Consider the following 115995-nt stretch of genomic DNA (forward strand, 5'->3'; position numbering starts at 1 on the left):
CTACCACTAACTAATACTCATGACGATATAAAAAAGAACAAAGATATGTTATAGAGACTCACGACAACCCTAACACCTAGACAATTTACTTACGTAGGATATAAAAAATTACTAAAAACATTCACTGCACCCCGAGCTAAAGAATTTACAATAGAATATTACGACCATAATATCATCCGACCTAATCAAGACCAATTTTTAGATGAAGACCGTTTCGCTAACCCACAACTAACAGAAAAATTTTTCATCAAAACGTCGTATGTATTCACACTTAATATTTTTTGATAGAAAGTATGACCACATCATTTCCGAAGCACTAGCTGATATTCAAGCTTACAAAAGTTTCCATGACAAATTTCAGTTATTTTCACTAACTTTTCACTTTCTTTCACCACATGAACGCAATTTGCACTGTTCTCACGATATTATGTTACGCACTAAGCAAACCCACACATATACATGCTATCGTTTCATACAAAATCCTTTTGATTTACATACCCCATCAAGACAACCACACCATCGTTTTCAGTTCCTTAACTCAAAGTACACGTCGCCATTTTTCCTAAACTTTACATATTGCATCAAAGATACTAACCTCCACGGCATCCTCCGCAACTATGACCCAGTAACACAAATGTATATATTCTTTTGTCCCATCACGAAGACCTTTAATGCCGAAGAATCCAGACCGTTCCTTATCCTGCATGATTTTATCCAGCCTATAGAAATACCAATATTAGAATTCATTCACAATACTAAAAATAATCACAAAATATATAACCTCATTCAAAACACACTTTACGAGTTTGCAGTAGGCACCGAAGAACTAAAAACCATTAAAGCACTTCAATTGCTTTGGCCACTGCTCCAAACTAAAAACATCATTCGCATACTAGCCAAGTTACTAACAACATCAGATATGATACACAACATCTTCCCCAACGGCTTTTTCCCAGACAATTAACAGGTAATTATAATTTAAAATACTTTTCACTAATAAATTTAAATTAGTACTAACCATTTTTTATAATGTTTCATTTATATTTCTAGTCTTCACACCACGATCACCTACAAAACAGAAAATAAAAATAAAAATACAAACTTGTTAAATTCTCTTAAAATTGATTAATTTCTTGCACTAAAAAACGTAATAAAATTTATAACAAATGTAGTAAATTAATCTATAAATTATTTCCCCATGAGGCAGTAAAATTAATTACGATGAAAATTTGTAATTCTAAACTTCCCCCAAACGCAGTAAAATTCAAATTGTATGCAATAAATTGATAAAATGAGAAACCAGTACTAACCTTTTGATATTTTCATTCAATCGCACAAGAGTTCTATCCAAACTCGCACAGCTCGCCCACGAAGAATTGTTTAAATAATGATTTTAAGTTTCAAGTTTTCACACTCAACAACTCTAACACACGATAACAAGTTTCAAACTTTCCTTTAACCCAGTTAGAAAGGAATTATATACTAAACCAAACTAACCAACGCAGCTTACTAAACACCACAAATCATAAAACAACAGCATGACTTAGAAAAAAGAAAACCAACGGTACCCAAACCGGATTAACCTAAATTAAAACTGGATAATTTATTGTTTTGAAGACTATTATAAAGTCTAAGAAAGAAATAACAAATCACAAAAAAGTCGCAAGACAAACCCATACCAAAAACAGTTTGATTTTTGAAAAAAGGACACGACCAAAGTAACATAAGAAAGACCAACATAAACCCAACATAAAACTTTATCACATATCAGGACCTCTCAAAGAAACAGCATGAAATCATACTCCAACTCCTGGCCCAACCCACCAGAGAGGACTTCCTGAGCATGCTCTATAGCCAGCCTAACCCACCGCGCTACAGCGACGCTTTGTGACCACACTTCTATTTTTAATAAGAGGTACTCAAGGGTGAGTAACTCTTCAAAATAACCAAACTAAAACAAAATGCTTTTGTGAAAACGACTAACTAAAACCATGATTAAACAATTGAATTAACATAATTTCATTTAACAAAATTATACTTTGCAGTATATAGATCAATACACAAAAACAAAACACGAACATCCAAAGACTAGATGATCCCATCACACTCGATCAAAAGAATGGCTAAGCACAACCGATATGCCGTCCACAATCACAACTCAAAGGATTTAGAGTACGACTTGATTTCGCAGAAAAGGGACTTCATTGAACTAAACCAATGACCACCTCGATGTTCAAGTATACGTACAGATCCGAGTTGCGAGGCATTCCTTCCACACACGATCTCCACGCCATTCCCAGACGAGGTTGCACACAAAACAAGTTCTCTACATAATACAGAAAAACCCGTCATAGCAAATCATTTTGAAATCAGATTGATTTCATTGGGGATCACAGTCGTTGTCAAAAGACGACGCAACGATTGTATGTCCCTAACTCCAGCGTCCTGGAACTTCTTCGACAAGAGGAACCGGAGAAGAATATGATGTTCGCCAAATACCAACGTTCATCATCCATCCTTCAAATTGCAGAAAGATAATTCTAAAAAACTCTGTGAAACCCGGATGGGTGGAACCTGATCTAAACTGTAAAACATTTACCACTGACCACTGTAAAATATTTAAAATTAACCAATCATAATCCATCTAACTAACAACCCACTTATTTGTAAGTGCTGAAATTACTTGTAATTTCAGCACCAGAGAGATTTGAATTTAACTTAGAAATTAGTTGCCTCTCTAAGAGAACTTCAGCTGCCGCAATAAACCAGTATACCCTAGATCTATTGAGCCTAGCAGAGACTAGTTAAACACCCTGATGCTAGTAAGTATAAGAGTAAGATTAGGATCGGTATTAGACTAAGAAGTTGCACGAATCTATCCGGCCGAAAATAAGATAGCGTGACGAGCAGACGGTGTACCCTATCCGAAATTACTCTATGAGTTAACCACATCGGTTCTAACTCAGTTGCATTGTTGTCATTAACGTCTGTCCCTACTTTTTGCTCCATTCCTCTCTGTTGTTTGGGCAAGGGAGTTAGAACAACCAAAATCAGGGCCCTGCTTGGTTTCAGTCTTCTCACGAACTTGTATCTGTTTTGGCTCGGTTAATGAAGGTAAGCTCGATCAACTGAGCAAAAAACTAATCATTAATCCATGAAATAAATTTCACTACCAAAATCAAATTGATATCAACCACACAAAACTTTTTATGGGGTGGATACGAATTTGAAAGAATCATTCAGTCAATTTGCATGCAGCGCTGACCAACCCAATCTAAGCAAGGGTAACGCTATTGGGTGAGAGGGTTCACATTTACTAAAAAAGTTTCAATCTTAAAACTGCTTGTTAAAATTTGGCCAGAACGACTATTCCAAAATTAGATTGCATTATTTTAGCTTGTCAAAATTTTTTGAATGTTTTTGTGTCGTTAGAATCAAGAATGAAAGGTCATCAAAATAATATATCACTCAACCCGGTCCGTTGACTATTTGTGGTACCTAATTTTGGGTGGAAAACAAAAAGAAAAAAATTTAAAAAAAACACGAACACTAAATTCCTCCCCATTTTCAAAGTTCGGAACAATAATTAATGCCAGATTAAGATTTGCATATAATACATTTTTGTGGTAGAACAGCACATCGGTATAACTATTTAAAACTTTTGGTTTAGCTTAGGCAGTGATTTGATTTGCTTTAACTTATTGTAGAGTCTGATTACAAATGTGAGCTCATGTTGTCACCACCAAAGAAAACAGTTTTTGGCCAGAAAACTCTTCTTTAAACTTCAATTACATGACTGCTGATTTAAATAACAGCATCTGAAACATAAGTTCTGCCAACTTAGAATAATTTTAACTGTAAATAGTCTTGCAAAAATCCAAAGAAGCAGTGATAAATTTGGAAAAGCTCTAGTTCCGACCACTGAAAATAGGAATCAATGTTGAATTTGAGTGTGTTCTGTTTTTCCTCACCCAAACTCAGATATCAAATTCAACTGTTCAAAGGGATAGAGCTGAACGGATCAAATTTTGGCCGTACTTTGATCTTCGAAAATATTTACGGGTTTCGAGAAAAAGAGGTTGACAAATTTGATTGTTGGGGCTTGGAGCAACGAATATGAAAGTGAGTCTTGCTTCAGTTCGATGAAAAACGTGTTTTTTTTCGAAAACGCTTTTTACAAATTAGCTTCGAATGCAAATTGGTTTTGAATGCTCAACTTTTGAAACTTCTGTCAGCACCCGCTAAAAATAATAAATTGTTAGAAATTTGAGTTTGGTTCTTCTCATGCACAGCAACTGGCTGCACTTTTTTCATTATCTTTTTTTTTCAGTTCAAAAACAATGCTAGATGCCTTATGGTATCTGCCGTGAGGTACTGGGAGCGGTGGTGAAGTAATTACTTCTCAACCTCTCAATCGAAACGTCGAATGTTTGAGGCACACCTTGATCCGTTGAATTGTTTTTGTTGATGGTAATTATTTTATCTATTTTATCAGTAATTATTGTTTATGATAGATCAATACACAATAACAAAACACGAACATCCAAAGACTAGATGATCCCATCGCACTCGATCAAAAGAATGGCTAAGCACAACCGATATGCCGTCCACAATTACAACTCAAAGGATTTAGAGTACGACTTGACTTCGCAGAAAAGGACTTCATTGAACTAAACCAATGACCACCTCGATGTTCAAGTATACGTACAGATCCGAGTTGCGAGGCATTCCTTCCACACACGATCTCCACGCCATTCCCAGACGAGGTTGCACACAAAACAAGTTCTCTACATAATACAGAAAAACCCGTCATAGCAAATCATTTTGAAATCAGATTGATTTCATTGGGGATCACAGTCGTTGTCAAAAGACGACGCAACGATTGTATGTCCCTAACTCCAGCGTCCTGGAACTTCTTCGACAAGAGGAACCGGAGAAGAATATGATGTTCGCCAAATACCAACGTTCATCATCCATCCTTCAAATTGCAGAAAGATAATTCTAAAAAACTCTGTAAAACCCGGATGGGTGGAACCTGATCTAAACTGTAAAACATTTACCACTGACCACTGTAAAATATTTAAAATTAACCAATCATAATCCATCTAACTAACAACCCACTTATTTGTAAGTGCTGAAATTACTTGTAATTTCAGCACCAGAGAGATTTGAATTTAACTTAGAAATTAGTTGCCTCTCCAAGAGAACTTCAGCTGCCGCAATAAACCAGTATACCCTAGATCTATTGAGCCTAGCAGAGACTAGTTAAACACCCTGAGACTAGTAAGTATAAGAGTAAGATTAGGATCGGTATTAGACTAAGAAGTTGCACGAATCTATCCGGCCGAAAATAAGATAGCGTGACGAGCAGACGGTGTACCCTATCCGAAATTACTCTATGAGTTAACCACATCGGTTCTAACTCAGTTGCATTGTTGTCATTAATGTCTGTCCCTACTTTTTGCTCCATTCCTCTCTGTTGTTTGGGCAAGGGAGTTATAACAACCAAAATCAGGGCCCTGCTTGGTTTCAGTCTTCTCACGAACTTGTATCTGTTTTGGCTCGGTTATTGAAGGTAAGCTCGATCAACTGAGCAAAAATCTAATCATTAATCCATGAAATAAGTTTCACTACCAAAATCAAATTGATATCAACCACACAAAACTTTTTATGGGGTGGATACGAATTTGAAAGAATAATTCAGTCAATTTGCATGCAGCGCTGACCAACCCAATCTAAGCAAGGGTAACGCTATTGGGTGAGAGGGTTCACATTTACTAAAAAAAGTTTCAATCTTAAAACTGCTTGTTAAAATTTGGCCAAAACGACTATTCCAAAATTAGATTGCATTATTTTAGCTTGTCAAAATTTTTTGAATGTTTTTGTGTCGTTAGAATCAAGACTGAAAGTCATCAAAATAATATATCACTCAACGCGGTCCGTTGACTATTTGTGGTACCTAATTTTGGGTGGAAAACAAAAAGAAAAAAATTTAAAAAAAACACGAACACTAAATTCCTCCCCATTTTCAAAGTTCGGAACAATAATTAATGCCAGATTAAGATTTGCATATAATACATTTTTGTGGTAGAACAGCACATCGGTATAACTATTTAAAACTTTTGGTTTAGCTTAGGCAGTGATTTGATTTGCTTTAACTTATTGTAGAGTCTGATTACAAATGTGAGCTCATGTTGTCACCACCAAAGAAAACAGTTTTTTGGCCAGAAAACTCTTCTTTAAACTTCAATTACATGACTGCTGATTTAAATAACAGCATCTGAAACATACGTTCTGCCAACTTAGAATAATTTTAACTGTAAATAGTCTTGCAAAAATCCAAAGAAGCAGTGATAAATTTGGAAAAGCTCTAGTTCCGACCACTGAAAATAGGAATCAATGTTGAATTTGAGTGTGTTCTGTTTTTCCTCACCCAAACTCAGATATCAAGTTTAACTGTTCAAAGGGATAGAGCTGAACGGATCAAATTTTGGCCGTACTTTGATCTTCGAAAATATTAACGGGTTTCGAGAAAAAGAGGTTGACAAATTTGATTGTTGGGGCTTGGAGCAACGAATATGAAAGTGAGTCTTGCTTCAATTCGATGAAAAACGTGTTTTTTTTTCGAATCGCTTTTTACAAATTAGCTTCGAATGCAAATTGGTTTTGAGTGCTCAACTTTTGAAAATTCTGTCAGCACCCGCTAAAAATAATAAATTGTTAGAAATTTGAGTTTGGTTCTTCTCATGCACAGCAACTGGCTGCATTTTTTTCATTATCTTTTTTTTTCAGTTCAAAAACATTGCTAGATGCCTTATGGTGTCTGCCGTGAGGTACTGGGAGCGGTGGTGAAGTAATTACGTCTCAACCTCTCAATCGAAACGTCGAATGTTTGAGGCACACCTTGATCCGTTGAATTGTTTTTGTTGATGTAATTATTTTATTTTATGTGTTGATAATCTTTCATGTTTCTGAAATGCTTGTTTTGTTTTAGACAGTTTTGTGAAAGTTATTCAGCCATCACCAGGTATGTTTTCCGGCGTCATCAGGTAAAGTTTTCTACATCGGATAATAATGTGCTTTGCTTGGGAACCAAATTTTTCTCTGAACGGCGGAAAAAAGATTTTTACTACCAACGTCTTTGAGGTCGTTCAGAGCACTTTTTGGATGCCCACGAGAATATTGCATTTATTTGATTATTCAGTTTCTATGTCGCGCCAAATATGGTTCTTTGTTAATCATATGTAGCGCCATCATATATGTTTCCATGGTATCCATACGTCGCGCCATGCATGATACCATAGTAACGATACATTGCAAGCTTCCATGGTGACATATAAATTTTCAACATCCCTAGTAAAAGTATCAATATTGTTTAATTTGAAGTCCCCCATACTTTAAAAAATGTGGAATCATACGTCGCGTCATGCATGGAAAATGTGTTATTTTAACATAAAAATACGTCGGCAATTTTTCATGGCTTCCATGGAACCATGCATGGTGCGACGTATGGTTGCACATTTTGGTCAACCCGGGGTTGCTTGACGGTGAGGCAACATTACCCAGACCAGAAAAATAATGTAAGAAATTACAACAGAGGTTCGCCATGATGAGCTATACAGCATTTATGTTGGTTCTTTCCCGCGCGGTTACATAGTCTTAACTAGATCGTGCAACAAGTTTGAAGAAAAACACCTGAATATCAAAGTGTGAATATAGTTCTTGCTGCAAGGATCAATTTTGCAAATCATTGCGATGCCAAACTGTTCATTGGATAGGCGCACATTTTTGCGTCTGTATGTTCCTCGATTCCAGGGACAAGCCTTTAAACAGGATAAATTTTTGTCGGAACGATCAAAGAGAATGAAAGAACAAAAGAAGAACAAATGGAGCGTCCTTGTTGCGGAATCCGCTTACAATTCACAAAATGCAGATTTTTGCCTGGTAATGATTGTTCACAATTTCCCATAGAGCAACGACCTTGCAGTTTTGTGCCCCTAAAAAGTACACTGCATCGATTTGGCATATCATGGACTTGATGAATGACAAATGTTGTAAATTCGACATTTGAAATCTATTAAGTAACAGTGAGAAAAGAAAAAAGCGAATTTCCAAATGCACGCAGAGAAAACAACCAATTTTTAAACTTCTATAGTAAAAATTCATTTTAAGGAAATCAGAGCAAGCAAAGAGTTTCAGACATCCGCTGCAAAAACCTAGAACTTCTTCCAAAATCTCATTCTTTTTTCTCAATGACAGTATAAGCTTAGGCAAACTGTTGTTCCAACAATCGAAGGTGAGGATCTTATCACTTTTAGTCAAAAGAAGGTGCCACAAAAATTCAGGAGGCTAGTCGCTTATCTTTTTTGAATGATGCACTGCAGAAGAAATGGATAGAGTTCATTTAGTTATTCATTTCTTCCACTTTTTTCTTCAGACCCGGGATGACCAAAAATACTAGTCATACAATTTCCATATATGGAAAAATGCTAGTCATACACTTTCCATACAATTCCATACGTACAGAAAATTGCATGAAAGGTCTATGAGTAGCATTTTTCCATAAACCAAAAAATATTGCTTTTTTACATTTTAATTTCTCAAAATTTTTGGTTGTGTTCGTAAAACATGACATAAAACTTGATTACTCAAATGTGGTAACCAACGGTTTGGCCGTCTCGCATTAAAAATGCATTGGAAACAGCCAGATATGACTTACTCCTGTCTCAGACAAATAATATAACGAAAGTAATGAACTTTTAAATTTTGGCAATAATTTTCAAAGATGATTATTTCTAAAATTTGAATTTTTAAATTACCAGACATTGATCAAGGCAAACAAAAACATGTCATACAAAAGAAAGAGGAGTTTTAAGCGTTTTTGAAAAAAGTTATGGGGAGAAAATGAAAAAAAATCCAATATTAGTATATCCAGGACTACGTTATAGACAAAAAATTAAATTTTGCATGCAAAATTTTTTTTCAAAAAATGTTTGTTTGAATACGAAAATCAATTTGAGGTTGAAAAAAAACACAAAATTTTTTTCGGGGCAATTTCAAAAATACTTGAAAATACACTTTTTTCAAGTGTTGAAAAATACAAAATACTTGAAAATACACAATGAACTCTATCCATTTCTTCTGCAGTGCATCAATACAAAAATACTTTTTTCAAAAAATGTTTGTTTGAACGAAAATCAATTTGCAGTTGAAAAAAAAACAAAAATTTTTTGGGGGCAATTTCAAGAAAAATTTTTGTCGTCACCATCAAAAAAACGCTAGTCATACAATTTCCATATGTGGAAATTTTATGACTAGTGTTACTTTTCAGAAAACAAAAATAAAAAAAAGTCAAAGTTGGTTAGCATTTTTTTTCATACCATTTTTTTCCTTTTTTTATGAAGAGATACCAATTTCGATACCAAAACACTATAAAATACCTTTGAAATTCGATTTAACTCATTTTGCAAAAATGTATGAAATTTGTATGACTAGCATTTTTTCCATAGACTAATAGTATGAAGTTGTATGATTAGCGTTTTCGGTCTATGGAGGTCAACCCGGGGATCTCTTAGAAATTTCCGTTCATGGATGAAGTGTCAATAGACGTTGAAAAACTAGTTAGAATGATGTTTTTTGAGCTTTTGTTTTATTAAATAATTCGTTAATTTTCAAAATTCTTAAAAAACTTTGAATAAGACTCAGCGAAAATTATTTTCGTCACATTTAAGCCTACGCTCATCCCAACCTTAGAAAAATGAGCATAAATTTTCATGTTTGACCAATTTAACCAAAGACGTGAATAGTTTCCAGCGAAATCAAGAAAGTGAAAAAAATAATCAATTATTTTTTCAATTGCACAGAAGACATATCACTGAAAACTCTTTTGAATTTTGTGGTAACTACATGAAATTATTTCAGTTAAAATAGACCAATTAGCAGAGCTTCATACCATTTGCCACACACGCAGAACCATAACATTGCAAGCTAGTCGACTGGAAAGGAGACAGAATCTACCTCGAAAAGTCGAAAAAAATTAACTAATTTTTGAAAGAAAAAATATCTTGAAATTACCAGCGTTCTAGTAGTTTTCAGGCAAGTTTAGTCAACATTAATTCAGCCGACAGCATTTGTGTGCACGCCCATTGAGTCTAGACCGAATTATTGACTCAAAAATTTTCAAACCTCCACCCAAAGCACACACTGGCAGTAAGAATCTATGGCCGTTTTTCAATTGACGTAAAATAAGCGACTGATATTGCGTAACATTAAATATACAATTAAGCTAATAAAAGTTAAGACGAAAGCATTAAGGATGCTAATTTTTTCAGCGACTAAAAATAGAAAAAAAAAACGAATAAAGTGACAGCTGGTAAATTTGTAATTTAATGAATAAATCAAAACGACTTTCAATTATTATAATAATTATGAAAACTCAATTATTCATGCAGCGAAAAAATCAACAAAATTAGACAGATCAACAACTAAGTTTTTCTAAAATTTCGGAAGAGCACTGCATGATTAATACTACGTTACTTCACATCTTTTATAAGAATTTCAAAATTACAGATCTGTAATTTGGATCTCAAATAGAAATTTTCAGATTCAAAATAAATATAGATAACAAAAATTTAGATCTTAAATTAGATCTAAGAAACCCTTTCTTAGATTGTATTATATGCATTTCGAGCAAAAAACTGAATTTGCATTTTTTTTCATTGTTTTTGATATATTTAGTTATATTTAGACTAATTACCGGTAAAAAAAACTTCTGAATAGTTACACAAACATTTTTTCAAACTTAATCACTGTTACAACTGTTTTAAAAAGTTTTCAAAAAATGTTAGATCACCTATCAAATTTTTCTTCCGATGCGCTACTTATGCATTTTCAGATGTTTATTCCATGTAAGATAAACATATTTCAGCAGTGTCCGATGAGAGATTTTGCTAAGTACCTGCCAGCAGCTAGCAGAAGCTATAAAAACAGAACTACCTAAAATAGAAAAAAAATGTTTCAGAATCACTGATGTTTTCAGATCATGGATGACCATTAAAAAACCAAAATTTCAGATCGGAAATGAAGATCAGAAATCAATTTTTCAGATCTGAAACAACCAAAAAAAACAAGATTTTAGATCTTTTACAAAGTCCAAGCGTTGTTTTAACGTTTCGCAGCCTTTTTCAGAACTGAAAACGGTTATTTCAGATCTAAATTAGAGCATTTACTAGGTACGGGATTAGTTTATTTGAAATTTTCATAAAATCGAATGTCAGCACTTGATATGTACAGTGCGCGTCATTGAAAATCCACTGATTCAAATTAACTAAAAAAAATTGCGACAATGTTAACATTGTCGCAATTTTTTTTAGTTATTTTGAATCAGTGGATTTTGAATGACGCGCACTGTACATATCAAGTGCTGACATGCGATTTTCTAAAAATTTCAAATAAACTAATCCCGTACCTAGTAAATCTTCTAATTTAGATCTGAAATAATCGTTTTCAGATCTGAAAAGGGCTGCGAAACGTTAAAACAACGCTTGGACTTTGTAAAAGATCTAAAATTTAGTTTTTTTTGGTTGTTTCAGATCTGAAAATCAATTTCCGATCTTCATTTCCGATCTGAAATTTTGGTTTTCATGGTCATCCATGATCTGAAAACATCAGTGATTCTGAACATTTTTTTTTCTATTTTAGGTAGTCCTGTTTTAGTTACGGGATTAGTTTATTTGAAATTTTCATAAAATCGCATGTCAGCACTTGATATGTACAGTGCGCGTCATTGAAAATCCACTGATTCAAATTAATTTAAAAAAATTGCGACAATGTTAACATTGTCGCAATTTTTTTTTAGTTATTTTGAATCAGTGGATTTTGAATGACGCGCACTGTACATATCAAGTGCTGACATGCGATTTTCTAAAAATTTCAAATAAACTAATCCCGTACCTAGTAAATCTTCTAATTTAGATCTGAAATAATCGTTTTCAGATCTGAAAAGGGCTGCGAAACATTAAAACAACGCTTGGACTTTGTAAAAGATCTAAAATTTAGTTTTTTTTGGTTGTTTCAGATCTGAAAAATCGATTTCTGATCTTCATTTCCGATCTGAAATTTTGGTTTTCATGGTCATCCATGATCTGAAAACATCAGTGATTCTGAAACATTTTTTTTTCTATTTTAGGTAGTCCTGTTTTTATAGCTCTAGATAGGTAGTTCTGATTTTATAGCCAAACCAGTAATATCATGAGCGTTTCTCCACCTCAGTAATTCACAGCATTTGCATCCTCGGAGTTTTATCCAAAAACAGCGTGGTCGTAAGAAGGTTTTCAAATCTCCCTTTAAGAGCGAAAAAAAAAACGATTCGCAAATTGAGTTCACAAATAACTAAAGCTGCAACTTATTCGAGGTCTTATTCACAAAACGGCCCAAAATTGAAATATTTATATCATTTAGCTAAAACTAATGCGGCAGAATTTGATTGGCTAATATTAGCCAAACCAGTTCAAGCAACATGGTCAGGCATTTCAATCAACCGTTCTAGCAGAAAAAGAATTAGCCGAACTTAATGAGAATCTGAATCTAAATCAAATAATAAAAAAATTTTCATGGTTTTTGTGAAATTATACCCAAACGAAAAAAATTCAGTAAAATGGTTTGAACGCGAAAAATTGTTGATCCTTTTGGCCATTTTGGCCATGTTTGCATGTGATTGGCTAATGAACCAAACAGAACCGTTGCATATACAAAACAGTCCCATACAAAATAGTCCAAAACAAAATAGTCCGGTTTAAGGTCGCCTGTGGCTCTAAATTTCGTATTAAGTCCTACCCTCTGTTGGCAAGCTCACAACACGTTGGCGCGACTGCGGCGGTCACTATTTTGTTCTTTATGTTTGTTGAACAAAGGACAATTCTCGGCCTGCCGGCTTGTTAAAACAATTATTATTTGGGACTGTTTTTTGGACTGTTTTGTATCGGACTGTTTTTTCGTTCATTTTCATACTATTCGGACTGTTTTGTATTGGACTGTTTTGTATTGGACTGTTTTGTATGGGACTGTGTTGTACAGACACGGACAGAACCACATATTGACCAAAGATCAAGATGCAGAAATACGCATTTTGGGCCGTTAAGTGCATAAGACCCCTTATTCGAGTTAATGGAGTAATTAACAATTTTGTCAATGTTGTTTTTGTAGATGATTACTATCTAACACGCTAAACAAATTTACAAGAGGACTGACCTGATAACTTAATGTAATATCAATTGATTTGACTTAAATCTAGATTTGTTTTAACGGAATATTGTGATTGAAGTTCACCAGATTATAACTTCTATTGGAAGTACAGACCAAAATGAGAGTCTTCTTTGCTGTTTTTGGAACTTTGTCTATCATACCAGGTAAATGTTAATTTTTCAACGTATTGATAATTTAATTAGCATCAAATATTTTATGCGTGTTTCTTAATTAAAAAAGTCGGAGTATTTTATATTTACATTTTTTCAAAAAAAAAACAGCTTTCATATGCCAGAAATTTTGTGATTGATTAAAAATAATCGAATTAATTTTTTTCTGAGGTAGTCGATTTTCAATAGAAACAAAACCACTAAAAATGATCGTTCAAAAATTGTTAAATTAAAAACAGGGGCTGATTTAGAGGATTAGCGAAGGGTTGACGCCTCCTCTACAAGAATTCGACCTCTAACTACCCAAACCAACCCACCCTTAGTACTATCTTCCGACATTCAATTTTGGTCAAAATATTAAAAACAATGATAAATTGTTTTAAGGCAGAAAAAAATACAAATTTTCATAAAACGACATTTAAGTAAATTAACTGCCTGGGAGATCACCAGTGGATCTACAAATCCATATTCAGGTCTCTAAAAGTTTTCTAAATTTTTTCAAGAAACAATTTTGAAATTTTTCAAAAGACCACATCTTCCAATATATACTTTTCTTCAAAATGTTGCCGGCCGCGTTGAAAAAGTTGTTTAATTGTTTTTTAGTTATGATCTTTGTATTAGTTTTTATCGCAAAAGCGTTATTATTTAGTTCGGTTATTTTTAAGATCTACTCACACTTGAGTAACTCTCGTCAAAAACAGTGTCGTGGTTGTCACAAAGCGTGGATGTAGCATGATGGGTGAGGCCGGCTATAGAGCATGCTCAGGACGTCCTCTTCTGGTGGGTTAGGCCAGAAGTGAGGGTAAAACTGCGTGCTCTCTTCTTGGAGGGTCCTGTGTTAGTTTAACCTTTCATGCCATTTTTATTACTATTGTTTTCTTTTGTTGCCTTAGTTTGTCTTTTCTTCAAAAATCAAAATGTTTATTTTGGGTTTGTCTTTCGACTTTTTGGTGTTTTGTTCTTTTGTGTTCAGACTTAAAAGTAGTGTTTAAAAGAATAATTTATCCAGTTCTAAGCTGCTGTTATTCCAGTTTGGGTACCGTTGGTTTTCTTTTCTTAGTCATGATGTTAGATTGTGGTTTATGGTTTTTAGTAAGCTTGCGTTGGTTAGTTTGGATTTTTATATAATTCCTTTCCAACCGGGTTAAAAGAAAATTTGAAACGTGTTAAATTTGTTAAAGTTGGTATCAGTGAAAGTTGAAACTTAAATTCATTATTTCAAACAATTCTTTGTGGGCAAGCAATGCGAATTTGGATAAAATATTTGGACGAGAGAAAATAAAGTAGCGTCTTTGAAAATGTTAGTACTGCTTTTGCAATTTAAAAACAATTTTTATTAATTTACTACTTTTAAAATTATAAATTTAACTGCTTGATTTGGGGGTTGAAATTATCAGCTAATTTTCAATTTATGAATTCTTATTGCTTTGGGGAAAAGAATTTATATATTATTTTACTGCTTTGTACGGGATAATTTTATTGCTTCAATTATTGGATAGGTTAATAAAAACTAATGATTTGAAAAAGGGTTTCTGTTTTTTATTTTGCTTTTTGTTTTGTAGATGACTGATGATTGTGCCTATAAAAAAAAGAGAAAACATCGAATATAAATGGTTAGTGTTTTTTGAATTTATTAGTGAAATATTGAATTCATATTAGCTAATCGTCGGTGAAGAAGCCATGGGGAAAACATCGTGGATGATATCAGATGAGGTTAGTAGTTTAGCTAACAAACGAATGATGTGTTTAGTTTGCAAAAGTGGCCGAAGCAATTCAAGTGCTTTAAGGATATTACGTTCTTCAGTGTGAGGTGATTGTTCATGCGGTGTGTTTTGTATTAGGTTATATAATTTGTGATTGTAGCGAGTGTTATATATGTAATCTAGGATGGGGACTTCGACGGAATGAAGGAATTCATGAGGGACAATTAGTGGGCGGGATTCGTCTACGTTTAGGAGTTTGATTAGTGGGCAGAAGATATACATCTGGGTGATTGGATTATAATTTCAGAGCGTGCCTTGTAAGTTAGTGTCTTTAATACAATAGGTGAAGTTAAGAAAAAACGGTGATGTGTATTTTGAGTTAATGTATTGAAATCTATGGTGAAGTTGTCGTGCTGGTGTATTGAAAATGTAATGATGTTGAATAAATTGCTAATAAGTGTACGTATGTGTTTGTTTAGTTCGTAACATGACTTCGTGTGATCAGTGCAAATCACGTTCTTTGGGTGTGAGGAAATAAAAGGGATGTGAAAAAGGTTCGTATTTTTTATTTAAGATGTTGAGGGTGAAGGTGTATGAGGTTTTAATGAAAAAATTTTCGGTTAATTGAGGATTAGTATATGGGTCGTTACTTAAACAAATGTCTTCATTTGATCGGATGATATTATGATCGTAATAATCATGGAGTAATTATTATCTTTAGGTGCAGTGAATTTGGTTAGTGATTCTCTGTATCCTACTTGCGTGAACTGGTTTGGGGTTAGTGCTGTTGTTAGAAGGTTGAGTAGGGTGCTGCTTACTTCATTATTATGAGGGGTGTTATATAGTGGTAATGTTAATATATTAGTAAAGTGGTAATGAGATGTTCATGAGAGTGTGGGATATAAGACATGCTCGTTTCCATAATTGGGCTTTTCATCATTGGGGTCGGAATGCAAGTATGGATATTGTGGGAAAAAGGGTAGGCATATTTGTAGGAATTCTTTGGAATTAGTGTGAAGTGGATGATTTATAAATGTGGTGGATGTTCCTGGGTTAGGTGGAAATGGGGTATTTGGGAATTTTCTTTTAAAGGTTCGGTAAGCGCGGTTGGTACTAGAGGATGGGGTTGATGGGGAAGTGGGGTTTTGGGAGGGTGTATAAGTTGAAGAGGGGGTTGGGGTTGATGGGTTGGATGCTGTTAAAGATCGTGAAAATTGGTGAATAGTTAGTGTCTGAGAGTGTTGCAATTGTCGTTGTAGTGTTATGAAGTTATCAAGTTCATGTGATATTTGTGTGTGATCTTGGTCGTTGTTATCTGATGATTCGCTGGTTAGAGGGGAAAATGTGGGTGTGCCATGTGAAATGGGAGAGGGAGGGGAAAGAGGTTCAATTTTGACTTGGGAATGGAGAGGTTGAAAGGGAGGTTGGGAAAATGTAGATGGACTGGTTTCAAAGTTTGCAAATTTGTCGGGTGTTTCGATATCGGAGTTGCTGAATTGGGAGATGGTGTTATATACTGTTGTGTTGGAATTAGTATCTGATTCCATGCTGGGTGAAATGTTAGGATGAAGTGATTGAGGTGGGGGGAAAGCAAAAAGTGGGATGATGGGGAAGTTATTCTGAAGATTGGCTGTGTGGGAAATTGATCGATGGAGGGATCCAATTTGGCGGCTCATCGTGGGCTAAAAAGATGGTTATTCTGATAACGAAATTTGGTGGTATGTGGTTGTTCTATAAATTGTTCGTATGTGTCGTCTATATTGGGTTGTTTGGTTATTATTTGTTGGATTTGGCTTAGTGGATAATTAGATCTTGAAGTTATGAGGTCTGATAGGGCAATTTTTCTAAAGTTTCGTGGTACCAATGATAAGGGGTGGTTATGGTTGAGGTTTTGTAAATGAGCTGCTGTGGGCGTTGTGTTTGTATCGTTTCGTGATTCGTCATATGTGTTTGGTGTTGTTGATAACTTGGTATTGTTTTCTTTCTTTTGAGCTTCTAAAAGAATTTTATTGATTGATGTTGAGAATATTCCAAAAAATCCTGCGAAAAGTATGCGTGCTACAATGGCTTGTTTATTTACTTGTGTGTGAATTGCGCATGTATTGTATATTCTTTTTATGAGAGTGAAAAGAAATCCAAGAAAATTAGACATTGCGTATATTATAGTAAATCTTTCTAAGATGTAGTAGGGCCATCCTAAAAAGGCAAGAAGTTCGTTTTCAAATTTACAAAACTAAAAATATTTATTGGTGATATATCTTGTGGTCTGTATTTTTCGCCATTTAAATAAATATAACTTTTTATATCTTTAAAATATGCGCTATAGTCTTGTGCGTATGTGTCTGAAAAACCTGCTGTTTCTGCAAGTTTGCGTAGGTTTTGATCTATGGATTGTCGTTGGATTGTGTCCATTTTTGTGAGTAATTCTTGAAATTGTTGTGTTCGAATGTGATGTTGAATGTCTGATTTAGTGTTAATGCCGATTGATTGTAAATCAATATTGGAATTGCGAGCAAAAGCTCTTATGCTTTCTGGTGAAAATTTTTTGAGAGGTTGCATGAGTGTAGGGTTTGGTGTGAGAAGATAGTATTTATCTTCGTCGGGGTTTAATTGTACTACATTGTGGCTGTTTTCTGACCCACATGGGACTGCTGCACCCCAAAAATAAGTTCTGCAGGAGAGTGTATCAACAAAATGAACTTTATTTTTGTAGAACAGTGGGATTCTCTTATAGCATCTTTTGTCTTCGAAAACATGTAAAGGTGATACTTTCTTGGTACAGGTGTAATATTATAATATATTTCCTTCGTAGTCAATAAAATTTGATCTGTTTCCTGACAAAAAATATCCTGCATAAGGGATTTTTAGTACTGCTAGTGCAAGTGATTGTAAAATTTGTGTGCGTTCAAGTTCGCATAATTGATGGAGTGTTTCAAGTTCTGTCGAAGACATTTCTTGAAAGATTCTACTTATTGTGTAATCTAATTTCATGTCTAAGTGTATGTCATATTGGATTGCGCCAAAATGAGTGTTGTTCATAGGTGATAGTTCTTGTAAGCGTGTACTGTCTGTGTCTTGTGGTTTTAAATTTCCCCCGGTTCTTCCTGTATTCATTTGAAATTTTACTGGGACATATGAGTTTTCGTCAGTGGTTGAGTGAGATGTAGCCATGGAATGTATTATTAATTTTCCTGTATTCATGTCGAAACCATCTTTGTATTTGACAAGAGTTTCTGTTATATTTTGTTTTGTAAACTGGTTTGGTGTATTTACATGCTAGTTCCGTTTCTGGGTATTTTTCGAAACGTGTCAATTTATTTTGTTTATTATGGATGTTTCTAAATTTATAATTACTTTGTCTAATTTGTTCAGGGTTTACATCTTCAAACGGGATTGATTCAATAAAATGTTTTAGATGAAATTTTGTCATTCTAGCGTGTATCTTTGCTACTTGAAATGATGTACAAGTGTCTTCAGGGGTCGGAATGGAAGTATGTATATTGTGGGAAAAAGGGTAGGCATATTTGTAGGAACTCTTTCGTATTAGTGTGAAGTGAATGATTTATAAATGTAGTGGATGTTCCTGGGTTAGATGGGAATGGGGTATTTGGGAATTTTCTTTTAAAGGTTCGGTAAGCGCGGTTGGTACTAGAGGATGGGGTTGATGGGGAAGTGGGGTTTTGGTAGGGTGTATAAGTTGAAGACGGGGTTGGGGTTGATGGGTTGGATGATGTTAAAGATCGTGAAAATTGGTGAATAGTTAGTGTCTGAGAGTGTTGCAATTGTCGTTGTAGTGTTATGAAGTTATCAAGTTCATGTGATATTTGTGTGTGATCTTGGTCGTTGTTATCTGATGATTCGCTGGTTAGAGGGGAATATGTGGGTGTGCCATGTGAAATGGGAGAGGGAGGGGAAAGAGGTTCAATTTTGACTTGGGAATGGAGAGGTTGAAAGGGAGGTTGGGAAAATGTAGATGGACTGGTTTCAAAGTTTGCAAATTTGTCGGGTGTTTCGATATCGGAGTTGCTGAATTGGGAGATGGTGTTATATACTGTTGTGTTGGAATTAGTATCTGATTCCATGCTGGGTGAAATGTTAGGATGAAGTGATTGAGGTGGGGGGAAAGCAAAAAGTGGGATGATGGGGAAGTTATTCTGAAGATTGGCTGTGTGGGAAATTGATCGATGGAGGGATCCAATTTGGCGGCTCATCGTGGGCTAAAAAGATGGTTATTCTGATAACGAAATTTGGTGGTATGTGGTTGTTCTATAAATTGTTCGTTTGTGTCGTCTATATTGGGTTGTTTGGTTATTATTTGTTGGATTTGGCTCAGTGGATAATTAGATCTTGAAGTTATGAGGTCTGATAGCGCAATATTTCTAAAATTTCGTGGTACCAATGATAAGGGGTGGTTATGGTTGAGGTTTTGTAAATGTGGTGTTGTGGGCCTTGTATTTGTATCGTTTCGTGATTCGTCATATGTGTTTGGTGTTGTTGATAACTTGGTATTGTATTCTTTTATTTGAGCGTCTAAAATAATTTTATTGATTGATGTTGAGGATATTCCAAAAAATCCTGCGAAAAGTATGCGTGCTACGCTTGCTTGATTATTTACTTGTGTGTGTAGTGCGCACGTATTGTAGATTCCTTTTAAGAGAGAGAAAAGAAACCCAAGAAAATTAAACATTGCGTATAATATAGTCAATCTTTCTAAGATGTAGTAGGGCCATCCTAGAAAGGCAAGAAGTTCGTTTTTCAAATTTACAACACTAAAAACATTTATTGGTGATATATCTTATGGTCTGTATTTTTCGCCATTTAACTAAATGTAATCTTTTATATCTTTAAAATATCCGCTATAGTCTTGTGCGTATATGTCTGAAAAACCTGCTGTTTCTGCAAGTTTGCGGAGGTTTTGATCTATGGATTGTCGTTGGATTGTGTCCTTTTTTGTGAGTAATTCTTGAAATGGTTGTGTTCGAATGTGATGTTGAGTGTTTGATTTAGAGTATATGCCGATTGATTGTAAATCAATATTGGGATTGCGGGCAAAAGCTACTATGCTTTCTGGTGAAAATTTTTTGAGTAGTTGCATGAGTGTAGGGTTTGGTGTGAGAAGATAGTATTTATCTTCGTCGGGGTTTAATTGTACTACATTGTGGCTGTTTTCTGATCCACATGGGACTGTTGTATCCCACAAATAAGTTCTGCGGGAGAGTGTATCAACAAAATGTACTTTATTTTTGTAGAATAATGGGATTCTCTTATAGCATCTTTCGTCTTCGAAAACATATAAAGGTGATAGTTTTTTGGTACAGGTGTAATACCACAAAATATTTCCTTCGTAGTCAATAAATTTTGATCTGTTTCCTGACATTAAATATCCTGCATAAGGGATTTTTAGTACTGCTAGTGCAAGTGATTGTAAAATTTGTGTGCATTCAAGCTCGCATAATTGATGGAGTGTTTCAAGTTCTGTCAAAGACATTTCATGGAAGACTCTCTTTATTGTGTAATCTAATTTCATGTCTAAGTGTATGTCATAGTGAATTGCGCCAAAATGAGTGTTGTTCATAAGTGGCAGTCCTTGTAAGCGTGTACTGTATGTGTCTATTGGTTTTAATTTTCCACCGGTTCTTCCTGTATTCATTTGAAATTTTACTGGGACATATGAGTTTCCGTCAGTAGTTGAGTGAGATGTAGCCATGGAATGTATTATTAATTTTCCTGTATTTATGTCGAAACCATCTTCGTATTCGACAAGAGTTTCTGATATATTGTGTTTTGTAAACTGGTTTGGTGTATTTACATGCTAGTTCCGTTTCTGGGTATATTTCGAAACGTGTCAATTTATTTTGTTTATTATGGATGTTTCTAAATTTATAATTACTTTGTCTAATTTGGTCAGGGTTTACATCTTCAAGCGGGATTGATTCAATAAAATGTTTTTGATGAAATTTTATCATTCTAGCGTGTATCTTTGCTATTTGAAATGTTGTACAAGTGTCTTCAGGGAACCAAACGATTGTGGCTTGTGTCCGCGTAGTAGGATCGCAATATCCTTGGTCGCTTTGCAAGGGAGTCTGATTCCTTGATAAATGATAGTGTAATCTTTTAAATCACGTGTTAGTTGTACTTTTTCAAGTTGTATTTTCCAATCAGAAAACATTATTTCTTGGTATCCTTTGTTTTTTGTATTTGCTTTAAAATTTGAGGGATTGTTTATTCTAATGTGTGGTATTCGTTTTTTAAAATGGAGATGATATGTTAATCTTCCATGTGCTCCGTGAAAGGGGAAGTTGTTATCTAGTCTTATATGACCTTGGAGTCTGGAAAAACATGAAAATTTACTAGTTTTCTGTTTGTGCCTTTATTTGATGTGATCTTTAGTCTTTTAAGTTTGTTTTTACAATCGTCAGGGCTGAGGTGTAATAGTCTTTCGATGTTACTATGGTAGAAAGATTCATGTACTAATCAGTTTTAATTTGCTGTGAATTTATATCCTATTAGTGTTGTAGCTCTAGCTTTTGAGTAAAGTGTTGCTATTACATTTGTTGCTTCGATTGACTGTGCTTCGGATTCACATTGAGTAACTTGGTTTATTGCATTTTTGTGTAATATTTTTTGGTTTATTTTCTTCACAGTCATAGTGTGTGACTAGTAAATCCTGGGATCCGGTTCGGGATGAAGGATTGTTGGGATCAGGTTTTGAAAAATAGAAAAAGAAAAGAGTTTGAAAAATTATTAACTTTAAAATATACATGTGTATGATAGTCCTGAATATGGATTATAAAAAGTGACATATCCTATTGTCTTTTTTGTGTATCTATCGCATTTGTAGATTACTTCTGTGGTTATAAACGGTGGAGGTAAAGATTGAGCTGTTATGTTTGGAGGTGCTAGGGGTAAGGGATGGTGAACTATTTTGTTTAGTTTTATTGTGATTTCGAATTTTAATGTCAAGTTGTCTTGTCTAAGTGTTTGTATATTGTGGTCTTGAATATCTTTGTGAATATCCTGAGGATATTGTAATCTATTTAGTGCCCAGTTGAGTAATCTGTGACTTTCGTGATGTTGTCCAAATAATTGAGGGGTGCCACGATTGTATTCCAAAGTAATCGTAGTTAAATGTTATTTGTTGAATTTTCTCTATATCTGGCGTCGAGATTTATAGGAAAGTTTGGAGGATTTGGTGTTTGTGCAATTGGAGTTAAAGAAGGTGTTGAGAGAAGTGAAAGAGTTTCAGGTAGTGACAAGTATGTGTCAGATGAAACGTCTATTGGGTCATTTATAAAAATTTGGTTCGCCTTGGGTGAAAGCTTGTGTCATCCAAAATCGGAGATGTTCTGTAGTGGCTGGGGGGTTGAAAGAGTTTTCTCTAATTTGTTCAGATGTAGGGGTTGAACCTAAAAAATCTGAGGGAATGTTCGATGTGTTTTGTTGTTGTGGAGTCTGTGGGGTACTTTGAATTGTATTGCTAGAAAGATTTATTGGATATGTTGTAGGTGAGTGAGGTATGCTGAATTGAACTCTGGGGTTTCTCTTAAATTTCTATTTCGTCGTGGATGAATAATTTGTCTTTTGATTTCTAGCGTATTTTGGTTTTGACTTTGGTGTTTTGCTCTATTAAGATCTTGTTGGAGAGGGGGGTATATATTATATACTGGTTCGTAATCTGGTTCGCTTAGAAGTGCTTGGCGAGTTACTGGTTCTAATGGTTCGGACAATCGTGCGTGTCTTTCTTCAAATAAGTATGGGTTGTTTTGAAAAGAGATGCGTGTTGATGATTGAGGGTTATTTGTTTGATGATTTGTTGGTGTTGTTGGAGGATCTTGGGACGTTGTTGGTGGGGATTGATGTGGGGGTTGTTGATTAGCAATTTTGAAAAAAATTTTGAAAATTAATTAAGAAGAAATTTTGTGTTTACTGTAGTATTCTTCAATAAAAAGGATTAAAAGTATCGTTGCTAATGCGAAGGTTACGATAGCGTTTTTTATACATTTACATACTGTCATTATCAGGTATGTCAAAAAAGTGAGAACTATTAAAAAAAGAAGGAAAACATCTGTTCTACTGAATAGATGTTTGAACATTTAGATAGTTATTTGAATTATTGTACCTGAAGAGGTGGTCAAGGATTTTGGAGAGGTTTATGTAGGTTTGGGCTAGGGAATAAAAAATGATGAAAAAATTGCAAAAAAAATTTCGAAGTTCTGATGATTGTCTATGTGGAGATTTTTCTTTTTGATCATGTCATATAATTTCTTCTTCTATTTTTTGATTTTTTCTTTCTGTTTCAGGTTTCTATTTGTTGTCTACGTTTTATGATACTTGTTTGGAAAGTTTTTTACCTTTTTATTCAATTGTTTTTGTATGATTTGCAGATCAGTGTTTTGATTTTGATTTTAATCTGAACTATTTGAAATGACTTTAAGTCCTGTAAAAGAGTATAATTGAGTAAGTTCTCGAAGTGCGTACTCTTTTGGGTAGTAAGGTGAAAGATTGTTTCGATGTTGAACGATTTCTGTTTTGTTCAAGTCTGTAAGTTTGTATGTTACATCCGTGGGTTTATCAATTATTTGATACCGTCCTTTTCGGAGTGGTTGTAATTTTTTAGAAATTCCTTTTTGTGTTGTAAAGTTTGGAATTAAAATATATGTTCCGATTTTTAAATTTGTAGCTGGGGTAAATCGAGAATTTATTTGGGAATTTAGGTTTTGTCTCTGTAACCGTTTTTTTGTTACTTTTTGGTAAATTTCGCTGTGTTTTTTGTCTCTGTTTAAAATCCATTCAGGGTGTGTTCCGGAAGCTAATTTTTAGATTTGTGCATGATGAAAATGATCTTCATCATGAGTGTGTAGTGGTAAACTGTAACATATTGATTCTTTAGTTGATTGGCAATAACCTTGTGCATTTTTTGAAGTATTTGCTGTGAACATTATTGGTTTTCGTAGTTTCTGGTTGAAAACCATTTCATAGGGTGATAGTCCTAGGGTTGTTGTGATTTGTGAATTATACGATAGTGGGAATAATTTTACATCTGTTGACTATTCAGTATATCGTGTGTCATTTCCGTTAATGATACATCTAAGATATTCTTGTAGTGAACGGTTCATGCCTTCGACTAAACCATTAGTCCAGGGTGCATGAGATGTACGTGGTTTGTGTTTAATGTTATATAAGTGGCATAGTGTAATGATTTCTTTGTTTATAAATTCAGTGCCATTGTCTGTAACAAGGATTTCGGGTAAACCAAATTTTGCTATCCAGTGTTCATAAAGTAATGTATATGCATAATGAGCATCGCCATGAGGTACTGGGTTAAGTGCTACGTAGTGTGTGAATGCGTCTACTATTACCATTATATATGAGTTTCCTTCTGAGGATGGTGATAATGGTCCTTTTGTATCGAAAGAGATTCTGTGATTGAAATATAAACTTTGGGCCCTTTAAAATCTTGTTTTTCTGCAATTTGTTTTTGATTTGGGTATGGTTTGTTTATTTGACATGTTATGCAATCATTGCATAATACTTTTATCCAAATGGGTGCACTTGGGAAATAAACATTTTGTGTAAAATTTGAATATGTTTTTTCTGCTCCTGAGTGTCCTTTAGTGTGTAAGGAGTGATAGGTATGAAAAGCTGTAAGCATCATACTTAATGGTAAGCAGGGTACTTTGATATCAGGTGTTTGGTATACTAGGATATCCGTGATTTCATTGATTGATGTGTCGTTAAATTTTCTGAAATATCTAAGAAGGGTTTTATTTCCTAGTATGGTTGTATCGGCTTTCTGTGGCTTGGTTTTATATTTGTGCCAAGATTTTAACTGTCTAATGACTGGGTCAAGGTTTTGATGTTTTTGTAATAGTTCGAAAGTAATTTTTTCTGTTATTGGTAGAAAAATGTTTTCAATTTCCAATTTTGATAAGGGTATTGTATCTAGTGGGTCATGAAGGTTAAAAACATGGTTGATTGTATATTTTGAATCAGTATTTGTTGGGCCTGATAAATTTACATTATCAGTGAGATTTTTTTTTCTATTGAAGACAATAGATCTTTTTTTTAATGTTTTTGTTTGTATTGTTTCTTACTGTGTGGTTTTTGCTGTGTATTGTTTTTTATCCATGAAGAGTATGGTATTGGTTTGAATGTAGATGTTCCTAGTATTTCTACTTCGTAGTGATTGTCTTGGCAATCTGAATAAAGTGGAAAATGTTGTAGATTGTTTATTTGTGGTTGTTCTACGTCAGTTTTTACTGCATATTTGCATTATAATCTTGGCGATGTTTCGTCTTTTGCAAAGAAAAACTTAATATTTTGTGGTATTTCAACTGTTGTTTTTCGTGTTAATAATTCAGGTGGTGTATTTCTACTGAGATTGTCGGGTAGTGCAAGGTTTTTTCCTGCTGTCAAAACTATTTGTAAGTTTGGAAATTTCATTAAAATAAGTTGAAATCTGTAAACTCTATGGTTTGGGTTTGATTTTTGTGTAAGGAAAAAAATTATTGGTTTATGGTCTGTAAAAATAACTGTTGGTTGTTTAGATCCAAGTATTCAAAATTCATATTCTGTAAATGTAAATATTATAGCGCTGCATTCTCTCATAAGGGTAGAGAGTCTAAGTTCAGCTTGTGTAAATAGCCTAGAGTTTGCTGAAATGAGGTTCATTTTATTTGTTCCATTGTGAAATTGTAATAATGCTGCGCCGATGCCAAAATTGGAGGCGTCGCACATAGCATAAAATGGTTGATCTGGAATTGAAATAGTGTTTGATAATTGTTTGGCGAGAAGAGTTTTTATCTCTGCGAATCGCTTTTGATGTTCTGTTGTCCATTCAAAACTATTTTGCTGTCTAAGGATGTTGTAAAATGGTCTTAAGTATAGCTGCATTTTGTATACGTATTTACTTAAGAAGTTTAACATTCCAAAAAATTCTTGTATTTTCTTCTTATTTGAAGGTGGTTGGAGTTTTTGGATTGCGTCTATACGAGATTTTAATGGAGTTATAGTGTTTCTTTCTATAATATGTCCAAGAAATTTTACTCGTGTTAGGAAAAAGTGTGATTTATCTGGGGCTGCTTTCATGTTTTCTTGTAGTAATATTTGGTGATATTTTTCTAAGACAGTAAACATTTCGTCTTTGGTTTGTGATTGCATAAAAAAATCGTCTAAATATGTAATTGCATTTTTGTTGAGTATTAATGGTCTGAAAATTTTACTCACAAATGCTGAAAAAGCTGCTGGTCCTCTGGAAATTCCATAGAATAATCTGTTGAATTCGTATTGTTGATTTCCAGTAACGAATTGTGTTAATCGTCGTCATTGTTTATCTAGTGGCATTTGATTATATGCCCTATTCATATCTGCTGCTGTAAAGTATTTACCGTTTATTTTTGTGAGAATTACTTGAATTGGTTCAATAGAATGAATTGGGACTTTAATTACTCGTTGTTTTTTGAAAACTGCGTCACGTTTTAGATGTAAATGTAAAAGTGAATTTATTTTTCCTACATCAAGTTTTCGTGTTGCGTAAACTTTTGGGTATTTTAATAATAGGTCAGCTATTTGTTCGAATTCTTTTTGTGTTATCTGAGAGTGTTGAAAATTAAACATTGTTAGAAATTTTTGCGGTTCTTTCGTATATTTTGATATTTGAAGAGTTGGTTTGAAATATTATTAATTGACAAATCTTCATCAAGAATTGTTGATTGACATATATCTAATAGTTGTAAAATATTATTTACTCTATACGCTATTTCTTTTGTGGGAGAAATTGTAGCGTTCGTTTGGCAATAACCTAAGAGTCTTAGTGGTAAGGTTATTTTACATGGAGAATTGTTATATATGTGTAGAGAAATCATATCAGAGTTTGAGTCTTTCATGTATTTAATAGATGAAATTGTTATTCGGAAAAATTTGTGAATTGGTCTGAATTCAAGGTCAGACATAAAGAGGTGTTGTTTGTTTTGCTCTTTATCATATTGATGAATTTGTTTCATCGAAAAGTTATACATGTTTCCTGATAGTGGTTTCAGGTGTTTTCGTTCCTGATTATATATGGGATGAAATTTTGAGAAAAACGGTGGTTGTTTGTTTACTCTTTGAAAAAATGTGAAGGAGGTGTTTTTTACTCTTGTGTACTTGTCTTTTATATGAAACTATTTAAGTTATTTATTGTTAGTATACATTTAGTAATAAATGGTATTCCAATGATATTGTGTTTTATATCAGTGATATGGAAGATTTGTTTAAATGGTTTGCTCATGAGTTTGTTTTGTTCCATTGTTTGAGTGGTAACAAGGAAGAGTTGTATTTTACCTGGTTTGTTAAAGTTGATCCTTGTGCCGTTGATAGTCTACTTGTTGTTTTGAAGGGTATCAATTGTGGATGTAGAATTTTGATCTTATTCCAAGTGGGAATGTTTATAATACTTGATTCTGCTCCAGAATCGATTAAGAAATCTACTTCAAGGTCTGGTTTTTGCAATTGCTTTGATTTTGGACTTTCTAAAAGAAGTTGGATTGCCCATATTTTTTCTTTTTGTAAATGTGTTTCCTTAGGTATGTTTTGATAAATTTATTTGTGTTTGAGCATTCTGTGGATTCTCCTTCTGTTACTTCTTCTACTTTTTTTTTGAATTTTTTCCTTTGTTGTATTTTTGGGTATAGGTCTAGAAATTGATCATGATTTTGATATATGTGAGAATATATTGGTTGTTCATAAATAATAGGCTCATAGTCATTTTCAACGTTTATCATGTTAATTGAAATTGTGTTTTCTGTATCACTTTCGCTATCTGTGAATTCGCAATTGATGTTGTTTAATTGCAATTCCGGGCTTTCTTTATTGTCAATACCGGGAAGGGGTCAGGTTGAGTTTCTTCAGTTGATTTTACTTGATTTATTTGTCTTTGATGTTTGGGTGTTTTACTCCTATAATTTTGTTGTGAATTTTGATAATGTGTGTTATTCCTATGTGGTGGTTGAGAGTAGTTTCTTTGTCTGTTGTTATAGCTTGATATTCTGTTCTGTGAATTATCGCGTGATCTATTTTGATAACTATTATATTTTGATCTGTTATTTGAATAATCGCGTGATCGATTATTTTGAAATCTAGGGTTTCGATTGTTTGAATAGTTTCTATTCCGATCGTTTGAATAATTTCTATATCGATTGTATGAAGAGTTTCTAGATCTATTATTTGAATAACTTCTGTTTCTAGAATTTGAATATGATCTGTCATTAAACGAAAATTTGGGTTGATTTGAATTTGATCTTCAATAGTTATTTTGATATTGACTATTTCGACTATGTGATCAACTATACATGTTTTGTGAGAAATTTTGTGATTTTTTGGTATGGTGATCGTCCTCTATAATTTGTAAAATAGGGTGATTGCTGTCTAGAGAAGTTGGAGTTATTTGGAAGGAGTTTTCCTGAACTATTATTACTATGAAAGTTTTTGTTGGGTAAATTTTGATCTTTTTTCATGTATTGTTGAAAGGATTTGTTGGGTCCTCTATATTGTGGTTTATTTTGGTTATCTTGTTGTTATTGTCTAAATTCAGCGATACTGTGTCCGTATCGTCGACAATAATTACACCATTTTTTGAATGATGGTTTGCCTTTAAAATTTGGGTTTTTCTCGTAAATGTTCAAAATTTCGGTGATTTTTTCGGATAAATCAGTATCAGAGTCGTTGTTATTGTTTATGTGTGAAGTAGTGGTTTGGATGTTGTTTACATATTGTAGTTTTAAGTTTTCTGTTTCTTCTAATTTCATAGTGATTTCTGCTTGTTCTAGTTTATCTATTAGTTTCCTAAAATCTAAATCTGGTTCTCGGTTTGAGGAAGGATGCGATGCTCTCTTTTCATTGCTATTTTTCGTAATTGAGGTGTTAGAGCCATCATTAGGATTTCTGTCATCTTTAAATTTTTATAATCATGCCTATTAGGTGAATATGTTTTTCGGACTAGTGTTTCTATTCTTACTGCAAGTTGTTTTATTGTTTCATTAAGTAGTCTACGAATTTCATTGCATAAAACTCTTCGATGTTGTTTGTTTCTTTCTGAGTCAAACGTTTTAAGAATTTTTGTGTGAATCTTTTCCAATCTGATTTTATTTCTATAGGTACAACTGAAACCCATTTTTGAGCTGCGCCGTCAAGGGTAGTTTGGATTAGAGCTGTGCGTCTATGTATCCAATTTTGATGAAGTGGCGTTTTTACTGGTTCAGGTCCTATATTTGAAATTGAATTTGCTGTGACTGCGTTTAGATAATATTCTACAGAGTATTCAGGATCTGTGCCTGTGAATACCATTAGTGGTTTATTTGATGTTATTGATGATCCACCTATTAGGTATGGATTCATAGTCATTTGTAGGGATTCTGCGGCGTGTGGCATTTGAGAAAAGTTTGTTAGTTGGCTTTTTGTTATTTCGAGTTGTTGTAAACAATATGGTAGTGGGATTTCATTATACATCTGAGTTGGTTGATATGAATGTGTATTAACTGGATTTTGTTGTTGAAAATTATTGTTGTAAGGTGATGGATTTGTTCTGGGTTGTCCTATTGGTTCATATCGTGTGTATGGTTCGAAAATATCTGGTTGATCAACACTGTAAGAACGAGGTCTTTGGTTTGAAGAAAATCGTTGATGATTTTGATTATAGTATTCATTATAGTTTTCGTAATTGAGGTGTTAGAGCCATCATTAGGATTTCTGTCATCTTTGAATTTTTATAATCATGCGTATTAGGTGAATATGTTTTTCGGACTAGTGTTTCTATTCTTACTGCAATCTGATAGGTGGATAGGTGGATCGGTGGATACCTAGTAGGTAGATCATCAATAACATCAAATAAACCACTAATGGTATTCACAGGCACAGATCCTGAATACTCTGTAGAAGATTATCTAAACGCAGTCACAGCAAATTCAATTTTAAATATAGGACCTGAACCAGTAAACACGCCACTTCATCAAAAAATTATTTTGTGCGTAATGATGAGGTTGGTTTTTAGTATGGTATTTATTTGTATTGTTTTTACGTTGTTGAAAAAATGGGTAGTTTCCATTTTGTTCTTGTGAGGATCGTGGTTGATCATGAAAATTTACCGAGTATAAAATTGGTTATGGTACATTTTGACTTTGTGCAAATATTTGAGTGTTTGTTTTAGTCTTTGTCGTTTTTGGGCCATTGACATAATTGTAATTTTGTTCTGCAAAAGTATTTTTGTGTTGTTTGTATGATGGTTTTGTTACTGGTCGAAACGTTTGGTAATCCATCTGTGAATGTTTTTGTGCATCAGAGGGTTTACTGTGGATTGTATGATTGTTTGTTGTAACGTTGGATTTTTTTAACTTTAGAGTTCTAAAATTTGGTTGAATAGGTATGTGAAATGCCTCGTTGTGCTTCTGTTGTTGTTATTGTTTCAACATTTTCTTCGTTTACAAAATGTGATGGGGTTTGTATATCTTGTTGTGTAAGATTTCTTGTTCCGTTTAGATTATCATTATTTATGGATGTGGAGTTTAAACTGTTATTTCCTGTTCTTTCAGGAAAAAATGAATTGTAGTTTAAAGGTGTTGCGTCAACTGTAAGTGGATATACTCTAACATAATCTTTATTAATAGAAATAGTGCTAATTGCCTGACTTGATATATCTGTTGGTATATTGATAAATAACTCATAAGACCATTCAGGGTCCCATACATAGCCTGATTGTTCTGCTAGTACAGTTGCATCATCTGTACTTTGTGGTCGAAAATTTTTTCTTGCTTGTTCAATAAGATCAAAATTGTGACTAAAGTAATCGATTATGAACCATGCTAAGATTTTTTGTAACTCGTGTTTAACATTTTGAGTTATTTGATCATTTGTCAGATTTTCTCGAATTGCGTTTAAAAATTTTGAAATTGTGTGTATTTCTTGTCGTATAATTGTATGTCGAGATGTTTGAGTAGGTGAATCCCTTTGGAGTTCATCCAACTCTAATATAGATAAATAGCTATAGATAAGTGAGAATACGTTGTTTGTAATTATCGAGTTTGCTCTTTGTGAGTTTTGGTGTTGTATGTTTTTGATGTATTGTGTAAAAAGTTTTGAGAATTCAATATCTACATCGTCAGTTTGAATGAGATATCTGTCATGAAATGCATTTGCTGATCTGATTTCTATTGTGTATATTCCAAAGTGTGATGTGAGACTACATATACCTTTGATATAGTGATCGAGAAATTGTCTTTTGATTTTTACATCGGGAAATTCTTTTGTGCACGGACTTTCTCCTTTTTAGAATAAGTTTGCAATTAAAATTTTACAAAATTCTATTTGTCCGCGAGGTTCAGTTAATGGTGATATTAAAATTGGTAGTACTGAATTTTCTGAGTTATCTTCATTTCGAATCATTTTTGTGTTGTATTACTGTTAATGTGTATTTTTCAATATGTCTTATTGGTTGATTCCAATTGGTAGGGGTTGTGATTTGTGATCAAGTGTTGGAGAATAGTAAATCGATCCATAAGGTTCAGGTATAATTAGAACGCAAGTACTTCGTTAGATACTGTTTCATGACTTACGAAGTTTAAGTGTTTTAGCCTGGGTCATCTAAGAGGAATGTGATCAAGTGAAGGATGAGTAACCGAAGTTCTTCACTGTTTAGCTTAATTAAAATGATTAGTTTTTCGAAAAATTTCTGTTAATTCTGGATCTTTGATAAGGTTTGGGTAGTGAATCGACGTTTGAGGTCGTTAGACACTGAGTAAATGTGGAGGGGGAGAACAAAATAGTTCTATTTGATCCACGGATAGGCCTTGATGATCAGAGATTTAAATATTGAGAAATTTAAAATTTAAGATCTAATTTAATTTAAAGATCCAAGGGAAGCCTTGATGATCTGTTATTTAAATGAAATTAATTTAAGTGAAAGTAAGGATAAGCCTTGATAGTTTAAAATTAGAGCGTTAAGGTTAGGTGTTAGTTTTAATGATTGTTAATTTTTGAATTTCGCTGTTATGTTTTTAGTGATGAAGCTGGGATGATGTGATGAATTAAAATGCTAATCATTTATGATTTATACTGACTTATTTTTGTATTTTTATGTTTAATAAATGTTTTTTTTTCAAGATGTCATTTAATTTACAGCTGATTTAAGGAAAACGACTAGTGTTGTTTTTATCAGTCGTTATTGTACAATTAATAGAGTAGCACCATGAAAGGTTATTTGAAAGTATTTTTCATTTCAAATATTATGTCAGTAAATGAAAACTTAAATTTACTGCTGGTAGTATCCTAAATACAATAGTTTGATGTCGTTTTTGTCGTACTATCATGAAATCAATTGGTAGATTTCTTCCTAGTCGTATGTCGTTTCTTGTTCGACGTCTCCTTCCCATACCGGGTAGTTCTCGTATTGTTCGGAATATTGGATCTGATCTATTGAGGCGTAGAGACATATCTACAAAGTTTTTGTCATATAACATTTTTATGAAATGTTGTATTTGTCTAATTCTAATCTAATTTTTGTCTAGTGCTAGGTTAGTTAAGGTATGTTCGAGACTTTTGGTCGCACCAGATGAGTTATGTACTTGTACTGTACTCATATAGTAATTTCAGATAAGGTACACCGTCTGCTCGTCACGCTATCTTATTTTCGGCCGGATAGATTCGTGCAACTTCTTAGTCTAATACCAATCTTAATCTTACTCTTAAATCTCCTAGTCTCAATAGATCTAGTGTACACCGGTTTGCGCGAGTGTGTTCCAGAATGAGAACAACTGTATTCTAGGTTTAATTCAAATTGTTCTGGTGTTGAAACTACAAGTAGTTTCAACAATTGACAAATAAATAGGTTGTTAGTTTTATGGAGTATGATTGGTTAGTATTTAATATTTTATAAAGTTAATATATCATAATAATAACCAATGATAAATACTAGTTTAGATCTGTTTCCAAGTATTTGGGGTAAAAAAAGGCCAACAAAAATTTGCTTACTTCTGAAAATCCCCTTCCGCCGAGAAAATGCTAGATCCACCCCATGGTTGTTTCAATTACACAAACTAGAACAGCCAGTACCGTGGCGAGGAAGGACTCCTATTTGTCTGGTTCTCGAACGCACTGTTTTGTGTAAACATGCGTTAAATTATACCATTCCATTGACTTTTTCATTTAAGTGCTAGTTAAAATTTGGTTCTTTTCAAACTGTGCAGTTTTTTTCAGGTGTGCATGTCTCAAATACTCCGGCCACGCCCCTCTACCCGGATCAGTTCACGCAGAACTTCACAGAGATAGTGTACGAGGCAGAGGGCTCCTACTTGACCACTGGCACCTACATCTACGACTGGACCAACTTGAAGTACAGCATCGAGAGGGAGAACGGACGACATGACATATTCTGCCAGGCAGAGTACCCAAACACAGACACTCCTTGCTCCCACATTATAGTGGGCGGAAACAGGTTACAGCACTGTCGATCTTCATTTTTGGGCGCACACCCATAAACCCATTTATTATCATACAGCTTAGTATCATATTGTTGTTTAGGAGAGCTCAAAAAGTTTTTAAAACCTGTCAAATAAAGAGCGACTTCACCTTTAGAAAATGGTTAACTCTCCGTCCTAAATTATTGCGCACGTCGCTGTATTAGGAATGGAAAAAGCTCCGTCAATATCTTTTAGATTCCTCTCCTATCCGGACATGAATGACTGCTGCTACTGCTGTGACTCATCTGAGGGGTGTGGACTGCTGAAACCTGATTGGCTGAGTGATGCCACATTCCAGGGCACCTTCTTTGTCCACCTCAACAATGGGTCATACGCTAACACTTACAAGTGGAAGAAGGACGGAAACGAAGTAGGAAAGCAATTTTAAGACTGGCACTTTTCGTGTTCCCCTTTGACTTTTGATGGAATACTTTTGGAGACCTTAGTTTGCCATAAACTTCTGAATCTCAGACCAACTTAGCAGGCAAAAATATCATAGAAAAATTGCTTTGGCTCGGCGCACGCTCCGCCTTCAAAATTAGTATACACAGGGGCCAAAGTCGCTTTTATTTAAAAAAAAAACTTTTAAGGTTAGATGGTCAAGAATGGATCATAGTAGTTTCTTCGATTCAGAGAAAAAGCTATTGAAGGATAGTCCAGATATTGAAGGATAGTCTAGAACTTTTACGTGGTACCACTATTGCAGCCGAAATTAATAAGGCTGGCGTATATCTGAAGCTAGAGGTCAAGTGAGAACTCAAGGCCTCTGATATTATAAAATAGTACCAGAAAGCGGCCAAGGTTCAAATCTCTAAACAGTGGTGGCGTCCGCCTCCGCCGTCGTCTATCTCTCCCTCACTCCACCCCTGAATCATAATAAAATAAATCAGCGTGAACAGATTTGAACAACTTTTTGTTACACGCAAAGTTTTTGTTGTGATTTTACGAGCGGAGTGGGAACCTGGAAGAGTCCTGAACAATTTGAAAAAAGTAGATTGAGTAGATGCAATTAACTTTGATTAACATGAAAACGGGTTCGTCAAAAATGATGTTCCCGTTGTTCTGCTTAGAAGTGGTTTCAAAACAAAAGATAACGAAAAACACCTCTGAGATCTTCTAACGTTCCCCTAGCTGAAACAGCTGAAAAAAAAACTGATATAAAAACTGCAGGCGGTAGAGGAGTGGTTGAGAAGGCAACATTTGCTTCAAAAATTTTTTTACTTTTAGGCGAACTTCTACTACGAGACGATGGAGTCCAGTCCTTTAAACAGAACTATGGTGGAGATCTTCCAGAGCCCCTCGGAAGCCGCCTTGTACGACATCCCCAGACTACTCACAGTCGACTCAGAGAAACTCTCTCTTCCCCCAATCTGCTCAATGAACAAGACCTGCTCTGGGGTCTGTGCTTTGGTTCGAAGTAACGCAACACCACTGCCTCTTCCTTTCTAAGTCACATATTTAAAGTGATTGAACTTCGAAGTCTTGTATTTAGTTATATTTAGGCTTGCTTAATGATGACCGCAATTCACTTATTAAAAATCTCGATTGATAAAAAACTTGATGAAATTGACAAATGCACACAGATTTTATTTTCAACACAGAGGCGAAGCTGCACTTTGCAAACACAACCAAGAAAAGGACAAAAAAGCTCTATAAGGTTCAAAAATAGAAAAAATGAAAAAAGAGGTGAAACTAATAAAAATTCTGCCATGTACCGGAATCTAATCCTTGACTTTGAGATTGAAAAGTCACACTTGCTAGCATCTGCTCCATGGCTCTATATATCTTTATGTAATGTTATATTTGATGTAGATTAAAGATTAAAGCTTGAATTTTTTTCCAACAAATTTGGGAAATTTTTATGTTTACATAAAAACCAATCATAATTGATTAAACAAGGTTTTGAACTTTTCAATTTGAAAAAAAGTGGAGAAGCAGAGAGTTTTGCTGTGGAATTTTGAGAGATTAAAACTTTTTATGTAGGTGAAAACTCAAACAAATTTGATAAAATACTTTGAGTTGCATTTTTTTGAGATTGAAGAAAATATTTTGTTATTTGCAATTCAGTCGTACACATAAGGTTTTGACTGGAAGCAGTTGGTTCAGAAGAAAACTCTATGATTGAGTAAGTTTTTCTAGATAGAGTTTTACTTAGTCGTGAACTCTGTTTTGGATAACACACACGTCCATTGATTTAGATTTTAATCTGAACTATTTGAAATGACTTTAAGTCCTGTAAAAGAGTATAATTGAGTAAGTTCTCGAAGTGCGTACTCTTTTGGGTAGTAAGGTGAAAGATTGTTTCGATGTTGAACGATTTCTTTTTTGTTCAAGTCTGTAAGTTTGTATGTTACATCCGTGGGTTTATCAATTATTTGATACCGTCCTTTTCGGAGTGGTTGTAATTTTTTAGAAATTCCTTTTTGTGTTGTAAAGTTTGGAATTAAAATATATGTTCCGATTTTTAAATTTGTAGCTGGGGTAAATCGAGAATTTATTTGGGAATTTAGGTTTTGTCTCTTTAACCGTTTTTTTGTTACTTTTTGGTAAATTTCGCTGTGTTTTTTGTCTCTGTTTAAAATCCATTCAGGGTGTGTTCCGGAAGCTAATTTTTAGATTTGTGCATGATGAAAATGATCTTCATCATGAGTGTGTAGTGGTAAACTGTAACATATTGATTCTTTAGTTGATTGGCAATAACCTTGTGCATTTTTTGAAGTATTTGCTGTGAACATTATTGGTTTTCGTAGTTTCTGGTTGAAAACCATTTCATAGGGTGATAGTCCTAGGGTTGTTGTGATTTGTGAATTATACGATAGTGGGAATAATTTTACATCTGTTGACTATTCAGTATATCGTGTGTCATTTCCGTTAATGATACATCTAAGATATTCTTGTAGTGAACGGTTCATGCCTTCGACTAAACCATTAGTCCAGGGTGCATGAGATGTACGTGGTTTGTGTTTAATGTTATATAAGTGGCATAGTGTAATGATTTCTTTGTTTATAAATTCAGTGCCATTGTCTGTAACAAGGATTTCGGGTAAACCAAATTTTGCTATCCAGTGTTCATAAAGTAATGTATATGCATAATGAGCATCACCATGAGGTACTGGGTTAAGTGCTACGTAGTGTGTGAATGCGTCTACTATTACCATTATATATGAGTTTCCTTCTGAGGATGGTGATAATGGTCCTTTTGTATCGAAAGAGATTCTGTGATTGAAATATAAACTTTGGGCCCTTTAAAATCTTGTTTTTCTGCAATTTGTTTTTGATTTGGGTATGGTTTGTTTATTTGACATGTTATGCAATCATTGCATAATACTTTTATCCAAATGGGTGCACTTGGGAAATAAACATTTTGTGTAAAATTTGAATATGTTTTTTCTGCTCCTGAGTGTCCTTTAGTGTGTAAGGAGTGATAGGTATGAAAAGCTGTAAGCATCATACTTAATGGTAAGCAGGGTACTTTGATATCAGGTGTTTGGTATACTAGGATATCCGTGATTTCATTGATTGATGTGTCGTTAAATTTTCTGAAATATCTAAGAAGGGTTTTATTTCCTAGTATGGTTGTATCGGCTTTCTGTGGCTTGGTTTTATATTTGTGCCAAGATTTTAACTGTCTAATGACTGGGTCAAGGTTTTGATGTTTTTGTAATAGTTCGAAAGTAATTTTTTCTGTTATTGGTAGAAAAATGTTTTCAATTTCCAATTTTGATAAGGGTATTGTATCTAGTGGGTCATGAAGGTTAAAAACATGGTTGATTGTATATTTTGAATCAGTATTTGTTGGGCCTGATAAATTTACATTATCAGTGAGATTTTTTTTTCTATTGAAGACAATAGATCTTTTTTTTAATGTTTTTGTTTGTATTGTTTCTTACTGTGTGGTTTTTGCTGTGTATTGTTTTTTATCCATGAAGAGTATGGTATTGGTTTGAATGTAGATGTTCCTAGTATTTCTACTTCGTAGTGATTGTCTTGGCAATCTGAATAAAGTGGAAAATGTTGTAGATTGTTTATTTGTGGTTGTTCTACGTCAGTTTTTACTGCATATTTGCATTATAATCTTGGCGATGTTTCGTCTTTTGCAAAGAAAAATTTAATATTTTGTGGTATTTCAACTGTTGTTTTTCGTGTTAATAATTCAGGTGGTGTATTTCTACTGAGATTGTCGGGTAGTGCAAGGTTTTTTCCTGCTGTCCAAACTATTTGTAAGTTTGGAAATTTCATTAAAATAAGTTGAAATCTGTAAACTCTATGGTTTGGGTTTGATTTTTGTGTAAGGAAAAAAATTATTGGTTTATGGTCTGTAAAAATAACTGTTGGATGTTTAGATCCAAGTATTCAAAATTCATATTCTGTAAATGTAAATATTATAGCGCTGCATTCTCTCATAAGGGTAGAGAGTCTAAGTTCAGCTTGTGTAAATAGCCTAGAGTTTGCTGAAATGAGGTTCATTTTATTTGTTCCATTGTGAAATTGTAATAATGCTGCGCCGATGCCAAAATTGGAGGCGTCGCACATAGCATAAAATGGTTGATCTGGAATTGAAATAGTGTTTGATAATTGTTTGGCGAGAAGAGTTTTTATCTCTGCGAATCGCTTTTGATGTTCTGTTGTCCATTCAAAACTATTTTGCTGTCTAAGGATGTTGTAAAATGGTCTTAAGTATAGCTGCATTTTGTATACGTATTTACTTAAGAAGTTTAACATTCCAAAAAATTCTTGTATTTTCTTCTTATTTGAAGGTGGTTGGAGTTTTTGGATTGCGTCTATACGAGATTTTAATGGAGTTATAGTGTTTCTTTCTATAATATGTCCAAGAAATTTTACTCGTGTTAGGAAAAAGTGTGATTTATCTGGGGCTGCTTTCATGTTTTCTTGTAGTAATATTTGGTGATATTTTTCTAAGACAGTAAACATTTCGTCTTTGGTTTGTGATTGCATAAAAAAATCGTCTAAATATGTAATTGCATTTTTGTTGAGTATTAATGGTCTGAAAATTTTACTCACAAATGCTGAAAAAGCTGCTGGTCCTCTGGAAATTCCATAGAATAATCTGTTGAATTCGTATTGTTGATTTCCAGTAACGAATTGTGTTAATCGTCGTCATTGTTTATCTAGTGGCATTTGATTATATGCCCTATTCATATCTGCTGCTGTAAAGTATTTACCGTTTATTTTTGTGAGAATTACTTGAATTGGTTCAATAGAATGAATTGGGACTTTAATTACTCGTTGTTTTTTGAAAACTGCGTCACGTTTTAGATGTAAATGTAAAAGTGAATTTATTTTTCCTACATCAAGTTTTCGTGTTGCGTAAACTTTTGGGTATTTTAATAATAGGTCAGCTATTTGTTCGAATTCTTTTTGTGTTATCTGAGAGTGTTGAAAATTAAACATTGTTAGAAATTTTTGCGGTTCTTTCGTATATTTTGATATTTGAAGAGTTGGTTTGAAATATTATTAATTGACAAATCTTCATCAAGAATTGTTGATTGACATATATCTAATAGTTGTAAAATATTATTTACTCTATACGCTATTTCTTTTGTGGGAGAAATTGTAGCGTTCGTTTGGCAATAACCTAAGAGTCTTAGTGGTAAGGTTATTTTACATGGAGAATTGTTATATATGTGTAGAGAAATCATATCAGAGTTTGAGTCTTTCATGTATTTAATAGATGAAATTGTTATTCGGAAAAATTTGTGAATTGGTCTGAATTCAAGGTCAGACATAAAGAGGTGTTGTTTGTTTTGCTCTTTATCATATTGATGAATTTGTTTCATCGAAAAGTTATACATGTTTCCTGATAGTGGTTTCAGGTGTTTTCGTTCCTGATTATATATGGGATGAAATTTTGAGAAAAACGGTGGTTGTTTGTTTACTCTTTGAAAAAATGTGAAGGAGGTGTTTTTTACTCTTGTGTACTTGTCTTTTATATGAAACTATTTAAGTTATTTATTGTTAGTATACATTTAGTAATAAATGGTATTCCAATGATATTGTGTTTTATATCAGTGATATGGAAGATTTGTTTAAATGGTTTGCTCATGAGTTTGTTTTGTTCCATTGTTTGAGTGGTAACAAGGAAGAGTTGTATTTTACCTGGTTTGTTAAAGTTGATCCTTGTGCCGTTGATAGTCTACTTGTTGTTTTGAAGGGTATCAATTGTGGATGTAGAATTTTGATCTTATTCCAAGTGGGAATGTTTATAATACTTGATTCTGCTCCAGAATCGATTAAGAAATCTACTTCAAGGTCTGGTTTTTGCAATTGCTTTGATTTTGGACTTTCTAAAAGAAGTTGGATTGCCCATATTTTTTCTTTTTGTAAATGTGTTTCCTTAGGTATGTTTTGATAAATTTATTTGTGTTTGAGCATTCTGTGGATTCTCCTTCTGTTACTTCTTCTACTTTTTTTTTGAATTTTTTCCTTTGTTGTATTTTTGGGTATAGGTCTAGAAATTGATCATGATTTTGATATATGTGAGAATATATTGGTTGTTCATAAATAATAGGCTCATAGTCATTTTCAACGTTTATCATGTTAATTGAAATTGTGTTTTCTGTATCACTTTCGCTATCTGTGAATTCGCAATTGATGTTGTTTAATTGCAATTCCGGGCTTTCTTTATTGTCAATACCGGGAAGGGGTCAGGTTGAGTTTCTTCAGTTGATTTTACTTGATTTATTTGTCTTTGATGTTTGGGTGTTTTACTCCTATAATTTTGTTGTGAATTTTGATAATGTGTGTTATTCCTATGTGGTGGTTGAGAGTAGTTTCTTTGTCTGTTGTTATAGCTTGATATTCTGTTCTGTGAATTATCGCGTGATCTATTTTGATAACTATTATATTTTGATCTGTTATTTGAATAATCGCGTGATCGATTATTTTGAAATCTAGGGTTTCGATTGTTTGAATAGTTTCTATTCCGATCGTTTGAATAATTTCTATATCGATTGTATGAAGAGTTTCTAGATCTATTATTTGAATAACTTCTGTTTCTAGAATTTGAATATGATCTGTCATTAAACGAAAATTTGGGTTGATTTGAATTTGATCTTCAATAGTTATTTTGATATTGACTATTTCGACTATGTGATCAACTATACATGTTTTGTGAGAAATTTTGTGATTTTTTGGTATGGTGATCGTCCTCTATAATTTGTAAAATAGGGTGATTGCTGTCTAGAGAAGTTGGAGTTATTTGGAAGGAGTTTTCCTGAACTATTATTACTATGAAAGTTTTTGTTGGGTAAATTTTGATCTTTTTTCATGTATTGTTGAAAGGATTTGTTAGGTTCTCTATATTGTGGTTTATTTTGGTTATCTTGTTGTTATTGTCTAAATTCAGCGATACTGTGTCCGTATCGTCGACAATAATTACACCATTTTTTGAATGATGGTTTGCCTTTAAAATTTGGGTTTTTCTCGTAAATGTTCAAAATTTCGGTGATTTTTTCGGATAAATCAGTATCAGAGTCGTTGTTATTGTTTATGTGTGAAGTAGTGGTTTGGATGTTGTTTACATATTGTAGTTTTAAGTTTTCTGTTTCTTCTAATTTCATAGTGATTTCTGCTTGTTCTAGTTTATCTATTAGTTTCCTAAAATCTAAATCTGGTTCTCGGTTTGAGGAAGGATGCGATGCTCTCTTTTCATTGCTATTTTTCGTAATTGAGGTGTTAGAGCCATCATTAGGATTTCTGTCATCTTTAAATTTTTATAATCATGCCTATTAGGTGAATATGTTTTTCGGACTAGTGTTTCTATTCTTACTGCAAGTTGTTTTATTGTTTCATTAAGTAGTCTACGAATTTCATTGCATAAAACTCTTCGATGTTGTTTGTTTCTTTCTGAGTCAAACGTTTTAAGAATTTTTGTGTGAATCTTTTCCAATCTGATTTTATTTCTATAGGTACAACTGAAACCCATTTTTGAGCTGCGCCGTCAAGGGTAGTTTGGATTAGAGCTGTGCGTCTATGTATCCAATTTTGATGAAGTGGCGTTTTTACTGGTTCAGGTCCTATATTTGAAATTGAATTTGCTGTGACTGCGTTTAGATAATATTCTACAGAGTATTCAGGATCTGTGCCTGTGAATACCATTAGTGGTTTATTTGATGTTATTGATGATCCACCTATTAGGTATGGATTCATAGTCATTTGTAGGGATTCTGCGGCGTGTGGCATTTGAGAAAAGTTTGTTAGTTGGCTTTTTGTTATTTCGAGTTGTTGTAAACAATATGGTAGTGGGATTTCATTATACATCTGAGTTGGTTGATATGAATGTGTATTAACTGGATTTTGTTGTTGAAAATTATTGTTGTAAGGTGATGGATTTGTTCTGGGTTGTCCTATTGGTTCATTTCGTGTGTATGGTTCGAAAATATCTGGTTGATCAACACTGTAAGAACGAGGTCTTTGGTTTGAAGAAAATCGTTGATGATTTTGATTATAGTATTCATTATAGTTTTCGTAATTGAGGTGTTAGAGCCATCATTAGGATTTCTGTCATCTTTGAATTTTTATAATCATGCGTATTAGGTGAATATGTTTTTCGGACTAGTGTTTCTATTCTTACTGCAATCTGATAGGTGGATAGGTGGATCGGTGGATACCTAGTAGGTAGATCATCAATAACATCAAATAAACCACTAATGGTATTCACAGGCACAGATCCTGAATACTCTGTAGAAGATTATCTAAACGCAGTCACAGCAAATTCAATTTTAAATATAGGACCTGAACCAGTAAACACGCCACTTCATCAAAAAATTATTTTGTGCGTAATGATGAGGTTGGTTTTTAGTATGGTATTTATTTGTATTGTTTTTACGTTGTTGAAAAAATGGGTAGTTTCCATTTTGTTCTTGTGAGGATCGTGGTTGATCATGAAAATTTACCGAGTATAAAATTGGTTATGGTACATTTTGACTTTGTGCAAATATTTGAGTGTTTGTTTTAGTCTTTGTCGTTTTTGGGCCATTGACATAATTGTAATTTTGTTCTGCAAAAGTATTTTTGTGTTGTTTGTATGATGGTTTTGTTACTGGTCGAAACGTTTGGTAATCCATCTGTGAATGTTTTTGTGCATCAGAGGGTTTACTGTGGATTGTATGATTGTTTGTTGTAACGTTGGATTTTTTTAACTTTAGAGTTCTAAAATTTAGTTGAATAGGTATGTGAAATGCCTCGTTGTGCTTCTGTTGTTGTTATTGTTTCAACATTTTCTTCGTTTACAAAATGTGATGGGGTTTGTATATCTTGTTGTGTAAGATTTCTTGTTCCGTTTAGATTATCATTATTTATGGATGTGGAGTTTAAACTGTTATTTCCTGTTCTTTCAGGAAAAAATGAATTGTAGTTTAAAGGTGTTGCGTCAACTGTAAGTGGATATACTCTAACATAATCTTTATTAATAGAAATAGTGCTAATTGCCTGACTTGATATATCTGTTGGTATATTGATAAATAACTCATAAGACCATTCAGGGTCCCATACATAGCCTGATTGTTCTGCTAGTACAGTTGCATCATCTGTACTTTGTGGTCGAAAATTTTTTCTTGCTTGTTCAATAAGATCAAAATTGTGACTAAAGTAATCGATTATGAACCATGCTAAGATTTTTTGTAACTCGTGTTTAACATTTTGAGTTATTTGATCATTTGTCAGATTTTCTCGAATTGCGTTTAAAAATTTTGAAATTGTGTGTATTTCTTGTCGTACAATTGTATGTCGAGATGTTTGAGTAGGTGAATCCCTTTGGAGTTCATCCAACTCTAATATAGATAAATAGCTATAGATAAGTGAGAATACGTTGTTTGTAATTATCGAGTTTGCTCTTTGTGAGTTTTGGTGTTGTATGTTTTTGATGTATTGTGTAAAAAGTTTTGAGAATTCAATATCTACATCGTCAGTTTGAATGAGATATCTGTCATGAAATGCATTTGCTGATCTGATTTCTATTGTGTATATTCCAAAGTGTGATGTGAGACTACATATACCTTTGATATAGTGATCGAGAAATTGTCTTTTGATTTTTACATCGGGAAATTCTTTTGTGCACGGACTTTCTCCTTTTTAGAATAAGTTTGCAATTAAAATTTTACAAAATTCTATTTGTCCGCGAGGTTCAGTTAATGGTGATATTAAAATTGGTAGTACTGAATTTTCTGAGTTATCTTCATTTCGAATCATTTTTGTGTTGTATTACTGTTAATGTGTATTTTTCAATATGTCTTATTGGTTGATTCCAATTGGTAGGGGTTGTGATTTGTGATCAAGTGTTGGAGAATAGTAAATCGATCCATAAGGTTCAGGTATAATTAGAACGCAAGTACTTCGTTAGATACTGTTTCATGACTTACGAAGTTTAAGTGTTTTAGCCTGGGTCATCTAAGAGGAATGTGATCAAGTGAAGGATGAGTAACCGAAGTTCTTCACTGTTTAGCTTAATTAAAATGATTAGTTTTTCGAAAAATTTCTGTTAATTCTGGATCTTTGATAAGGTTTGGGTAGTGAATCGACGTTTGAGGTCGTTAGACACTGAGTAAATGTGGAGGGGGAGAACAAAATAGTTCTATTTGATCCACGGATAGGCCTTGATGATCAGAGATTTAAATATTGAGAAATTTAAAATTTAAGATCTAATTTAATTTAAAGATCCAAGGGAAGCCTTGATGATCTGTTATTTAAATGAAATTAATTTAAGTGAAAGTAAGGATAAGCCTTGATAGTTTAAAATTAGAGCGTTAAGGTTAGGTGTTAGTTTTAATGATTGTTAATTTTTGAATTTCGCTGTTATGTTTTTAGTGATGAAGCTGGGATGATGTGATGAATTAAAATGCTAATCATTTATGATTTATACTGACTTATTTTTGTATTTTTATGTTTAATAAATGTTTTTTTTTCAAGATGTCATTTAATTTACAGCTGATTTAAGGAAAACGACTAGTGTTGTTTTTATCAGTCGTTATTGTACAATTAATAGAGTAGCACCATGAAAGGTTATTTGAAAGTATTTTTCATTTCAAATATTATGTCAGTAAATGAAAACTTAAATTTACTGCTGGTAGTATCCTAAATACAATAGTTTGATGTCGTTTTTGTCGTACTATCATGAAATCAATTGGTAGATTTCTTCCTAGTCGTATGTCGTTTCTTGTTCGACGTCTCCTTCCCATACCGGGTAGTTCTCGTATTGTTCGGAATATTGGATCTGATCTATTGAGGCGTAGAGACATATCTACAAAGTTTTTGTCATATAACATTTTTATGAAATGTTGTATTTGTCTAATTCTAATCTAATTTTTGTCTAGTGCTAGGTTAGTTAAGGTATGTTCGAGACTTTTGGTCGCACCAGATGAGTTATGTACTTGTACTGTACTCATATAGTAATTTCAGATAAGGTACACCGTCTGCTCGTCACGCTATCTTATTTTCGGCCGGATAGATTCGTGCAACTTCTTAGTCTAATACCAATCTTAATCTTACTCTTAAATCTCCTAGTCTCAATAGATCTAGTGTACACCGGTTTGCGCGAGTGTGTTCCAGAATGAGAACAACTGTATTCTAGGTTTAATTCAAATTGTTCTGGTGTTGAAACTACAAGTAGTTTCAACAATTGACAAATAAATAGGTTGTTAGTTTTATGGAGTATGATTGGTTAGTATTTAATATTTTATAAAGTTAATATATCATAATAATAACCAATGATAAATACTAGTTTAGATCTGTTTCCAAGTATTTGGGGTAAAAAAAGGCCAACAAAAATTTGCTTACTTCTGAAAATCCCCTTCCGCCGAGAAAATGCTAGATCCACCCCATGGTTGTTTCAATTACACAAACTAGAACAGCCAGTACCGTGGCGAGGAAGGACTCCTATTTGTCTGGTTCTCGAACGCACTGTTTTGTGTAAACATGCGTTAAATTATACCATTCCATTGACTTTTTCATTTAAGTGCTAGTTAAAATTTGGTTCTTTTCAAACTGTGCAGTTTTTTTCAGGTGTGCATGTCTCAAATACTCCGGCCACGCCCCTCTACCCGGATCAGTTCACGCAGAACTTCACAGAGATAGTGTACGAGGCAGAGGGCTCCTACTTGACCACTGGCACCTACATCTACGACTGGACCAACTTGAAGTACAGCATCGAGAGGGAGAACGGACGACATGACATATTCTGCCAGGCAGAGTACCCAAACACAGACACTCCTTGCTCCCACATTATAGTGGGCGGAAACAGGTTACAGCACTGTCGATCTTCATTTTTGGGCGCACACCCATAAACCCATTTATTATCATACAGCTTAGTATCATATTGTTGTTTAGGAGAGCTCAAAAAGTTTTTAAAACCTGTCAAATAAAGAGCGACTTCACCTTTAGAAAATGGTTAACTCTCCGTCCTAAATTATTGCGCACGTCGCTGTATTAGGAATGGAAAAAGCTCCGTCAATATCTTTTAGATTCCTCTCCTATCCGGACATGAATGACTGCTGCTACTGCTGTGACTCATCTGAGGGGTGTGGACTGCTGAAACCTGATTGGCTGAGTGATGCCACATTCCAGGGCACCTTCTTTGTCCACCTCAACAATGGGTCATACGCTAACACTTACAAGTGGAAGAAGGACGGAAACGAAGTAGGAAAGCAATTTTAAGACTGGTACTTTTCGTGTTCCCCTTTGACTTTTGATGGAATACTTTTGGAGACCTTAGTTTGCCATAAACTTCTGAATCTCAGACCAACTTAGCAGGCAAAAATATCATAGAAAAATTGCTTTGGCTCGGCGCACGCTCCGCCTTCAAAATTAGTATACACAGGGGCCAAAGTCGCTTTTATTTAAAAAAAAAACTTTTAAGGTTAGATGGTCAAGAATGGATCATAGTAGTTTCTTCGATTCAGAGAAAAAGCTATTGAAGGATAGTCCAGATATTGAAGGATAGTCTAGAACTTTTACGTGGTACCACTATTGCAGCCGAAATTAATAAGGCTGGCGTATATCTGAAGCTAGAGGTCAAGTGAGAACTCAAGGCCTCTGATATTATAAAATAGTACCAGAAAGCGGCCAAGGTTCAAATCTCTAAACAGTGGTGGCGTCCGCCTCCGCCGTCGTCTATCTCTCCCTCACTCCACCCCTGAATCATAATAAAATAAATCAGCGTGAACAGATTTGAACAACTTTTTGTTACACGCAAAGTTTTTGTTGTGATTTTACGAGCGGAGTGGGAACCTGGAAGAGTCCTGAACAATTTGAAAAAAGTAGATTGAGTAGATGCAATTAACTTTGATTAACATGAAAACGGGTTCGTCAAAAATGATGTTCCCGTTGTTCTGCTTAGAAGTGGTTTCAAAACAAAAGATAACGAAAAACACCTCTGAGATCTTCTAACGTTCCCCTAGCTGAAACAGCTGAAAAAAAAACTGATATAAAAACTGCAGGCGGTAGAGGAGTGGTTGAGAAGGCAACATTTGCTTCAAAAATTTTTTTACTTTTAGGCGAACTTCTACTACGAGACGATGGAGTCCAGTCCTTTAAACAGAACTATGGTGGAGATCTTCCAGAGCCCCTCGGAAGCCGCCTTGTACGACATCCCCAGACTACTCACAGTCGACTCAGAGAAACTCTCTCTTCCCCCAATCTGCTCAATGAACAAGACCTGCTCTGGGGTCTGTGCTTTGGTTCGAAGTAACGCAACACCACTGCCTCTTCCTTTCTAAGTCACATATTTAAAGTGATTGAACTTCGAAGTCTTGTATTTAGTTATATTTAGGCTTGCTTAATGATGACCGCAATTCACTTATTAAAAATCTCGATTGATAAAAAACTTGATGAAATTGACAAATGCACACAGATTTTATTTTCAACACAGAGGCGAAGCTGCACTTTGCAAACACAACCAAGAAAAGGACAAAAAAGCTCTATAAGGTTCAAAAATAGAAAAAATGAAAAAAGAGGTGAAACTAATAAAAATTCTGCCATGTACCGGAATCTAATCCTTGACTTTGAGATTGAAAAGTCACACTTGCTAGCATCTGCTCCATGGCCGCCTAACACACTAGGAGGGAAAGCTTGAGGTACTCCTTCGATATTATTTTTTTTTAAAGTACTGATGCGACAGGAAATGCGTAATTTTCAAATATCAAAAATTGGACATTTACTTAGTCAATAGCTGATTCCTATCAAAATAGGGGAGAACACGCTTTTGCAGAGGAGGATAAAACATCTCCGTTCATTATTTTTTGTTTAAATTGGCCTGGTCGTTTTTGTTAAATTGAACAAAGAGCAAAAATGAGTCAGAACGTCAATTGTTTCTGAAGTCTAAGGCATGATTGAAAAATGGTTTTTCGCTAAGACTATGTCGTATTGAGTAATTTAGTTCATTTCCAAAGCTGTCAATCAAATGTTCACTATTGGTGCTAGACTAATTGATTAGCAGGTGTTTGTCCTTGGATCTGTCTGTCACCCTTGGATATTGTTTCTAACCACTCTTGATGCTAACTTTGCAAGATTAAGTTACTGTATAAATATCTCGGAATTAACAATTGCTCGACGACAGTTTTACCTTCTCGACATGGCGCAGTCAGCAGGATTAGGTGGGGGAAAGAATCCACTGGGCATCACGGGATTTTGGCCAGCAAAATGCACGGAACCGCCAATGATGTGGGAATTCTGGATCAACAGATTCCAATGGGGAATGGTCGCCAAACACTCGCTAAATCCAAGGAATTTTTACTTCGCCGCGAATCTCACAGCCGCACAAATTACTGACTTGCCCGCGGAAGTAGACGGGAAAAATCGGCGGGAATCGGAAATGGTGTTAATTTCGAACCTGTACTTGTGTTTGGGGGAGAAGGGGCAGGATGAACTGCACAAACGACGACCACACCTGGACCTTCAGACAATTCGGTACCCACGGATGATAGACGCGCTGGAAGCGGAATTCGTGAAAGAAAGGAACGAAACATATGAAACGTACCAACTCCTTTCTCGTAAGCAGTTTATAAATGAAAGTCTTGAGCAATTCCATTCCGTACTGAGCGGATTGGCAGCGCGGTGCAATTTTGGAGCACTAGAGGACCGAATATTAAGAGACGTATTCATAGTTAATATGAACAATCGGGATGCACAAAAAGAACTCTGCAGATCGACAAAAACACCTGAGGAGGTGTACCGGATAGCTCTCTCGTACGAAAGGGGTAGCAAGTATGCATCCTCATACGTTGCCACGGGACCAGCGGGGACCCCTGGATCATCATCGGGAGGAATCCAAATAAAATCGGAACCAGTTGGAATAATCCGGGGAGGTTACCGGAACAACCGTTCAAGGGGCCGGGGCTCTTACCAAGGCCGAGGATCATATCGAGGAAGAAATCCCCTAAATAACAACAAATGTTATAATTGCGATCAGCAAAACTTCACCAGGGAACATTTGGACAGATGCCCAGCAAAAGGGGTTACATGCAATTTTTGCCATAAAATAGGCCATTTCGAAAGAACCTGCAGGGGTAAACGTGGAAACCAACGAGGACAGGGAGCCGTAGGAATGATACGGGAGAATGTGGACGATCATGAACTAGAAAACTCTGCGGACGAAGGAACATCACAACACGCAAGTTCCATTGGATGGGTCACGAAGAATCCAGTGGTGCACTCGTGGGACTCCAGCAGTTCTGACGGGGACTATATGGTTATGGCTATAAAACGGAGAGGAGTGACAGAATTGAAAGTTGCTGGGGCACAATTGCCGATCAAAGTCAATGGAAAACCTACTCGCGTGTGGATCGATAGCGGATCCCCAATCTCAATCTTTACGATCGGGGAATTACGGAAAACATTGGGAACATCAGGAGTAAAACTGGACAATCTGACGGAGGAGGATAATGCTTTTCGGGATTATGGAAACAATCCCCTAAAGATGATTGGAACAATGGCAGTAACAATCCAATCCAACGGTTGGAAGATCCAGGCAAGGATAAAAGTGATCGGGGGGAACCGACCATCAATAATTGGAAGGGATCTGATGCCCCAACTAGGACTCCAGTTGGTGCAGCAAACACTGGGGGACCAAATCATGTCCATTGGAGAGGGCAGTCAAGACGCACTGGAACTAGAGGAACCAGAGGGGGAGTTGGATTCGTGGCAAACGTACTTCAGTAAGCAGTTTTCAAATCTTTTTAGCAGGGTAGGGAAAATAAGAAACTACAAAGTAGCAGCTGAATTTTTTGAAAACCTCACCCCAGTACAGCAGAAAGGGCGTCGAGTCCCGATTTCGTTGCAAGAAAAAGTGGATGCGGAAATTGACAAATTATTGAAACAGGGTCATATCGAAAAATTATCTGAATGCTCGGACAAATATTTTGTGTCCCCAATAGTAATAACCGTAAAGAAAGATGGATCGGTAAAACTGGCACTAGAGTCGAGGGAACTAAATAAACAAGTGCATAAGAATAAATATCAGATGCCGAATATCGAGGAACTAATGGACACGGTTGGGCAAACGATTAGCGAAAAAAAACAGGGAGACGTATATTTCACAACAATGGATTTAACATACGCCTATGGCCAATTGCCATTAAATGCGGAGACGAGCGTCCAGTGCAATTTTTCGCTAATTGGAGGTCGTTCGACGGGTACATACCGGTTCAAAACCGGATTCTATGGCCTCACTACAATGCCCGCGGAATTCCAACGCGCAATGGATTGTATACTCGCCGAATACCCGCAAGCGCATGCGTTTATCGATGATATTTTGGTCGTAACCAAGGGAACAGCAATTGACCACATAGCAACGGTGGAGAAAATTTTAAAGAAACTGGATCGGGAAAATATGTCTTTAAAATTGACAAAATGCAAATTCGCCCAACGAGAATGCGAATGGCTAGGACATAAAATAACTCCGACTGGAATTACTCCATTGGTTAGAAAAACAGAACCAATAGAGGCACTAACGCCGCCACGGACTTTGTCGCAATTAAAATCGTTTATGGGGTCGATACATAGTTTGCATAAGTATCTGCCGGCGCTGGCCGAATCATCGGCACCGCTGCGGCCCCTATTAAGCAAAAATAACGAATACATTTGGACACCTGAATGTCAGAACGCGTTCGAAAATCTAAAAAAACAAGTTTCAAACATTGTTGAATTACGGCACTTTGATATCCACAAGGACATTCGCATAGTGTGCGATGCAAGCCATAATGGGCTCGGCGCGGTGTTGGAACAGTTGGGAACAGAAGGATGGCGCCCAATTTCGTTCGCGTCGCGATATCTTAACGAGGCGGAAAAGAAATACTCGACAAACGAATTGGAAATGTTGGCAGTTGTGTGGGGGGCTGAATACTTTCGAAATTACATACTGGGCCGAAGTTTTTTGATCGTTACCGATCATAAAGCCCTGATATCCCTTTTGAACGGTAATAACAAGAAAAATAAAACGATGTTTAGTCGTTTAACCCGCTGGTTAGATCGACTAATTCCCTTTGATTTTCAAATTGAGCATAAACCGGGGGCTAAAATTGGTTTGGCGGACTATTTATCACGGCATCCAAGTAAAGAAGCAACGCCAATTAGTACGTATGATAATATGTTCACGGTGGCAAAGATCAACCTAATTCGCACCGCGCTTGGCTTTAATACATCCAGGGGACCTAATACATCCAAGGGACAAAGTTGTACAGCGAATAGAAAGCCTTCTATAAATAGACTGGAAGTTTCGTCATATAACGATTCGGTAGAGGGCGGAAAAACATGTAAGCGGAAATCAACCAATCAGATGCAACCACGTGGTTTAAACCGACGGCCAAGCGACATGCGCGCTGGATTAGTTGGGGCTATTATTCATTCAGAACACAGTTGTTCAAAATTATCCAATTCCAATCTTCAAAATCAGAATATTCTTACATCCAGCCCTCAGAATTTTAAACCGAATAACAACATGGACCAAAACATGCGCAAATGGCAGAAATTTCTCAAACAGCATCCAAGCCTAAATAGTAGTAGCGACGAAATCGAAGAATTGCCCCCAAATGTATCACTAGAAGCCATTACCAAAGAGACAAGATCGATACGCACAAATACAACTCTCTCGTTACCCTCGGAATTCAAAGGAGAAACAGTACCACCAGTGGACCCAAACCTTGTATGTATGTCAATTATCCCGCGAAACTGTAAGATTGTTAATAAAACTACTGCATTACCTGACCTGTTTAACTTAAAATTCATAGAATCAAATTATGTATCGGACCCCCAACTGAGCGCTATTCGCGATCTCATTGTTAATCAAGACCCGGAAATACATGAAAAAGTTACTCGAATGAGCCGCTATCACGCTCAATTCGTCAATGATTTCTCAGTGAAGGAAAATGTAGTTTGGATGGACGATAAATTAGCAATCCCAATTAACCTCCAGTCAGCAATCAATAACAGAATACACGCGTACCATCACGGGAAGTCAAATATGTTCGATGCCGCAAAGGACATCTGGTATCCCTATATCTACCGATCAATAGCCTCCATTGCCGAGGGGTGCCCTGAATGTACTGCAGCCGGTAAGAACTTAAAGACGCTAATAAGTAAAAATCAACTGGGATCTGTACCAGAACCAAAAGAACCGAATGAATCTGTCCAATTAGATTTTTGGGGCCCCATTAATTACTTAAATGAATCCTCTAAATATGTGCTCGTAGCGGTTGACCGGTTCTCTCGTTGGCCATCGGCAATGATCTGTGGAAATAATCGTTCGGACAAAATATTGAAATTCTTGAAGAGTTATATATCAAACCACGGGGTGCCACGAAAAATCCATATCGATCAGGGAACTAATTTCATGTCAAATGCGGTCAAAGCTTTTTGTAATGGGGAAGGCATTGAAATCATTAAATCACCGGTAAACGACCATCGGGCAACCGGGTGTGTCGAGCGTACTATTGGAAGTCTTAAGAATTCAATCCTTACTTTCGCTCACGAAAAAAATCCTGAACCCTTGGAGAAAATGGTCGAACGGGCCCTTGGTGCTCTCAGATTCTCAAAAAACTCAACACTTAGAATTTCGCCTTTTGAAGCTCATCATGGTAGAGAAGCAAACACCGTTTTACGGAATCTTACTAAAAAACCATCGCTGCAGAATCTGGATTGGTCACGGGTACTAAAAACGAAAAATGCTTGTTTAGATAACGACGATCCTAGTGTACAAGATATGCCCCATCCAGCCGACACAAACTGGGGTGTACGATCAGATCTCGACTATGACATTAAAAACAGAACTCATGCACGACGCCTTACTGTGGATCAAGCTGGGAATCAGGACGACGAACCGTCAATACGCAAAAGCTCAAATCCCGCAGGACAACCGGGACCATCCGGATCATTGTTTCAGCGCACTGGAAACAAAAACTTAAAAAGGTATAGACCAGTTCATTCTAAAATTAGATCTGAGAGTGCACATACACTTACGTTAGATAATGGAGTTGTGCTTAGGAAATCGGGAGTGGCCACGAAACCCATATCGAAGAAAAAATCAAGAACCGCAGCCAAATCCGTACTACCGGTACCAGTGATCGAAGCGAACAAACGGGCTACTCATACAACACTACCACCGCCAACCCCGCGCGACGTGAAGGAACGATGGACCAAGCGGACTGCGGAAAAGAATCGGAAGAGGACCGGGCGCCGATTCGAAGAAAATTACTCCGAATCGGAGGACAGTGAGGATCTACCGATTATCTCGGTAAAACGTACTCCACAACAAGTAACGACCACTCCGGAAGCACAAGTAGAACGCTCAGCAACAGCAATACCAGAGGCTGAAGCTGAAACCGACCAGGACACCATTCCGGCACTAGGCGGCGAGTTGGATGCTCCAAATCCAGGGGTGCACGCAACGGAGAATCCAGGGGTGCAAAACCCAGCAAACCCGAAAACCACCGGCAAGAAAAAGGGAGCCTCATCCAGGAAAGCTCGGCTGGTCTCTTACAGTAGCCAGGGGGATAGCCAAGACGAGACATCATCCACAACGTCTAGAAGAAGTGGGCGGAAAAGAACGGCGGTCACCAAAATGGGGGCGTAATGATCGACTTTATCAATCAGAACAAGGAAGGGAAAAATTGATCGTCGAATCCTTTAAACTTCAAACTTTGTTAAACTGTTCAAACCCAGGGAGAGGGTGAGTCACTACTGGCTTAAAACTCAATCGTTATCACTATCAGTGATCCTTTAGTTATTAACAAAAAGTCGTTATTATAAAGTCTGAGTTGTATACTGTAACATGGAGCTAGTAATCCTTTTCAACTATCTGCAATCAATCAACCATCTATTTTTCTAACCATCTATTTCAGTCATTAAAGTAAACCTGCGAAATTATTCTACTTAACTAAAGTTTTCATTATCGAAGGAGAAGTGTCGTATTGAGTAATTTAGTTCATTTCCAAAGCTGTCAATCAAATGTTCACTATTGGTGCTAGACTAATTGATTAGCAGGTGTTTGTCCTTGGATCTGTCTGTCACCCTTGGATATTGTTTCTAACCACTCTTGATGCTAACTTTGCAAGATTAAGTTACTGTATAAATATCTCGGAATTAACAATTGCTCGACGACAGTTTTACCTTCTCGACAACTAACAATGCTTTTCTACAAAACTCGAAGCTTTCAAAAATGGTCGTTTGCAAATTCAACAATGCTTTTCTACAAAAATAAGGGCGTAGCCGACGACCTGCAGAGAAGGTTTCTAATCACAAAGTTTCCAATTGCACTTTTAATATTAGATTGGTTAGTGTAGTTTTCTGAAAACGTTCAATATTTCATAACATGACTTTTTCTACAACAACCTTGTTTTTAAACATAAATTGGGGCTTAGTTGTTAGAATTAAACTTTAGCGCCTGTTTTTAATGATTGAACACTTTATCTCAGAATTGGCTGGCTAGCGTTTGAGAGAGGAAGCAAAAATCAAAAACAACTGAAAAAACTTCAAAGTGGTTTTTTTCCAAGGCAAAATTTATTCTCTTCAAAAATTGGGACTAAGCCGCTCATACCGAGAAAGTTCCTACCAGATATTCGTTCGATTAAATCTTTTTATCACAGATTTGGCAGAAGCATTTTTGACAAAAATTCTCAAAGAACGGTTAAAATTTGTATATTTTCTAGTGCGGTAACTGTTTTTGTCAAAAAAAAAAGACGAAAACAATTATATACTGATTTCAAAAACCTATTTTTCGGTTTATTCCAGAGATAATGAGATAAATCGAAGATTTTAGAACTTTTTGCCGAAAATAGGGCGCAGCCATTCATGCAAGGGTATTCCTTGGACTGGTTTTTTGCTATTAAAAAGTTTATCGTAGATTTGATAACATCGTTAGAAAAAAAAATTGACATTTATCAGGCCATAACTTTTATAAAAGCAAAGCAGAATAAGTGCGTAGAATTTTATGCTGGAACAAGCACCAGAATATTTCCTTTTATTAAACATTTTATCTCAGATCTGGCTGGGTAGTTTTTGAGAGATAAGGTTCAGAGCATTAAACAAATCGGGTCCAGACTACTTTACTGAAATTTTTAAAGGCCGGATAACCTCGGGTTGAGTAAAAAGAGACCAGCACATTTTGCAGGCCCCGATGAAAGTAGTCGTTCTTTCCATTGTTTTTTTTTCGAAAATCGAAAAAAAAATTCGACGAAAATTTTCCAAAACGTCTCAAAAAAAAACAAATCCCATTCATTATCATAATAACTTTTTTTTTCATTCAAACAAGAACCGTCCAAAAACCAAATACAAAAAATATAATGACAACCCGACAACAAATTAAACGAGTTACAATAATTTCAAAGTGACACCAAAAAAAGCATTCAAATGGGACTGAGATTAAGAATAAAAGTGGGGATAATAACACAACCCTTGTAAAATTAATGGGAAGAGAGTTATTGAACACCCCCCAGAAAATCAATTCCTTAATTTACTAAATCAGTACTAAAAGGCTTTAATGTTGCAAATGATAACCATTTTTTAAAATCATTTACATCAAACAGACAATGTGTTCTATTTGATGTTAATGATTTTAAAAAATGGCTCTCATTTCAAACATTAAATCCTTTTTCTACTGATATGGAATCAGAAAGTATCAAAATTCAAGAAGACAATTTAAATTGGAATTCCTCATGGCTGTGTACTTGGCCCATATCTATTTTAAAATAACTATCAACGAGCTGCCAATTGTTTGTCGAATTGTTGAAAAAACAAAACTTGCCAATGATGCGAACATCTATGGCAGAAAGGATGTGAGAAATTTTTTTTTTATTTGGAGAATTCTTTAAAATTGATTAAGTGAATTTAAGTTGACTGTTAGTGGAGACAAACCGCTTTCATGCAATTCTGACACACAAAAAAAATCGAAGGCGCTACAATCTCCAAAGTCATAAAAATCCATCGAGTAGGCATTTAGGCATTCATGTAGGTTTAAAAATTAAGTTTTACAACAGATATAACTACGGAACAAAACAAAAAACTTAAACAACGTACATCTACAAATATCATTTTTTCTCAGCGAGTGAAACAGATTAAAAGAATATGCAAAACATACTTTGAAATCAGTATCCAATTTGTAGCCCTAATTTACGGCACAATTTTTTTCCAAACAGAATAAAGAAATGGTCAAAATATAAATTAGGATAAAATTTTGTCAAAAAATATAATTTTCTTCCAAACAAACTAGCCCTGTTCTGTCAAAAAATTTCACATCACAAAAATTACCACAATTTTCTATCAATTAAATTCATAAGGATAGGACAGCAGTCTATGTTGACGTTGTCACTCGCAATGAGTTGAGTAATCTCATAGCAAGGCAGAGTATAACTACATATTTAAAAGTGCGAAGTAGCTAGTAAGCTTACAAGTTACAGCAATGATTAATCATCATGACTTTGAGTTATAGTAAGAATAGAATAAAAAGACAAGCCTCGAAAAAATTAAATTCGTGTTTACAATTTTTTCCAACAATTTTTCAAAGGCCAGAAAACCTTCTTTCAACGATACTTAATCACGACTCTATGCAAAATAACGTTAAGCACAAAAACGACGCTGCACTTCACAAACACAAGCGAGAGAAGGACAAATAGTAGCTCTTAAAGGGTTTTGAAAAAAAAAACAGGAAAAAGACGTTAAAAGTAAAAATCCGATCCGATGTGCCGGAATCGATCCACCGTCGTCGAGATTCACCGTCACGCGCCCTAGCGTCTATGCCATTGCCGCTTCAAAAGAGTTAAATACTAGGGGTCCAGCTGAAGCTGGATGTAGCTATTGATATTTTAACACACTGTACTGATGCGAAAGGTTAATTTCCGAAATTTTCTGACACAAAAAATTTTTCAAAAAAACTCTGGTGCAGAGAAGATTCACAAAACATGTTCTTTCACAACACCTAAGATTTTGCAGGGTAGATTTCGAGAAATTAAAAATAACTTGAAAAAAGTTTCAAAAAAATCCCCAACCGATGTTTTTGAAGTTTGTGAAAGCTTTAAAACGTCGAGGGAAGTTTTAAAAGTAAATAATGGGTACGCAAGCAGACAGGCGATAATCTATCTTTCTTTTGGTTTTTTTTTTTTGAAAATTGACAAATTAGTTCGCGGAAAAAAATTAAAAGTAAAAAACCAAATCCGTTTTATTGTTATATCTGTTTTTTTATATAAAAAAGAAACTAGCTACCAATAAACCAGATACAAAAGCAATGCTATGCAGCAACAGTAAGCCAGATTTAAAAATGCGTAAGTGCCTCTTTTATTTGAGACTTAGGTTGATAAAAAAAGTGGATATCTAAGAAAGAAAATACGATCCGTTTGTGTAAAAGAAAAACAAGTTCAATTACACGAGTTATTGGATGAAATACTGTTTCACATTTCTTTCTGAATGAAATCATCTAAGATGAGTCATTTTTATCAGATTTTTTAAGAAATACCCCCGACGTGGGCACCTGAGCTCGGTATTTTAACATCAAATTTTATCAGCCGTTTCAGTTTCTTCCTGGAGAAGTCTAAGTCGTGGATGTTATTTGTTTTGCGGCTACTTATTGATGCGTTAGATAACTTGAATTGATATGACTGAGTGTTTAAATAACGCTCAGAATCAAATCGGCTGAATTTAGTCATCTGTTTTTCATGACGCAAGACAGTTTTCAGTTTGTTTTCGGAACCACATTTTGCTTGAAAGGGGTTGAATTTTGTTCTCCATTCAAATTAATGTGACTTTGTCTAATGTACTTAAATAAATCAGGGTGCACCTAAACTTGAGCTTGAGGCTTCTTAGAAAAGATGAAAGCGTTACACGCCATTACCAGCTCCTAACGTTTTTCGAAATTTTATTGGTTCGATTCTTTTCTGCATAGGCCGGTCTCAATGGTAAACTTTCAATGGTCTGAAACTTTGTCTCAATGGTCAGAAACTTTTCAACAGTTTTACTAATTAGAAAAAAATGTAGAGGAAATTAAATTGTTTACACGATCTGATCAGAGTTTATTTACCATACATACGACTTCGGCTACTAAATCCGATTGCATTAAGAGTCTGAAATTTGAACTCAAAACAACAAAACTCAACCAAAAAAGCACCATTTTTGAGTGTCATTGCAAAATTCAGTCACATTTTTTTTGCTTTCTTTTACGCTCATTGCTTTAAAAGTGTGCTCAGCACTATCTAAGTGACAATCGCTATACTAACATTTACGAGATAAATGTGCATTTAGAAAAGTAAACCTGAAAATTGCAAGACACCCTGAAACTGCGAGTTGTGAGTAATTTTTGAATCAACTCCACGGACAGTAAAAATAAAAAGCAGTTCAGTTTCACTTATGCCATCTATCGGCTGAATGGGTAGAGGTAGCGTGGGATCTACTGCTGCTCCAACTCTGGTGATGATAACTATGGCTGTCAGCCGAGTGTTTAGACCCATTCCTTGGGTGTCCATGGGACCCCGAATGATGAGATCCCGAGGAGTCCCTGGAGTGGTTTGAAGAGTGGTGATAATTATTGTTATTCATGTACCTTCCGCCACTTTCATTGCTATGGCTACTCGGGTGCACACTAGGTTGATAAGGGTTCACTGAGAGCTTTTCTGAAGATCCCGTTGGTGTTGCCGTATTTTGATACAACTGGCTGCTACTTCTTGAAAACGGGGGTTGATTGGGCGAGCCTGTAATTGACGAGCTGGGAGGCGCGCTGGAAATGGATCCATTAAGATGGTTGTTTTGGGTAGGTACAGGTACCGTGTAAGGTGAGTTGGATCCCATTTGATGATGTTGTGCCTGTGTATGATTTGGGGGGTAGCGGTTTGGCTTAAGGTTGAAATGATTCATTTGAGGCATCATCATTGAGCTCTGTGAACTCATAGTAGACTGTGGAACTTGAGTGAAAGGTATCTGTTGATGAGGGAATGATGGTTGTTGCACTGCAGAGGGATTGATCCCATTTGAGCCATGGGCGTATCCTGGCGAATTCGTTGATATTTGATTATTAGCTACACTAGACGGCGCTTGAGGAGGTTGGGGCATCTGTAAATTAGAAGACATTGGATAGAAAACATTCGGCTGGAACCCGTTCATGACTTGTTGGTTATTGTAACTTATTGATGTTCCTGGTTCCGTTTTAGCTACTTCATTTCCTGTTGGCATTTTGGGCATGGTGAAAACGGAATTTGTTCCAGTGGGAAGTTGGTATCCAGAAGACCCTGGTTGACAGTAAACGATAACTGTCTGACTATTGGACGACGATGCTGGCGTTGCAGCAAAATAAACTGTTGGCTGAGCTGCAACAGTTTGGGGTGTAACTTGAACTGGTGTCTGTGATTCAACTTTGGGAGTTATGCCGTGATTTGAAACGGTTTGCTTGCCTTGCGGGGTCGACGCTGACGATTTTGCAGCAGAAGTCTTTGAGTGGCGGCTTTTCTTTCTCAAAGGATCTTCAGCTGATTTTTCTCGGCCATTTTGAGGCGCTGATTTTACTCCTGTTTGGGAAGTAGGAGTCGAAATTTTACTTGAATGTCGTTTCTTCTTCACGTCTTGCTTTAATTTACTTCCAGACTTACTGTCATTGTACAGATCCAATACTTGATGACAAATGTCATCTAATAAATCTACACTGAGGTCGTCAAAAATATTAAACCACCAGTTTCTGCGATCGCTTACACCTTGCATGGCGTTTAAATCTACATTATTAAATTTTCCTGCTAGCTGCAAAAATGCAATGGCTATTATTGGAGGTTCCCACTCTAAGCACAAGGTTGTTCTTAGACTGTCGTTTGCAAAATTCCACGCAATTTGAACCAACTTTTCAACCTTTTCTTTGGACCCCTTTAACGTTTTGGCGTACTTGGTTATATATTGGTGCGGATGCTCCACGATTAAATCAAATTGAATAGCTTGCAGCAGAATTCGTTCATAAGTGAGCAATTTGTGATCAAAACCTTCAAATCCGACCATTTGATCTTGCTTCAAAATCTCCGTGGCTGCTTTCCAAACTACCTTCCACTTCTTAGGCGTTTCTTCAACTTTCCCTGCCAAAAACAGACAGGCAGTCGCAGTAAGGTATCTCGGGTACTCGCTGAACGAATGAAACATGTAAAATCGGTGAAAATATGTGCACGCAGTAGCACAAGTGACATAATGAAGTTGCAGGTAATTTCCGAGTTCCATGATGTAACTGGCACCCTCCTTGCGAAAGGTCCTTTCTTGCAGCAGATTGAGTCCATTTTTTATTGAGGGTGTCTTGGCTAAGTCGCCCTTTTCATAATACCAACTCGGCATGTCAAATCATCTGAAACAAAATGAACCCATTAACTGAATTTTGACCGAACGCTCTGCTGCGAGCCTTAGATTTAGTTCAAGAAAAAGGTGGAATAATGTAAATTTTTACCATATAAGAATAGGCATGTCATTTAACTAATCTAATTATATAATTTTACAGTTTATTCGAGAATAGATACGATTTTTATTTATTGATTAACACAAATCACTTCTGATCATTGAAAACTCCAAATCCGAAGTACTGAGACACCAGTGAAAATCCATCGGACGATGAGTTGGACAGCTTGAGATGAAACTCCTCCTGCAGATGGGATCTATTGTTCATCGACATCCACTGTTCGTTGAACCTCTGATTATTCGCCACGCACAGTGGACACTGGTCATTCTCAGAGTAAGACTCAAAGCAATGTTGATGGTACGAATGACGACAGTAGAAATGGACACTCGGATTGTACAAATCCTGTGCACACGTTGAACACTTACTCTTCTCGGGAAACTGTTGAGGTTTCGTTTTCACGTTATTGATTCGCTGTTTCGAGTTCTCAATTTCTACTTTCAACTTCGATATTTGTGATTCCTCTTCCTCAATTAGATTTGATTCCTGTTTGAACTTTCTTGTCAGATATTCTTTCAACACTCCTACTTTAACATCCGTGTTTTGAGCTAAACTTTGGACAACCAGAAGTGGCGAGAGAAGTTCTCGCTCCTCGATCACTTTCAAAATGTACTTCAAGTTCTCTCCCATACCATCTGATCTTTCGTGTTTTCCAAAGAATATTAGCGCATCTCTCCACAGACTAGGCTCCTTGTCGCCATGTGCTTTGCACATCTCAATAACCTTATCAAACTCTAAATGATCCATATGGTATTTCACAATGTGTTTGTACAAATGAGCCTTTTCATAGAGGTACAAAATACCCTCTCTAAAATCATGCATTTGGCACAAAATCAATGCATGGTCCATATCATAGGGAGCTTTAGAGTCCCTGAGTAGCGTCATGGCTTTACTTTCAACTTGGGTTGATTTTCTTTCCATACTATCAGACGAGCTTGTGCTCTGGGTTTCACGTATTATGGAATCAGTATACTGTTTCAGGTAGAGTTCGAACAACGTGTTGTATACTGTTGGACTCAAATTTGGCACATTTTGAGTCATGTATTCCAAAAACTCAACCAAGTAATCTGGTTGCATTACATATAGTTTAATGTAGTCTGTAGGATCGGCACGCAAAGGTTGCAGAGTCTCACGATCTGTACCAAAATTTGTGCATAGCGTCTTCAACAAGTCGGTGGTCTTTTTTGGCAACGAATCCACAAGTATTTTGCCATAATCCATTAAATTATTTTTGACTACTTCAAAACTTTGCTGGCTCAGATAAGTTAGCGCATCCTCGTATTTCTTTAGATCTTCCAGCAAGATCCGGACATACCATTGGTGCTCGTGTTTGATACTCGCCAAACGCAGCGCGTGATCATAATACTGGGCTTCTCTGCAGACCTTAATAGCAGTGTGCACATCGAAGCTCTTTTCGTCTTTGGACCCAATGAAGTTATTCAACTGGGTATCATCTTTCAGCTTCGTGTAGCAGTTCAGCAGAAGCGTTGTATGTTCGGCCTTCGCTTTTTTCTCGTTGTGCAGTTGTTGCAGATATGTTGTAAGGTTATGAATTCTGTGGGCGTCCAGAAATTTTCTGATCACGTAACTGGGCTCCAATCGGTCGATGGTCTTGATGTACTGCTGGACCGATCCATCAAAGTCACCTCTTTGATACAGATAATCACCGTATTGCCTAGAAAAAAATTAGTGTTTTTCGGGATTTTCCCCATAATAATATGAAAATAAATCACCCCTCTTTATACCTTGAAACAACTGTACTTACTTCGAGTGGTAACGCCTACTTGCTGGTACAAGCGATAAAGTAAAAGAGAGTTCCAAATAATCTTCAAGTTTTATTTCAGAAGAAACTTACATGAAAATATCTGTTAATCCTTCCTTATCGTACTGTTGTGTTTTTGCTAGACTGATGGCCATGTCAAACTGGTTCTTACTAAACAGAATGTCCAATTTCTTTTGCGTATCCAGTTCTCGCAGCTGACTGACAGAATTGTTCACCCCGATCAGAAAGATCGAGCCCCACTCACAAACTACGCCTTTTATACCTGTCATTTTCACAGCGAAAGCAATGTACTTATTTGCGACATCATACACATTAACGGTGAACATGTCTCGAACAGGTGTAAGGGCAGCCCTGGCAAACTCTTTTCCTCCGTGTAGGGGAACTAAGTTATCTTTTGTCACTGTGATGAGGTAATTTTTATGCCACACCAAAATAGTTTTCTCTCCTTCAAAGGCCAGACATTGGCCTTTTCCATCCATGCTGTAGAAATAAACTGCTTCTGAAATTCCGGTCACTGAAATAAAAAACAGGTAGTACTGTTGATCCCAAAACAACCCGCGGATTTTCCGTTAATTAGACTGAGTTTTTGCTGTGAATTGATTTGCAATTCCTCTGAAATGAAAATATGCTGAAAATATATTTGTGAAAACTGTCGTGCGGACCCTAGAACTTAAGCAGCGGGGCTGACACCCCAGTGGCATATCCACAAATCTATAACACCCTCAAACGATCAAATACACACACACACACACGTCAAAAAAATAATAAGCGGCCACTATGCCGATAAAACATTGGCCGAAACCTATTAAGCCAAAAAAAACAAAGTCGAAAAAAAACTCACCCTCAAAACAGAGACGCACACTCAAACTTTTTTCGCCCATCGAAAAGCGCATTATGCGGCCATTAAACCAATATAATACAGGCTGAAACAAGCCGAAAAAAAGCCAAAAAAATTGTTGCCATGAAAAACTTAACAAAAATTTCTATCAAGATTTTCAGCATTTTGTATGTTTCTCTTAAAACCATTCGAAATTAGGCCACTAAGCCTATATAAAATTGGCCCGAGCCTACTAATCCGAAAAAAGGGACAAAAAAAAAACAAAATAAAATTTTAACAAATCGAGTTGGAAAAATAACTATCATCATAAAAAGCAAATTTTGAAAAGGACGGATATTTAAAATAACAAACTCAACTATGGTCAACATTTGCAACCGAAAGGAGTAGGATTGCAAAGAGGACGAAGAAAGAGGATTTGTGAAGGAGTCCAGAAGTTAGTCCTGTGGACTAAGTTGTTTACGGGAAAAAAGTCTAGTACCTGATTGCAATACCCTAAAATAATAATTACGAGAGTTAACCTAGTTGATTGTCTTGAGATGTGTCGCTCAACACAGCACATTTTTCGGGGCAACCCTTCTCGTTCTCTAATTTCTGCACAAGCTCATATTTTGCATCAATAACATACGACCAAACTTTTGTCAAAGTTGTCATGTACAAGTTGATCCCCTGCACAGCTTGGCTAAAAACCAAATTGGTGATCCCGTCACTTGGCCTATGTTCAACGACTTTGAACTTTCCGCTATTCTCTTTCGTGACATCTCCTTTGAAAAGAACAATCACTCCATCGGAAAACCCTGCTGCTAAAAGTGTCAGATTTTCGTGAACAACAAAGCAGGTCAAACTATTTGATGGGTTTGCATCTTTACTCGGGTTGACTTTCAAGCTTCGCATGCACACCGGCTGTCCGTTTACATCAATTTTGTCAAGATTGTAAACTTTGATCATATCGAGTGACGAATTCGCCTCTCTTCCACTAGCAATAAGAAGGTTGGTCATTTTCAATTGCTGCATAGACTTTACATTTCCCGAAAACGCTTGAAAGCTAGTGCGTTCAAAACCACGATCAAACAGATGGATAGTTCCATCGTCAGCTCCAAGGCAAATACATCCTTTTCCACTGGCAGTGCACGTTAAAGATATCTGCTTTAGACCGTCCACAAGACTGGGATCCGAAATAACACGGTCTTCTTTCTCGAAGAAGCGGAATTTCCGCCATTGCATACGAGCCATTTCACTATCTGAAAAATATGGATTTTAAAAAACTTAAGCCGAAAATTTAAGGATTTCAAAATTCTGGCAATCGACTAGCGTGGTAGGCGATTTTTATTAGAAGAGACAGTAAGCACGATACGTCTAATAAACATTTAAGAGCGTTATTGGGCGAAAGACGAAAAGGCCGGAATTGTTGAAGTAATTTTTTTTATTTCGATTGAAAAAGGAGACACCTCACAATTGCGACAACTGAAAAAAAAAACAAAGAAAACGAGAAGGCTCGCAGTTTTGATACGAAAAAGTGAGAATTTACAATAAACTATCGGACGAACGATTTACTTATGTTGTGATAAACTTATTAAATAGTTTTATGCAATATGGTTGTGTGCGGGTGAGAAGAAGCCCACTTGGGATTTTAGAGACATGCTGAAGTCTTCTACCTATGCACATTGTGGGAGCCAGCTCTCTTGCAGGAGCAATTAAATCACTCCCAAGGAAACAGCGCGAGGCTGTTTTACGATCAACAACTGCTATCCCTGGGTTATCCTTGAACCCCTCAACCAAGAATACCTGTAAGCGGCTGCAACTACTCCTTCGCAGAGGTCACCTATCAAATAAAAAGGTGGTTCTGTGGCACGATCTCATCAATAACTCCATATCTGCGCACCGTTCCAACGTCTATAACGCGTGATCCCGGGAAGAACTCCTGGATATCCTACGAGCCCATAAGAATCGGATTGAAGCAATCATCTACACCCATCGACTATTTACTCCTGACATATTCAAAGATCTCCTTCAGCTGAACAAGAAGACAGGAATCCTCATCATTCTCGCAAAGAAACTCAGCTCCTCAAAAAAGAGAAAGTCAGTTGCCTTCCTTAAGGACTTATCTCAGATACATCCCTCGAGCAGACTTGAGCTTCGCTTCCTGAGAACTTTGCGATCTCACGCAAACCTGTCGACACTGTTGAAGACCAAGCGAGGAAAGAAGAAGAGGAATTCGTTTCCGAGAAATTGAAGACAAAACAACCAATAGGTAGGCAACTCCTTGTCGTTCTTCTGAATCTTCAGTGATTCGTTGGACGCCGAGTTGTTTTTGCCAGTTGGTTATTGTATGTCGCTTTTTTTTTATATTCTTTTGGGCGCGGTTGGTTGTCCCCACCATAACGAGTCGTCGTCTGCCGTCTGATCCCGGTTATTATCCAACGATAGAAGAGCTCCTTCTGGCTGAGTCTGATCTTTCAAATTTTTTGAAAAAAGCGAACAAGACGTCTTTACAGTGTCTTATTAAAGAAGCCCTATCTCAGCTTACCCATATGCGCAGTGGGTTTTTCGAGTCTGTCAAAACTTCGCTGGAATCTATGAAGGAAGAGATCTCTACCAACAACGAGAATAAAGGCATGCTTGACTCCTTTCGTCAAGCCAGCACAGAACTTGTCAATGAATCTCTACAAAAGACTATGGTAGAAGTAAAAGATGAAATTGTTAAATCTACTTCTAAGAGGCAAGCAGAAGTCACCCGATCAGTGAACCAGGCACATCCCAATGGTGTCGATTGTCAGATAAGAATCGATGTCCTTCCTGAGGCTAAGAGAGGGTCCTCTGAAGTTCACATTGTTAATCAAGAAGCGGCCAAAGTTGATGCTGTGTTAAATCGTTTTCAGGAGTCGCCTACCATATCTCAGGTTCGTCGTCTAGGGAAGTTCGATCCCGACCGTAGTCGTCCCAGGACCGTTCTGCTGACTGTAAGTAACATTTGGGAGGCTAGAAAAGTGCTTGCTAAGGCTCCGTCTCTGAAATCATTCGAAACGTGGAAAGTCTTCCTCTCACCAAGCCTTGGACCAAAGTACTTAGCAACTGAACAAAAAGGAGGAATCTTATCAATAACGGCACCAATCGAAGCCGTCTTCGCATCAAATATCTAAAGCTGTACCTGGATAACAAATTAAATACCGATCTTAGCCTAGACAATCCTGCCTCATAGACAAGCTGACTAGATATCGAACACCTGGACATCTTTTGCTTCAACGCGAGAAGCCTTATAAGTGCCCAAAGAATGTATACTTTTTCCAACTTTGTAAGTCAAAATAATTTTGTTTACTTTCGATTTGTGAGACCTGGCTTGATTCTAGCTTTACGGATGGCGAGCTCTTTCTCAACGAGTACTGCTTAGTGCGGAGCGAAAGGATTACTGGGCTCCACGGCGGCGTCTTAGTAAGAATTAGGCATATGATTTCTTTTGAAATTCTACATTTAGATCTTCCGATGGGTGCTTGCTGTGTCGCCATTCGGATAAAGACTGGTAGCCCTTTTATTCTTATCTCTGCTTACGACCCACCCTGTATTTCTCGCTACTGCTGATCAGTGAGTCTTCTTAGGGATCTGCTTTCTAGTGTCTCCCTCCAGGTGCCCGATACACCAGTTCTCCTGACTGGCAACTTTAACCTTCCAAATGGAAACTGGGATGACATGCTTAGCCCCAACACATATGAGCAGGAATGTATAAACATCTTCATTATATTTGGCCCTAATCAAATGAACTGTCATTACACCACCAGTTCAAATATTCTTGATTTATGCTTAACAGACACGCCCAATAAGCTGATCTCAGTGCGCTTGGCTCCGAATCCCATCAAGGGAAGCATCTCCTTTTCTGACCACTTCCCCATTTGTGTCCGGATGAATACAGCTTCCTCTTCTCCTATTCCGCAGAAGCATAAAATTCACAATTTCAAGAAAATGGACAATGATGGATTGTCGCTGGCGATACATGAGTCTCCTTTTCAACCATACTGTTGGACAAACCTGAGCCTCATGATGGAGCTCCGGCACAATTGGCTCGACCCACTCCTGGCTAAGTTTGTTCCCTGTAAGACTCAACTTCCTCCTTGGATCACACCCCCGACGTCGAATCTCCTCAAGAGATTCAGGATAATTGAAACGCATCTAAAATTGACAACTAACTACACGTCCAAGTTGTCCTCGCTCCGTCTGGCCGTGTCTTTGAAGTGTGACGAGGATCTTGCTTCTTATCAAATCAATATTGCCGATTATCGGGACACTAAGAAGAATTTCCAGCATCTCAGACGCATTAGGAGCGGATCAAGGATTCCTGCGACAGTTACGAATGGCTCTCTGAAGGCTAATTCTCCCCTCGAGCAATCTCAGCTTTTCAACAGTTACTTTAAGTCCGTGTTTAACCCCTGTTGCAACTGCACCAACTTCAGATACACATTCGAGTATACTCAGGAAGGCGATTTTGACACCAGTCTCACTAAGATTACTTTAATTCTATCCTAGCTGGATATCTCGAAGTCCAAGGGAGCAGATGGTATCCCGCGTTGTCTTTTGAGAGCATGTGCACAACAGCGGGCTAAGTCGCTCTCATACTTATTCACCAAAGCGAAACAAACAGGCCGGTTCCTTTCTCAATGGAAAGTTGCTCGTGTTATTCCTCTCTTCAAAAATAGTCCAAAGGATTAGTGTCTAACTATCGCCCTGTTGCTCTTCTCTCGTGTACTAGCAAGGTGTTTGAGAGGTGCATTTACGACCAGTTGATAGTGATTGTCGGTCCTCGTATCTCTGATGCTCAGTTTGGATTCAGAAAAGGTCGTTCCTGTGTGCTGCAGCGGTTAGTGACGATGAGTATAATTTTCGAGAGCAGGGAAAAGAAACTTCCTACCCATGCTTTGTACCTGGACTTCAAGAAAGCTTTTGACAAAGTCGATCACTGCATTCTCTTGAGAAAATTGCGGCCATGGAAGTCTCTGGCTACCTATTAAGGATGATCCAAGATTATCTCTCTGGACGCACACAACACGTATTTGTCGAAGTCTGGGTTAGCGAAGACTGCGACGTTTCCAGTGGGGTGCCCCAAGGATCACTTCTCGTTCCTTTCCTTTTTCTCGTTTACATAAAGGATATACCAGAGTCATTTGATATGATATAACAACCTTCGCGCTCTCTTGTTCCTTTTAGCTGATGACAGCACATTTATTGCAACTAATTGCCTTCTCAGTGACTGCATCATTGCCCTAGAGAATTGGGTTCTAGACAACAAGATGTACTTCCATCCAACCAAAAGCAAAGTCATCAACTTCTACGGAACTGCGCCCGCGTACCAACTTGGCGGTGTAAATTTTGAAGTTATTAACTCCCATCGGGATCTTGGAGTAACAGTTTGTAGTGCTCTTAACTGGTCGGAACACATTTCGAAGCGTCTGAGGAAAGCCTACAATACTTTCTTCGTGCTAGAGTACCTAATTGTTGTGATAAACTTATTAAATAGTTTCATATTGGTTATGTCGACGGGACCACACTAAAGGACCATAATCAACTGGACTACAACAAAGACGATCACCATCATCTGGATCACCAGTGCTTCGGACATCTTTGCGATACCAACAGACGCCAACGACGATGACAGGGAGAGGTGGACGCAACCAATCGGTTTCTGATTGTGATGTGATCTGGGAGAAGCTCCTGATTGACTGCTCCTACTGCCATGAGGTATGGACTGAAATACAAGTGCCAAAAGGCAAGAAGCCTAAAGTTAATAGAGGAGACTACATGTGCGGGTTGTGTGCCGTAGATAATGTTGCCAAACTGACATCAAAAGTGAATGATTTTAGCAAATTGTTGCAAACGGAAAGAGACGAACGTATTTTGCTAAAAGCTGAATTAGCAGAATCTGAAAAACAAGCTGCCGGCATTGAAACCAGTTTTCAAGACAAACTCTCTACATGTGAATCTTTGAAGAAGGTTTTGGGTAACAATGTGATAAAGAAGAACGACCAATTATGGACCGAAGTTGTTTCTCGAAAGAGGTTGGTAAGCAAACTGGAAGAGGATGTGGAAAAGCTGAAAACCAAGCAGAGTGTACCTTAGCCAGATGATGTTGAAAAGCTAATTAAAATCAACGAACGACGGAAAAGAAGCGTGATTATTCGTGGGTTACATGAGAGTACTGGGTCAGATGAGGCAACAAAAGCCAAAGAGGATGTTGAGTTTACGAAGCCACTTATGCCTAGCAACCAGCCCTTTTGTGCTGCTAGGATTGGACAACCGCGGCTTCTCGCACTTACTTTCCAGTACCCGGGCGCTGCCGAAGAAATACTCCGAAAACGATGGTTTACCTACAATGACCGAAAATACTACTACGACAGAGATCTCTCAAAATTTGATAGAGAACAAGCTTACAAAAGCAGAATTGCCAGACGCGCATCCAATATGGCAAGCGAATAATAACACAGTTATTTCGACGAAGAACGATACGTCAATGTTGTTAGTTAATATTAGAAGCTTGTCAAATAACTGGAATGAGTTCTTACTTGAGGTAGTTAACAGAAAACCTGATATTATCTTTGTTACTGAGACCTGGGCTCACATTGGAATGAACAAAAGTGAGTTTTTATTTCATAATTACCATCCACCATTCATGCACCGCAGCAGCAACCGACGTGATATCAGAGGAGGTGGAGTGGCTATATATTTTGCCAGCTATATCAATGTAAGAGAGGACGATGCGCTTCTGGTTGAGAACTACGATGCGATCTGGTGCAGACTTCTTTATTCCAATCGAGAAGTTGTGCTCGGATGTTGCTATCATACTGAACCGAGAGACGACGAAAACTTTGCTAACTGCCTGTACAAATTGTCTACTGGAAACATGGAGAAGATTGTAGCTGGGGATTTTAATCACCGAAGTATTGATTGGAAAGCTCTGTCATGCTCGGGGAGCATTGCAGATCAGCGGTTCTTGGATAAAGTGCAAGATTACTTTTTGTCACAGCACGTTGTTGACCCAACAAGAGGGCAGAATGTGTTAGATTTGGTTTTTTCGTCGGAGCCAGACCTCATCACGGAATGTATCGTGGAAGGGAAGATTGGATCTACTGATCACAACACAGTGATTTTTTCGGCAGCAATCAAACAGCGTAACTTGAATGAGAGAAGTTTCAGCCGCAGAAATTTTTGGAAGATGGACGTGGGAAGCCTTCTTTATGATTTGAAAGGATACGACTGGAATTCTCTCCTTATTGGGGATGCAGAACAGCAGTGGAACATTTTGATGGGCACTCTTAATAATCTTATCTCAAAGCATGTACCGTTTGTCGAACGAAGGAAGCGAAAGTACCCATGGATTACAAAACAGGTTTTGCGGGCGTGTAAGGACAAGCGACGTTGCTGGAAGAATTTGCAGAGCAACAATTCTGTTGAAAATGAGTTGAAGTACATGCAGGCAAAACGAGCATTGGACCAATCTGTTAAATGGTCGAAGAAAGATTTTGAAAGAAAGCTGGCGAAAGATAGTAAGTCTTTCTGGAGATACTTTTCCGCAAAGAAGAAATGTCCAACGAAGGTTGGCCCTTTGAAAGAGGGTGATCGTGTAATTGAGAAGTCTGAAGACATGGCGGAGCATCTGAACAGTTACTTCCAATCTGTATTCACTCAGGAGCCAATAGGCCCTGTACCCTATGCTGAACCACGAACTGATTTTAAGATGCCAAATATATCGATCACTGTTGACATGGTCCTTGCTCAGCTGCTCAATTTGAGAGTTGATAAGACAGCAGGTCCGGACGGGATCCCCCCATTGTTTCTCAAGCTAGCTGCACCGGGGCTAGCTGAACCACTGACTAAGATATTTCGAGAATCGCTGTCATCCGGAGTTGTGCCGACTGGGTGGAAAGTTGCTAATGTATCTGCTTTGTTCAAGAAAGGCAAGAGAAGTGAAGTAGCAAACTACCGTCCCGTAAGTCTTACTTCAGTGATTTGTAAATGTTTTGAGCGCATTGTTCAGCAGAGCGTTATTGGACATCTGAAGGAGCATAACCTCATTAGCGACACTCAGCATGGATTTATGAAAGGACGAAGTTGCTTGCTTAGTCTTCTGGCATTTTTCGAAAAAGTGGACGAATTGTTGGACAAGAGAATGGCAGTAGATGTGTTATATCTGGATTTTGCAAAGGCTTTTGACAAAGTTCCACATAGACGGCTACTTGAGAAAATGAGAGCTCGCGGGTTATCGGAGGAAGTGATCAAGTGGGTGGAAGCATGGCTGAAAGACCGCAAGCAGAGGGTGGTAATTGATCAGTGTTACTCCAGCTGGGAAACTGTGTTCAGTGGAGTCCCGCAATGTACCGTCCTTGGTCCCACTTTATTCCTGATTTTCATCAATGATATTGACGACAGCCTTACGAACACCATGTTCAAGTTTGCCGATGATAGTAAATTAGTCGGACCGTCAAGGAATTTGGACGACAGAGCGAAGCTCCAACGTGATCTCGACCTAATGAAAGCGATGGAGGAGCGTTGGTGCATGAAGTTCAACGTGGACAAGTGCAAACACTTGCAGATCAGTGCTAGAAAGAGAAACGTCGATGGAAGGTACACATTGGGGCTTGCCGAAATCGAGAACGTTGATTCAGAAGTGGATTTGGGTGTTACTGTAAATTGCTACGGAAAAAGAGTTGATCAATGCTTGAAAGCAGCCAAGAAAGCCAATGCAGTTTTAGGCATGAACAAGAGGACCATTCAATGTCGTGACCGAGAAGTTTTAATCCCACTCTACAAGTCCTTAGTAAGACCACATCTATAGTACTGCGGACCAGCATGGAGACCTCATTACAAGAAGGACATCAACACGATCGAGAAAGTTCAACGGAGATTTACGAGAATGGTGCCTGGGCTGCAAGAACTATCGTACGAGGAGCGGCTGAAAAAGTTGAAGCTAACAAGCATGTATGAAAGATTCTTGAGGAATGATCTGATTTTGCTGTACAAGATACTGTTTGGACATATGGATGTAAATCCAGCGACATTCTTCAAACTGAGTCGTAACACGCATCTGAGAGGACATATTCTATAACTGGAAGGACGCAAAGTGAACCTGGACAGAACCTCTCACTCGTTTGCAAACAGAGTTATAAACGCTTGGAACAGCCTGCCCGAGAATGTTGTACTTGCACCGACCATTGAGACATTCAAGGAGAGTTTGCACAAGCACCTCTGCCTTGAAAACCCCGGTATAATGGTTTCCTAACCGCTTCCGGGATGCCACACCACAATATGATGTCCACTATGACAGATCATTCAAGCCTGAGTGCGTGTGGCGCACCAGGTATTAGACCAGGTAATAGAGAGAAACGTGTCAAAACGCTTAAGCACTCTGGCCAAGATGAACTTTTATAAAAGCACAGTTCTATCAATCCTCTCCTACGCTTCACCATGCTGGTATGCTTCAGGGGCTGACATGAGGAAACTGTAGCAACTTCAACGGAGAGTCAGTATATGGATTTTACCACATATCATCGACTACAAGGAGCGTCTGACCGTGCTAGAACTTTTACATATCCCACTTTATTTACAGCTTCTGGACATCCTGACCTATCAAAGATATGCAACGGACAACATACCATCAGCCCTGAAGATTATGTAGAATTGAGACACGGTCCCCGAAGAGAAAGCAGAATGATTCCGATATCGCGTCAACCGAAACTCGAACTCTCTCATCAGGATTTCTTCATTCGGACATCAAGACTCCTTCGAGTCCTGCCCTCTATCGACGTCACCAAGCCTATTGGCTGGAAACCCAAATTTCTTTGCCTTTTCTGGAACCATTTTGACACAAACTAAACAGAAAATAATTTATGTTCATGGAGAATAGGTTGCAGATGCAGCGGTTGCATAACTAGATATGTTTATTCGGGACACGTTCCCCTCAACTTGTGATGTAAAGCCAATTTATTATGATGATTATGATTATTAATTGCGTTATGAAAGGGTCGATTCATCTCCGATGGATACGGCATATAACTCTGAACAAAACAAATAGTAATAATCATGATAATAATAATGACGCATTAGCCTTCTTTCTAGGAGTTACAAGAGTAATAATAGAAATAAAAATGACGTGTTTATCTTTTTTTAGGAGTTACTTCGTCTGGAGATACTGAGACCCCTGGTTTGTCTTAACAATTTTCTACGTGTAAACTGTAATTTTAATCTTGTCACAAGCGAAATGTTAAAGCCTTAAAATTACTTTGAATCGTATTTTCCGGGGTAATGCTACATATGTGTTATTATGGCGTGTCATGTAATTGTTTTATATGATGTTTATAAGATGCTGTCTTTCAGATAACTATTGAGTTAAAGCTTCTCCCCCAAGCCGTGTTTTCCTCTACACAACAATTTAACTCAATAGTGTCAATGAAGTTCAAACCTCCGCAGCTGCCCACCAATCCCACACCTGAGCAGTGGCGATGGTGGAAGCGCATCTTCATCGACGGGCTAGCCATCAACGAGGTGGTTGAGAATACCCACAAACTCACGTTCCTCAGGTCTCACGCCGGCTCGGAACTGTATCCCTTGCTACAAAACGCGGAGACCTTCGACGCCGCCATGGATATCCTGGACGCGCAGTTCGAGAAGCCGACACGGGTCATATTTGCGAGGCATGAGCTGCTATCCTGCCGGCAGAAGGAAGGCGAAAGGATTCCTGACTTTATCAAGCGACTAAAGATTCTCGTCGAGCTCTGTGAGTGCAAACCCCTTACAGCATATGTACATAAACAACTGTTGCTTAGAGACGCGCTTGTTTCCGGATTGAGGTCCGATCATGTCCGAGCGAGGTTACTCGAACTCGACGACACCAAATCTGTAGACGATTGCATAGCACTCGCTAATGCAGTAGAGCTCTCAACTGATTATTCCAGGTCATTCCGCGCTGAAACCTCGGAACAATCAAACTCCGTTTCGGCTGTCCAGCCTTAATAGGTTGCAGGGGCGATTGCACAGAAGTACCCCCGAAATAGCCGAAACAAAAGCCAAAATAACGCGTCACATTCAAACAACTCAAACTGTGGGTACTGCGGTTTGCGTTTTCAGACACGCAGCAAGTGCCCGGCAAAGCGCGACACGTGCCATAAGTGCCAGAAGTTGGGGCATTGGGCCACTGTTTGTCGTGCAAGTACTCCAACTACAGCCGCGTTGCAGGGTGAGGAATCCGAAGGATCCCTAGCATCCGTCCTCTGTGCATTGTCTCACAACACGGAGGCGAGACAGACCGTTTATGAGAAGGTACTGATTGGTGGCGTTCATCAAGCAATTGCACTGATTGACCCTGGAGCAACCGATTGCTATATCAAGTTCAAGCTCGCACGGAAATTTGAATTGCCTATAACCGACGTTGAGTCATCTACCAAACTAGCAAACGGCGACAAATTGAATGTGCTTGGCTTCATCGACACACAAGTCACAATAAAGGCAGAATCTTATTGTTGTCGCTTACACGTGGTTGAGTCGTTAATTGCCGATTTGATCATCGGATTGGACGTTCTTGCTAGCCATCAATCGGTTTATCTTGACCTCGGCGGTCCAAAATCACCTATCACTTTCCACCTGGGAGGACGTGATACCGAGATTACTCCCCCAATAAGCTTAGAACGAGATCAGTGTACGAAAGCATGTTGCAGCATGTTCCCAATTATGACAACCGAGCCTCCAGCACTATTTCCTGACAAGCTCCTGACCGTTAAGCCGATTTCTTCCAAGTCTCGACGAGTTTCTGCTGACAACGCGCTATTCATGAAAACTGAAGTAAAGAGGCTTCTGGATCTCGGAATAATTGAGCTGTCTGTTTCACCTTGGCGGGCTCAGGCCTTCGTTTTCAAGGGACCAAGCAAGAAGAGAATGGTAAGTGACTATTCCGAAACAGTGAATCTATACACCGACGTTGACGCATACCCATTTCCGGATGTCGAGTCCATGCTTACTCGTGCGGCCGCTTTTCACTATTTCAGCAAAATAGATTTGAAATCCGCATACCACCAAATACCGTTGCGATCAGATGACAAACCATTCACAGCCTTTGAGATTGGGGGCATACTCTACCAATTCACACGCCTTCCATTCGGTGTTACAAACGCCGTCCCAGCATTCCAGCGAATAATGGATAGCTTTATTGAAAGAAACCAATTGCGCTGCGCCGAACCGTACCTCGACGACGTCTATATCGGTGGGATCACAAAGGAGGAACATGACCGGAATCTACACGCGTTCTTGAAAGCCGCGGAAAAGGAAAGCCTGACGCTCAACATGGACAAATATACATTTCGAACCAGGAAATTATCCTTGCTGGGACACATTATTGAAAACGGCTCGAAGAAGCCGGATCCTGAACGCTTACGTGTTCTCATGGAGTACCCAGTGCCCCACACCGCAGCTCAGCTGAAACGGCTACTCGGGTTCTTTGCTTACTACGCGAAATGGGTGTCACAATATTCACTTAAAGTAAAGCCGCTACTAGAGGCCCAGAAACAGGGTGCCTTTCCTTTGAACCGGACCTGTGTCGATGCAATTGACTCGCTCAAGCAGGGCATTGCGTCTGCATCTCTGGCTATACCTATAGCGGGCGCCGGGCCGCTCTTCCTCGAAACAGACGCATCTGGGACAGCACTAGGGGCAACATTATCACAAGGTGGTCGCCCTTTGGCTTTCTACTCTAGAACCTTGTCTACTTCAGAACAGATGCAGTCGTCAGTCGAGCGCGAGGCCATGGCTATTGTTGAGGCGTTTCGGAAGTGGGGGCATTTTGTTCGAACATACGAAACGGTTGTTAAAACGGATCAAAAATCGGTTTCGTTCATATTCTCCAAACACCGAACAAAAATTAAAAATGACAAACTCACGAGGTGGAGGTTAGAGCTGTCAGAATTTGCGTACACCATCATGTATCGGAAAGGCAGCGAGAATGTGGGCGCGGACGCTTTATCCGGACTCTCCGCTATCTCGAAAGAATCCCCATGTGTTACGTTACATTGCCAATTGCAGCATCCGGGCGTCGTCCGTATGTGGGAGTTCGTGAGACGTCATAATCTAGCTTTCTCTCTTTTAGAAGTCAAGGAGGCTATACAGGACTGTGATACGTGCAAAGAAGTCAAACCGGCATTCTACAAACCTGGTGCATCGTCAATAATTCGAGCTTTACAACCCTTTGAGAGACTGGCCATACATCTGGTCGGTCCAAAATCCGCCGCCCGAAAGACCGGTAACTGCTACGCCCTAACCGTAATTGACGAATACAGTAGATTCCCTTTTGTATTTGGTATCAGAACGATTACGAGCGAATCCATTATAGCATGTCAACGCCAATTTATTCACACAGATCGGGGCAGCCAGTTTCTCTCTTCCGAGTTCGACCAGTTTTGCTCACGAAATGGCATATCTCATTCGAGAACGACCCCGTACAACCCGCGTGGTAACGGCCAATGCGAGCGATACAACGGCACAATATTCAAGACGGTTTACTTGCGTAATTTAGGTGCTGATATGTGGGAATCTGTGTTGCTAGAAGCACTTGCTGCTGTGCGTGCACTCCTCTGTACTGCCACAAATGAATCGCCCCATTCCAGGTTTTTCAAGTTCCCGCGGCAAGCCGGTCTAGGCTGCTCTCTTCTAGAGTGGCTGAGCAGCGGCAACCCTGCATATCTGAGAAATTTTGTGCGCGGAAAGGAGGACCCGCAGGTACGACCCGTCAGCATCTCGGAGGTCATTAATCCTCATTTCGCACGAGTGGTATTCCCAAATGGACGTATTGACACTGACTCGACGAAAGATTTGTCACGGCGCAATATTCCAGCCCAAACGGATGCTACAGAACCCAGGAGCCCGCATCTGTCCCCAGTGAAGAATTTACCGAATGCCATGGAACATTTTCCAACGATCACCCCGAGGAAACCAGCAGTATCCCAGTGACGACCGAGCAGGGTGCTGAAGAAGAGGACAGTTCACCACTAACCACTCCCAAATCAACGCCAGTATCACCATTTGCCGGACCGGAGGTCCGCAGATCAACGCGCCTGCGACGACCGCCGGCACACCTGAAGGATTACATTCAATAACAAGTGGGGGTGAATGTCATGTAATTGTTTTATATGATGTTTATAAGATGTTGTCTTTCAGATAACTATTGAGTTAAAGCTTCTCCCCAAGCCGTGTTTTCCTCTACACAACATGGCGCTCTTGGGTTTTATTCAAAACATCATGATCCGCTAGAATTTAACAAAAGCCTCCGCGCCGAAAGGATGCTTACACTATGGTCCTTATCTAGCAACGAGGGTGGCCCGAAACACGGAAGCCTAAATTCCCCAATTTAGCTTTTTCAAACTACTTAACACTAAAAAAATTCAACTGTGGCGCTAATGCGGCTTTCTGGTGATTTGATTCAAAATAGAAGAATTAGTACCTTACCAAAAAAAAAATAATGAAACAAAACCGAAAAAACCACGAAGTAAAAACATTAATATCATTAGTTCAGTTCAGTCTTTTTCTGATCTTTTAGGCGTTTTGTCGCCATCATCGATCAGCTCATGATGTACTCCTTTTCGATTAATTAGTCTCTAATTTATTAATTCCGCTTTTCTTCCAATGTTTGTCCAGGTTGTTCTTGAAAGCGTTCAAGGTCTTCGAGTCAATTACTTCTCCTGGCGACATTTTCCAATCTGTAGCTGATCTAATGGTAAAAAAGTTTTTCCGCAATTCGAAGTTGGCCTTATTCGTTATTACTTTTTTGTCATTTGTCCTTGTGTCACGATTATTCAACTCGAACATGTCTTCGTAGCTTTCGGGTCATAACAGTTGTAACCTATTTGGAACATTTCGATCATTGTTCCTCGCCTTCTGCGGTTTTCAAGTGACTGTAGTTCTAGTTTCTTTAACCTTCATTGTAGCTTAATGTCTGCAGCCCTTGTACCATTCGTGTCGCTCGTCGTTGCCCGTTTTCGATTAATCTTGTGTTCTTCTTCAATCACGGGTACCAGGCTTGATTACAGAACTCCAACTTAAGCCATATGAGGCCTTTATAAACATTTAAAAATACAGGTATAGTCATTTTAATGAATGTTTTCCTAAAAACTGCAATGATTAAGTTGCCTTTTTAACTTTTGCAAAGATATGAGAATCAAAAGAGAGTTTAAAATCGATGATGAATCCAAGGTCTTTTTTTTCTCCTACCGCTTCAAGCTGTTTATCGTAAAGTTCATATGATCTTCTTTCACGGTTTGATCCTCCATTTGAGATTATCATATGTACACATTTATTTTAATTGAAAGGCAAAAGTGTCTTTTTTGACCATTTTTCCAGTTTTCTTAGATCTTCTTGCAGCAACTCAACGTCTTTGAAGAAATTTTTGCTAAAAAGTAAATTTCAAACGTTTTCGCAACTATGTGCATCGTCAGGATTTTTACAATAAACTACTCTAAATGACGATAAAACATCAATTTACAAATGTTATTTACAATAAATCACATACAATTTGGTTCTAAACCATCATGATAAAAAATTAGCCAATCACAGTTGACCTCTAAATTACTATTAAGATTAATTGAAAGGCAAAAGTGTCTTTTTTGACCATTTTTCCAGTTTTCTTAGATCTTCTTGCAGCAACTCAAGTCTTTGTTACTGGTAATTTCTCTGTATAGTTTTGCATCGTCTGCAAATAAATATAATTTTGATTTGACTGTGTTTGGCCTTGAATTTATATATATTACAAACAAAACAGGTCCCGGTACAGATCCTTGGGGAATCCCACTCAGAACATCTTACCATTCAGATCTACTGTCGCTTATCACAACTCATTGTCGTCTTGTTAATAAAAACTCGTTGATCCAGCCCAGTGTTTTTCCTTTTATCCCATATTGTTTTAGGATTCCTATCAGTCTTTTGTGCGGAACCAATTCGAACGCTTTCTTGAAATTCAAGTAGATAACATCCGTTTCTCGGCGACTATCTATTCTTTTTGTGAAATCATCCAGCACTCTCAGTAATTGTTATTGTGATGATCTACCGGGCAGAAAATTGATTCATTGTTTTTCTAGATGTTCCATTAGATGGGCTCTAATTATTTTCTCAAATAATTTACAAACTATTGATGTTATGCTTACTGGACGATAGTTGTCAGCTAACGACTTTTTCACTTTTTTGAAGATAGAGTCAATGTGAGCACGTTCCCAGTCATCAGGTAGCTTCGTTTCGTCCCAAGATGTGTTAAAAATCTTTGTTAGAACTTGAGTCAGGAAATCTCTCACTTCAAACAGAAGTTTCGGGTGAATTTCGTCGGGCCCTGGAGATTTCGATGTATTGAGTGAGTCTAGTTGCTCTTTCACCAAATTCTCTGTTATTTCTAAGTCCTTTTTGGATGGGTGATATCCAGTTCGAGAATCTTCCATTCTCCTGGTGGTTTGTGTGTGAAGACTGATGAAAAGAACTTTGCCAAACCTTCAACTTTTTCGATCTCATTGGTCGTTAAAGATCCATCATCCTGCACTAGAGCTGGTATTGCATTTTGTAACACGTCTTTCTGTCTCACATAGCTCCAGATTTTTTTTGGTTTCATTTTTACATCTTTAGTTATTTCACTTTCCTTTGCCCTTAGATCATTTCGAGTAGCTGTCTTAACAGCATTTCTTTTACTTTATACTTGTCAAACATTACTTTTGTTCTATTGCAGCAAAACTTTTTCCATTGTTTTTTTTTGGTCTGATTGCCTGTCGAGTGGTATTGGTGAATAGTAATTGTTTCTACACTCTGGATTGAGCCTTGTTAATGGTACAAACTTTTTTGTTAGTTCAGTCCGGAGTTCGCGCGAATCCGTTCAAAATTTTCATTATTGTCTTCACTGTGAAGAAACGACAAATCTTTTACTTCATCTCTCATTTGATCGTAGTCTCCTTTAGCGAAATTGTATCTAATCATGGTCTTACTATTTTTGCAGTGCGCGAGTAACTCCACTTCTATGAGAACGTGGTTGTTCTGTCCCATAGGTGGTTGGATATTAGTGTTTAGGTCGCTTAGACCGGCATCAGTTAAAACTATATCTAGTAAGGATGGTTTTTCTCCGACAGTAATGCAAGTTGGTTCATCGATGTGTTGGGTTAGAAATGCATCCCTAACTGCTTCTAGAAATTTGAATTCTTTGCTCTCCTGGTCCTTGGTTGTACTGCAATCATCCCAGTTGATTGATGGAAAGTTTGTGTCGCCCAATATTAGAGTATAATCCTTCACATCTTTTTAGCATAGTTCTTTGATTGATTGGAAAAGGCAATCGTTAATCATTTCCGGTGAGTTTGGGCTCCGGTAGACAACTGCCAAGCGAATAAATTTTCGATCAATGCAATGTCACATATCATCAATTCTTGTAACTCGTTCGGATTTTGACTAATGCAGTAGTCTATATCTTCAATTACGAAAATTAAAATTCCTCGCCCGCGGTCGTTTGGATTCATGTTTACTGACTCAATGTTATAGTTGTTAGTTTTGTACCAAGCTGTATTCCACACGGTTTTGGAATTTTTCGGTTTTGCTTCTACGAGAGCAATATCATCTGGTGGGTTCTTTTTATCTTCAATCAATTTGATCATTTCCTGATGTTTCGTTTGTGTTAGAGTGTCAATATTTGTGTACCAGAATTTTAATTTTCTAGTCTTGCTTTCTTTCTGTCTTTTAGTATCTGCTTTCCTCAAACCAGAAATACATAGTTTCCTTCTTCATGATCGTTCAAGTTTTTTGCTTTCGTAAATAGGTTTAGCACTTGTTCTCTTTCTTTCAAAGTCAAATCCGGGTTGTTTCTAAGATTTCTGATTTCTGCAGTGGCTTCTTTCAACCTTGGCAACTTTCGGTTTATTTTAATCAGATCTTGTTCAGTATTGAAGGAAACCAGCAATGGTCTGTTTATATCCTCATCGGTTTTCCGGCCGAGTCGGATCGTTTTCACAATTTGTTTATCTTCCATTATTATACTTGGTAAAAATTTTTCAACTTTTTTTTCATCTCCTTTTTTCCTTGGTTCATTGTCAGTAGCTGCACTCTCCTTGGCTTAGAGAAAGTTGATCGAAACAATATCCGATCCAACCTTCCTGGTTATTAATGCTTGATATATTTGTTTGAGGTAACGATCAACTATATAGGTCTCTCCTGTACCTGTACGATTGGATTGTCTCGAAAATCATGGTGGAAAATAAACATATTAAACTGATTAAAACATCGACGGCACTAGTGTTGGAGTCCCTTGAGTAATTGAAGTAAGTTTTTTACGAAATATCAACTTTTCTCTAACTTCAAAAGACAGAAATAAATTGGCCACGTTTCTACCGAGAGAGGAAAAATTGAATTCTGCTCGTCATAATAAATATATACATAATTAAATAAATAAATAAAAGTGATTAAAAACTTTAATATCAAAACTACGACTCCAGGTTCAAGAGTGAAAGGCATAGAGTCAAAAACTACCTTGAGTGTAGTAAATGGAATTGTTCATCAGTTAGTTGAAGGGTGTTGAGTTAAAGTTGAGGTCAGTAGTCGAAATATGTTTTGGCTTACGTGTTCCGCGGAGGCAAAGAATCGCAGTTCTCATTAGTGAAAACGATATTCATATTCTTACCCAGTTAGTAGCATCCGATTGATTGCAACTTCTTTTTAGGTAGATGAGATAAGACAACTGCGATATCATTTTACTCGTTAACGGAAAAGCATCTCCAAGACAGCTAAAAACCAGAGGTGTGAACAAACCTTGCTCTATATCGATAACACGTGAGCGGTACTTGTTGATCTTCTCTTGCTCATGTGTCTTGTAAACGGTTATCGGATTTACAGCAGTTTTGGAGAGAGCGAACGGGTTGAAAATCTTCACGTCGAAAAATGCTCTCTGTCCGTACCTCCAAAATCCCATAGCAGAAACGTCGAGACGGGCTCCTTCACTGGTGTTTCCTCTGATGTCATCACCTTGAAGAACCGGAAGTAACGCAGGTTCGGAGTTAACATCATCACAAACTTGCCGGGCCAACCTCATTATTATGTCCCGTGAATCATCGTGACGTTTGCTCACAAAACCGCCAGTGGAACACTGAAGTGCGTGACTGTAAGTGTGGTCGGTTGAGTGTGGTCGGTAAGTGTGGTCGGGGAGGTTGTCGAGACGAATGGCGTATCTCATCCGAACCGCGTCCCTGACATCACTTCGATTCAGAGTCAGGCCTTTCTCCTTGTCGGGCCTACTAGTGAGCCAATGATTGGCTCCTTTTTCATTGGTGTATTTCATCATGGCTCGGTACCTGAGTTTTTCAGAACGACAAGTTTGGTTCTTTCATGTGTTTCGTTATTTTGCCTCCTGATGTCAGCTTTGCTTATTTGGGCTTTCTCGTAGGATAAGCTGACTTCTTGTTTCACGATTTGCTCGGTGAGAACTTTGTTGAGAGTAACTGTCGAGACTTCTGATATGTGAGAGCAACATCATTTTTCGGCTTCTCAATAGCCATACTACCCATTCATACAGGAAATGAGGTCAGATCCCGAATATCAGTCTTTACAGGTCCATTGAACAGGCCTGTGACAAATTTATTGTTAACAGCACTTTCGAGAGAGTAAAAACTGGCATCTTCTGCGTTCAAAACACGCTGTAGGTAACCCCAATTTCTTTGAAGGCTGACAACACAGCCAGAGTAAGCCGCATGAGGTTCACTTTGTGCAATAGTCGAGATCTTATATACCATATCAGAGAACTTCTCGCACTTACTCTGAAGGTATTGGCGTTTCCCAAGATCATCGCCAATGAACGCTCCCAGATATTTCCGACCAGTGCAGATGCGGACTCCGGTGTCACTAAAGAGGGCGCTGGCTGCTTCTTGTAGATCTTCTTTCACAACCAGATACGTCCTGTCCGCATTCGGATAATAGCCATTTTTGGACCGTTGAAATTAAGACTATCATATCATTTGCGGAGCCGGGTCAGCTCGCCAGCACCAGCACCATCGTCAGCGTAAAAGAAGCGCTTGGCAACCGCAGGCATGTTGACCAGCGGTAGAGTTCCTAGCCTGTACATGCACATTGCAGCGCCATCTCCATGAGTGGTGCCTTCTTCGGTAGAGATAATGCCATTGCCAGTGAAGATCGTAGAGGGTGTTCTGTAAGTGTTGCTAAAGAGCGGAGAGAGTTTCGGGCATAGCACCTGGATAATTCTCAACGCAACTTTCCGGTTCATGCTGTTAAACGCGTTCTCAGCATCAATTAAGAGACATCCTTCTGTTTCGTTGTCTTCATAAAATTGCTGCATAGCATTAACAGTCGCAACGGCATGACCCGCACATGCTTGCAGGGGACCCACGATTTCTTTAACCTCGTCGCGCATCAATTTCTTGATCACAGAGCTGATTATGCGCCTGAAAATGTCACCTTTTGCCACAGGTCTGATTCCTAGATTCTTATCGAGAGCAACATCACGGGAAGCAGGAAAGGACGCGATAGGAGCAGGGTTGACAAACTCAGTGAATAACCGCCTCCCAAACCTCTCAAGACCATCTCAAAGTTCGGACGATTTGGGGAAAATGTTGGAGCAGATCATACGTCGTGCATTCAAAACATCGACACCTGAAGGGCCAGCACTTCCATGAGCTTCAAAAGCAGCAGTTTTGATGTTCTCAATAGTTATGTCATTAGCAATGGTAAGATCAGGATCATCAACTGGACCATAGGGAAGACTACATTGCTTAATGGGTTCCGACTTAGGATGCTTCTCTCTCAGAATGCTGACAACTTCATCTGACATCGGTAATGGTTTGCTCTCCGTATCAAGGGAACTGATGGCCGTGTTGTACTTACCTGAATGGATGAGAGCAGAGAGGCTATTCGGGTCCAGTGGCTTCTGTTTGCTGGTTTTCATTGCATGGCAGAAAATTCTTTGAATTTCATCGGTTTCTTTCAAAAGACCGTCGACATCACCATCATTCCATTTGACTAATCTCTGCTGTAGACAGTTGACATGGTCCCGGTTTTTCGAATTCTTAGATGGTTTCTGAAGGAGAAGCACAGGAAGCAGAGTGAAAGCGAATATAGAAGATGTAGCACCTGCCGAATTGTTGTTATAAATTTCAAGCAAGCGACTCATTTCTGCAACAAAAGCTTTACCGTCTTACCAAACGGGAGCGAAAAAAGTTTTTTTTTGTAGTGTGCAGTTTTCATAAATGTATATTCGAGTTTAGCGCCATCTAAAGTTTTTCCATTCAGCGTTTTTAACTCGTCTGGGTTTGTAGGGATGTAATCAGGCAGAGATCTATAGTTCCATACCAATGGGTCTTCAAGCTGCATACTCTTCATCGCTTGATTAAGTCCAGAGGACAGACCCATTTTGTCGTCAACCACCATGTCCTGCATCTCTTGTGTGAGTCCGGAGGAACGCGATTGCAAATCTGGTAAATGAATGCTTCGCCAATTGGTAGATTCTTCACAGCTGGTTGGCTCGTGCCAGCAGCTGAAGTGATACCATCTACAGCATTGTCCACACAGAACTCCGCGGCTGATCACAGTTTTCCGAAATCTACGTGATTTTTTTCCACACGGAGCGGTGTCATCTTCGCTTCCGATCAGTTCACTTGCAAAACGCGCTCCTCTCTGCTTCGTTGTTATCATTTAAGGTTATCGGAAAACTATTGAGTAAGTTTATCACAACAATTAGGCTAACTGCTATCGATGGACTGAGCTTCAACCAAAACATCCACCCCCTGAAGTTACTTCAAAACATCCTCTACTACAACTACTACTACTACTACTAAAGGACTTTATTCCTTATATAGGCGGCAGAAACACAAGTATGAGCATTAAGATCTACAGGTTAGACAGCGATAATTGATAAAAAAAGTTACATGAGTTTTCAGGGTTGAAATCTGATATCGATAAGTTTAAAAAGCGTTCACAGAGTTTTCTCTTTGCACTGGCGGGTTTATCCTGGCGAAGGTCAATCGCATATTTTGCTGACGCGATGTTGGCATTAGCAGTTTTCCGGATAAAATATGTCCCCCAAGTTGGAGTTTTGCACACTTTCGGAACATCGATCAAAGTCCTTAGTGCAGCGCGACTGCCAGGTCTAGGAAAATAAAAAATTCACTTAATCATCAATTTTGATGTCGTAATTGTTTTGTAAGATGTTGCAGAACAAAACAGGATCCGAGTAGATAAATTGATAGCAGATAAATAAAAGTTTAATGAACGCAATAGAAACTTTGTATTCATTTAATCCACAATTCCACTTTATTGCTTTGCGTTGTACATTTTCCAGCTTTTGAAGAGAAGAAAAGTTTGGTTGCCATATGCATGAATTAAAAAGAAGAGTACTTCTGACACAGAATATATAGAGTTGAAGTTTTGTTACCGTTGGAGTGTTATATGGTATGTTGCGTTTTAAACTGAAGAAGCAACGCAGAGCTTTACCAGACTTAACGTTAACGTGTTCTGTCCAGGAGATATTTGGTATTACAAATATAAGCCAGGTCTTTTATAGAAGGTACACGTTCAATAACTAGACTGTTAAGAAAATACTCGTTTGGCGTGTTGCAAATAAGTTTTGTTTTATCTGGATTGAATATAAGACCATTTTTGACAGACCATTGATAAACGTTATCAATATCATTTTGAAAAATTGATCAAAGATGAATTATTGATAGAAGTTTTAAATCATCAGCAAACAGATAGCAAATCGAAGAGAGAACTCGCGCTGGCATATCTTTTATGATTATTGTAAAAAAATCGGGCCTAGAATACCTAATTGCGGAACTCCACTAGGAAAAGTGCACGGCGAGGAAAGGACTTTGCGACTACGTACATGTTGCTTGCGATCAGAGAGATATGAACTTATCAGATGTACAAATTTCTTGTCGAAGCCAAATTTTTCTAGTTTAAAATGTAAACTGTTGTGTGAAATACTGTCAAATGCTTTTCTATAATCAAAATATACACACCTTCAATAGAGCTTATCAACATAATCAAGCAGCAGCGTAAACTTACTTCTTCGAGATCGAAAGCCATGTTGACAGTCGGAGAGTTTGTAACGTTCATTAAAAAAATTGCACAAAATTTTTTCCATTACGAGCGGAATTCTTGGTAAGATGCTAATCCCACAGTAGTTTTTGATATCTGCTTTCGATGCCAATTTATCCAGTGGCGTTAGATATGCAATTTTCCAAAAAACGGGCCATGCAAGAGAGATAACTATTTGTATAAACAAAATAAAGGCAAAGGATGCGATAATACTCGCACCTGTTTTTAAAGTAAAAGGAGGAATGTGTTGTCAGCAGCAGGACTACTACTTTCAGGTACCTTTAACAATAGTTCTTCAAAATAATTAGTGCTAAATGAAAGTTCGTCAATATAAAAATCGCAATTTCCATCATTTGAGGCAGGGGTAAACTTAAACCATTCTTCCTGATAAACAGATGATAAAAACTCATTGAACAATTCAGCTTTAGCCTTGTCATCTGCTATTGACAGAACGTTTTCTTTTAAGAGATATGTTTTTAAAAATTATTCCGGCTGGTCTGCAATCCAAATTTACTTTTTTTTCGATTAGAGTGAAGTAGTCAAGCAACCAAAGGACTTAATATTAGTTTGAGAAAGAAGAAAAAAATTGTTCCAGTGGCTTTTCCGGCTAAAAATATGCGAAATTGGTTTGTGTGGGCAGATAATGGCACTTCATTTTCTGGCAAAAGGGTTTGGGTTCTTTTTTTTTCAAGTTGATGGGATTTGCGAAACGCGTTGAGTAAGTTTGGGAGAATAGTGAATTAATCTACGGAAATTAAAAAACAAAAATTTTTCAATGATGATTTTTACATCAATCTCGACTGTTAACTCAAGACAGAAGCGCCATTTTAATTCCATTTTCTACTTCGTCCGTGGATAAAGGGAGATAGCACACCTATTAGTTTCAAGCTACAGTTTTGAAACAGTCAGGTGAGGATCTGGAGTTAAAGTGTCTTCTGATTTGAAGCTTTAGGCAAGGTACGATTCGGTCACCAGTATTTTCATACAACGGTTAAGTGCTTCGAGTACGTTAGCAGTGCTTTAATTATTCTTTGATCTCGGTTGGAAAGCATGCCGTTTCATATAATCACCAGGTGTACGTGGGTTTCGTGCTATAATTGTAGGAATACTGCCTTCCTGCGGATATTTTCACGCCTTTGTTAGCATTGAGGATGTTCAACTACTGTGTTGAACTAGCATATCATCTTTTTAAATGCAAAACTAACCAAATTGATCTTTTCTTTAATTTTAAGGTTTTGTTAGTGGCAAGTCTGGGTGGTTTAGAGTCTTTTGAGCTAGCATGTGGCTAGTGATGCCCAGAGGCAAGATAAGGCAAGAGTCAGTGAGGCAAGAAAACAAGAAAAGAATGGTTTTTTGATGAGTTGGGTAAACAAAGTTTTTTCTCTGTGAGTTTTTCTCAGTGAGTTTTTTCGCTGTTTTTTCTCCAGATGTAAAAAAGGTTATTATCAACAAAAATTGTTCAATTTTTGCGTTGTTTGACAGTCAGAGGTGGTGGCTGTGAGCGTTAGCTTCACTGAGTGCCAGTTCTTCCGATTCATATGGTGTCTGGCTTATCGATCTTGAATAGCAAGAGTAGTGTAGATCTCTACACTACTCTTGAATAGCTTATCGAATTTGTTAGCAAGAGTAGTGTAGAGGTTTGAAGAAGTTAGTTTGATGTTTTTATCCGCTTTTAGTGGTGACGTTTGTATTCTGAGATTAGTAGTATTGTATCCTAAGGGGGTCTTTCCTAAGAGGGGGGGGAGGTCCTCACGTAAATCAAAATCCTAGAAATGGGTCTTTAATTTTTTGGAGGACCCTCACCCTACGATTTTGTAAAGGAACGAAATTTTGCACCCAAAAAGCAGAAGACCCGCTACTTAGGATCTTGCTAAGCTTAGCTTAACAACAAGGAGCACGATGCATGAATCTTTCAATCTCCAATTTTTGGGTTCCTAATTTTTGGTCCTGGTTAATTATACGAATCATGTTAATTGATATATTTGTTTCGGGAAAATGAACTTTCGACCTTGTTGAAATTTGATAGTGAAAGTAGAATTGACGGTATATAATAAGAGATCGCCGGCGAGTTTGGCAGTGTAGCTTACCTGTCGAGACCAGTTAATTTATTCCTTGGATCTGAGCTATATTTTATGGTGTAAAGGCAGTAAAATGAAATTACTCTCCAAAGGCGGCGGCCGTTTTTGGGCAAAATATGACAAATGATAAATTTGTCAATTTTTGAAATAAGAAAAATGAAGTTATTCCCGAGAGGGTTCTTGGTAAACTGAAGATTTTGATAATGAACCTTTACAATTGAGACTGTTTTCAACCACGGAAAAAATTCAATTTTCAAACTCTGTAAGGAACGCTACGTCGTGTTTCTCGAGAGGGCAAAGGAAATTTCCAAGAAATAATACGAGTTAATTTTAAAAGAACAATTTTATTTGAGTGAGCTTCAACACATCCCTTGTGCATTTCTACAAAAAAAGTATGGTAATGTGAGCAATTTAAATACTGTTGATTTTGAAAGCTTAATTGACTATTCGTTTTTTTTTAACTGGACATGGGTCGATAAAGTCTTGGAGAGAAAAATCAGTCTATGTTTCAACAAGCTATTATAACACAAAAAAATTCATGTGGTTTTTTTGATTTTTTACCACCGATATCTTAATGAGTCTAAATGGCATCTGCAAGGTCACTTTTATTTCCACCTGCTTGATTTTCATCAGGTCGGAGAGGTGTTGGAAATAATCAACAAAGAAATTGCAAAAAAGTAGAGTAATTTTTGATGATTTAAAAATAAATCAGGAAACTTGTACGTCTTTGAAACAAACGTATCCTGATAATTGTAACCGACGAAAATTTTTTCTAGCTGCATGTTCTCTGTTATTTGTGAGTTCTGATAATCTTTAAACTGCGACATTTCAATTAAGTTGAGACCTTATGGTGGCTTGATTGGTATTGATAACTCTTCATTGGACAAAAACTTGAAAAGTTCAGAAGTTTTACGATTGCCAGCTATTTTGCCCAAAGCGGCAGGATTTTTACACGAGTTTCATCAAGAGGTTCCCACATACTGTTAAATGCTGCCCTGATTAAATAATTAGCAAAAACAACTTCAGATTACAGCGACCGACTCAATTTTTTACCTCCAGTGATTTTCAATATACTACCCAAGCTCGAACAAAAAGCTAACAACTAGTTTACAAGTTATTTAAACGGTCTCCATTGGGAAATCGATAATTATTTTTTTAGACACTTGAATCAAATATTTCAGAGTTTTTGTTGAGTAACCCTAGTGCCGTTTCTTACGCTAAAAAAAAGAAATATTTTTGGGCAAGTTCTCGGGTTGAAATCTTAAATTTCAAAAATTATCCAGGTTGCAGTAGACATATACCTCATTACATCTCCAGAAATCAAGGTGTCCTGAAAAAAAGCAATGTTTTTTATATTTAGTTGAAAATTGAGCAACAGCGAGAGATCAGCAAAGGTGGAGACATAACTAAAACCAAATTCAATGCTTTGTTTGTGGATGACTTCACAGGGTTATATTAAAATTTCAATTAAAAAAATAGGGCGTTTTGATAACAGCGTCCAAATTGTTTATGGGAAGGATCAGATAAACTTTTCCGAAGAAGTGCTGTCTACATGAAAGACATTTTTCCAGTTATTGATCAGTTTGTATAGTTCCAGAGCTTCGAGTTTATCAGAAAAATTAGCCAGCAAGCGAGGAGTATATCTTCCCGAACTGGTCTTTGTACCCAAACGTTCAGATGGATCTAAGCAGCAGTGAACTACCAGTTGAGATTAGGATGATTGTAAGAGAGGATACTGAGAAGAAAGTAATGTACTACGAAAAAAAATATATCCCAGTAAACTACGTTCTAAAAATGCAAGACACATTTATTAGACTTCACACGTTAAGAAATTTTGTATCGTTTCTAGACCTAATTTGATTTTTCTACAAGCTTCACTTACAGTGAGAAAAAATCTAACATAGTCTGTAGAATAAATCGTTTCTCAAATGTCAGAAACAACAGCAGCAGTACATGAGCCTGACGCAACAATAAAAACAGGTTTTGTTTTTAACGAGATAAACAGTAAAGAAAAATAATGGAAGTTTCGTAACAAAGTAAATTTGCCAAGGTCTGGAGTAGTTTTTGTTGCGCAAATGGTAGTAATTCCAGTTTTTCTCTTACTTATCTACATTATCAAACTTTATTTCACTAAATTAAGCTGCAAAAAATTCTTAGTTTGTTTCTTAAATTTATCCGGCTTGGCTGGTTACGTATTACCAAACCCAAGGATATAATTAAAGTAATTGGTAATTTAAAACTTTAATTCACTAACTTAAGCTGCAAAAAATCTTAGTTCGGTTTTCAATTTTATCCGGCTTGGCTGGTTACGTATTACCAAACCCAAGGATAAGAATAAAGTGATTGGGACCCTCAGGATCCGGGAAAACTGAGTTAATTATGAACTTTTGATGGGAAATACTTTTTAGTCTAAATTTGAACCATCCGATATTTTTACAAAGTGATGCAACCTGCTTTCTGAGAAAAAGTATCTTCTCGCAAAGTTAATGTGAAGTTCATGAAACTCAAAGGATTCGAATCTGTAAGAATTTTAGAAAAATTTCTTCTAGTTTTCGATGATTCACATGAACACATCTCTAATATCAAGGAGTTTGTTAGACTAGCGACAGCGGGTAGAAATAGAGAGATAAATGTAATATATACTAAGCATAACTTGATTAACAACGTCGATGGTCGCGTACGAATCTTTTCACACATCATTCTGTTTAATTCGCCTTGTGAATTTCAGCAATTTGATAGTTTAAGAATGCCAATTGAATGTAACCAAATTTCTAAGAAGCTGTTATGAATCAGCTACCAGAGACTCTTTTGAACACCTTCTAATCGACTTGGACCCCCTTACATCAGATTATTTGAGATATTGTTCAAATATCACGCTGCCTGAGCCAAAAGTTTTTTTTACCCTTATATAAACAGAACTACTCCAATCACCGATGAAAAAGAGAAACGTATCTATTCTGCGGCATATGGTAGAACTGAAACCTGACCAGCTAAGACCATTACTTAGAAAAACTCCATATCGCGAGATCAAAACACTTATTTGCAAATGTTTGCTCAATGCAGTCAAAGGATACGTACCCACTCAAAATCCAAGTATTGAACAGTTCGAGACATCACACAAATATTTAATCACTTCAAAAACCAGTGTTGTCAAAAACGTGCGATTATTTTGAGGAAAGAAATTTCCCATCTAGTGCAACAAACACTTTTTTGTTACAAGTACCTCAAAACTTAATTTTGACTGCTGAAAAATTCATTCTAATTTCGGAACATTTATACGTTAAAGAGCACAACCACATGCTACACGAAAATAGTATTAAACATAAAAACACTCAACTATCCTATCTTAACCGGCGTAGAGCCCTATTACCTCCTCAAACTAGTAAGACTACTGCAACGAAGGAAACATTTACAAAAAAAGGTTAAGCCCCATCAAGAACTGCTTAAACTGTTAACGCACGATGAAGAAGTACCGGTCGAACGAGATAAAAAAGAAATATTAGAAGAGAAAAACGATAGACAGACCGAAAGTATTTCAAGACAGTTATAATTTTAGAAGACAAAAAGTCTGTTAGATCAAAAACCATAGTTGAAATCAAAAAAAAGTTCAGAAAGTGTAACCATAAACCGTGACAATGAAGTGATATATGTGAATAAAGAACCAAATGGACTTAAGGCTGCAGTATTTTTATACGACACAAAACAACCAACAAAAAAGTACACAATCCGTCGTTTACTAGCCTTTTAACTTTACTCAAAATGAATGAAAAGGTGGCAATAAATCAAAATGCCAAAGACGCGGTTCATTCAGCGTCGCTTAACGCTCGGAAGAAACGAGAAACCAGAATCTTAAAAACTCCGCCCAACGTCCCCCGCTTGGCAGGAAAGAAGTAGTGCAAACTTTAAGAGAAGTACAAAACAGAAAATAAAAAGTCTCAGCGACAAAAGAAAAACCCGAATCAAAAACGTAGAAAAGAGTAAAAAAATTCGCACCGAACGCCCAACAACGATTCATGTTCTCCAAAACCAGAAAAGAGGGACGCGAAAATGAAACAACGGGAAAAGTACCAAGTTTCAAGAAAAATTGTTGAAAACTAATTACTGTGACAGAGGTCCCCTGTTATTTGGCAGTGTAAACAACTTGATAAAATCAACCATTTTGTCGCGACAGAAAGTTAATCATTTCCTTCGCACTGAACCTGCCTACACGAAATATCGAATTGCCATCCGAAAAACAATACGACTCAAGGTCATAGTTTACGACATCGACGATTTCTGGTAATTAGATCTGGCCTATATTGGTAAACTTGGCAAGTACAACCATGATGTTAAGTATTTGCTTATTGCAGTTGACTCCATGTCCCGCTATCACAAAGTGCAACTCTACAAATCAAATTATGCTGCTACAAAAGCAGAAGCGTTTAAACTAATAATAACGACAAAACCACCGAAAAAAGTATGGGTGGACTAGGGCACAGAGTTTAAAGGCTCCTTCAAAGCGTTATGTAAAAAGAAAGGCAATAAAACCTATAGAGCGTAAAAAATTCCGCATTCGATGAGAGAAATAACCGAATTTTGAAAAAATTTCACATATAAATACTTGGAGGATGAACGGACATACTCATACAATGACAAATTGCAAGATTTTGTCAATGCAGTTAAATCTTGAAAAAATCCTGTCACAAATATTGCAAAAAACAAAGTAACTAAAAAAGATGTTCCTCGCTTGGTTTCATTAGGAGCAGAACAGTATTTGAAATTAGTTCGACGTCCAAAGCTTAGACTCGCCAAATTAGACACTTCTCTTGGCAAGGGTTACAAACAAGGGTTCACCGTTGAAGTATTTGAAGTTTTTGACATACCAACACCAAACTCTCCAACATATAATTTGATTGATAGTAACAGAGAACCGATTGAGGCAAAATTTCATGAATATGAGCAAATTGGCGTTCTGGAGGTGGAGAAATCCTAAACAATCATGATTGAGGGCTCTTTCAGCCTTTTCACCCATAATGTTTACTCTTCCCTGACAATTATTCTATTTTGATCTGCATCAATGAACGTTTTTGAAGAAAACGCTCTGGTCAACTTCAAAAATCTCCTGAGTGAGGAAATAATTTTGCAAGGTGAATTTAGAGTACCAGTTACCAAAACTACTTTCCCCTACTCAGATAAACAACGTAACTTACAACAACATTGTGTACTACAAAAAAGATCGGGTTATAGCAAGTATGAAAATTGAGAAAGACACGTTTTCCTTGGAGAAACAGCGAAACTAACAAAAGGAGAGCATACGAGCATTGAACAAATACTTGAAGAGATTCGTCTAAATACAGAATTAGAGAAATTAGGTTACGTTACAGATCCCATAACCAAACATCCAATAATCAACAGCATCCCTATCTCGAGTCATTGATACAAATCGTTAAGTGAAAAACGGTTACGCATGTAGGTTTCAACCGAATCATGGATAAGTGATCAGCAATTTGGACTTTAAAAAGCTTTTGGTCAACAGTTTTTCTAAAATTTCTGTGAACTTGCGCACAAAAATTGGAGGACTTGATACGACAACCACGCAAACCTACCACCTTTCTTGGGGCATATTAGACAACGAGGCAGTGGCTTCAATGCATTAGCCTTGGGAATAGGAAGATTGGCACTTCCATTGGCTCAACAAATTGAGATACTCGCAGCAAAAAGTATGCACTAAGAAGAAAAAACTCTAAGCAGACACTCAAAAACACCAATAGAAAAGGATTTAAAAACAACAAGGAGAAGGAAGTAGATCTCGAAAAATTCAACCGAAATAAAAACGGCGGTGAAACGAAAAAACAAACCCGTCATCCCCAGAAAACGAACTGCCCAGAAAAGTCACTTCGATTTAATTACAAGGGTTAAAACGATTTCTAATTTATTCCCGAGTGAAGCAACTCATAGCTCGTTGGAATTAATTTAAAAACCGCTCAAAGCAGAATCGCTCAAACTAATCATCACGACAAAACAACCGAAAAAAGTATGGGTGGACAAGGGCACAGAGTTTAAAAACTCCTTCGAAGCGTTATGTATAAAGAAAGGCATAAAAACATATAGAGCGTAAAAAATTCAGCATTCGATGAGAGAAATATCCGCTTTTTGAAAAATTTCACATATAAATACTTGGAGGATAAACGGACATACTAATACATTGACAAATTGCAAGATTTTGTCAATGCAGTTAATTCAAGAAAAAATCGAGTCACAAATCTTGCAAAAAACAAAGTAACTAAAAAAGATGTTCCTCGCTTGGTTTCAGTAGGAGCAGAACAGTATTTGAAATTAGTTCGACTTCCAAAGCTTAGACTCGCCAAATTAGACACATCTCTTGGCAAAGGTTACAAACAAGGGTTCACCGTTGAAGTATTCGAAGTTTTTGACATACCAACACCAAATTCTCCAATATATAATTTGATTGATACTAACAGAGAACCGATTGAAGAAAAATTTTATGAGTCTGAGCAAATTGGCGTTCTGGAGGAAGAGGAATTATAAAGAATCATGATTGAGGGCATTTTCAGCCTTTTCACCCATAATGTTTCCCCTTCCGTGACAATTTTCCTAGTTTCATCTGCATCAATGAACGTTTTTGAAGAAAACGCTCTGGTCAACTTCAAAAATCTCCTGAGTGAAGAAATAATTTCGGAGGTGAACTTAGAGTACCAGTTACAAAAATTACCTTCCCTACTCAGATAAACACCGTAACTGACAACAAAATTGTGTACTACAAAAAAGATTGGGTTATAGCAAGTATGAAAATTGAGAAAGACACGTTTTCCTTGGAGAAACAGCGAAACTAACAAAAGGAGAGTATACGAGCATTGAACAAATGTTTGATGAGATTCATCTAGATACAGAAAAAGAGAAATTAGGTTACCTTAAAGATCCCATTACCAAACATCCCATAACCAACACCCTATCTCGAGTCATTGATAGAAATCGTTGAGTGAAACACGGTTACGCATGTACGTTTGAACCAAATCATGGAAAAGTGTTCATCAATTTGGACTTTAAAAAGCTTTTGGTCAACAGTTTTTCTAAAAATTCTGTGAACTTGCGCACAAAAATTGGAGGACTTGATACCACAGCCACGCAAACCTACCATCTTTCTCGGGGCATTATAGCCAACGAGGCAGCGGCTCCAATGCATTAGCTTTGGGAATAGGAAGAGTGGCACTTCCATTGGCTCAAAAATTGAGATAACCGCAGCAAAATCATGGACTAAAAAGAAAAACTTTAAACAGGCACTCAGAAACACCGTTAGAAAAGGATCAAAAAACAATACGGAGAAGGAAGTAGACCTGGAAAAATTCAACCGAATTAATAACGGCGGTGAAATGAAAAAACAAACGCGTCATTCCCAGAAAACGAACTGCACAGAAAATTCACTTCGATTTATTTACAAGGGTTAAAATGATTTCTAATTTATTCCCGAGTGAAGCAACTCATAGCTCGTTGGAATTAATTCAAAAACCGCCCTTTCTTGTCAATTTTAAAATTGCATTGACCCAAAAAACTGGAACTTCCTACTCTCCCGAATGTCCTATGCTTGATTTTGAAGTACACAGCGACAGAACCAATTTCATCGATTTTCATCGTACTCGTTTGGAAATAGTTGCACGGATTGTTCGAAGCAATGGAACTTTGCATCGAACGCATGCTAGAGAGGCGGCAAACAGAAGTACGCCGTATTTTGTGAACATTTCTTATTCTTTTTTTTTCTGTACACTGTCTCTGAATGATGAGAAAATATCAAAAAATACCAACGCTGATTTTGCCCATAAAAGCTCTTTTGAGACCAAATTTTATTCGGTAATGATGCAAAGAAAACATGGCTTGTCAAGGTTGGCTTGTCAAGGTTTTTATTATGAAGAAAACCTATCAGCTGTTCACGGTAATGGAAGGGAAGCTGAGGATGTCACGGAGCGTAAAGCTCTCGTTAAGGCCTCGAAATAATTGAAGCTTTTTGGTAAAATTGCTTGCGAATTCTTGTCGTGTGACAGGCACCTACTTAGACAACTAGGTTGTCTCTTAGATGTTCTGGTAACGTTTTGTTGTCAAATCTGAAGTTGCAGCTAAACACTACAACGTTCAAATAATCGAAGGTAAACTCTAAGTCAGAGAGATGACTGTGACTGACTATATTCTTTCATCGATAGAAAAATTTTGTTGAAGAACCCGACCACTTACAATTACATCGAAGTAATGCCGAAAGCTTTTGTCGCAACTGCAGGAGTAGAAAGCTGGCGACAAGAGGATGTTTTCGCAAAAGAACCTGTTCGAAGTAAAAAATGATAATAGCAGTGAGCATAAACTAAGCATATTTGGGTACTAATAGAACAAATCTGTTTCAATACCAGAAGTTTGGGTTGAATGAGATCATTTTGTACAGTAACGACCTACTCATTGACGGAGTTTCAACAGACAATGAAACCTTTTATTACAAAACGCTTGTAGCTCTTGATTTTTGTTGAACACTAGTCATGAAAGCAGTCTCGCTAATGATATAATCGGTCTCACTGGTAGTAACATTTTTAAACAAGAGAGCAAAAGAAAAACAATATTTAAAATTTGAATTCCTTCTCCATGATAAATTTCACTAGCAAAATGTATGAAATGGATTCAGTAGTAGATGTTGAGCTTCCATCCTAAAGATGGTTGTGTTTTACATTAGCTTACCCTGAAGTTGTACCACGAGATGGGAATGAAAATTGCTCGCATCGGAAAAATTCTTCACTTCCGCCAAAGTCACTGGATGACAACCTTTGTCAACCTCATCATGCGCCTACGAAAAGTCGATGTAAATAAATTCCAGGAGAATTTTTACAAGCTAATTGTTAATTCAGCAATCGGTAGGACATTGGAGTCTATGTTAGGAAGAAAAAAGCTGGAGATTGTAAGGAATGAGAGTGAGCTTCTACAAAAATCAGCTCTGAGCACGAGGAAGAGCTTTGAACTCATTGAACATCAATTAGCCACAATCAGCTTTTGAGTAACAAAAATATTTTGGGACAAACCTATGATAGTTGGTGCGACCATCTTAGATCTCCCAAGCGTTTCATGTTTCAATTTCACTATCAAAAAATGAAACCGTATCTAACCTTGGAACTACTATACATGAAGTGTTTGAAATTTTTGACATACCAACACAAAACTCTCTAACATATAATTTGATTGATACTAACAGAGAACCAATTGAGGGAAAACTTTACGAGTCTGAGCAAATTGGCGTTCTGGAGGCGGAGAAATCATAAACAATCATGACTTTGGTTTTTAGTGTGGAACGTTGAAGAATGACTGATCACAGTAAACAGGATAGATCATGCGTTCTCAAAGTAACAATTTGTGTGCCTCAAGGCGCTCGCAACAATTTTAAGCGCGCCTCAAGCCATAATAATAAAACATAATCACCAAGGAAAAAATAACCTAAACGATAAACCACTTTGTTCATGGGTATTTGCTTGCTCTTTTCCCCGGGTATACACTAAAAATCTTCCTGTGATTTTTATTATGACGATTAATTGAATAACTGCTATGAATCATGGTTATAAAACTTTTTGAGTAAGACAAAGAATGTTTGGCAAACTAACAAGAAAACTTGAACCTGAGTACTTTCGCCCGTAGCCACTATAATAAAGCTATAACATAAACCTACGGATTTTCATATGCATTCTAAACATGACGTTTGGCGTCGTGCAAGAAAGAATAAATAAAATTTGATAGCCTCGCCTGAAATTTTATTAGTTTTGACCTGATTGATCCTTGCCACTTTTTTCTTGATTTCATTCTCAGTAATAGACTTTACACTTTTCATTCATTTTCTCAATATCACTTCTGTAATTAAGTCGAATTATTTTAACAAGATTTAAAACAACTTCATGACTAGTCCCTCACAAAAAAAATTAGTGTCTGAACAGTTATCTACCAAACATACACAAGAGAATTGATTGCAGTCATCCATCAACAGAGAGAGAGAGAGAGAGAGAAAGAGAGAGTCTCTCCGTTTAGAGCAAGACCATTCAATTAGTTGGCTCCGTGAAAAAACGACGGCAATCAAAACGTAGATTGGACTACACAGGTTGCAAACTACTACCGAATTACTTCCTTGACCAGATCAATCTACTTCGACAAAAACGAAAAAGAAAAAAAACGCACGGAGAAGAATATAGGAAAATGAAGGTACGAGAGTTGCACTATTAACGAGAGCTATCCGGCATTAGAAAAGACTCAGATAAACGACACAACTTCGCTCAAGCAGTCTCCCAGAAAAATTCCCTTCGCGTATGACTGAAGACAATCCCGTTGTACAAAAATCAGGAATATGTAGTCTTGATTGGGCGAATTGCGAAGCGTATTTTCATATTCCGACAGCAATGTCTCCCGAGTCGTTTGTTAGGGGAGCAGTTTCAACTCCAGAACAACCAACTTTCTTTTCGGATGCTAGGAATTCATCAACACAGAGTGCCCCTCAGGGGCACTTGGTTCAGTGACCACATATCTCATTCAAGGAGCACCTCCAAATGCAGCTGGCGATGCTCAAAAAAGAGAATAAACATTTTCTTGAGTTCTAATATCTTAAACAAAAAGATTTCTTTTGTTTCGTTTATGATTCTTCAGGTTTTTTAATTTCATTTTTGTTTGATTGAGTTTTCAACTCGTTTCAACATGAGCCTGTTTAAATCATTTGTCGCAAATTTTTTCTCGCATAGTAGATCAATTAAAATTTGCTCTGTAAAACTTTCAGCAAACTGTTAGAAAAAATCTTGGAAAAAAAACTTCAAAAAAAACTCATAAGTCGAGAATAATTTTTTGTTAATAATGAGGTTACTGCGTGAGAGAAAATGAGAGAGAGAGAGAGAGAGATAAAAATACACTTACTCATTAATGAAACCCAGTTGAAAAAATCCTTTTGAGATTATTGCTTTCTTTTAAAAAAAAAGATAAATATAGAAGAGTCCAACATTTTCATGTTGGTAGTCCACCCCTTTTTATTTGTCTTTTTTGTACATTCTCTTAGGCTTTACGCAAAGTAACAAAGAGGGTTTTAAGCCATAACTTTGCTTCAACTGAAATTTTGTGTTTAACTAAAATTATTTAAAAAAAAAACAAAACTTATGTTTTTTTTCGAAAGCTGATCGTGACCCTTGACCCTGGTCAGAAAATTATAGTAAATTAACCGAGAGTAGTTTCATTTTTTTGCCAACTAATTTTTTTATAATACAAAAATCAGATTTTGCCAAAAAATCACAAACTTTCAGGCCTCTACTCTCATTGGTTGGGCTATAATAGTTTTAAAATTTCTACTATTGCCCTAATTTGGCATCAGATAGCTCCTAAAAAGTTCATATCACATATTTGCACAAATTTAAAATGAAAATGGACACTTTATGGTTAAAATTACAAAAAAAAACTTAAAAGTTTTTGTTTGTTCAAGTTTTGAACTTGACCAGTAGAACTGTGCTCGAGATCATAATAAAATTACTGGTTTCGTTTCAATTAATTTTTATGACATTTTTTTATTAAAACAATCTTCATGTTTTGACAACATAAAAAAGTTGAGGTATTCCTTTAATTTGGTGAGAAATCATTATTTTTTCCACTTGATTTTACAGAACGGGAGGCGTTCCCGAGGAGCGTAGCGAATAGCAACGCTGGGTTAGCTATTTTCCCTTAAACCATAAGGCTATGCCTTTTTATGTCGAAGGATATGATATAAAATCTTTCACGGTACATTGAATTCAATGAAAGGAACTTTGATTTCGATATCTTTTAAACCTATTCAATTGACAAACTATGCTTATCATGCACCTGCAACTATCAAGATATCCACTTTGCAATTTTTTTTCTTCTAAATTTACTGTCCCATATTTCAGCTTAATCAGATAATTGAGAGCTTTATTTTCTGAACACGTTTATCTCGTATTTTTACTTTTTTTATGCCTATTTAAGCAAACCAAGAAGTTATCTTGAAACTACTAAAAAATTACTGTTTCCCAGTTGAAACCAATCAGAAAAAAATTAGGCTCTGAATCAGTCCAATCTGATTCATTCTAAGCTTTAAATTTTGTAATTTGGCGCTGAAATAGAATTTGAAAGTCTAAACCAGTCCCCCAACCTTAAAAAAAATTATCGCTACCCATTAAAAAAACAGCAAAAGTTTGAGGCTTTAAATGCATCAGTTTTTCAATATACAAAATCTTTAGACTTGAACAAGTTTTTGTGCCGTAAAGAGCTTAAAACTGTAATAAACAAAAAATTTTAAAGGAAAGTACTTATAGTCAAGTTAACGGCGAAGTATAATTCCCGTTAATGGCTTCTATTTGTCCTTACTCGCGAAACGTTTAGTTTTTATTCCTATTCAGTTCTCGTTTTTGCTTCTTCATAAGCAGTTTTACTTCAATCTTGAAATTGTTTTCATTCCTGAATTACATCAGTAATTTCAACAAACAAGGCCAAACCGTATCGCAACACCTGTTCCTTGCCAGCAATGCGGAAGAATATTGAGCTCTAAAAGGAACTTGAGGAGACATGAGCAAAAAGTTCAGAAGATCCTTCATCTGCCTCCTCCTCAAACTGCTTGCGATGAGTGTCTCGAATCACTCGAAAGTTTGTCAGAAGCCCGAGAGCACGTCGAGCTGACACATGAAATGACGTCCAATCTTCATTGTATTTGTTGCCATACAACATTTCTCATCGCGGAAAGCTATCAACAACAAGTGCTGAAGAAGCACGCATTGCCAATTTTGGATGGCACAGAGACGACCTCTTCCGCTGTTCCAGCGGGAAACGAGCTCAGAGGGAAATTGTGCAGATACTATCTCAAAGTTGGTGAAATAAACTGGATTTGCTTCAAGTCATGATGCAAAACAAGGAGGAAATAGATGCTCTCATAGTGGAAAGGGTCAAAGAGGGTCCAAACAAAGTGCAATTCCATTTTGAAGTGGCGATGATCAAAATTCCCACTGTGCAAGACGGGGACACTGGATACTACGAGATCAGTATTCAATTTCTAAACATTAAGACATCTCCAGAAACTGGGAGAGTACGTGTGGCACAAAGTGCATCGAATCCAATCTGAGATTTGCCGCAAGTGTTTCAACACATTCGCTTCATTAGAAACTCTGAGAAGATATCAAGAATTTTGCTACCAAGACGATGATGTCGTCATAACAATGCCCAGGCCGGGAAAGAAAGACAACGAGTTCAAAAACTCAACAGCTCGTTGGTACGTACCCAGAGTCATCTACTTTGATTTGGATTCACTGCTCTTACCTTTATACTGATCCGATCCTTAAACAACCCGATCCTTAAAATCTAGTATGCAAACAATTTAAATCCATCAACCGAGCGGTTACGCCGTAGCATCAATCGAATTTGGGGGAAAACCTGTCAACGTTTGAGCTTAAAAGAGGACCGAATGTGATGGAAGAGCTCATTAGCTCCCTAGAATCGTTAGCGAGACAAGTTTGCGGTGAAAATGGAAATATTAGACTTTAACCGGCATAACGGACCAGGAACACGGGAAGATGCTACGGTTTGTTCGATCTGCGAGAACAATTTTTCCGACAAGGATCAATTGGTACTTGATCATTGCCATTACAGAAATTAGTTCGTGGGTTGGGCACATAATGAGTGTAACGCTTGTAGAAAAACAACAAATTACATTCCAGTGGTAGCTCATAATTTGTCAAATTATCACTTACACTTTATAATCAAAGTTCTGGCAAAAAGCAATTTGGAAAACAATTTTTCTGTAATACCTGCATCGGAAAAAAACATATATCCTTGACAATAATCTCAGCATATATAAAAACGTACTCGGACAAAACCGAAAAATCAAAAAACTCTACGAAAGTCTGAGATTCATATCGATTCATATAGATTCATGCTAGCGCCGCTGGCAAAACTTGTCGATAACTTGCCCAACAAAAGTTGTTTTCTGCTGGAGAACTATTTTGAAAAACTCAGTATGTTGAAACAGAAACGGCAGTACCCCTGCTCATACATTTTCCTCGAAACACTCCGAGAATCTCGAAATTGCCCGCAATCAACGTGGAAAAATAGTCTTACAGGAGGGGATGTGAGTGTTACAAGAAGCGAGTTAAATCATGCCCTAAAAATTTTCACCGAGCTGAAGTGTGGTTCACTTAGTTATTACCACGACTTGTATTTGACTACAGATATGCTATCACTTGCTTTCGTTTTCGAAGCTTTTCGTGATGTTTGCTATCAAAATTTCCGGCTGGATTGCGCCTGTTACTTCACGGCCAGTAGCCTTTTAGGGGACGCCTTTTTCAAAGCCTGACCTGAAACTCTTAACGAACAGAGAACATCTGGACCTTAAGCAGCAAAAAATACGAGGAGGCATGTCGTCGGTTTGCGCGCGCCAATTTTACAAAGCAAAAAATAAATACTTTGACAATTTTTTGCCCTCAGAACCATCAAGGTACATCCTCAATTTTCACGAATACAGATTTTTACGGTGGGATAATGAAACACTGCCCCCTGCCATTAAAATACTTCTCAATAGTTGAAAAAAGATTGGAAGACATACTGCTCACCAGCGAAACCTCAGAGTGGGGTTATATAGTTGAAGTTGATTTGACCAAACCCGAAGACCTTTATAACTTTTTTGCTGATTACCCTGTTGTCCCTTCTCGTGAAGTAGTGGACATCGGTGAAATGAGCAACGAGCAAGTCGAATTGTTGGGAAATTTGGGAATCAACACACTGCCAAAGCGTCTGCAGAGCTTGCATTCTAAAGAAGATTAAGTTTTACATTACCTTACCCTGAAGCTGTACCACGAGATGGGAATGAAAATAGCTCGCCTCGGAAAAATTTTTCAGTTCCGACAAAGTCATTGGATGACACCCTTTGTCAACCTCAACATCCGCCTACGAAAAGCCGAGGTAAATAAATTCCAGGAGAATTTTTTCAAGCTAATTTTTAATTCAGCATTCGGTACGACAGTGGAATCTGTGTTAGAAAGAAAAAAAAATTGGATATTGTAAGGAATGAGAGTGAACTTCTTCAAAAAACAGCTCTGAGCACGATGAAGAGCTTTGAAATCATTCACAACAACTTCTTTCTTCTAAATTTACTGTCCCATATTTCAGCTTAATCAGATAATTGAGAGCTTTATTTTCTGAACACGTTTATCTCATATTTTTACTTTTTTATGCCTATTTAAGGAAACCAAGAAGTTATCTTGAAACTATTAAAAAAATTACTGTTTCCCAAATGAAACCAATAAGAAAAAAAATTAGGCTCTGAATCAGTCCAATCTGAATCATTCTAAGCTTTAAATTTTGTAATTTGGCGCTGAAATAGAATTTGAAAGTCTAAACCAGTCCCCCAACCTTAAAAAAAATTATCGCTACCCATAAAAAAAAACAGCAAAAGTTTGAGGCTTTAAATGCATCAGTTTTTCAATATACAAAATACAGAATCTTTAGACTTGAACAAGTTTTTGTGCCGTAAAGAGCTTAAAACTGTAATAAACAAAATTTTTTAAAGGAAAGTACTTATAGTCAAGTTAACGGCGAAGTATAATTCCCGTTAATGGCTTCTATTTGTCCTTACTCGCGAAACGTTTAGTTTTTATTCCTATTCAGTTCTCGTTTTTGCTTCTTCATAAGCAGTTTTACTTCAATCTTGAAATTGTTTTCTTTCCTGAATTACAACAGTAACTTCAACAAACAATGCCGAACCGTATCGCAACACCTGTTCCTTGCCAGCAATGCGGAAGAATATTGAGCTCTAAAAGGAACTTGAGGAGACATGAGCAAAAAGTTCAGAAGATCCTTCATCTGCCTCCTCCTCAAACTGCTTGCGATGAGTGTCTCGAATCACTCGAAAGTTTGTCGGAAGCCCGAGAGCACGTCGAGCTGACACATGAAATGACGTCCAATCTTCATTGTATCTGTTGCCATACAACATTTCTCATCGCGGAAAGCTATCAACAACAAGTGCTGAAGAAGCACGCATTGCCAATTTTGGATGGCACCGAGACGACCTCTTCCGCTGCCCCAGCGGGAAACGAGCTCAGAGGGAAATTGCGCAGATACTATCTCAAAGTTGGTGAAAAAAACTGGATTTGCTTCAAGTCATGATGCAAAACAAGGAGGAAATAGATGCTCTCATAGTGAAAAGGGTCAAAGAGGGTCCAAACAAAGTGCAATTCCATATTGAAGTGGCGATGATCAAAATTCCCACTGTGCAAGACGGGGATACTGGATACTACGAGATCAGTATTCAATTTCTAAACACTAAGACATCTCCAGAAACTGGGCGAGTACGTGTGGCACAAAGTGCATCGATTCCAATCTGAGATTTGCCGCAAGTGTTTCAACACATTCGCTTCATTAGAAACTCTGAGAAGATATCAAGAATTTTGCTACCAAGACGATGATGTCGTCATAACAATGCCCAGGCCGGGAAAGAAAGACAACGAGTTCAAAAACTCAACAGCTTGTTGGTACGTACCCAGAGTCATCTACTTTGATTTGGATTCACTGATCTTACCATTATACTGATTCGATCCTTAAACAACCCGATCCTTAAAATCTAGTATGCAAAAAATTTAAATCCATCAACCGAGCGGTTACGTCGTAGCAGCAATCGAATTTGGGGAAAAACCTGTCAACGTTTGAGCTTAAAAGAGGACCGAATGTGATGGAAGAGCTAATTAGCTCCCTAGAATCGTTAGCGAGACAAGTTTTCGGTGAAAATGGAAATATTACACTTTAACCGGCATAACGGACCAGGAACACGGGAAGATGCTACGGTTTGTTCGATCTGCGAGAACAATTTTTCCGACAAGGATCAATTGGTACTTGATCATTGCCATTACAGAAATTAGTTCGTGGGTTGGGCACATAATGAGTGTAACGCTTGTAGAAAAACAACAAATTACATTCCAGTGGTAGCTCATAATTTGTCAAATTATCACTTACACTTTATAATCAAAGTTCTGGCAAAAAGCAATTTGGAAAACAATTTTTCTGTAATACCTGCATCGGAAAAAAACATATATCCTTGACAATAATCTCAGCATATATAAAAACGTACTCGGACAAAACCGAAAAATCAAAAAACTCTACGAAAGTCTGAGATTCATATCGATTCATATAGATTCATGCTAGCGCCGCTGGCAAAACTTGTCGATAACTTGCCCAACAAAAGTTGTTTTCTGCTGGAGAACTATTTTGAAAAACTCAGTATGTTGAAACAGAAACGGCAGTACCCCTGCTCATACATTTTCCTCGAAACACTCCGAGAATCTCGAAATTGCCCGCAATCAACGTGGAAAATAGTCTTACAGGAGGGGATGTGAGTGTTACAAGAAGCGAGTTAAATCATGCCCTAAAAATTTTCACCGAGCTGAAGTGTGGTTCACTTAGTTATTACCACGACTTGTATTTGACTACAGATATGCTATCACTTGCTTTCATTTTCGAAGCTTTTCGTGATGTTTGCTATCAAATTTACCGGCTGGATTGCGCTTGTTACTTCACGGCCAGTAGCCTTTTAGGGGACGCCTTTTTAAAAGCCTGACCTGAAACTCTTAACGAACAGAGAACATTTTCGACCTTAAGCAGCAAAAAATACGAGGAGGCATGTCGTCGGTTTGCGCGCGCCAATTTTACAAAGCAAAAAATAAATACTTTGACAATTTTTTGCCCTCAGAACCATCAAGGTACATCCTCAATTTTCACGAATACAATTTTTTACGGTGGGATAATGAAACACTGCCCCCTGCCATTAAACTACTTCTCAATAGTTGAAAAAAGCTTGGTTGACATACTGCTCACCAGCGAAACCTCAGAGTGGGGTTATATAGTTGAAGTTGATTTGACCAAACCCGAAGACCTTCATAACTTCTTTGCTGATTACCCTGTTGTCCCTTCTCGTGAAGTAGTGGACATCGGTGAAATGAGCAACGAGCAAGTCGAATTGTTGGGAAATTTGGGAATCAACACACTGCCAAAGGTGCCAAAGCGTCTGCAGAGCTTGCATTCTAAAGAAGATTAAGTTTTACATTACCTTACCCTGAAGCTGTACCACGAGATGGGAATGAAAACAGCTCGCCTCGGAAAAATTCTTCAGTTCCGACAAAGTCATTGGATGACACCCTTTGTCAACCTCAACATCCGCCTACGAAAAGGCGAGGTAAATAAATTCCAGGAGAATTTTTTCAAGCTAATTTTTAATTCATTATTCGGTACGACAGTGGAATCTGTGTTAGGAAGAAAAAAAGTTGGAGATTGTAAGGAATGAGAGTGAACTTCTTCAAAAAACAGCTCTGAGCACGATGAAGAGCTTTGAAATCTTTGACGATAGCTTACCCACAATCAGCTTTTGAGTAACAAAAGTATTATGCGACCATGTTAGACCTCCCAAGCGTTTCATGTTTCAATTTTGCCATCAAAAAATGAAACCGTTTCTAACCTTGGAACTACTCCGACACGGATAGCTTTATTCATGCCAAACAACTGACGACGTTTACCGAGACATAGAGAAAACAAAAGCTGACTTCGACTTTTCAGACTATGATGAAGTTTCACTATACCAAATTTCTTGTTCCACGATACCAACGATGACTTTCTTCTTCCACGATACCAGCGAGAAAGTTGTACCGAAGATCAAAGACGAGACTGGTGGGAAGCCGATTACAGATTTCATCGCGCTAAAACAGAAACTATTTTCGATTGTCACTAATGGTAAGTAAAAATGCCAAATTAGGTCACCCTTCCACCCCCATTCCTCCCTTTTGACAGAAAATTTATTACTACCACCACCAGCCTCCCTCCGTCCACCCCTAAGTTGTTGCAATTAAATTTGGGCCTTTAGCTGATTTAGGCAAAATTATACAATGATGCCTAAACGTTGATTTAGCTGAAAACAATTTTCTTCTTTTTTCCACTTTTTTATTCATCATTAAGAGTCTTGTGCTCGTTAGTAATCGAATGAAGATGTTCGGTATAAATTGATTTGCTGAAGGGAAATGAAACTATCCCCTGCCTTGCAGAAAATAATCATAGTTTTGCTTCTGTATAGCAGGCACACAAAAATTGTGTGCCAAAGGAAAAAACGGAGTGCACAGCAAGAATCAATACTTCAGGGACACATTATTCACTGGGAAAACAAGAAGAGTGTACAACTATAATATAGTTTCGAAAGGTCACACCAATATGACATTGAAACAAAAAAAGTTGCCTTATCACCATTCAGCCCAAAACATTTTCTCCTTATCGACGAAATTTCGACAGTTCCCTTTGGCTATAAAGACGCCGAAGAAAATGCATTTCTAGAAAAAAATTACCTTGACACCGAGTGAGCCAACTCATTCAATGAAGCTGATAACAGTTCGCCTGATATTTAACTTCCGGATTGGGGATTCTTACAGCGGCTCTACTCAAAAAAGAAGAAGTTTCGAGCAGCCGTGTCCTTGAACGTCTCTCTATAAACAACCAATTTATTTTATCGGAAGCTTCAGGAGAAAGACCATCTAAAAAATAGCGTAAAGAAAGCTAAAACAAAAAATATTAAATTCTGAAACATTTATTTTGAGATAATTTTTACTGCTCGTTCTTTTTGTACTTCGTAATGAGATATTCGTAATAGGCTCAATCACTGTCTTAATATAAATAGCTGCAGGCAATTGAACAAGTTGACGCAAAATAAGTGTTGATTCAAACAAATGTGGGAAATCCCTTGGTTCAATTTTAATAACAAACTTTTATTAGCATAAAAAAACTTCGACGACAAGAAAGAAAGCCAGGAAAAGATATCCACATGAAACTAGGACGAAAAAAAAATTCAGGAAGTAATACTATTGAGTCTCATTTGCGAAAGAAGAAAATACGCTTGTAATTTCCTAGAGAATACTTTTGGCTATTATTACTCTTGTTATTAGTAGAAGAGTGAAGGAGAGTGGGGGGAGGGATGGTTGCTGACCCCCATGTATTAACATAGGCTATAGAGAATCCGGTCAGCAACCTATGTATTAAGATATGGAATATATTTCCCTATTTGTTAAGATAGGGATTAGGTTTGCTATGTATTAAGATGGTAAGGTTTCAGATGGTAAGTTTCAGAAAAAAATTTGGCGTCTGATCTTACTATATATTCAAGATAGTGTTTAGATTTCCCATGTATTAGTATAGTGTATAGATATCCCTATGTTTAAGGGTTAGAAATTCATTGTATTAACATAGGGAATAGGTTTCCCAATGAATTAGGGTAGGGAATGGTAAGGTTTCAGTGTGATGGTAAGAAAATGGTAAGAAAAACGGTATTTTTCGGATTTTGTGTGGAAGTGTCTAGTTTTTTTGTATGAATCTCAGCATGCGTTATGTAATTTTTGAGTATTACATGTAGATTGTGTAATGAAGAGATTATGTTTATTGGTTCGTGATAAGTCCATGGAGGATGCGCAAAAATTTCAAAATGTTAAAAAAAAATGAAATTTTTTCAAAAAACTTCAAAACGCGATAAAATTTGATAGTGGAAAAAATTGCAAAAATTTCAAGTTTTTGGAAAAAATTGCAAAAATTTCAAGGTTTTTGGAATAATTTGCAAAAATTTCAAGTTTTCGGAAAAAATTGCAGATACCTCAAGGTTTTGGCAAGTTCTTTGTTGCTTCTGATCTAATTTAAATAAATATGGATGTGTTTAGAGTTTAAAATTAAGTTCAAATTGTATTTTAATTGGCATCATGTTGAGACACTGATACAAAACTTTGAATAGAAATATGGATTTTTCCACAAATTTCTCTCAAAATAATCAAATACGATAAAATTTACCCTAATTTTAGCAAAAAAATGGTTTATATAATGCTCTGACCACATAAAGCTCATATTAGCTGAATCAATATTGATACTTCCGATTTCTCGGGAAAATAAGGTTATTAATCGTAATTTTCGAGAAAGTAAAAATTAATCAAATCTATCCAAAAATTTTCATTTTTAACCTTTTATTTGTGTAATTAACTGTTTTTTTGTTCAATTCAAAGAGAATTCATCTTAGATTTTCAATTCAATTTAATAATAAGAGCAATATTTATTGAAATTTCTAGATCAAACTCCTTGATCCAGCTCATCCTCAGCTTTTTCTCAATGAATGATCTAAACTTGTACAAAAATTACACTTTCTGAGACGTTTTCAACATTACTATTAAAAATAAGTTCTATGATAAAAATTGAACATTTTTTTGCTACAATTGACTAAAAATGGGTATATTTCTCTTAACAGTATTTTAGATTGCATGATATTCAACAAAATGTTCTTCAAAACAGATGATTATCTCTCTGTTGCTTCTACAACATAATATTCATGGTTTTTCGTAGAAATTTTCCATGTCTTAAGCTTATTCTTGCTTTCTGCTTATTGCATGTTTTCACTATTGAACTCACTTTGCAAGAAATTTTGGTTACAACTTGAGAATTTAGGAGAAAATAGTATCAATTGAACGATTTGATATTTATTGAAATTTCTAGATCAAACTCCTTGATCCAGCTCATCCTCAGCTTTTTCTCAATGAATGATCTAAACTTGTACAAAAATTACACTTTCTGAGACGTTTTCAACATTACTATTAAAAATAAGTTCTATGATAAAAATTGAACATTTTTTTGCTACAATTGACTAAAAATGGGTATATTTCTCTTAACAGTATTTTAGATTGCATGATATTCAACAAAATGTTCTTCAAAACAGATGATTATCTCTCTGTTGCTTCTACAACATAATATTCATGGTTTTTCGTAGAAATTTTCCATGTCTTAAGCTTATTCTTGCTTTCTGCTTATTGCATGTTTTCACTATTGAACTCACTTTGCAAGAAATTTTGGTTACAACTTGAGAATTTAGGAGAAAATAGTATCAATTGAACGAACAGTTTGTTGGCAGAGATCAAATTAGAACTGATAACGCCTAAGCATTATCATCTAATATGTACATAATCTCCTTTGGATTCCCTTGTTTAGTTTCTACAGCAAACTATTTCAGCAAAAACCCAACTTTTGGGATCATTAACCATCACTTTTCTTGCAAAATAGTTTATAAATCGATTTTTGTTCTTGATTTTTTGTCGGAAGTTTTCTCAAAAATGTCGAAGTGAGAAAAAATTGCTGCTATTTTAAGCATTCGAAAGCAATTTGAGAAAATAAAGTTGTAATTTTATGTTGATTTCTTAGAATAAGTTAAGTGCAGTTCTATTGTTTATAATCTGCAAAACCTTTGGAAGAAGAAAAACGCAAGCGAATTTAGTTCCAAATTTCTGCAACATTTATAACATCTAAAAGATTGGTTCTCAGAAACATCAATTAAGTAAAGGAAATCATGGTGCAAACTGTTATAATTGAATAATTTTGCGAACTTTATCAAGCAAAAACTCTATAATTCAACGTAATTTTCTAATTGAAAAAAATTGAAGCTAAACAGAACCAAATTTTTACTGTGTGTCTAGTTGAAGTTTTTCTTGTTAAAATTCATAGAATTTAGAGATCACACATCGGGTTCTGCTAAAATATTAGTTGGCTTAGAATTATTCAGCAGGCTCCATATTATTTTCTCTAAAAATCTTTCTACATCAAATTTTTTTATCCAAAAGAATGAAATGTAGATCTTGAAAGCAAATTACTGATTTATGCTACTTGTATCATCTTCCAAAAGATGTTGGAGTTGGGTTTACTTCACAACAAACTATTTTCAAAAAATTTGAGTTTTCATATAAGTTAACCTAGTATATCAAATGATAAAAAAATTTCCACACAATAATTTTTATGTTGGATTTTTTTCTCAAGATGTAATAAATAAGCTAAATTTAAAAAAATCTCTAAACTCCTAGTAAATTAAATTGAGTTTCTATCTCAATTTGATTTTTTTCAGTTTCTGCTTCATCTACTATCTTCCAACTTAAACAAATTCGAACAAAGTTTCATTTGAAAATTGAGTTTTAGAGGGAAAAAAGTATCACTTCAACGAACTCTCATTAATCCGAAGCAAAATTAATACCATAAATCCTTTTCAAAAAAAAAATTCAAATTATTTTCTCGACCTATAACTGTATGTTGCTGTTTCAACTCTGAATTTCTATTTTGAAAAAAAAATTTTGGTTGAGAATGATGTATATTATTTTTCAACATTTTTGATATCAAACAACCAAAAATGAATGTTTTCTTAGTAACTATGTTTGTTGGAAATCAACCAATCAGAATTCAACATTTTCTAAAAGTGAACTACTTATCATTTTTAAAAACACCTCAATCATTATTTGAAAAATGTCTATCAAAAACATTTGAATTCCCTCGAGTTACTTTACAAGAAAAAAGAAACAATTCCAATTGATTTTTTTATTGATGAAATAGATGATGACTCTTAGTTTTTTCATAATTTTTAGGATTTTTTTCATTGTACAATATAGAGTTATCCGACTATGTAAAGGTCTCTTTAGAGAAACTTACTCAATCAAAGAGTTCACTTTTGAACCAAGTATTGAGTACCAAAGCTTTAATCTTATGGCTGAATTACACCTCACAAGAAAAGAAATTTTGTTCATTCTCGAGATTTTGAAAATAATCAAAAAGTCGTACGATAATATGTCAAAGACACTTTTTTGTCCCCTACCCAATATCCAAATTTGTGAAAATTTCCCAGCAAAGTTTTTTATTCCTTCGTTTCTTTAAGGATTTTCAAAGTTCAAATTGCTGCTTGATTCGGTTTGGAATCAGATTTCCAGAGATTTGCTTTCAAAAATTCATCATTTCTGAGTTATCCTCCTAAATTTACGTCAAAATCAAAGAACTTGACTATCTACTCAAAAATCAACATTTTCTCATTGATTACATACCAAAAATTCAATTATCATGATGAAAAAAATTGTAGAGATGCTACTTGTTCGCTATTCTTTTTGTTACCTATATCAGCAATGTTTCTTATTTTTGCTTCAAACAACTTTTGGTCATTTATTTTTGCAATTGTTTTTATGTATATTTTTACCTATTTGGAAGATTTAAGCCCTGGAAAGTGTTTTCTGATTGGATACGACAACCAGAACAAAAAGGAACATTTTTGTGATTGGAAACGACGATACCTAAAATGGAGCTTTGTTTCCGATTGGACACGACTTTTATCCAACAATTCCATAAAAGGAAGCTGAAATCTGATTGGGCACGACTGCGATCCAAATAAGGAAAATCAATTCTGATCGGTTAAACCCACACATTTTAGTTGAAGGTACCCCTAACTCCTAACTAAAAATCATTTTATTTTCAACTGAACTACCGTCAACTACCTCCTCTCTCAGCTCTAAATACCTTAATTCAACTTATCATGCGTCATCTACCCCTCTCTCAACGAGTTCTTGTTTTTACTCTTTTACTAATTTTTTTGCTCAAAATGATCTTCTCAGTGCAAAACAGCAACCTAATGTATTCTGTAGAATTTTCGCCTGATCTAGTACAAATCCAAGTGCGAGAAACAGTCTTTGGAGTTTTTCTGGTACGAATGGTCATCCCAATCCAAGTCTGGCATATGGTGGAAGTGATGCGATGGGACTTCAACGAACATCATATGACTCATGTACCCATGACAGAGAACCAACTTGAAGAAAGGCAAATGATGGAGGAAGTTTCTGATCATGTGGGAATGAACTACCCAGAGATTCTTGACTCAAGATTTGAGGCTCAACCAGTCGACGACTTCCTCTATCCTTGGGAGGAGGCAGGATCAGATGAGGATGAGGACTACAATAGATGAAGATGAGGGTTTCTCAGAAATAATGATACCTCAAAACACTCCTCCACAACAACCACCAGCAATGGAACCTCGTCCAGCTCTGCGTTCTATAGAGAACCTCCAGAACTCTTCTGGTGCTCGACAGCTCTTTGATTAAAAGTTTTTTCTAAATAATTGTTAATTGGCATTAACTTTGTTCTTTGAATTAATTAATTTCTTCAATTTCTAATTAATTATGAGAAAAGATGAGAAGTTCAGGGTAAATCATTGAAAAACAATAAGAACTTAATTTGGTGCTCCGAACTCGCACATATGTAAAAAACACGATTAATTTTTGAACACATATTCGGAAAAACAATAAAAAAATTTTACACAAACAAAAATTTACCTAATGGTTTTTGCATCTTGTCAAAAAAATCAAACACTCTCCGCACTTTGTAGAAACCACTGAAACACTTTTTGCATTTTGTCAAAAAAAGTGAAAAATTTTTCGCATATTTTCAAAAAAAACATTGAAATACTTTTCGCATTTTGTAGGAAACAAGTGAAACACTTTTTGCATCTTGTCAAAAAACTCAAACACTTTTCGCACTTTGTAAAAACAATTCAAACACTTTTCGCATTTTGTCAAAAAAAGTGAAACATTTTTCGTATAATTTCAAAAAAAAAACATTGAAACACTTTTCGCATTTTGTAGGGAACAAGTGAAACCGAGTGAGCCAACTCATTCAATGAAGCTGATAACAGTTCTCCCGATATTTAACTTCCGGATTGGGGATTTTTACAGCGGCCCTACTCAGAAAACAAGAAGTTTCGAGTAGCCGAGTCCTTGAACGTCCCTCTATAAACAACCAATTTATTTTATCGGAAGCTTCAGGAGGAAGGCCATCTAAAAAATTGCGTTAAAAAAGCTAAAACAATAAATATTAAACTCTGAAACATTCATTTTGAGATAATTTTTAGTGCTCGTCCTTTTTGTACTTCGTAATGAGATATTCGTAATAGGCTCAATCACTGGTTTAATATAAATAGCAGCAGGCAATTGAACTAGTTGACGCAAATTAAGTGTTGATTCAAACAAATGGGTGAAATACCTTGGTTCATTTTTAATAACAAACTTTTATTAGCATGCAAAAATCTTCGACAAAAAGAAAGAAAGCCAGGAAAAGACATCCACATGAAACTAGGACAAAAAAAAACTCAAGAAATAGGACGATTAACTTCAATTATCGCGAAAAAAAGGGACTGCTTCAAAGAGAATAAGAATTAATTATTGTATCGGGTCACATTTGTTAAGCTCAGCTTAACAAGATCCTAAAGAGGCGATCTTTCACTTTAAATGTGGGAGCTTACGTTCATTTACAAAATCGTAGGATGGGTGTCCTCCAAAAAATTAGGGCCCTCTTTCCTAGGATTTTGCTTTAGGTGAGGACCCTACCCTCCCTTAGGAAGGCCCCCTTAGGATCCGGGACACGATATATTACAATTGAGATTCATTTGCGAAAGAAGAAAATATGTTTGTAATTTCCTAGGGAATACTTTCGGCTATTAATATTCTTGATAGTAGTAGAAAAGTGAGGGAGAGTGGGGGGAGGGATGGTTGCTGAACCCCATGTATTAACATAGGCTATAGAGAATCCCGTCAGCAACTTATGTATTAAGATAGGGAAAACATTTCCCGATGTATTAAGATAGGGATTAGGTTTCTTATGTAATAAGATGGTAAGGTTTCAGATGGTGAGTTTCAGAAAAATTTTTGGCGCTCGATCTTACCATATTTAAGATAGTGTTTAGATTTCCCATGTATTAGTTTAGTGTATAGATATCCCTATGTATAAGGGTTAGAAATTCATTGTATCAACATAGGGAATAGGTTTCCCAATGTATTAGGATAGGGAATGGTAAGGTTTCAGTGTGATGGTAGGAAAATGGTAAGAAAAACGGTTCTTTTTGGATTTTGTGTGGAATTGTCTAGTTTTTTCGTAAGAATCTTAGCATGCGTTATGTAATTTTTGAGTATTACATGTAGATTGTGTAATGAAGACATTATGTTTATTGGTTCATGGAAAGTCCATGAAGGATGTGCAAAATTTGGAAATAATTAGTAAAAAATGATATTTTTTCAAAAAACTTCAAAACGGTTAGATAGTGGAGAAAATTGCAAAAATTTCAAGTTTTTGAAAAAAAGTGCAAAAATTTCAAGTTTTCGGAAAAAATTGCAGATATCTCAAGGTTTTGGCGAGTTTTTTGTTGCTTCTGATCTAAATTTAAAAATGGATATGTTTAGAGTTTAAAATTAAAATCAAATTTTATTTTAATTGGCATCATGTTGAGACACTGATACAAAACTTTGAATGGAAATATGGATTTTTCCACAATTTTCTCGCAAATTAATCAAATACGATTTTTTTGTTTTATGCTTCATGTATCATCTTCCAAAGGATGTTGGAGTTGGGTTTACTTCACAACAAATTTTTTTCAAAAAATTTTTTGATTTTTCATATAAGTTAACCTAGTATATCAAATGATAAAAAGTTTTCCAAACATTAAAATTTTTTGTTGGTTTTTTTCTCAAGATGTAATATATAAGCTAAATTTTAAAAAAATTTCTAAACTCCTAATGAATAAAATTGAGTTTCTATCTCAATTTGATTTTTTTCTCAGTTTCTGCTTCATCTACTATCTTCCAACTTAAACAAATTCGAACGAAGTTTTATTTGAAAATTGAGTTTTAGAGGGAAAAATGTATCACTTCAACGAACGCTCATTAATCCAAAGCAAAATTAATACCATAAATCCTTTTCAAAAAAAACTTCAAATTATTTTCTCGACCTATAACTGTATGTTGCTGCTTCAACTCTGAATTTCTGAAAAAAAAAATTTGGTTGAGAATGATGTATATTATTTTTCAACATTTTTAATATCAAACAATCAAAAATGAATGTTTTC

General features: G+C 36.7%; 5 protein-coding genes across 5 annotated transcripts; 3 read left to right on the top strand and 2 right to left on the bottom strand.

Moving 5' to 3' along the window:
• The first annotated feature begins 13227 nt into the window (after positions 1-13227).
• On the top strand, positions 13228-35182 carry LOC134844835 (uncharacterized). The gene is made up of 4 exons (XM_063861651.1): positions 13228-13406; positions 33338-33575; positions 33796-33970; positions 34828-35182. Exons 1-4 carry the CDS (start codon positions 13361-13363, stop codon positions 35047-35049), a joined length of 681 nt encoding a protein of 226 aa, XP_063717721.1. The 5' UTR covers positions 13228-13360; the 3' UTR covers positions 35050-35182.
• A 9429-nt stretch (positions 35183-44611) lies between these two features.
• Positions 44612-47463, top strand: LOC134844859 (uncharacterized). Its single transcript, XM_063861675.1, has 5 exons — positions 44612-44618; positions 44931-44936; positions 45619-45856; positions 46077-46251; positions 47109-47463. The coding sequence occupies exons 1-5, from the start codon at positions 44612-44614 to the stop codon at positions 47328-47330; spliced, it is 648 nt and encodes a 215-aa protein (XP_063717745.1). The 3' UTR covers positions 47331-47463.
• A 10610-nt stretch (positions 47464-58073) lies between these two features.
• On the bottom strand, positions 58074-60393 carry LOC134843866 (cyclin-K-like). The gene has a single exon (XM_063860177.1). It carries the CDS (start codon positions 60385-60387, stop codon positions 58432-58434), a length of 1956 nt encoding a protein of 651 aa, XP_063716247.1. The 5' UTR covers positions 60388-60393; the 3' UTR covers positions 58074-58431.
• Positions 60394-60470: 77 nt separating this feature from the next.
• On the bottom strand, positions 60471-64446 carry LOC134844404 (vacuolar protein sorting-associated protein 11 homolog). The gene is made up of 3 exons (XM_063861066.1): positions 63642-64446; positions 62358-62799; positions 60471-62177 (listed from the first exon to the last, which is right to left on the bottom strand). Exons 1-3 carry the CDS (start codon positions 64351-64353, stop codon positions 60593-60595), a joined length of 2739 nt encoding a protein of 912 aa, XP_063717136.1. The 5' UTR covers positions 64354-64446; the 3' UTR covers positions 60471-60592.
• A 7567-nt stretch (positions 64447-72013) lies between these two features.
• On the top strand, positions 72014-77023 carry LOC134844860 (uncharacterized). Its single transcript, XM_063861677.1, has 5 exons — positions 72014-72142; positions 73268-73300; positions 73474-74025; positions 74224-76860; positions 76976-77023. The coding sequence occupies exons 1-5, from the start codon at positions 72014-72016 to the stop codon at positions 77021-77023; spliced, it is 3399 nt and encodes a 1132-aa protein (XP_063717747.1).
• The last annotated feature ends 38972 nt before the right edge of the window (positions 77024-115995 follow it).

Source organism: Symsagittifera roscoffensis, chromosome 4 (assembly GCF_963678635.1).
Source record: "Symsagittifera roscoffensis chromosome 4, txSymRosc1.1, whole genome shotgun sequence".
NCBI classification, from domain to species: domain Eukaryota; kingdom Metazoa; phylum Xenacoelomorpha; order Acoela; family Convolutidae; genus Symsagittifera; species Symsagittifera roscoffensis.

Bases quoted from the DNA above. Each gene is read 5' to 3' on its own strand.
- LOC134844835 (XM_063861651.1), top strand. From the start codon at position 13,361: ATGAGAGTCTTCTTTGCTGTTTTTGGAACTTTGTCTATCATACCAG. The intron at 13,407-33,337 runs GTAAATGTTAAT...AGTTTTTTTCAG, and splicing joins AACTTTGTCTATCATACCAG to GTGTGCATGTCTCAAATACT. The intron at 33,576-33,795 runs GTTACAGCACTG...AATATCTTTTAG, and splicing joins ATTATAGTGGGCGGAAACAG to ATTCCTCTCCTATCCGGACA.
- LOC134844859 (XM_063861675.1), top strand. The intron at 45,857-46,076 runs GTTACAGCACTG...AATATCTTTTAG, and splicing joins ATTATAGTGGGCGGAAACAG to ATTCCTCTCCTATCCGGACA. The intron at 46,252-47,108 runs GTAGGAAAGCAA...TTTTACTTTTAG, and splicing joins GGAAGAAGGACGGAAACGAA to GCGAACTTCTACTACGAGAC.
- LOC134843866 (XM_063860177.1), bottom strand. From the start codon at position 60,387: ATGCCGAGTTGGTATTATGAAAAGGGCGACTTAGCCAAGACACCCTCA.
- LOC134844404 (XM_063861066.1), bottom strand. From the start codon at position 64,353: ATGGCTCGTATGCAATGGCGGAAATTCCGCTTCTTCGAGAAAGAAGAC. The intron at 62,800-63,641 runs GTTAACTCTCGT...TTTTTATTTCAG, and splicing joins ATCTCAAGACAATCAACTAG to TGACCGGAATTTCAGAAGCA. The intron at 62,178-62,357 runs GTAAGTTTCTTC...ATTTTTTTCTAG, and splicing joins GGATTAACAGATATTTTCAT to GCAATACGGTGATTATCTGT.
- LOC134844860 (XM_063861677.1), top strand. From the start codon at position 72,014: ATGGTGCCTGGGCTGCAAGAACTATCGTACGAGGAGCGGCTGAAAAAG. The intron at 73,301-73,473 runs GTTTGTCTTAAC...GCTGTCTTTCAG, and splicing joins TGGAGATACTGAGACCCCTG to ATAACTATTGAGTTAAAGCT. The intron at 74,026-74,223 runs GTAGAGCTCTCA...TTGCGTTTTCAG, and splicing joins GCATAGCACTCGCTAATGCA to ACACGCAGCAAGTGCCCGGC.